Source organism: Tachyglossus aculeatus, chromosome 4, assembly GCF_015852505.1.
Source record: "Tachyglossus aculeatus isolate mTacAcu1 chromosome 4, mTacAcu1.pri, whole genome shotgun sequence".
NCBI lineage: Eukaryota > Metazoa > Chordata > Mammalia > Monotremata > Tachyglossidae > Tachyglossus > Tachyglossus aculeatus.
In genome coordinates, this window is record NC_052069.1 from 93,371,401 (window position 1) to 93,500,107 (window position 128,707).

The 128,707-nt window shown below is 43.1% G+C and overlaps 3 protein-coding genes across 4 annotated transcripts; 2 read left to right on the forward strand and 1 right to left on the reverse strand.

The window, feature by feature from the left end:
• Positions 1-2,973: 2,973 nt before the first annotated feature.
• CALB1 (calbindin 1) lies at positions 2,974-35,156 on the forward strand. Its single transcript, XM_038745884.1, has 11 exons — positions 2,974-3,248; positions 3,869-3,945; positions 8,018-8,092; positions 24,362-24,445; positions 24,554-24,610; positions 27,864-27,941; positions 29,336-29,391; positions 30,584-30,623; positions 30,920-30,973; positions 31,698-31,769; positions 34,124-35,156. Exons 1-11 carry the CDS (start codon positions 3,170-3,172, stop codon positions 34,235-34,237), a joined length of 786 nt encoding a protein of 261 aa, XP_038601812.1. The 5' UTR covers positions 2,974-3,169; the 3' UTR covers positions 34,238-35,156.
• A 2,336-nt stretch (positions 35,157-37,492) lies between these two features.
• On the reverse strand, positions 37,493-70,189 carry DECR1 (2,4-dienoyl-CoA reductase 1). 2 transcript variants are annotated; one of them, XM_038745775.1, is made up of 10 exons: positions 70,089-70,189; positions 54,571-54,773; positions 52,900-52,957; positions 52,642-52,728; positions 49,713-49,860; positions 44,528-44,627; positions 41,735-41,807; positions 38,249-38,395; positions 37,822-37,884; positions 37,493-37,663 (listed from the first exon to the last, which is right to left on the reverse strand). In XM_038745775.1, exons 1-10 carry the CDS (start codon positions 70,140-70,142, stop codon positions 37,604-37,606), a joined length of 993 nt encoding a protein of 330 aa, XP_038601703.1. In that variant the 5' UTR covers positions 70,143-70,189; the 3' UTR covers positions 37,493-37,603. The 2 variants fall into 2 exon arrangements, with proteins under 2 accessions (XP_038601703.1, XP_038601704.1); XM_038745776.1 differs by lacking the exons at positions 37,493-37,663; positions 37,822-37,884 and adding an exon at positions 37,899-38,027.
• Positions 70,190-78,807: 8,618 nt separating this feature from the next.
• Positions 78,808-117,850, forward strand: NBN (nibrin). The gene is made up of 16 exons (XM_038744673.1): positions 78,808-78,852; positions 86,722-86,855; positions 87,628-87,776; positions 89,378-89,537; positions 92,466-92,569; positions 93,834-93,951; positions 95,196-95,386; positions 98,060-98,157; positions 101,937-102,075; positions 103,875-104,126; positions 106,710-107,157; positions 108,045-108,116; positions 109,510-109,665; positions 111,254-111,367; positions 112,967-113,016; positions 116,901-117,850. The coding sequence occupies exons 1-16, from the start codon at positions 78,828-78,830 to the stop codon at positions 116,929-116,931; spliced, it is 2,241 nt and encodes a 746-aa protein (XP_038600601.1). The 5' UTR covers positions 78,808-78,827; the 3' UTR covers positions 116,932-117,850.
• The last annotated feature ends 10,857 nt before the right edge of the window (positions 117,851-128,707 follow it).

The following is a 128,707-nucleotide window of genomic DNA, read 5'->3' on the forward strand; positions in this document are numbered from 1 at the left end:
TCCTCCTAAATCATATAAGAATCAGTCATTTAAGGCCACCCTCTTAGGATGAAGTAATAGGGTCATAAGGCATATTTGTAAGTTCATTCATTAAAGGATTGAATGCCTTGCAAGAAACTGAAAATGTCACCTGATTTTAGGCATTGGAAAGAAACGGGCTTGTTATGTTACCTGAGATGAATAATTATATCTGCATTTAAAAACCTCTCTCAGGGGTTTCTTTTTGGAATGGAAGTGATGTGTTCATTGAACCTAGAAAACTTTCCTCTAGGGCTTGGCATTGCATGGCTAAGTAATAGACAGGTTAACTTAACTATGAATGTAGGCTTGGTCACTCAGTAACATTAAAATGGAGAATGCAGTGTGGTTACTCAAGGTTTTGTTTTGTTTTTTTCTCACCTATAAATGCCTCCTACTTTTATGATGGTGTCCTGAAATGCTTAAGTTCAACAATGTTAGAACATGAACCTTTTCACCTTAATGCTGCCTAATGAGGCCCATAAAGTAAGTCTATAAATGTTTTGTTAGCAGTGCTGTTTTTAGAAATTCCAATCTCATGGGAAAATATATTTTTTCTTTCAGCCTGAGTACATATCTAGAATACAAGACACAGTTCCAGTAAAATGATGTGTTCATCCCACCTAAGGACTGTTGAAAAAGAAATATTTTCTTCAAGACCTTCTCAAAGACCACCTTACATACCAAATAATATATCCAGGATACCTTCAGACTTAGCAATTTTGAAAGAACCCCTGCTCCCATAGTTCTAATCTTCTCCCTCTGCAGAAAAATGACTGGCATAATCCAGAATGAGCTGAATGGATCTGGTAGCACTTTGGAGTCATCATGGGAAGGAGACACTGTTTTAAAATGCCATTAGGTTCCAGAACTGGCAGGTCAGTGTTACCCAAAGAGAACATTTTAAAATTAAGAAACTGCACTGAATTCCCACCACAATAAAGGGGCCACATGTTCTATGCTGGATGGAAAAATCCAGTAGAATGTAGTAGTGAATCCCAGTCCAAATTTTACACAATTAACTATATAAGCAAAAAAATAATCATATGACAAAATGACAAAGGGCATTCTAATCGGTATTACTGTGATAGCCAATCCACCCAACCTGGGATGTAACAAAATGGAGCTCAAATCAACTGGTGTTGGCACATGCACGGGTAGCTTGGATTGTCTAGCTACATCATGCCCAAAGAACAGCCCCTTTGTTCCACTTTTGGCAAGGGTGGACAATTTCAGAGCTGCTACACTATTTAAATGACTCATAATTGTGGAAGAAAGTATAGTTGTGAAAACTTAGAAATTAGTTGATTTGCTGGTGCAGTAGTAGCAAGCCCTAAGCATTTGCTCCTAGGGGTTTATCAAATTTATGAGGTAACTACTCCAGCTGAAATGAGTGAAAATATGGAAATGTCATTTATCTGGCCAAGTAGTTTAGTAAATGAAGACTTGGGTCAGAGTCGGTTTTGCTTTGCTCTTAATTAGCTTCCCTATTCCCTTATACAGTCTCTCAGAGGACAGTTGGTTTAATCGTGTTTTTGGTGAGTTAGAAACTGAAGGTTGCCCATGTCCTTGCCTAGGAAAAGTGAAGACATGCCCAATCCATACTTTACCTGATGCAATTGGAGAAAGGTGGCAAATCATGATGCAGGTTGTGGGTTGTAAGGATCCATAGGCTCTCCAGGAATCCAACAGCAAGCATGCAAGTGAAGCTTTATTTTCCATTAAAAATGTAAAATTATCAATAAATTATCATCTGGGGATTGGGTGATGGCAGAATTTTGTTCAATCAACGTGATAACTTGCTTGAAAATTCCTCTGGGAATCATTATTATTATTACTGTTATTTGAACTTTCCATTTATAACTTGACATGAACTGGAAAATCTAGGTTTCTCTGCTATCTTCCTGTTGATATTGCACACTAACTGAAGAATCTTAAGAACAGGAAATAGAGGAGAGAAAAGGAAATATGAGAAGAGGAGAGATGAAAAGAGGAAAGAAGAGGAGAGGCTCCAAGAGCAGAGGAAAGAAAATAGGCAAATCAAGAAGAGGAGAAGAGAGGAGATGAGAGGTTTAATGACAGGGGAAAAAAAACAATCGAAACCATAAATTTACTCTTAGATAGCTTCTTGCAGACCTCCCCTTCCATTTGAAAAACAGAGCCTGTGAGTTTCTCCTTTCCTGAGCCGGAGCTCATCCTTGTCTTCATTCATTCATTCATTCATGGAGAAGCAGCGTGGCTCAGGGGAAAGAGCACGGGCTTTGGAGGCAGAGATCATGGGTTCAAATCCCGGCTCCGCCAATTGTCAGCTGTGTGACTTTGGGTAAGTCACTTAACTTCTCTGTGCCTCAGTTCCCTCATCTGTAAAATGGGGATTAAGACTGTGAGCCTCACGTGGGACAACCTGATCACCTTGTATCCCCCCAGCGCTTAGAACAGTGCTTTGCACATAGTAAGCGCTTAACAAATACCATTATTAGTATTAGTATTAGTCATTCAGTCATATTTATTGAGAGCTAACTTTCATTCAATCATATTTATTGAGTGCTTTCTGTGTGCAGAGCACTGGACTAAGCACTCGGGAAGTCCAAATAGGCAACAGATAGAGACGGTCCCTACCCAACAACGGGCTCCCAGTCTAGAAGGGTCGCAGTCTAGGCGGAGAAGGGTGACTCCTGGCTTCGGGAGGGAAAGGTCTCAACATTAGCTGCTTTCCGCGACCTCAACAGCCTGGCGCTGGGTGGCCAACCTGTCCACTCCTGGGGGGAGAGGGAGGGAAGGGGGAAAAGGAGGGGGCAGAGAGAAGAGGAAGGAGGAGGGGTAAGGGGGGAGAGGAGGAGGAGGAGGAGGAGGAGGAAGAGAGGGAGGAAGGGAGGGAGAAGGAGGCGTGGCCTGGGCCGGGAGATGGGGATATATAGAGCGCTGTTGGCGGGCAGGACCAGCTGCCCGGCCAGAACCATCAGCACCGCGGACAGCGCCCGTCCAAGCAGGCCTGGCACAGCGCACACAGCTGCTACACACCTACACACAACACGCCCCCCCCCATACACACACACACAACACTCTCTCACCCCCCCCAGAAAATACTCACACTCATTCACACACACACACACACACTCCACACTTGCACCCACTCGCTGATCCCGGCGCTATGGCAGAGTCCCACCTGCAAGCTTCCCAGCTCACAGCTTCCCAGTTTTTCGAGATCTGGCTTCACTTCGACGTCGATGGTGATTGCCCTCCCCAAAGCCGCGCTGCCAACCTGAAAAAAGTTGTTTTTCCTTAAGCGGGGTGGGGGGGGGGGGGTCCTCTCCCTCAAAAGGAGGGAGGGGGTCTTAACTGCCAACTTTTGATCTGCTCCAGCTGATCAAAAGGCAACGAGAGCTGGAGGTGGGGGGGGGGGGGAGGTGGAAGTGGGGAAAGGGGGAGCGTTCATTATAGGGGCACCATTTCCCCTCTATCCAGGATGGATTCAAGTGTCCGAACCTCCCGGGATGGGGGTTGGAGTGGACACGGGGGAGGGAGTGGGGGAGACCGGATTCTGGTTGAATTCTGTGAGCCCGTTGTTGGGTAGGGACCGTCTCTCTATGTTGCCGACTTGTACTTCCCAAGCGCTTAGTACAGTGCTCTGCACACAGTAAGCGCTCAATAAATACGATTGAATGAATGAATGAATGGTTGCACTGGCAAAGGGAAGGTTGGGGACATCCTCCGGAACGGTCCCTGGCAGCAATAATAAGAATCATTATAATCATGGCATCTGTTGGGAGCTTCCTATGTGTTTATGATAAGAGAGGGGGAAAGTCAGAAGGGTGGATGGGATCCCCAGGACGCCTTTCTGTGCTTGCAGGAAGCGGCTACCTGGAAGGCAAGGAGCTGCAGAACTTTATCCAGGAGCTGCAGCAGGCGCGCAAGAAAGCTGGATTGGTAGGTTCCGATTTCTTTCCTCCCCCTTAGAATAAAGAAAGCCCCTCCGGAGCCCAATCCAACTCACTGTCCCTCACTGGAAAACCCTCTGCGAGCTCGTCCAGCCAGTAGCACCGCTGCCGATTTTGGATCCGATGCGAATCTAAATTGACTGAATATTGAAGTTTGGCTGAAGCATGTTTTTCCGTTTGCAGAATGCATGCCTCAGAGGGCAGATCCACTCCCGGCTGAGACCCCAACGCCTTCAAAAAAAGAATCGTTCTGAAATGTGTACTTATGCAAATGACGGTGAAAAAACGTTTTGATCTGATCTTTTAGCGGAGCAACGGTCACGGCTGTTAGTGGGGACGAGTTAATGTTTCGACTCTTTAATGGGAATCAAAGAGATGTGGAAATGTGTTTCTGCCCCTCGGTGGCCAAGAAACAGATCTGCAGATTAGGGATTTTTTTTTTCCTAAGGGATTCTAACTGTTCTGGAAAAATAAATATCCCTTTTGGACCATTCCCAAAGAGGAACCGGGGCAGAAAACATCCCAACGATGAACGAAGTAACTCGGGAAAGCTGCAATGCTCCTGGGCTCTTTGTGGGACAGATACCGAATTTTCTAGAGTAACCGAAACAATAATAATATAATTATAATAACTATGGGTCTTTTAAGCGCTTACTATGTGCCAAGCACATATCTACGCTGGGGTAGATAATAAGGTAATCAGTTTGTCCCATGGGGGCTCACATTCTTAATCCCCATTTTTACAGATGAGGTAACTGAGGCACAGAGAAGTGAAGTGGCTTGCCTAAGGTCACACAGCAGACAAGTGGTGGAGCAGGAATTAGAACCCATGACCTCTGACTCCCAAGACCATGCTCTTGCCACAGGGCTACAATATCCAACGAGGACTGAAGTTGTTGTGATGATTTAAAACAAATACATTAAGGTGGCATAATTTCAAAAGATGATTGCATGCTCAAAGCCACCTGCTAAATAAAGGGATCTTCTTGTTAAATATGAATGGCTTAGTTTGCCATATAAACTCCAAATTAATAAGAATTTTGTCAGGATGTGTCTGGGGCAATAAAAGAAAATGCTTTTAACTCTAGCTGAGGCTGGTTGACTGAAGCAAAGTAACCATTTTAATCATCTATTGGGAATTGTGTGGCACTAGATTTTGGAATGGAATGCTGGATCCGAACTAATTAGTTGCCATTTGTTCTTGATTAGCTCTCTTTGAGTTCAGCACCATTTATAACTCCATCTTAATTTCCCAGCTGCAAATTTGGAACTCACATCTATATATAATATGCCCTCATTAAATATTAGCCTATGACTGCAACTATGGTGGTTTCCACAAGTTTGCACCTTCAGTGTGGAATTATCGTTTGCTAAAATCATTGGTCAGCTTGATTTGAAACTGCCCAGATTTGGAGATTGTTTATTCAGTTTAACACTTATCCAGGGGTCAAGGCCTTCACATACAAGAGTTTCTATGCCACTCTTCCTCCAAAAAAACATCAAAATCAGGAATTACAGTGTGAAGAATTCATTGAATATTTTCATTTGGACTTTGTGCATCACTAGCAAAATTCAGAATTTTCCACAAGCTGTTTTTCTGTTTTACAACCTATTCTTCTTGAAAATCAGAATATTCACTGAATGTGGGGTACGTTTTTCCAGATTATTCTTGTCTCCCTCCTACTATAACACATACCTTTTCATGAACATTGCTGATATATTCTGTATGATTCTGAAGTGCTTACATGTGTCACAGTTTTTCTATCATATAAATACTCTGGTTATAAACCTTTTCAGGAATGTTCAATTAAATGATCCCAACCAATGCTACTGAATTTGAGAACCCTGAATGGAACATTTCCAATTGCTTGGTATCTTGATCCCTGACACTTTTTCTGGACTAAGGCTCTGCGCCATTTGATATATCTAGTCTAAGGTGATTTTTTGATTGGAAGCTGACTTGCTGGTTTACCACACAGATTCACTGGATTACTTAGCTTGGCTCCTGAGTCTGCTTTGAATTTCTCATCTGTGTGACTGAGAACATCAGATAATTCATGATGTCGGATATAGTGGTCTGTGATGATTTCTCCATCTCTTCATTTACTTCCTTATTGTCATTAGTTTCTTCTTCCTCCTCATAACTGGAATTGTGCCCCCTTCACAGCTGGATTCCCCATCCATTGTGCTAACTGAAAAAGCAGATTTAATCAGGTGTATCTGAAAATTTTTCAGCTTCCCCAGTACTCATGTAAGCCTTTGAACTTTTTCATTCATCTTTTCGCAAGTTCTTGGCATTTTAATACATTAAAAAAGAACTGTAGTATTTAACTGGAATTATGAAATCTACAGATTGGAAAGACTAATATACCGCATTTAATTTGGAATTTGGAACACCTGGAGGACTAAACTTATTTCACTTATGAATTACTCTAAATTTTACCCTGATGAGGACTTCAATTAAGATCCACTGGACTCATAATGTCCAGTTAGCTGCTTTAAAAATTTTACTGAATATAACTTTCTCAAATGCTAATGTAACAGGAACAACTTTAAACAGGATTAACTTAAATCTACCCCAGCAGTTAGAACAGTGCTTGATACACAGTAAAGACTTAATGAATACTATTATCATTATTATCTTTAAGAAAATTTAATTTGAAATTGAGTAAAAGTTGACTTTGTACTTTAGGGGCCTACATCAACATTAGTGTTGATGTGTAAACTGCACTATTTCAGTTTTTAAAAGTTATTTCCACTCATAATAAGCTCTTTTTAAGAATTGCAAGTTATCTTTATCAATCACCTATGAGTCTGAAATACACCTCTGGGTTTCAAAGTGCTTGGTTACTTCACAGATTTAAGGAACAGTATTTACTTTGTGGTATTATTAATGTAGCTCAAATTTAACTTTTACATAACATTTAGCACAGTATATAACTCATCAATCCTTAGAGCAAATATAAACAGTAGTTCATTAATCTCGGAGTAACTGTGAAACCACCTCCATTTTAGGTCTAAGGAAACTGAGGCCTCGATTTTCCAAGACCACAGTGCCAAACAGTAATGCAGGGTGGCCCACTTAGAGAGTGCTCACAGTGCAATGGGGTTTGCTTTAAATGGGTCACCTTAGAAAACTAGAATACCCTGACCTGTACCCCGGGTCTATATTTGGATTCAAAGGTCACACTTTTTCTGTGATAAATTCACTTCTTACCTATTCCAGTTAAGTGAAGAGAGATTACATTAGTTACATACAGATGGAAACAGCTATGTGCGAAAAATAAATGAACTTGATCTCTCTCCTCTCATATTTAGTAACATTCACAGAATCATGTGAGACACATTTGAAACAAGTAAACACCGAGTTCCAAAGAACTGTTTACCCACATTGATGTAGGAAAAACTGGCCAAGAAAGGTAACATTCATCTCTGTTTTAGCAGGGCATAGGACAAATTTCAATTGCTCAAATCTAGAGAAACCACTTGTCTCGGTTCTCAGATGAGAACTGAAAGCTGGCTCTGGCCAGCTCCTTCCCTGACGAGAAAAAATAATCTACTTAATTGGTAGTATTATGACTTCCAACTTGCTATGAGAATATTGGACTTGTATTTTGAAGGAGTCTGGGTCTTTCCCTTTATCTTTCAATTTACCCGAGGGTAAAGAAAGACAATTTTATTACAAGATTCAGCATTTGAAATCAGAAAACATGATGGTTAAATTAAGACGTTATTGCAATAGCAGATATCTGGATACGGACACATGTCTTTCTGGAAGCATAAATAATCAGAAAATATTTAAATGGTGTTATTATCTGGTTACATTGTTTTTTGTTGAGAATGAAGGTCTCCTGGTACCTGAAGATAATGCATTTTCAAATTTATTAATGATAGAAAAATTGAATGGCTGATTTTGAAAGCTGAAGAAATAATTTTAAGTTCATTGACTTATTGAAAAAATACTAACATTCTGGGGGAGTAGACATATTTGTTTGAGTAAACCTGACCTTTACTTGATTGATTTTCTGATGCAAAATTGATCTTCTTTTGTAAATTCACAGGACTTGTCACCTGAAATGAAAGCATTTGTGGATCAGTATGGCCACAGCAGTGATGGAAAAATAGGAATGGTGGAGGTAAGGTGCTTTCTTTGTTTGCGTTTTACATATACATATTTCTAGAATATGCTTTTAATATATTTACTTCATCTTATAGCTCTGCCTAGCATTGACATAATATGGCAACATGCTAGAGAGTACCTCAGTTTTCTGGTTCAACAGATTGTTTCATTTAAAGACATTTCAATCATTTCGTCCCTTGAGTCATCGAAACATAGGAGTAAATACACTTTTATTAACCTCAAACACTTCACTGGACACAATTCCGTATTTCAGACCTTGATATATTGGAAATATAATTTTTTTGTTTACCCTCTAACAATCAATCAATCAATCAATCAATTGTATTTATTGAGCGCTTACTGTGTGCAGAGCACTGTACTAAGCACTTGGGAAGTACAAGTTGGCAACATATAGAGACAGTCCCTACCCAACAGTGGGCTCACAGTCTAGAAGGGGGAGACAGAGAACAAAACCAAACGTATTAACAAAATAAAATAAATAGAATAGATATGTATAAGTAAAATAAATAAATAAATAAATAGAGTAATAAATATGCACAAACATATATACATACATACAGGTGCTGTGGGAAGGGAAGGAGGTAAGATGGGGGGATGAAGAGGGGGACGAGGGGGAGAGGAAGGAGGGGGCTCACTCTGGGAAGGCCTCCTGGAGGAGGTGAGCTCTCAGTAGGGCCTTGAAGGGAAGAAGAGAGCTAGCTTGGCGGATGGGCAGAGGGAGGGCATTCCAGGCCCGGGGGAGGATGTGGGCCGGGGGTCGACGGTGGGACAGGCGAGAACGAGGCACGGTGAGCAGATTAGCAGCAGAGGAGTGGAGGGTGTGAGCTGGGCTGTAGAAGGATAGAAGGGAGGTGAGGTAGGAGGGGGCGAGCTGATGGAGAGCCTTGAAACCGAGGGTGAGGAGTTTCTGCCTGATGTGCAGATTGATTGGTAGCCACTGGAGATTTTTGAGGAGGGGAGTAACATGCCCAGAGCGTTTCTGGACAAAGACAATCTGGGCAACCGCATGAAGTATGGATTGAAGTGGGGAGAGACACAAGGATGGGAGATCAGAGAGAAGGCTGATGCAGTAGTCCAGACGGGATAGGATGGGAGCTTGAACGAGCAGGGTAGCGGTTTGGATGGAGAGGAAAGGGCGGATCTTGGCAATGTTGCGGAGCTGAGACCGGCAGGTTTTGGTGACAGCTTGGATGTGAGGGGTGAACAAGAGAGCAGAGTCGAGGATGACACCAAGGTTGCGGGCTTGTGAGAGGGGAAGGTTGGTAGTGCCGTCAACAGTGATGGGAAAATCAGGGAGAGGGCAGGGGTTGGGAGGGAAGACAAGGAGTTCAGTCTTGGACATGCTGAGTTTTAGGTGGCAGGCAGACATCCAGATGGAGATGTCCTGTAGGCAGGAGGAGATGCGAGCCTGGAGGAAGGGGGAGAGAGCAGGGGCAGAGATGTAGATTATGGTGTCATCAGTGTAGAGATTATAGTTGAAGCCGTGGGAGCGAATGAGGTCACCAAGGGAGTGAGTGTAGATCGAGAACAGAAGGGGGGGACCAAGAACTGAACCTTGGGGAACCCCCACAGTAAGAGGATGGGAGGGGGAGGAGGAGCCTGCAAAAGAGACTGAGAGTGAACGACCCGAGAGATAAGAGGAGAACCAGGAGAGGACAGAGTCTGTGAAGTCAAGGTTGGATAGCATGTTGAGGAAAAGGGGGTGGTCCACAGTGTCAAAGGCAGCTGAGAGGTCGAGGAGGATTAGGATAGAATATGAGCTGTTGGATTTGGCAAGCAGGAGGTCACTGGTGACCTTTGAGAGGGCAGTTTCCGTGGAATGTAGGGGACAGAAGCCAGACTGGAGGGGGTCGAGAAGAGAGTTGGTGTTGAGGAATTCGAGGCAGCGCATGTAGACAACTCATTCAAGGAGTTTGGAAAGAAATGGTAGGAGGGATATGGGGCGATAACTAGAAGGTGAGGTGGGGTCAAGAGAGGGTTTTTTTAGGATGGGAGAGACATGGGCATGTTTGAAGGCAGAGGGGAAGGAACCAGTGGAGAGTGAGCGGTTGAAGATGGAAATTAAGGAGGGGAGAAGGGACGGAGCGAGAGATTTCACGAAATGAGAGGGAATGGGGTCAGAAGCACAGGTGGCTGTAGTAGCACTTGAGAGGAGGGAGAAGAGCTCCTCTGAGGATACTGCTGGGGAGGATGGGGGAGTAGCAGAGAGTGTTGAGAGCCGGGGAGTTGGAAAAGGGGGGGCGAGTGACTTTGGGGAGGTCGGACCTGATGGATTTAATTTTGTTAATGAAGTAGGAGGCCAGATCGTCGGGGGTGAGGGAAGGAGGAGGGGGAGGAACCGGGGGCCTGAGAAGGGAGTTGAATGTATGGAAGAGCTGACGGCGATGATGGGCATGGGTGTCAATAAGGGAGGAGAAATAGTTTTGTCTGGCAGAGGAGAGGGCTGAGGTAAGGCAGGAAAGGATAAACTTGAAGTGAATGAGGTTGGCATGGTGTTTAGACTTTCGCCAGCAGCGTTCAGCAGCTCGAGCATAAGAGCGAAGGAGGCGGACAGTGGCAGTGATCCAGGGCTTTGGGTTAGTGGTACGAGAGCGGCGAAGGGAAAGGGGAGCGAGTGAGTCTAGCTGAGTAGAAAGGGTAGAGTTGAGAGCAGTAATCTGATCATCAAGACTGGGTAGAGAGGAGAGGGAGGTGAGGTGGGATGTGAGGCGCTCAGAAAGATGGATGGGGTCAAGAGAGTGGAGATCTCTGTGAGGGAGTAATATGGATTTACAGGGGAAAGGAGTGTGAGTGAGGAGGCAGGTGAGAAGATTATGATCAGAGAGAGGGATTTCAGAGTTGGTGAGGGTGGACACAGTGCAGTGGTAGGAGATGATGAGGTAGAGGGTATGACCAAGTTGGTGAGTGGGTGAGGTGGGGTGGAGTAAGAGGTTGGCAGCATCAAGGAGAGATAGAAGGCGGGTGGCAGAGGAGTCATCAGGTATATCCATGTGGATGTTGAAGTCTCTGAGGATCAGAGTGGGCATGGAAAAGGAGAGAAGGAAGGTGAGAAAGGGGTCAAAATCGTTAAAGAAGTTGGAGGTGGGGCCGGGGGGGGCGGTAGATGACGGCTACAAGAATCTGGAGGGGGTGGTAGAGGCGAATAATTTGGGCTTCAAAGGAAGCGAAGGAAAGGGAAGGGGGAGGAGGGATAGTGCGAAAGCGACATTGGGGGGCGAGAAGGAAACCGACACCTCCTCCTTTTCCTTTGAGTCTGGGGGAGTGGGAGAAGAAGAGGCCTCCACTAGAGAGAGCAGCAGAAGAGACCGTGTCATCCGGAGACAACCATGTTTCAGTTAGGGCGAGGAGGAGTAGAGAGCTGGAAAGGAATAGGTCCAGGATGAAAGGGATCTTACTTAAAACGGAGTGGGGGACTGATGCAACTTCAGAAGGTAGCATCCTAGTATTTTAAATTCTGCATTGGTTTTGCACTTGCCATCAAGCTTGAAATGACCATAAAAAACACAACTTTGATTAACTATCTGAATTTTTCCATATGATCCTTACAGTTAAAGGATACTCAACAATTTATAAAAATTAAAAGTGCCACTCTTTCTTTATGGTGATAGCTTTATTTGTTATCCATGGCTTCCTTTGACGGTGAGTGGAGAATCAGTTCCTCTTAGATTTAGGAAGGAGCTAGTTAAGCTTATGGCTGGTGTCCTAAATATAGCAGGCTGATAAAGGGAAACTTGTGAAAGAAGAGGGATTTTTCAGGCATTTTTTAAATATAGATTTCCCCAAAAAGGCAGACTGAATGTCTTTAAAAAAATCTATCCTCAAGATAACGTGACATATTTTCACCCCAGCATCAATTATTAGGATATGAAGAAATGGTAGTTGAAAATAGAAATAGAAGGGCGTTTTTTAAAGCCAATTTATTTAGGAATCCTATAAAATTAGATTATTTGGACTCTTTTTTAATTATTCCCACACCTGTACCGCATATCATATGAGTGTAATGTCAACTCAGGATTTGTTGCCCTTCATAGGGACTGTTTTTCTGTTACTCTATCTAACTATTGTCAGATCTCCAAGTCCTTAGACAAAAGCACCTAGTTCTCATTAGGTTTACAAGTGGTACTAATCCCATTTATTATCTTTAATTTTCTTATAATTATGACAGTTGTCTACTTTGGGCAAAGAATCCCCAATTTTCTTTGCCTTTATCATATTCATTAATTAGTTAAGTGTGGTTAAGGGTTGGGAAGGCTAAGGAAGAGATGGAGTCTTCGTTGCCAGATTTGGAAGAGGAGAAAGGTGGCCTGATGGCTATTTAGTAGACATCCTGTTTGGAATATAATGAGGCAGCATGGTGTAATAATAATAATGGTATTTGTTAACATGTACTATGTGCAAAGCACTGTTCTAAGTGATGGGAGGATACAAAGTGATCAGATTGTCCCACGTGGGGCTCACAGTCTTCGCCCCCATTTTACAGATGAGGTAACTGAGGCACAGAGAAGTGAAGTGACTTGCCCAAATTCACACAGCTGACAATTGTCAGAGCCGGGATTTGAACCCATGATGTCTGACTCCCAAGCCCGGGCTCTTTCCATTGAGCCACACTGCTTCTCAATGGAAAAGCATCAGAATGGAAGCTGGAGAACCAGGTTCAAGTTTGAGCTCTGCCACTTGCAATCTGTGTGACCAAGAGCAAGTTACTTAACTTCAGTTTCCTTATCTGTAAATTTGAGATAATAATATCTGCCTTTCTACCTAACTCACAGAGTCGTTGTGAGGGCAAAAATGAGATGACAGGGCTTTGGGAATAAAAGCACTATAAAAAACTGAGCTGTTATAGGAAGATGCAAGTGTCAAAGATGGAATGAATTAGGTTAACAGGAGGGCTTGCCTGCCTGGGAAGAAAGGAGCAACGTAGATGTGGGTGGACTCGTTATGGTTTTTTGTTATAGGTTTCAGGATCAACTGGAAATTACCCCAGAAAACAGCAGGGAACAAATGAAGGGTTTGGGTAAGGGACGTCACAAAGTTAGAACAGTCAATGTGAAAGATTATTTTGTCCATGACAAAAGACCCAAGTGAAGGAGATGGAAGTCAATAAACTAGCTGGTCAATAATGTCTGGAAAGAATTTTGGCTTTAGGAAATTTTTCGGGTGCCTAGAGGTAGAAGGTGCATATCCACCTGAATGGGGAAAGAAAGAGTGAGAGAGAGTGAGGTGTCAAAGTTGGCTCTGAGGATTTTTTTTTGCTTTGTTTCTAAAGGTATTTAATGATGATATTTTTAAATGCTTACCATGCTGTTCTAAGCTCTGAGGTAGATAAAAGCTAATCAGGTTGGAAACAGTCCCTGTCCCACATGGGGCTTACAGTCTTAATCCCCGTTTTACAGATAAGGTAACTGAGGCACAGAGAAGTGACGTGACTTACCCAAGGTCACACAGCAGTCACGTGGCAGAGGAAGGATTATTAAGTGCTTACTGTGTCAAGCACTGGGTTTAGCACTGGGGTAGATAAAGCTAATCAGATTGGACACAGTTCATGTCCCACATGGGGCTCACAAGCTTAATCTCCATTTTACAGATGAGGTAACTGAGGCACAGAGAAGTGACTTGTTGTGTGTCTGACTGCAGGAGGGGAGCGACAATGGCATAATCCTCCATTGTAATCCCCCACTGTTGGGGGGTATGGCTCTGAAGCATGCCAAGTGTGCCAACTTGAGGGACTCCTTGAATCTTAGGTCAAGTTGAGGAACCCCGGAATCGTTCTGAGTCCAGACCAGCCTTGAGATATGCTCGGAGCTTCAGGTGTTCAGGATGGTCCAGGACAGTGGAAACTTCCATGGGGCTAGATCAATTGGTAATGCCCTGTGCCCTTCCTGGGGAAGACCTCAGAGTATTAGTCCACTTCAAGACCAAACCCCTTCTCTCATTACAACTTCTCAGGGGTTCAGAATTTCCCCAGTCTGAGAAAGATGAGCTGACCAGGACTCTAAGACTGCACCAGGCAACCTGAATACTTGTGGTGACAGCAGAATTTCCTAATTGACAAAGGGGTTTAGAGGATCAGTTGTTTAGTGGATAGAACATGAGGCTGGGAGTCAGAAGGCCCTGAGTTCTCAACCCGGCTCTGCCACATGCCTGCTGAGTGACCTTGGGTAGGTCACCTAACTTCTCTGGGCCTCCGTTACCTCATTTGTAAAAATAGGCATTAAGAGTTAGCCTCATGTGGGATAGGGACTGTGTCTAACCTCATTGACTTGTATCAATTACAGCATTTAGAATGGTGCTTGGGGCATAGTAAGTACTTAGAGAAGCAGTGTGGCTCAGTGGAAAGATCCCGGGCTTTGGCGTCACAGGTCATGGGTTCAAATCCCGGCTCCACCACTCGTCAGCTATGTGACTTTCGGCAAGTCACTTATCTGAGCCTCAGTTATGTCATCTGTAAAATGGGGATTAAGAGTGTAAGCCCCCCGTGGGACAACCTGATCACCTTGTAACCTCCCCAGCACTTAGAACAGTGCTTTGCACATAGTAAGTGCTTAGTAAATACCATTATTATTATTATTATTATTATTATTATTTAACAAAAACCAAAGTTATTATTATTAGGAAAGAAGGTTGAAGTGCTATTGGTTGTGTTCTGTCCAGCTTCCATGGCTGAGATGTGGTGGAACACCCCCCTCCCCCACCCCCCCACAATGGGTACAGTGAAGCTGGAGTGAAAGAAGGGCTTTAGGGATTTGATCGATCTCTCTCTCTCTCTCTCTCTCTCTCTCTCTCTCTCTCTCTCTCTCTCCATATTTCTCTCTCTTATCCCACCTTGGGTTCACTACAAGTGCCTGTGCTCAGAAGCATGGCACTACTAACAATCTATAGCCTGCCCAGATCTATCTTGAAAAAAGCATCATGATATTCATTTCAAGCACAGCGGGACTCAGTCCCTGTACATAAGTTATTAATCTTGATCAGACCATAGTTAATACCCCTGTGGGAAATTGGAATTTAAGGACACATCCAAAGCAAATTATAATCATCCTGTCTGGCTTACAGACATGATAGGCTGAGTCAGTCCTGTGAGATACTGTAGGTCAAGGGAGTCCTTATGTTTGAAGCTAGTGATTAAACTGCAAAATTGTACCTTCTGCCTGATCTAGAGAATTGGTATATTTACATGGATATCAATCATTCATTTAATAACATTTATTGAGTGCACTTGGTATCTAGAGATATGTAGGGAGAAGAAAGCACAATATGCATATTCCATTATTTTCATTCTTTGTAGGCTCAGTTTATTTTTAATGTGTTCTAAATCAACCAGAAATAAGAAACTTCTTCATATGAATGCATTTCACCCCCTGCAATGAATTCTGTGATAACTGGACAAGTATCCCAAGAGTGCAAAATACTCTCAATGGATACTAATACTAATAATAATAATGAAGGCATTTATTAAGTGCTTACTATGTGCAAAGCACTGTTCTAAGCGCTGGGGAGGTTACAAGGTGACCAGGTTGTCCCACGTGGGGCTCACAGTCTTAATCCCCATTTTACAGATGAGGTAACTGAGGCCCAGAGAAGTGAAGTGACTTACCCAAAGTCACACAGCTGACAAGTGGCAGAGCCGGAATTTGAACCCATGACCTCTGACTCCAAAGCCCATGCTCTTTTCCACTGAGCCACACTGCTTCTCTAATAGTTCTTCTATGAAGAAGGCTAATTAAAATCCTTAAAACATGAAGGCTGAATGATTTCATAGCTAAGGCATGGATTTTTCATCTCTAGTGCTCTCATTAAAGGAAGTTTCAAAGCAAAGATATCTTGGGTTGGTACAACTTCAAGCTTTTAGCCTGTTCCCATGGGCCAACATCTAACTTCCTTTCTTGACAATAGACTTGCTTTCCAGGTCAATGAGTCACCTGAGAGTTAAGTCTGAAAGCCCATGTTATCATAAACCTTAAAACTGTAGCCCTTCGATATTGAAACCATTTAAGGTTAAGTCACTTCCCAAACCATTCTTTGCTCTCTATTCTTCTACATATGAGTTTGAACAAGGAAGAAATGGGTTTGTCTGTGCCTAGAAACATTGCGTGTCATTCAGGAAGAGAAGCCATTTCCCAGTATAAGAGTCTGAGTCAGTGTCTGATAAATTTGATGGAAGATTCTTCTCTTCAGGAAGAGGCTTTGGAGAAAGAAACTTTCCAGTTGCTTCTTGTACGCTAATGTAAGGGTGGGAGTTTACTAGAAAAGTTAGAGATTTCTGGGGTGCTTTCAATCATTCATTTTTTCAATCCCCTATAGACTGAAAACACATTGTTTCCTACCAACTCGGTTGTATCATATTCTCCTAAATGCTTAATACAGTACTCTCCACAGTCATGCCTCCATAAATATCACTGATGATGATGATCTTTCACCAAACTCATAGAAGACATTTTATGCCTCCCTGCTACTTCATATACATTGTTAAGAGTTACCCCATCCTTAGATGCATTGGGAGAATCATGTGTGTACCTGATCTATTTGCAAATTCAACTGCTAAATGATGCTAAAATATATTTCTATCCTAGTGGGAAGAAGCAAAGGTAAGCCATTTATAACAATGGGGTGAAATATGCCATTGTTGCCAAACATACTTCATTTATATAGAAAAGATCTACCATGTGAAGTGTGATCTTTATTAAAAGGGTTGGTGGGACCAAAGTGTTCTGTGCTAGTAAAATCTTTTCCCTACTGGCTTTACTGTCTCAAACATGTTCAAGATCAGAAAATGGACATTGAGTTGAGTTTGTTCAAGGTACTGCTGTGCCACTCTCCAGGGTTATATGAGCATCCTTAATTCATGAGCTAGAAGCTCATTAAAACATTGCTCTGACCATATAGTCTTTCTTTGGGTGCTTGCATGTATTGATGAGTGTGGGTTTACATATGCTGGGGATGTTCAGAAGATAGGGGTAATTCCATTACTGAGGAGTGGATAAGTAATCTTGAAGTGGATGATGCTTATCTATTCAGGGGATAAAATAACAACAGAGGATTTGAAATTTGATATTTTCTGTTTCCAAAACCAGCAACCTTTATTGTGATTCAGTGAGACATGGAGTCCTTGGAGAGCATCCAGGGGAGTCCATTGAAATCAGTCACTCAATCAAGGGTATTTATTGAGTGCTTACTACGTGTGGAGCACTGGACTAAGGGTTAGGGAGAGTTCAGTACAAAATGATAAGGGTTGGGAAAGAAATCTTCCAAGTAGAGACTAGAAAAAACTGGTAACAAAGGAGAAAAGGCTGACGGGGACTTCAATAACAATTTTTAAGTCTACGAAGGGAGATTAGGCAGGTCAGAGTGAGAAGGTGTTCTCTATTTCCTCAAAGGGCAAGCAGGAACTGGTTTACATTGGGATGGATGGGATTTAGTGCCCACTGCTTAAGAATGTAGCCAACGTTCCAGATACCGGAACAAGTTAGTGTGGAAATTTTTAAGGTCTCCCTTTTAAATATTACCAAGAAAGCAATTATCACACAAAACTTTAGTTAGGACTTGCCTCAGGGCAAGAAGTTGGACTAGAGAGGACTTATAGAGAGTTGTTGAGCCTTGAACATCTAGCTGTTACTACTGGCCTACTAGAAAGAACTTGGGTTTGGAAGTGAGAGAGTCTGGGGTCTAATCCCTGCTCTGTCACTTGCCTGCTGTGGGACCATAGGCAAGTCACTTCACTTCTCTGTACCTCAGTTTCCCCAACTGTAAAGTGGGGATTTAATACCTGTTCTCTCTCCTACTTGGACTGTGAATCCCAGGTGGGGTGGGGGCTGTTTCTGACCTGATTACCTTGTACCTATCCAAGCATTTGGTTCATAGTAAGCATTTAACAAATGACACAAGTATTATTATTATTATCATCATTGTTTATCATTGTGTCTGTGAAATATGATGGGTAGAGAAAGATTTCTGCATTGAGACTCTACAATCAGGTCACAAAAGCTTTACTTTTAAAATATAGTTTAAAAATGCTCTTAGAGATGGAAACTTAGGATGTACCTCTTGTTTTTGTGTGTGCCCAGCGAAAGAGTTGCTGTGTTCATAATCTTCTGCAACATAATTTTCCACTAGGCAAATAATCAACCAACTAAGTGATTGACTGTAAACTCCTTATAGGCAGGAATAGGGTTGACCAACTGAATTGTATTCTCCCAAGCACTTAGCACAGTGCTCTGAATACAGTAAAAAATAAATACAATGATTGATGGATTGCAATATATTAATTACTCACATTTCTTCTAAGCAAATAAGACAAGGAAAAGCCACAAGATGAATAACAAGTAGAAATAATCACCATTTTATCACTAAACATTCATGGACTGATGAACTTTGGTCAGAAGATGACAAGGCTTATTTCACAAGGTCAAGGCTAGCATCATTTTAAATAATAATAATAATGATGAAGGCATTTGTTAAGTACTTACTATGTGCAAAGCAAAATGAAAGGGGGTTTCCTGTCATCCACTGAGGATTGATTCGTGGTGTCAGCTTAAAATCAAGAGTGTGATGGGGTGAGGTTTGTGGTCCTGGTTAGAGGGATAGAGCAGAAAATATGCTTATGAAAATCTGTGAGTCCACTCTCCAGATCATCAACAGCATTTGTGGAATGTTTGTTGACACAGAACTAGGAGCTGTGTGGGGAATTACAGGGAAAGAATAAAACATGATGTGTAGACTCAGGGAGTTTAGCTCTCACAGTGAGGAAGAACAAGCCCAAGGGTGATGAAGGTTCCCATCTTGTGGTAAGCCTTGATCTTGAGACTTTAGGATCAAGAATCTGCAAAAAGAATTTAATTGATTGTCATACAAGTGTCTTGCACGAAACCACTTATATTCTCCCACTCCCATCAGCCATGTTCCTGCTTGTGTAACAGATGAGAAGGTAGGCAAGGGGGCAGCTCATTGCAAAATGCACTGCAAAGGTCTTCACCTCTGTTAGACAATGACAGGGAAAACAGGACTAGAGCCCAGGTGTCCTATCAGTGATCTTTCCACTGGGACAGCAGCAGGATTATACTCAAGTACTGCAGACAAACAGTATATATCAAAGGCATAACCCTTGTATAACAGAAATGTGTGTGCGCGTGTGTGTGTGTGCACGTGTGCGTGTGTGTTAGGAGGAGTGGATGGTGAAGCTGGCAGGGAATAATTTAATTTGGGAAGGCCTCCTTTAAGAAATGACTCTTTAGCAGTGCTGCGAAAGAAAGTCCTTTCGTGTTTTGGAGAATGGACCTCAGTAAGATTGCTGCTCTCTTAACTCTAGAATCAGAAAATTAAGGTGATAATAGATATCAAAAGAAAAGTGCAGATCTGTAAAGACAAAAAATCAATTTTTACCAACAGAAAGGAACAATTTCCATCAAAGGGTCAGAAAAAATCATGAGATAAACATGGCAAATCCCACCTTAAAAGGCCATAAATTCTGTATATTTTATCATTTTCCTGTAAAAAAAAAATAGAAAATGGACTCACTCCCTCAAAGTCATGCTTCTGATACATTTATTTGACCAAATATTTCCACCTGATTCAGTCATTCAAAAATAATACATCAGATTCAGCAATTCAGTTCTGATTCTTGGCTATGTTTCAATTAAAACAATTATAAGTTCCATTGCTATTTGGAAAATGAGTGCCCCTTAGTAGTCCTTCTTCATAATCAATACCCCACAAGTTCCTGTTCAGGGGGATTTGGGGAAGAAATATGGTCTAGTGGAAAGAGCACAGGCCTGAGCAGTAGAGGTCCTAGGCCTTAACCCCAGCTCTATCACATCACTTACCTCCTATATGACCTTGGACAAGTCACTTCACTATGCCTCAGTTACCTCATCTGTACAGCGGGGATTAAGACTGTGAGTTTCATGTGGGATATGGACTATGTCTAATTATCTTGTATCTACCCCAGTACTTAGTAAGTATAATGGCTGGCACATAGTAAGTGCTTAACAAATACCACAATTATTTTTATTGTTATTTTTATTATTGGAAGATCAGTTCTTGTTTTACTTGCACACTGAAGGAAAAAAAGCATTGGTGAAATGGCAAGGAATAGACATGACTTTTTTGTACGGTATTTTGGTGAGTGCTTAATGTGCCAGGTACTGTTCTAAGCACGACAATGGGTTCAGACACAGTCAGGCTCATAGTCTAAGTAGGACTTAAATATGGAGAGAGAAGAAAAGCTGTTCAAGAAAAAAGTCATTTTTCATAGTTTAAAAGGTCAAAAGGGACTTTGGTCTTTCCTTTCCCTTATGCCTCTCAGAAATTCTTCAAGGACTTCAGTCAGGTGGACACAGATCCAGATCCTGTTGTATAGATTTGGATCTATCAATTGATTAATCATATTTATTCATTCATTCAATCATATTTATTGAGCACTTACTTGTGGGCAGAGCACTGTATTAAGCGCTTGGGAAGTACAAGTCGGCAACATATAGAGACGGTCCCTACCCAACAATGGGATCACAGTCTAGAAGATGGGCTCACAGTCTAGTTTATTGAGCACTTAATGTGTACAGAGCACTGTACTAAAGTGCTTGGGAGAGTACAATGCAACAGAGTGAGTAGACACTTTTTTATGTTTTTTTAATTGCTGACTATGTTCCAAGCACTGAACTAAATGCTGGAGTCATTAAAGGTTAATCAGGTTGGACACAGTCCCTATCCTACATGGGGCTCACAGTCTTAATCCCCATTTTATAAATGAGGTAACTGAAGCACAGAAGTGTGAGCCTGTTGTTGGGTGGAGACCATCTCTATATGTTGCCGATTTGTACTTCCCAAGCACTTAGTACAGTGCTTTGCACACAGTAAGCACTCAATAAATACGACTGAATGAGTGACTGAAAGAAAAGTGAAATGACTTGCCCCAAATCACCCATCAGGCAAGTGGCGGAACCAGGATTAAAACCCAGGTCCTTCAGACTCTCAATCCTGTGTTCTTTTCACTAAGTCACACAGCTTCTCTGTCCACATTCCCTGTCCACGAGGAGCTTAAAATTTAGAGGGGAAAACAGACATTAATAAATTATGGATAAGTGCTGAGGGACTGAGGGTGGAATGAATAAAGTGTATAAATCCAACTGCAAAAGCCATACAGAAAGGAAAGGGTCCAGAGGAGCCAGCAATTGTCATGCTCTAAAATCCCCTGAGGCTTCTTTCTCCCTTGTGTATGGTTGGGCTATGTAAACCTACCGTACCATTTCTCTAGTCGAACCGCGGCCCTCCTTCCCACCTACTCCACTCTTGTCCTGGGACCCAGGTCACGGACAACTAAGTTGGAATTTTATGACCTCGTTCTACCTGGCTTCTGGCTGATTTAGGACAGTAATAATAATCATTATTGTTGTATTTATTAAGTGCTTACTATGTGTCAAGTACTGTACTAAATGCTGGGGCAGATAAAAGATAATCAGGTTCCACATGGGCTCACTGTCTTAGTAGGAGGGAGACCAAGAATTGAATCCCCATTTTGTGGATGAGGGAACCAAGGCACAGGGGAGTTGTGACACAGTAGGTAGGTGATGTGTTTGGGATTAGAACCCAGGATCTCTGGCTCCCAGGTCTTTGCTTTACCACTAGGCCATGCTGGTAGTCAACATCAGAGGGCTTGCGACATGCAGTGAGGACCATAGGGAGATCAAGGTGCTCTGGAAATATAGTCCCATATTAGGGGGAAGGCAATCCCATTCATTCAATCATATTTATTGAGCGCTTACTGTGTGCAGAGCACTGTACTAAGCACTTGGGAAGTACAAGTTGGCAACATATAGAAACGGTCCCTACCCAACAATGGGCTCACAGTCTAGAAGGGGGAATAATAATAATGTTGGTATTTGTTAAGTGCTTACTGTGTGCCAAGCACTGTTCTAAGCGCTGGGGTAGATACAAGGTAATCAGGTTGTCCCACGTGGGGCTCACAATCTTCATCCCCTTTTTAATAATAATAGTAATGGTATTTGTTAAGCACCTACTATGTGCAAAGCACTGTTCCAAGCGCTGGAGGGGATACAAGGTCATCAGGTTGTCCCATGTGGGGCTCACAATCTTCATCCCCATTTTCCAGATGAGGGAACTGAGGCCCAGAGAAGTTAATTGACTTGCCCAAAGTCACACAGCTGATAAGTGGCAGAGCTGGGATTTGAACCCACGACCTCTGACTCCAAAGCCCGGGCTCTTTCCACTGAGCCATGCTGTTTCCCCTCAATAATCCCAGTCAGCTATTCATTCAGTCAGTCAATCTTACTTATCAAGTGTTTACTGTGTGAAGAGCACTGTACTAAGAGCTTGGGAGAGTACACTACAGCAATCAACAGACACAACCAACTGTGCTAAAACCAAATCCCCCATTTCATTTGCTGCAGGGGATTTGTCCCTAAGGCTGACTTCCAACCCTGGATGGCATATTCTAGGCCTCTCACACCCCAGAAGCTCCCCCCGAACTACCTCAAAACAGCTACAAGCACAAGCCTGGGAGTCAGAAGTTACCTGCTCCACGTAGTGGGCAAGTCACTTCACTTCTCTGGGCCTCAGTTACCTCCTCTGTAAAATGGGGATTAAGATTGTGAGCCCTATGTGGGACAGGGACTGTGTCCAACCCGATTAGCTTGTATCTACCCCAGGACTTAGTACAGTGCCTGACACATAGTGAGCCCTTAACAAATACCATAAAAACAAAAAAACAGCAACAACAACTACAAAATAACCCAGCTAAGGGCCTGGCTGAGAATAGGTTGATGAGGCAGCAGAATTGCTACCAGCCATACCAGTCTTGTACTTCCCAAGCGCTTAGTACAGTGCTCTGCACACAGTAAGCGCTCAATAAATACAATTGAATGAAATGAATGAATGGTAAGACATACAAAGGTCAGCCGGAGGAACAGACTGAGGGATCCCTGGAAACAAGAAAGAGTCAGCGTGTGATCTGCCTCCTCCGATAGAAGACTGATCCAACCTCTGCAGGTCTGAGCACTTGGGAGCCTCCTTGTTCTCCTCATCTCGATGTTGAGGATACCCTCTGCCATGTAGCTGCTTTGATTTCCATCTCTTTTGCTTGGCTTACTTTTATCTTAGTTGTCTTCACACTGATTTCTTCAAACCAGGTTTTTCCCAAGGCTGATCAACTTTCTCTGCACTTCTTCTACTCCTTCCTTTCCTTTCACACCCTTGGACCATTTGCTCTTCTCCCAACAGGGAGAAATAGGGTCAAGAGTGTTGTCCACAACATTCTTTTTCCCTTTCTATAAGACAATGACTCCTGCCTACCTCATTTTGCCCTAGGCAGATAGTCCCTGGCCTCTAAGATAAAATCAGAATGTTGGCCTCCAGCTCTGTTCCAGAGGCTACTGTGCCCCTCGAACGGAGCAGGGGGTTACGGAATAGGCAAGTGAAAATACAAGCAGCTTTCCTGATTCTCTAGAATTATCACTGTGCTAGAAAATAAAAATGCTGGGGTGTTTTAGTGTGAGTGGAAAGAGCCCGGGCTTGGGAGTCAGAGGTCATGGGTTCTAATCCTGGCTCCGCCACTTGTCTGCTGTTTGACTTTGGGCAAGTCACTTAACTTCTCTGTGCCTCAGTTCCCTCATCTGTAAAATGGGAATGAAGACTGTGAGCCCCTCGTGGGACAACTTGATTCCCTTGTATCTACCCCACCACTTAGACTAGTGCTTGGCTCATAGGAAGTGCTTAACAAAGGCCAACATTATTATTATTATGCACAGGCCATCTTTAAATCACTAAAAAGAAACAGATTTGGACTCAAATTTGTCTTTCATGATGGGTCATCTTTTAAAATCATAACCTGAAATCCTAAGGGTGAAGCCCCCAAGCAGAAAATGAGTTGGGAGTATTTTTCATCTCTGCCCAGAGGCCTGGGGAGTAGAACTGCTCCTAAACAAAGACATGTCATGTTAAGTGCAGGGCAATTCGAACCAGAGAATTACTGTTCAGTTTAATGAAAAGAATGGAGCCCTCAGAACAGTTGAACCAGAGGCAATCACAAAAGGAGTGCAGGATTAAAGTATTTCTGATATAGAATGGAGAGAAGGAGACTTTTTACCAAGATAGTGAGTGGGAACCTCTGGGTTTTTGGATATCAGTCAATCTCCTATTTCTCTTTCCCTTCCTCTCCTCCTCCCTCCGTTGGAGACCTGGTTTATGAAAGTTGCCCTGGGCACTAAAATAATCTCCAGTCTCATGGAAACTTTCTTGTCCTTTCAATCTTTTCCAGTTGGCTCACATATTACCGATGGAAGAAAACTTCCTGCTGCTCTTTAGATGCCAGCAGCTGAAGTCAAGTGAAGAATTCATGCAGGTAGCAACGCAAGGGAATGGGCTCTGTTTCTCAATTGGGTCTTTTGTAAAGCTACTCAAATCTGACGATGGCTTTTTGGCCAAAACTGTTTTGAATTACTGCTTACAGACATGGAGAAAGTATGACACTGACCACAGTGGCTTCATAGAAACTGAGGAACTTAGGGTAAGTGAATAACAGTGTGCCTTGATTTGCTCCCTTCTTAGTCAAATTATTTTACTATTATTATATAAATAATAAAATTATTATTTTCAGGATTTTAATCAATCAATCCATGGTATTTATTGAGCACTTACCGTGTGCAGAGTTCTGTACTAAGAGAGTAGCGTGACCTAATGGATAGAGCACAGACCTGGAAGTTAGAAAGATCTGGGTTCCAATACCAACTCCATTATTTGTCTGCTGTGTGACCTTGGGCAGGTCACTTCACTTCTCTGTGCTTCAGTTACCTCATCTGTAAAATGGAGATTAAGACTGTGAATCCCATGTGGAACATGGACTATGTCCATCCTAATTAGCCTGTATCTACTCCAGCACTTAGTACAGGGACTGACACACAGTAAGTGCTTAACAAAGACCATTAAAAAAAGACTACAACAGGGTTGGTAGACATGTTTCCTGCCCACAATGAGCTGACAGTCTAGAGCAGGGGACAGACATTAATATAAATAAATATTTCACAGATATCTTTAATGTTTAAGAAAATCTTATTTATTTAAGTGTGCATTGCATTTTCTAATTTACCCTTATGTTTCAATTAGGAACTAGCCTATATTAAAAAGGCCAATAGAGAACTCCTAATTGAAATGATGTGTACAGCACTGTGTAATCAACAGCAGTGGGTAGGGACCATCTCTATATGTAGCCAACTTGTACTTCCCAAGCGCTTAGTACAGTGCTGTGCACACAGTAAGCGCTCAATAAATACGATTGAATGAATGAATGAATGAACAGCAGTTTGGAAGTTGAACTTTTCCATTTGGTCATCCACACTTCAAAGGAGTCATTAAAAAAATCTAGTCGTTCTGGGGTTGAATTGGGTTAGCATCCCAATCGCTTAGTACAGTACCTTGCACACAGTAAGCCCTCAATAAATACAATTGACTGATTGATAGTAAAAAAGGCCAATTAAACCATGAATGGCAAAGTATCTTCACGTTAATTCAATTTATGTTGAATGACCAATAGCCCTACTCTTGACTAAGCCAATGGTGGATGTGAGGAGAAAATTCAATATTGGTTCAGCTCCCTCTTCTGAAGGGAAGAAATTGGCTCCGATCAGAGAGAACTGTTTATTTGTGCACAGGATAGCCCCCTGGACTTTTCCAGTCTCTTTCTCAATGAATGAGCTTAAATACCATGAAGCAGGAGAGAAAAGGAAATAATTCCCAGATGCCACAGGATTTTGAATCTCAGAGACCCGTCTCTCAAACGTGATTCATTGAATAACTCCTGAATTCCTCTGACGGTCTATTGCTCAACTAAAATCTTGCATCAGGCCCTCTGTGAGCAAGAAAGGAATTCACTCTGGCAGATGTTTTCGAGTTTTCTATGCATCATTTCCATTTTCAAGTGAAAAGAGGAAAAAACATGAAGCCGGGTGGAGGGAAAGAAAGCCGAGAGGATCAACAAAAGTTCTTTTTTTTAATCTTTCGGGTACAAGAAATTACTGGGAAGTTATTCTCTGAGCTCACTACCTCCTTCATCTCACAGCTGTTAATTTCCAGGTGCCCAGCGGTTGCCATGTTTGCCAGAGAGCCATGAAAGGCATTGCTACTAAGGCATTTGCTATGTGAAGCAACTAGTAAATATATACCCAAGGGACCACCAAAGTCTAGTGTTTTGTTCATCAGGATTTTGGTTCAGGGACCAGCAGAACAGACAGTAGCCCAGGAGGCCAGAGATACCAGTGCTCTGTTGGGGGAAGGAATGGGGTGGTGTAAGGGGGGCCCTCACTGTAGCCTCTGTCAGTCCAGGCCAGGACGTTAAGTGGGTGGATCAATCGCACAATAGCATTGATGGTATTGCCTGCTGACTGCTGTCCCACAACAGCTACTACAAGCGCCCTGAATGTTTTGGGAACTTTCTTCACACATCATATGTTCTGGGGACTAAGAAGGACACCAAAGGGTGATCCTCCTAACTACTAGGATTCAATCAGCCAACAGTCAAAAAGCACTGTACTAAGCGCTTGGGAGAGTACAATATAACAACAAACTGACACATTTGCTGCCCACAATGAACACGCCTTTAACAAATCTTCCATTTATTTTCCTTTAACAAAAATTAGCTTTAATGCCCTCAGTTATTCACTTACCACCACACCTAGCAAAATTATATCTGTTGATGAGGATTACCCTTTAACTGAGGCATAAATCCTACTCTCTCCTATTTAGACAGTGAGTCCCAAGTGGGACAGGGGCTGTGACCAACATGATTAACTTCTTGAATTTACCCCAGCGCTTAGAACAGTGCTCGACACATTGTAAGCACTTAACTAATGCCATAATAATAAGTGTAAAAGTGGGTTGTGATCAATTTTCTGCCTGATACATAAATCTGTGTCGTCCAAAATGTGTCCAGCCTGAAGGGATGGCATCACTCTTAATCAGATGGTTTGAGCGTGAAGCTACTACATACATTGGCAGCAAACTGAGTTGTTGGTAAAAGCAAAGTGAAAGGACATTGCTCCGGCAACTATAATAATTTAATAATAATTATTTTGGTATTTGTTAAGTGCTTACTATGTGCAAAGTACTGTTCTAAGTGCTGAGGAGGATACAAGGTGATCAAGTTGTCCCATGTGGGGCTCACAATCTTAATCCCCATTTTACAGATGAGGCAACTGAGGCACAGAGAAGTCAAGTGACTTGCCCAAAGTCACACAGCTAAGTGGCGGAGCCAGGATTTGAACCCATGACCTCTGACTCCCAAGTCCGTGCTCTTTCCACTGAGCCATACTGCTTCTCTATAAGCTTGAGGTCAGGGAGCCTGGCCATGAGATTTAACTCTTCCAGTACTAGCTAAACCCAGACAAATTGGGGGGGTTCATGGGGAACTATCAGAATTGTAATCATCTAAATACACCCATAATTTTGTCCTAATAATTATGTTTCAAGCAGAAATGAAAAGTAATCGGAAACCTCAATTTGAAGAATGAAGTTTATTACTGGATTCAGTTTAGAAGTGGGATTTTTCCCCATTAATTAAACAAAGACTGAAATGTAGCATCAAAGAGTGACAGGGAATGGATTGCAGGGGACAGAATCAGATCTGGAAAGAACTGACCTGAAATAACTCATTTAGGGATAGTTTTTTTCCATAACATGAAAACCTTCCCATTTTCTGGACTCAAGTACAAGCACTTTCCTTAGCTGTTAATTTTGTTAATGTTGATCTGTTTTGTTCATTTACACAGAACTTTCTAAAGGATTTGCTAGAGAAAGCAAATAAAACTTTTGATGATTCAAAATTAGCAGAATACACGGATCTAATGGTAAGACTAACCCCTACATTTCATTCAAAAAAGGTTGCTGCGTTTCAGTGCCCATGGCAGCTTTTATATGGCTAACTTGGATCACTCAGGCAGCTGATTTTTGAATTTTATCGGTGGCCACATTTTTCCTTTTTACTACTCCTCTCTTTCCTTCATATAATTCTAGTGGTACTATCCCCTTTCCCTTTTCTCTCTCATATCATTCCTCTATCCCTCTTTACCCTCTCCATCTCTTTTTCACCATTTTTTCTTAGTTGTTGGCCAGATTGAGTGACAAATTTAAAAAGCAATCCATCAGTGGTATTTATCGAATGCATACTATGCGCAGAACCCTGGACTAAGCACTTGGAGAGCACAATACACTAGGTATGATTGACATGATCTCTGTCCACCAAGAGCTTACAGTTCAGAGGGTCCAGAGATTGATCAATACCTTGTTTTAAGGCACTGACAGGTCTAATCCAGGTCTTACTCTCTGCCTCTGAAACTTGCAACAGAAAATACTTAATTTGGAATATAAACCAGATGCTTCACCTCCATTAACCATGACCCTCTTTTATGAATCACAGCAGACAAACTTGCACTCTCAGTGACTTTCAGCTAATAGGCAGGTAACTAAAATCACACATTCCCTCTGCTGCTCCAGTTTTGAATGTCTATTTAAAGTGAGGCTTTAATGTCAGGTGGAATTTATAGCAGGTTTTTTTTAAAGAGGATCATTTTTTCATTGTTATTCTAGACTGCCATAAACCAGTTCAAATCCAGTAAGTAAAATTAATCAAGAGCTAATTAAGTTTTAAATGAAAATTGGGGAAAATATTTCCCTATGGGCACTGAACTCCATTCTTTTTAGCTACCTAATATCTTCCAGGACCCAAGACAATGTTAGAAATATTACTCACTGGGCACAAATGAGGCCTGAACTAGATTAAGAAAAGAAATAAGGGACCTTTAGATATATAGATATCTCTCCCTGCATTACCTGCTCCTCTCCATCTCCAAAGGAAACCCTCTCAGCTATAGAGTCCTTCCTTCTCTCACCTCCCAACCAGAGCAAATATTTCCAATTTGCCCCTTATTTGTTCCCATTTCTTTAAACCAACTGCAACTCTGTACACCAAAGAACTCTAAGTATCAGTACTATAAAGGCCAACGTGATCTTTTTTCCCCCAAACAGTGTTATGTAACTCCTTTGCTCTAAATGTATTTTTCACATTTTATATACATGTCCACAATGCAAACCTGAACAGGCTCACAATTTTAGAAACTGATGAGAGTCATATCTGTGCCTTAGGAACCAGAATACTCATGTTCCAAAGTAATTGAATTTAGCTTCATCTTACCGCAATAAACCATGTCTTTAATACCTATAATAAGTAGATTCTCTCTTTCAGCTGAAATTGTTTGATGCAAACAATGACGGAAAGCTGGAATTAACAGAACTAGCCAGGTGAGTCAGGAACTGCAAAGCCCAAGATAAGTGGGCTTGACTCCCTTCGTCCCAAGGGAAAAGGGAGCTGTGTAGAAGTGCTCAAATTTGTGGAAGTTTTAGAAGGGGAGGAGGCCGTCACTCTATAGGGTGTACAGACAAGAGCACTTGAATGAAAATGTGTCCTTAACAGTTTACAGCCTGTTCGGGCAAGGAGAGCGGTGCAGCCAAGGGGAGCAATGCAGCAGGGCATCCCTCAACGATGGTAGAAACAGCTCAGTAGAACAGGGCTTAGCGGGGCCTAAGCCCCTGACAGTCCAGGGATAAGGAAGAAGCATAGCGGTGAGCATCTGGGATTAATAATTATAATAATCGTGGTGTCTGTTCCAGTGTGGCTCAGTGGAAAGAGCACAGGCTTTGGAGTCAGAAGTCATGGGTTCAAATCCCAGCTCTGCCAATTGTCAGCTGTGTGACTTTGGGCAAGTCACTTCACTTCTCTGTGCCTCAGTTCTCTCACCTGTAAAATGGGGATGAAGACTGTGAGCCACCCGTGGGACATCCTGATCACCGTGTAACCTCCCCAGTGCTTAGAACAGTGCTTTGCACATAGTAAGCACTTAACAAATGCCATCATCATCATTATTATTAGTATGTGCCAGGCACTGTACTAAGCACTGAGGCAGTTACAAGCAAATTGGGTTGGACACAGTCCATGTCCCACACGGGGCCCACAGTCTTAGTCTCCATCTTGTCGATGAAGTAACTGAGGCACAGAGAAGTGAAGTAATTGGCCCAAGGTCACCCAGCAGACAAGTGGCAGAGCCGGAATTAGAACCCAGGTCCTTCTAACTCCCAGGCATGTGCTCTATCCTTTAGGTCATGTTAGCATGAGTGGCCTCCATGAGGCTGGCTGTGAGACTCACCTGAGCCTGCCAATGTCTTGGGCCATTCTGGGCCAGGCAGCTGTACTTCTCCACAGATCCACAAAACCACAGACCCAAGGTTGGCGTGGGCCAATTCCAGCCTTCGAGGGCAGGATTGGAGAAGGACGCTGCTAAAATGGGCTCCTTCACTGCGGCATTAGCAGCTGTGCTTCCCCCCACAACCAACCACCAATCACACAATCAGAAGAAATAGAGTGGTGGCTACAATCAGGCCCTGTGTTGTCATGACTAGATGTTATAACCAGATAAATGGAATTTTTTCCCCACAGGTTACTCCCAGTACAAGAGAACTTCCTTCTTAAGTTTCAGGTAGGCAATTTGACTTGTGAGAAACAATACTGACCTTGAGGACCCTGATCTTTCTCTATGGAGAAGGGCAGGGTGATTATCCCTCTGAGAGGGCAGGGGGCAGGTATCACTCCAACCTAGTGAGTGACACTTCTGCTCAACCAGTCTCAGGGGGCCTGACCTCACTAACCCTTCAAAACAAGGCAGATGAGCTGGAATGCTTGCCGAGTGCCTACGATTTCCCAAATGTCTTGCAGGCCACCAGTATTTTCATGTGCCCGATGCACTCTAACATTTGGCCTTTTTCTGATTTTTAGGGAGTCAAAATGTGTGGAAAAGAGTTCAACAAAGCCTTTGAGCTGTATGATCAGGTAAATCTATGCTATCTATAAAAATAATTGTGGTATTTGTTGAGCACTTACTGTGAGCCAGGCACTGTATTAAGTGCTGGGGTAGATACAACCTAATTGGATACAAGCTAACAGTGCCTGTCCCACATAAGGCTCACAGTCTTAATCCCCATTTTACAGATGAGGGAACTGAGGCCTAGAAAAGTGAAGCGTCTTCTCCGAGGTCACACAGAAGACAAGTGGCAGAGCCGGGATTAGAACCCAGGTCCTTCTAACGCCCCCAGTCCCGTGCTCTATCCACTAGGCCAAGCTGCTTCTCTGTCATCAGAGAAGCAGTTGAAAACATCCAAACTCCAGAAAGTCCCAGAACTCCAGGATTGTGAGCGACAACATTGAAAGGACTTTGCTTCCCACATTAAGGGGTTAAGATAGGGGAGACCAGGGAAATGCCCTCTTCCTATGGTTACTTATTTGTTCGTGTTTTATGAAAAATGTTTCAAAACAGATGAGGAAAAGAATTCTCTATCTGATATGTCTTTTAGGGTGGGACCAGGGTCTTGCGTGTTCTCTGCATGAAGATAGCCCTTAATACAAAACTGATGATGCAAATGGTCACTCATTACAAAAATACACAGTTGAATGGGTCAATTAGCTAAATTGAGAGTTTGGGATTATCTGGGGACTTAATGATCTTCGCTCTCCTCATCCCTTTGTAACATAGATGACCCTATTATCTTTTTTCCAGGATGGTAACGGATACATAGATGAAAATGAACTTGATGCTTTGCTGAAAGATCTGTGTGAGAAGAACAAACAGGTAACTTTTTTCCTCTTAATGATGGGTTAACATCTGGTTTAAGAAGATTTCTCAACTTCACCTAAAGGGGTGGATCATTCACCTAACTGGTAAGCAATGGAAAACTATCTCTGTCTACTCAAATCATGCAAGGTGGCTCAGAGAACTTGATCCCTTGTGAAGTGACCAGGCAATCAGTCAGTCAGTCGTGTTTACTGAGCCCTTAGCGTGTGCAGAACACTGCACTAAGCACTTGGGAGAGTACAGTAGAATAAACAGATGCACTCCCTGCCCACAAGGAGCTTCAGTCTACAGCCAATTAGAAGGCCTGTCTCCCCTCTCCTAGACTGCGAGCTCGTTGTGGGCAGGAATTGTCTCTGTTGCTGAATTGTACTGCCATTCATTCATTCATTCGTATTTATTGAGTGCTTACTGTGTGCAGAGCACTGTACTAAGCGCTTGGGAAGTACAAGTTGGCAACATATAGAGACATATAGTGTTTCCAAGCACTTAGTACAGTGCTCTGCACACAGTAAGCACTCAATAAATTCGATCAAATGAATGAATGAATGGTGGATTTGGGGTTTTTTTAAAGATATTTGTTAAGTGTCTTCTATACACTTACCACAGAATCTTTAGTGCATGTTAACAATCTGGTCAAGCAAAGGAGCAATTTATTATTTAGAATTAATTGTTCTAAACTAGTGTTTTCAAACTAAGCCTGAGGGGTGGGATCACAGAGGTAATAATCATAGTTCTGTGGTCAAAATGGAAAGGAAACCTGATCAGGTAAAGGTTGGGGTGATAATGTGGCTAGTTAATATAAGTCCTCCCAGTACGACCACCGCTGTCCTTTTCTCTCCCTAGCCAGGATTCCCTCTGCTGTCTTTCCACTCACCACCTCATCCCACATTATCATTTCATGACCTGCCTGCTGTGGCTTGTTTTATTATCTTTTTTTTCTTTCATATCCTGGATTATCCACAGAAAAGAGATTTTTATTGCTCCCCTCTCTGATCCCTCTTTTTTCCCCTGGTGGAGCGAAGTGGGGAGAGTGGGAATGTGGAAGAGAGTGGGGAGGGGGAATGTCAAACATTGTTCTAAGCATTGGGGTAGTTGACCAGGTTGGACATAGTCCCTGTTCTACACAGGGCTCACAGTATTGAATCCCCAGTTTGCAGTTGAAGAAATTGAGGTACAGAGAAGTAATAACTTGCCCCAGGTCACACAGTAGTCAGGTGAGAAATATCCATGGTCTAGTAGATAGAGCATGAGCCTGAGAGTCGGAAGGACCTGGGTTCTAATCTTGGCTCTGCCACTTGTCTACTGGGTGACCTTGGGCAAGTCGCTTAACTTCTCTGTGCCTCAGTTACCTCATCTGTAAACTGGGAATTAAAATTGTGAGCCCCACGTGGGACAGGGCCTGTGTCCAACCTGATTATCTTGTATCTACCCCAGTGCTTAGTACAGTGCCTGACACATAGTTAGTGCTTAAGCAGCATGGCTTAGTGGAAAGAGCCTGGGCTTCGGAGTCAGGGGTCGTGGGTTCTAATCCTGGCTCCACCACTTGTCAGCTGTGTGACTTTGGGCAAGTCACTTAGCTTCTCTGGGCCTCAGTTACCTTATCTGTAAAATAAGGATTAAGACTGTGAGCTCCACGTGGGACAACCTGATTACCTCATATCCGCTCATCACATAGAACAGTGCTTGGCACATAGTAAGTGCTTAACAAATGCCATAAATAGCATTTACAACAACAAGTGGAAGAGCCAAGATTAGAACTCAGGTCCTCTCACTACCAGGCCCATGTTCTTCCCACAGAACTAATGTCAGAAGATCCTGGCAGCCAGCCTTCTAGGGCAGGGAGAAGGAGGAGCATTGTCCTGGGTTCCAAAAACTTTCATTCAATCATATTTATTAAGCGCATACTGTGTGCAAAGGACTGTGCACTTAAGCACTGCACTTTCTGTGTTCTGTGTTTGCTGCATCTCTTTCCCAGCAGACTAGCCTCTGTGACTCCAGGGGACTGGAGTACTATTTATCCCCCTCTCTGGCTAGACCAAGTGGATCTTCCGGACTCTGGTTGCCAACTTGTGCTTCCCAAGCGCTTAGTATAGTGCTCTGCACACAGTAAGTGCTCAATAAATACAATATGACTGATTGATTGATTGGTTCCTCTCACAGCACGATCAACTTGTTGGTGCTTCCAGCTCAGTATTTTGGTTAGGATCCCATCATTTGAGAATTCAAAGCCCATCTCCCTTGGAAAGCACAAGGGTTAAAAATATACATTTTCTTCTCACTCTTTGCCCTTCACAAAACATGCTTTCATGTGGAAGTTGGGGGTTGTGATGCAGTATCTATTTCCTCCATAGGACTTGGACATAAACAACATCTCAACATACAAGAAAAGCATCATGGCTTTGTCTGATGGAGGAAAGCTGTACCGGACAGAACTTGCTCTCATCCTCTGTGCTGGGGACAACTAGAAAGGCACGATTCTGTCCACTTACGGATGATACATTGTATCCACACAATAACTGTGCACTATAAGGGAGTAGGCTGTACTTTCTTTTATATCTGTAAATTTCTGCAGATAGATAATTATCCAGGATGTGTGGCACATTCTTTTCAGTCTGTTTCTATACTGTTTGTAATGTACAGTTTTTGTAACTATAAGACCGATCGATAAAAGAAGAATGTCTGTTTGGGCCAGTCTGTATAGTCAACAAAACAAAACATACCTACTCTTGCTTTCATAAACACAGCTAGACAAGATTTCAAGCATACAACCTGCTAGGACCGTTCTGGGAAAATCATAGCCTCTGACATTTGACCTGGATTCACCATAGGACAGAAATATTACAAAAAACATCTTCTACATCCCCCTATTTCAGGACGGAATCACAGAACTGTACTGCAAAACATTTCTATCCTGCCCCAGTTAGAAAGAAGAATGCATTAGTTGACCTAAAGTACTTATCAAGCTATCAGTGAACATCTCATTAGTACTTCTATCTGCTTGTGACTGTATGCACCTGATAGTTTTGCTAGAGAGGAAGGCTTATTAAAAAAACCCCATAATTTACATCCTGGTAGAAGGTATGCCAGATGTACATTATTTGGGAATCTTCCCCAAAAGAAATTTTTGAGCTGACTGATTGATCTGATTACTGGTTAACCTGAGTTGGAGACAAATTTCTGTAATTTGATTGGATGGCAAAGTAAGTAAGGCGGGCCCTGAGGTGACCATGCATTTTGTCTGATTCTCACCACACCTGTCTGAGAATATGATCTTAATCCATTTTCTAAACTATTTTCACATGTTGCAGATAATTATTCTAGTAAACTGCTGTTTTTACATCATATTCTGTGTATCCTATGATTAAATTTAATATACTAAGAAAACCGGTGTCTAGCTTGCATACTTCTACAGTTTTCTTTATCTTACATAGATGGGAACAGTAAACAATTTATTCACATAAAAATCTCCCATATATTTCCAAGTATATTTTCTAGCCACATCTATGACAGCTTTATAACATAATTGAATTTTAAACTCACGGTCTGAAGACATTAAAATGCTAATTAATCATTATGCCATTTTAGGCCTTGGATTTATATTGTATATGAGAAATCAATATTAAAGATAGAGTCATGAATCTTTCTAAATGTATGATGCATCTGAAATGACAACTTTATGGGGAAAGGGGTTCTGACAACATTTTGAATTAGCAAGATGCAATGACTAAAATATTCTTTTCCCTCACAACCAATTTACAACATCCCTCATTATGGGCAGGGAATGTGTCTGCTAATTCTCTTGTATTATACAGCACTCTACTCATACTACAGTGCTGTGCACATAGTACAGTGCTCAATACATAAATACCATTGATTAATGATATCCCATGCTACATCTGGGCAATCCAGTGCTAGTTCAAAATGGACTCTAATATGAGATGCCTTTTGGTTCTTTAATAATGAGGCAGGTGCCAGCAGAGAGAGGATGAAAGAGCTGTTTCATGAAAAGATGAAAGGTACATCCACAAGAAGAATGTTGAGTCTTGGGAACATTTTGAATATCCTACAGCTGATGACTTTTCTTTCACTTTGATCTAAATGCTGCCAAATATGGCAAGATCCCTAAGAGAAGGAATTGTTAAACGTTCCATTAAAAGATATAGTGGGTAGAATTTACCAGTTGGTTTAAGTGAATAGTAGATAAGGTTTTTTTAAGTATTTTAATTTGAAGTTCTGAATTTAGTCTGATGTTAACCAGTGCTTAGTACAATGCTCTGCACACAGTAAGCATTCAATAAATGATTGCATGAATGAATGAATTAAAAACCTAATGTAGTGGGGATTCTTCACCTTGCACTTTTGTTGCTGGAAAAAAAGTAACGTGATGAATCTTGTACAGACAATTCAGGCTGAAAAGTAATTTGTTTAAACAAGATGGAACCGAAGAGATTTCATTCTAAAGAGACTTGAATGGATCTAAACCTGTCCCTCAACATTACACATTAAAAAATTAAACACTGCCTCTGACACTGCAACGACTATAGAAATTTCAGCCATCTATACAGGTAACACTCTTTAAACTTGCTATATTTAGCATTACACACTGCAATCACTGAGAGCATAGTAGGGGACAGTCTTTGGATGTGTACAGTGCAATCATGACTGTGGGTATTTTTCAGGCAAAAATACACAACCATGAGTGAATTCACCATGAATGGTCTTCTTTGAGCATGAAGCACAGTTATTGATATATTCCTACAAGCACACATATATGTGCATATGTTTTCTCGTGCCCTGAATATTTATAAATTATATATGACACATAGGTGCATATGTGATTTATACATCATGGCTCAGTGGAAAGAGCACAGGCTTGGGAGTCAGAGGTCATGGGTTCTAATCCCAGCTCCGCCACTTGTCAGTTGTGTGACTTTGGGCAAGTCACTTAGCTTCTCTATGCCTCAGTTACCTCATCTGTAAAATGGGGATTAAGACTGTGAGCCCCACTGGGACAACCTGATCACCTTGTAAACCCCCCCGCCCCCAGCACTTAGAACAGAGCTTTGCACATAGTAAGCGCTTAACAAATACCATCATTATTGTCATTATTATTATTATTATTATTATTATTAAATGTATTCAGATTCCACATAGAAGAACCCTTGTGGACAGGGAATACACCCACCAACAGTGCTGTACTGTTCTCTCCCAAGCACTTACTACAGTGTTCTGCACTCAGTCAGTGCTCAAGAAATACCATTGATTGATAATGCTTTTGGTTTTCCTAGTTCAGGAGGTTTCTGGGATATTTCTGCCTTGTAGGTGAGGGAGTTTACATGATCCTTCTCACTCAAAAGTCTTGAAATGTAAAAAGAAGGCTTCTGCCTATCTCACTGGATATGGGGAGGAAAAAGTTTGGGACAGTGGTGTCAGGAAATAGAACCTAGTGGTGATTACCAAATTCCACAATGACAGGGACCTTGAAGTTCTGTAGTTATCCCATGAATTACAGGAGTGTAGATGGGCCTACATGAATATTTCAGATGAAAGCTGTTTGTTTGTTTTTCTGAGTTATACGGGAAACTGCAGCATGTACCTTAGATATTTTTTTTTTTCTGATACTGTACCCTATTTTATGGACACAAAGCTATTCTTCCACATTACGGGAAGGAAACAGAATAAATCTGTCAAAATATAACAGAGGAATTTAATACACTTTCAACATTTTTCAATAACATTTTATTAATATAGTAAATGAAGTATTAAAGAGAAGTTATTTTAAAATAACAACCTCTACACCCATCAAAAAAAGAAAGCAGGGCCAGTGCGGCCTATGAACCTTTTGTTTGCCTGATCAATGCTTCTAAATTGTCCCACTGCTCCTTGGTCACCTGGCACAAAAAGAAAAAAAAAATAATTTTCAATATAGACCACACATTCATTCAATTGTACGTATTGAGCATTTACTGTGTGCAGAGCATGGTACTAAGCGCATTTATACAATTTGAAATCAAAGTATTTGGTTATTATATATGTAACATATCATTACCTTCCTCAGGTTATTAAATTCCCCTGCCATGGAAACGAATTCTCCACCATCAATTCTAATGACCTAGGATGATAATGTAAATATATTGAAAGAGGCTGATTTTTATAAGTCTCTGAGATACTGGTAATGCTTGTAATTTCCGGCTTCCTGATTCAATACATTCTGGCAACAGTACTTCTTTATTTTAGGTCTGTTTGGAAAACACCCTCAAAAAAACACAAAAAATGCACAAACCCAGGTTACTTTGAAGGCACTCAGTATTAACACACAGGGTTTACGGGCTACACGATCAATTTTAGAAAATGGTCGTTTTCCTGGTTTTACCTTTACCAAAACATACTTTTTCCAGTCCAATCTTCTGACTGCTAATATATCACCTCTATCTTAGAAATGACAAAAAAAAACCCACCAAGAAATAAGAACTCACTGCTCCATTAATCCAAGAAGCATAGTCGCTGCAGAGGAAGGCAACAAGATTTGCAATTTCACCCACGGTCCCCAGACGACCACAAGGCACCCTCTTGAGTATGTCCTTCTCAAACAACCCAGTTGGATCAAGACGGCTGAATGCTCCCTAAGGAATTAAAAGGAACACTGACTTGAGTGACATGAAAAATAGCATAAACTCCATATTTGGGCAAATCAGGATTTTTATTCTTTGACCCCTTTCCATTTCTCCAAGTGGCCTGGAATAAACTGGACTGGTGTAGGAACACCCCTAGTAATCCATCTAGGGATTCGTTGTGATAATAGTAATAATGATAATAATGGCATTTTGTTAAGCACTTACTATGTGCAAAGCACTATTCTAAGCACTGGGGAGGTTACAAGGTGATCAGGTTGTCCCATGGGGGGCTCACAGTCTTAATCCGCATTTTACAGATGAGGTAACTGAGGTCCAGAGAAGTGAAGTGACTTGCCCAAAGTCACACAGCTGACAATTGGCGGAGCCGGGACTGCCCACTCCGTTGTACTCTCCCAAGAGCTTAATACAGTGCTCTGTGCTCAGTAAGCGTTCTATAAATACCATTGATGATGATGAAAAACAGGGGCAAAATCTCTTTAACTGCTTGAGGGGCCCCTGTAGCCAAGCTAAACAATGAAGGAGCTTGAAGGATCCCTCATCTGGCTAAACTCTTGACCAGAAAGAGAGTGGGAATGGGAGAGGGGAAATGAAATCCTCAGAAGGATGAGAAAAGCAACTCTAATCTAGCAGTTGTGTGGGAGATTTCCAAAAGGATTTTTTAGAATTCTGAGAGAAAGCAGCCGCAAAAGGGAACAAAATCTTATTGGGCACGAGAACAACCGTTCTCCAAGTTTGGCTCTTGCCACCCACCTTAAAGACCTCTATTTTTTTCCCTCTTCGCCACCCACCCCAAATCTCTGCCGTTCGTCAAATGGTCGTTGAGAATTTTGCACTGCCGATCTTCTTCTCCTCGGTGCTCAGCCTTCAGATCCTAGAGGCTGGGTGAGCTTAGGAGCTGGGGGAAGCTGGCTCCTCTAATCACACACTAGGTGGATACAAATCCTTGGGATTAGGATGCCATCCACCTGAGTGAGCTGCAAAAACCTGGAGAGGAAACTGTGCAAGGAATGTCAAGAATGTATACCCTTTGACAAGTGGCCACCATCCTGGGGGACTGGCAAATCACCAGTTTGACTCCCATCTAAATGAAGGGGTCCAGCATGACTCTGAGATCTATAAATGAGTACCCACTTCTATAGCTGCTAAATACAAAAAACATTATAATGCAGTTTAAAGTCCTACTAAGACGGTGAGCCCCATGTGGAACTCACAGGACTCAAGAAGGAGCTTGGCAGTGCTCTGCACACAGTAAGCGCTCAATAAATACGATTGATTGATTGGAAAGAACAGAGGCCTGGGATTCAGAGGACCTGGGTTCTTATACCTCTTGTGTGACCTTGGGTAAGTCACTTATCTTCTCCATGCCCTCATCTGCCAACTGAGGATTAGACACCTGCTCTCCCTGTTTTTCCTTAGAGAAGCACCATGGCATAGTGGATAGAGCACAGGCCTGAGAGACAGAAGGTCATCATCATCATCATCATCAATCGTATTTATTGAGCGCTTACTGTGTGCAGAGCACTGGACTAAGCACTTGGGAAGTACAAATTGGCAACATATAGAGACAGTCCCTACCCAACAGTGGGCTCACAGTCTAAAAGGGGGAGACAAAACCAAACATACTAACAAAATAAAATAAACAGAATAGATATGTACAAGCAGAATAAATAAATAAATAAATAAATAAGTAGAGTAATAAATATGTACAAACATATATACATATATACAGGTGCTGTGGGGAAGGGAAGGAGGTAAGATGCGGGGGATGGAGAGGGGGACGAGGGGGAGAGGAAGGAAGGGGCTCAGTCTGCGAAGGCCTCCTGGAGGAGGTGAGCTCTCAGTAGGGCCTTGAAGGGAGGAAGAGAGCTAGCTTGGCAGATGGGCAGAGGGAGGGCATTCCAGGCCATGGGTTCTAATCCCAGCTCCGCCACTTATCTGCTACGTGACCTTGGGCAAGTCACTTCACTTGTCTGTGCCTCAAGTTACCTCATCTGTAAAATGGGGATTTGAGACTGTGAGCCCCAAGTGGGACAGGGATTGTGTCCAACCTGATTTGCTTATATCCACCTCAGCACTTAGTTCAGTGCCTGGCACACAGTAAGCACTTAACTAATACCATTATTATCATATTATTATTATTAGTCCCCCTGCTGTTTAGACTGTGGGCCCCATGTGGGACCTTATCATCTCATATCTACTCCAGAGCTTAGTACAGTGTTCAGCACATAGTAAGTGCTTAACAAAAACCACAGTTATTATTATAAATAGTCATCATCATCATTATTATTATTCGGTGGGTCATGAACTGAATCCAACCTGATTATCTTGTAACTATCCCAGGGTTCAGTTCAGTGCTTAGTGCACAGTAAGTGCTTAAAATCATTAACAAATGAAAAAGCACTTAGAAAAACTTCATCTGTTGGGGGAAAGAAACCTAGGACATCACACTTCACGAAATTCTACAAAGAGGTCAATAAGCATGCGGTAGAAGGGAACCAATGGCTATACAATATTTATGTTTTCAAGAGGCCTTTGGTAATGTCAAAGAAATCATGGTATTTACTAAGAATATTCACATCTCCTCCAAGAAGCCTTCCCAGACTAAGCCCTTTTTATCCTATCCACCCCATGTTGACTATGAATTTAGCTGTTCCCCTTAAGCACCTTGACACTCACCCCAGCTCCACAATACCTATGTAAATATTATTATACTCTTTTTTCCCATACCTAATCTATTTTAGTGTCTGTCTCCTTCTATAGACTGTAAACTCCTTGTGGGCAGGGATGGTGTCTACCAATCTGTTGTACCTGTTGTATTGTACTACCCCAAGTGCTTAGTACAGGGCTCTGCAACCCCATAAGCGCTCAATAAATATCACTGATTGGATTGTTTGCTTAGCTGAGCAATTCATAGGATTTGTTGAGCAGAGTCCTATGCACATGGGAGAGAAAAGCACAGTTGGTAGACACAATTTGGAGTTTAAAATCTAGTGGGGAAGACAGACATTAAAAGAAATTATAGGTAAGGGAAACAACCACATATAAGGATAGGCATATAGATGCTGAAGGGGCAGGGGATGGGTGATTAAGCAAAGTAACGGAGAGCTTGCTACTGGCCTAGCCTGATGATCAAGACAGCCCTGCTGGATTTTCATGGGCTGCTGAACTGGGTGGAGGTATTCACAAGATATCAAACTGTCAAGATCACTATGCTGATCACTTAAGTGTGTACACACACACACACACACACACACACACACACACTATAGAACTGAAGCAAAAATTACCTTACAACTTCTATTCTAATGATACGATAATAAAACCCACCTTTGTTTTTATCGGTCCTGGTTGAATCACATTGAATCGCATGCCATATCTACTCCATTCTGCTGCAAGTGACCTATGTTATTGAACCAAAGGCACACGTTTAGGGTTAAAGGGCGTGATTTTTAATGCTAATCAGCATATCAAACAATTGGAAGTGAGAAACTTTGATTTTTGTGTTTCATCTTTTTTGGGTGTCCCATAAAATTTATCCACTCATTTTCCCAAATAGATCTATATGTTTAATGCATTGTCTTCATAAATACATTTATTTGAGAGAGATTTATATTAGAGATAAAAGATCTGAAGTTCAAAACATGGTGAAAATCCAATGTGATTGTCAGATAGAATTTGGGGGAAAAGAAAATTAAGCCTGCTTTCCAAATTATTTAGGGCAATTCTACCCGATACAACACTGGCCAGCTAATACAGCTGATATTCTGCTCCTCTAGCCTCTGTATCCTATTCACTTTCCTTTCTATTTTGGGTATTGTGAATTTCGTTCTTGTCTTTTATGCTGTTTTATTTAGTATTTTGTTTCACTGTTCCTGACATATCTGTCTCCAGTTCCCTCCCCCTCTGAAAGTCATAGGTTATGAGCTCCTTGAGGGACACGATCTTTGTCTAATTCCCACCTGGGTATATTTCCCCATGCTTAGTACAGTGCTCTGCACACAGTAAATACTTAATACACTTGTCAGCTGTGTGACTTTGGGCAAGTCACTTAACTTCTCTGGGCCTCAGTTCCCTCATCTGTAAAATGGGGATGAAGACTGTGAGCCCCACTTGGGACAACCTCATCACCTTGTAACCTCCCCAGCGCTTAGAACAGTGCTTTGCACATAGTAAGCACTTAATACATGCTATCATCATTATTATTATAATACACACTATTACTACTACAGTCACTACCCATTGTTCACTTATTGCAGCCAAAACCCCATTATTTAGGGGGAGGGTTCATGTCCAATCTGATTACAGCAATCTCAGGATGCTCAGTGTGAGAATCCAGCTAGCCAGTTCTTCCATCCCTGACACATCCCTATTCTCCTAGTTCCTATTTCCTCTGAATCTGTGAGTATGGGGGAGTGTGTGGGTCTGTGTTTTTGTGCGTTGGTGAGGGTAGTTGAGTGGGTGAATGAGGGTCTGTGGGAATCTGTCTTGGCCATGCCATTCACACCACATTACTCAGGGTTTATGTTCATACCAATTTACCCTTCATGCTCTTGAACCTCTACTATTTTAAAGTCTGCATTTCCTTTTCTTATTTACCTCACTAGACTAGGTCTGTTGGCTCATGAATCACTTGAAATAGCCCCTCAGGTCCTAGATCGTAGAAATTCAATGCTGTGGCACAATGACTGTACAGTTCTTCAGAACTCCACTACACTGCAGAAGCTCCAGAGCTCTGACCCCTGCCCCATCCCCAGTGGATCCTCCTCAAGTGGCTTAGGGGCTAGAAGTGGGCGACACTATTCTTGCCCTGCCCCAGAGTGCAATGAGGAAGAGGAAAGTGGTAATGGTAACGAGGGCAGGTAACAAGAGGTGGAGCTGCCATTTTGATCCCACCCTTGGTTCCTTCCCTTCTACAAAGGATAGGGTGGGGCTATCTATAGCTGCTCACCCTTCCCAAGAAGCTACACAGGTGAAGACATTCTTCACCTCTTCAGTGCCAACTCCATGGGAGTAATGGCCCCCTTCACCCCTGTGGAGCCGGTGTCTACGGCTTCAATTGTTCCGAGGGTCTTTGGCTCTTGGTTCTCTTTTCCCAGTGCTGTGTTTAGAATGAAGCTGAGAGCACTGCAGAGTTGAGAGAGTGAGCAGTGTTTATTCTGCAGTCTCCGACACGTGCATACTCACTAGGCCTGTAACTTCTTATCCACAGGGGCTTCTCTTGCCCTCAGTCACGTTATTAAAAATGTCAGGAAGTTTCAGAGAAGAAGACTGTACAGCATCAATGGTACACATGGTTTACTAGAGTGTAAGTTTCTAGAAGGCCAAGATCATGCCTACCAACTCTACTTGCTGTCCCACATAGAATACCAAAAAATATCACTGACTGACTGATGGAGGTTAAAGAGTCAAAATTTCTCTTTTTTTTTTTTTTAGCAAACTCCTTCCTCTCCTAATTGCCAAGACCAAAATGCTGTCAGTGATTTCACTATCTTTCCACCCTGGCAGGGATTTCTGGAGAAGAAATTTGGCCTGTGGATTGAGGGAGAACTTGTCAGTCGGTCACCTGTATTTACTGTGTGATTACTGTACGCAGAATACTGTACTTAGTGCTTGGAAGAGTACAATACAAAAATAAACAGACACATTCCCTGCCCACAACAAAACTGCAGTCTAGAGGGGGAGAATTTGAGTTAAACACCCCGTCCAGAGATATCCAATCCTTTGAACCAGCCTCTGGCCTGGAACGCTCTCCCTTCTCAAATCTGACAGACAATTATTCTCCCCACCTTCAAAGCCTTACTGAAGGCACATCTCCTCCAAGAAAACTTCCAGACTAGGCCCCTCCTTTCCCCTTCTCCCCCTCCCTTCTGCATCACCCTGACTTGCTCCCTTGGTTCTTCCCCCCTCCCAGCCCCAAAGCACTTAAATACATATCTGTAATTTATTTGTATTGATGTCTGTCTCTGACTAGGCTGTAAGCTCGTTGTGGGCAGGGAAAGAGACTGTTTATCATTGTACTGTACAAGTGCTTAGTACAGTGTTCTGCACAGAGTAAGCACTCAATAAATATGACTGACTGAATGAATGAATGAATAAAGGATCAAGACCTCAACTACTCACTTGCTCAGTGCTTCCACACCTGCTTTGGCAGCAGCACTTGGCACTACAAATCCTGATCCAGTCTCCGTATAGACAGTAGTAATAGCCAGGAACGCTGCTCCTGCAATTGGTAAGACTAAGAGGGTTAATACTAAAGCAGTTTCTCAGTGAAGCAGTTTACCAGGTGAAGCAGCATGGCCTAGAGGCCAGGGAGTTAGAGGACCTGAGTTCTAATTCCGACTCCACCACTTGCCTGCTGTGTGACCTTCACTTCACTTCTCTGTGCCTCGGTTTCCTCATCTGTAAAGCGGGGATTAAGACTGTGAGCTCCACGTGGGACAGAGACTGTGTCCAATCTGATTGGCTTGTATCTACCCCTGTGCTTTGTACAGTGCCATGCATATGGTAAGCATTTAATAAATACCACAGTTATTATTATAATTATTACTTCAAGCATCATTACCATTAATTCAATGAACTACGTTAATACAATGAGCCATCTATACTAACATATGCAGCCATGATCCAGTCATACAAAATTCATTTTACTTTGATTTTTATATAACAAATTCATAAAAAATATTCCTCACTTATCAATGGAGATAATGCACTCTGCTTAATTTTTCATCTGTAGGGGTTGAATTTTTAATTATTATATAACCTTCAGCAATGAGCAGTGAGTTCAGGAGTTATTGAATTCTTTGTAATTTCATATAGAGGCTCAGTGGCATTTGGACAATAATTCATTTAAAATAACTCCACAAATATCAGGAGAAATTTATTTTCTTGATTTAGCTCATAGGAACTAACTTTTTCCAGAGGCAGGATTCATTTTGAAACCTAAATTGTTTTGGAAATTATTTGCCAGTCAGATACATGACATGGTGGTTCCTAAAAGTGTCATGTATCATTCAGAGAATGATAATAGAGAAGCAGCGTGGCTCAGGGGAAAGAGCCTAGGCTTGGGAGTCAGAGGTCATGGGTTCTAATCCCGGCTCTGCCACTTGTCAGCTGTGCGACTTTGAGCAGGTCACTTCACATCACTGTTCCTCAGTTCCCTCATCTGTATAATGGGTATGAAGACTGTGAGCACCATGTGGGACCACCTGATCACCTTGAGTTTCCCCTCTCCCCCCCCAGCACTTAGAACAGTGCTTGGTACATAGTAAGCATTTAACAAATACCATCATTATTATTATTATTCAGCAGGCAATGCACATGATGCCACAGTCTCTTTGCTTAGAAGGCAAATATTTCAAGAAATTCAAAGAAAAAAATTGGAAGATTAAATAAAGTTTCTCCTGTTCCACACTGAATAGTGGAAACAAAATGGAATCTTTGGAAACTGCTGAAAAGTGAATCATCTACAAGGGAGATATTAAAGTTGGGGATATCACCATTTCCCAACGACTTAAATAAGAAACCACTTTTGTCTCAAATCCCCTTATTGTAAAGAGAAGGATTTAAGTCTTTAGTGTTGTGTGTGAACTCTAGTATTGCATGAAATGAAGGCAACTGGAGAGTTTTCCCCTTTAAAATGACAAAATAGTTTTAGTGTAGAAAATATAGTGACTTTCATTACTGTTCAGTCTCTTCTGGAGCTGAAATGGTGTCTTTCTCTCCCTCCTTCTGTGGAGGCACTTCTTAACTGAATAGATTTCATAAACCCATTCTCTAAAACATCTTAAAATTCATTTGTATTTCATTCTACCTGATTGTCTAGGCAGAAGAAAGATCTTTAGACAACCTTGATATAGGATAGTAATAATAATAATAATAATAATGGCATTTGTTAAGCGCTTACTATGTGCAAAGCACTGTTCTAAGCACTGGGGAGGATACAAGGTGATCAAGTTGCCCCACGTAGGGCTCACAGTCTTCATCCCCATTTTACAGGTGAGGTAACTGAGGCACAAAGAAGTTAAGTGCCCAAAGTCACACAGCTGACAAGTGGCGGAGGCGACAGTTTTATCAGGCCAAATGATTAGCAGTTGGGCTGAAAATAGTTAAAAAAAGGGGGAAACAAATAGACACTAAAACCCTAAATAAACAAGTTCAAGGCTTTTCTAAGCAAGACATCTTTTACATAGGTCAAATAATCACATTAATTAGAATATCTGCCCAAGGGGAATCATTTTAAAATGCTGTGATCTTTAGCACCTCTGGGCTGAGGTAAGGTGCCATAGTTAAGGAAGATTTAGTGAGGTGAAAAGAATGGTTAAAGGGACCTAAAGGGAAAATGTGTATTCCTATGATTGCTCCTTTCAGGAAATGGATTTTTAAAAATAGAAAAAAAACACACAAGTAAAAGCAAGAATTCTATCTGGTGGGGGGGGAAAAGAAGTCTGCAAAAAGGACATCAAAAGAACATCAAAGTAGCCTCCCTGCATGGGAAAAAAGCTGTAAAATCAATTTTTGTGTGGAGATAGCTAACTGTGCACATGGAAGAAGAAAATGGATGATGGTTGGACCTACTCACAACTAGCGATTGATCCTTTCCACTGCCAACAATTCTGCAACAACTGAGGGCTAATGTATATATAATCTGCTATTTATTGACTTATATTAATATTTGTCTCCCCCTCTAGACTGCGAGCTTGTTATAGGCAGGGAATGTGTCTGTTTATTGTTTATAAGCAATTGTTTATAAATATGTTATAATATATTAGGAATTATAATATTGTATTATATTATATATATATATTGTTTATAAACCCAAAAAACGTACAGCATACAGTAAGTGCTCAATAAATAATAATGATGGTATTTGTTAAGCGCTTACTATGTGCAAAGCACTGTTCTATGCACTGGGGAGGATACAAGGTGATCGGGTTGTCCTACATGGGACTCACAGTTTTAATCCCCATTTTCCAGATGAGGTAACTGAGGCACAGAGAAGTTAAGTGACTTGCCCAAGTCACACAGCTGACAATTGGTGGAGTCAGAATTTGAACCCATGACCTCTGACTCCCAAGCCCGTGCTCGTCCCACCGAGCCATGCTGCTTCAGCACTGTGCCAAACACTGGGGTGGGCACAAGATAATCAGATGCTGCTCCTGTTCCACTCTGGGGCTCAGCATAGAAAAGGAAGAGAGAATGGGTATTTTATCTCCATTTCATAGATGAGGCATAGAGAGCTTAACTAACTTGCCCAAGGTGACAGAGTGAGAAAGTAGTGGATTTAGGACTAGAAACCATTTCTCTCAGTTCTTCCCACTAGGCCTTGGGGCCTCAAAGTTTGCCATGTTCAGAAGTCATGCCACAAACAGAGCTTTTCAAATCTTCATTCTGCCTTCTTATTTCATTCACAACATAGAGAAGTAGAAATACATTTGGAGTGGCTGTGACATTTTCCTGTACCACAACCACTCCCAAGAACCTGAATTTGAAAAAAAAAATCAAAGTGCTATAGTTCCATAAAACCTTTAACCTGCAGGGAAGCCCGCATAAAACTCTAGCTAAAAAATACAGCATTTCCAGAGCTGCTAGGCTACAATTCCGCGATTGTTATCGACAACATTAAAACACTTGAGCTCAACTGTTTTAGCAGGCCCCGAATTCCTCAAAGAATGCCTGTGGCACTCACAGTTCAGTTGCTTAAGGAGGCTGAAACCTTGAGAAGGACAGAGACAAAACTGTAAATGACAAACCACTGGCTGGGCACCACAACTGTACCACAGCCCGTGGCAATGGAAGAAATGAAGACAAAGACCCTGGGTTTCCTAGGTTTGGAAAGGTCAAGCGAGGCACCATGAGGAGGCAGCTGTATTCTGTATATTCTGTATACAGCAAGTATTCTTCTTGCTGTATTCTTGTTGAAGTGAGAACCCTAGGAAGCTCAGCAAGAGAATGAGAATTAGCAGTCAGAACAGCGTAAGAAGCGAAATGCTTCTGCTGCTGTGGCCTCTGCCAACTTCTGGGAGGCAGCCACCTTTCTTCCCACCTGCTTCAATCGCGATTGCTTTGGGCCCTGAATCTGGTTCTACTGAGTAGTTTCTGTAGGTGAGTGTGTGTGAGTTGGAGGGATGGGGGAGAGAGAGATTGGGTGGGGGAAGAGAGTTGGGGTAAAAGGAGAAGAGCTGAGTTAACCTTGGGGAGGACTGGGTGTTCGGCATTAAGGGTGGGAGTCAGGGGGAACCCTTTAGGTGAAAACTTGACACTTCGACTGTAGCGTGTTTTAAAAAAGGACAAAAACCCATACTGGGAAAAACTCAGTACGAACAATCTTATTTTCATATTGTTGTGGGCAATGCAGTATACATCTCCATCTAGGATTTACTAGGTCATGAAATTTGTGAAAGTGATCAATGTATTTTAAAAACATTTTTGGGAGAAAATGGGGGAAAAGACTTTTGGCTTCAACATAGATAAAATATTTGAAAACAAACATGTTCTTTTCAAATAAAATGCCGATGGCATGTAAAGATGTAAGGATTGATTTTAATATGGGAGAAAATAAATTTTTTCAATAGGTAGCTAAGAAAATACTAAATTTTTGGACTAATCCAATCAATCAATCGTATTTATTGAGCGCTTACTGTGCGCAGAACACTGTACTAAGTGCTTGGGAAGTACAAGTTGGCAACATATAGAGACGGCCCCTACCCAACAGTGGGCTCACAGTCTAGAAGACTGTAATCCAGTGCATGCATTAGTTTTGTTTTGTTGTCTGTCTCCCCCTTCTAGACTGTGAGCCCGTTGTTGGGTAGGGACCGTCTCTATATGTTGCCAACTTGTACTTCCCAAGCGCTTAGTCCAGTGCTCTGCACATAGTAAGCGCTCAATAAATACAACATTGAATGAATGAACGGACATCTTCTTTGTGCTCTACCATCTCACCTCGATATGTTACATATTTTTATATACTTTATATACTCTCTTTAGGTGTGTTGATACTGAGGGTGTTTTACACTGCCAACTCCTGGAGGCAAGTATCCTGTCTGTCTAATTCACTTTAACATTTTGCTCAGAGGATGACACTCAGCCCTACTCAAAAATGGTACAGAAAAATCTTGAAAAATGTCTCCAGTGAAAAATAATCCTGCCATATATTTTATTTCAAATTTCTTAGGAAGGTTAAGAAAATATTTCTAATGAAGCTGGGTATGAGAAGAGATAAAAACATGCGTAGAGATAAATAACTTGAAAAGTTTAGGACAAGCCTCAGGCACTATTAAAATGCTTCACCAATTGTGATCGAACATACCTTTTTGGGCTTTAATAAGCTCCTTTCCAATTTCCAGTGTTACAAAGGCAGTGCCATTTAGAACAATGTCAACTATGGTCTTCCAGGCATTAGGGGAGAGACGTTCAGTTGGAGAAATAAAATTTCCTGCTGCATTGTTTATTACGATCTGGAAATTAGAAATAATAAAATAAGTTTGGGAACGTCTAAAAAAGGAAAACGATTTTTCCTCCCAGGCTCTTTCTTTTAGTGGTAGTTCTTTTCCATGTGGCTCAATAAAGCTCAGGTTTCATGTTCTTTAACTAGATGACACATGCCGCACAACATACATATATTGTATTTGTCCAATATAGTTGTTTATTTTATACTGTACTCTCCCAAGTGCTTAGTACAGTACTTTGCACACAGTAAGCGCTCAATAAATATAATGGAAGGAATTAATAAATAACTTAGCAAATAATCATGCCTTTACTGGGCCCATCATGTACTCTGTCTCATTCACTCTTTCCATCATATTTATTGAGCGCTTACTGTGTGCAAGGTACTGTATTAAATACTTGGTAGAGTCTGATATAACAATAAACAGACACTTTCCCTGCTCACAATAAGCTTCTGACAGTGGCTCCCAAAAGAGACATAGGGAACTGGGTCATGGCTGTCCTTATATCTGCTCCTTACATCTGCCAAGTGTATAAGACAATAATAACAATAATAATAATAATAATAATAATAATAATAATAATAATGATAATGATAATGGTATTTGTTCATGGCTTAGAGGAAAGAGCATGGGCTTGAAAGTCAGAGGTTGTGGGTTCTAATTAGAGAAGCAGCATGGCTCAGTGGAAAAGAGCCCGGGCTTTGGAGTCAGAGGTCACGGGTTCAAATCCCAGCTCCGCCAATTGCCAGCTGTGGGACTTTGGGCAAGTCACTTAACTTCTCTGTGCTTCAGTTACCTTATCTGTAAAATGGCGATTAAGACTGTGAGCCCCCATGGGACAACCTGATCACCTTGTAACCTCCCCAGTGCTTAGAACAGTGCTTTGCACATAGTAAGCACTTAATAAATGCCATTATTATTATTATTATTATTATTTATTATTATTATCCCGGCTCCGCCGTTTGTCTGCTGTGTGACTTTGGGCAAGTCACTTCACTTCCCTGTCTCAGTTCCCTCATCTGTAAAATGGGGATGAAGACTGAACTCCACTTGGGACAACCCAATTATCTTGTATCTACCCCAGCACTTAGAACAGTGCTTGGCACCAACTAAGGATTTAAATACCATCATCATTATTATTATTATTATTATGTGCCAGACACTGTACTAAGCACTGGGGTGGATACAAGCAAATTGGGTTGGATACAGTCCTTTGTTCCACGTGGGGCTCACAGTCTTGATCCCCATTTTACAGATGAGGTAACTAAGGCCCAGAGAAGTGAAGTGACTTACCCAAAGTCACACAGCAGACAACTGAAGGAGCTGGAATTGCAGCTCGTGACTTTCTGATTGCCAGGCCCGTGCTCTATCCACCAAGCAATGGTGTTTCTCGATCCATGAGGGCAGGGATCGGGAACTCTATTGTGCTCTTCCAAGGGCTTAGTACAGTGCTCTGAACAAAACAGGTGTGCAAGAAATACTACTGAGCAATTGATCCATCTTCACAGTTTGGGATGGATCTTCCAATAACCCTAATGTATCTCCCAGTCCTGGAACGATCGTCGGAGTCTTCTTAATCATTCATTCAATCATATTTATTGAGCACTTACTGTGTTCAGAGCACTGTACTAAGGGCTTGGGAAGTACAAATTGGCAACATATAGAGACAGTCCCTACCCAACAATGGGCTCAAAGTCTAGAAGGGGGAGACAAGTAGACAACAAAACAAAACAAGTATACAGGTGTCAATACCATCAGAATAAATAGAATTATAGCTATATACACATCATTAATAAAACAGAGTAATAATTATGTACAAATAAAATAGAGTAATAAATGTGTACAAATATATACAAGTGCTGTGGGGAGGGGAAGGGAGTAGGGCAGAGGGAGGGATCCCCTTTTAAAGGCTTCAAACTTCCCAGTCCTTTCCCTTTAGTAATCCATGACTAACCATTCATCCATTAATTGACCAAATCTCTCTTGAACCTACTGATACTTTCTGCCTAAATAACTTCCTGGGTAAATCAACTCCATGTGAATACTAATCCCGATGCTATCCCATTTTCTTTGGTTCTTACGTGTCACTTTACAGAGCGTGGACTCCTTCTCCTCTCTCCCCTCTGCCACCTTTCTCTGCACCTTGCTACGTCCCAGGCACTGGGGTAATAATAATAATAATGGTATTTGTTAAGTGCTTACTATGTGCAAAGCACTGTTCTAAGTGCTGGGGGGGATACAAGGTGATCAAGTTGTCCCATGTGGGGCTCACAGTCTTCATCCCCATTTTACAGATGAGAGAACTGAGGCTCTGAGAAGTTAAGTGAATTGACCAAGGTCACACAGCAGACATGTGGCGGAGTCAGGATTCAAACCCATGACCTCTGACTATAATCAGGATGGTCACAATCCCTGTCCCACATGTGGCTTAGTCTAACTAGGAGAGAGTAGGAGTAAATCCCCATTTTATAGATGAGGAAACTGAGGCACAGAGAAGTTAAATAATTTGCCCAAAATCACACAACAGGAAAGTGGCAGATCCGGAATTAGAACCCAGTGCTCCATCCACTAGGAAACGAAGATGCACGGTGGTAGTTAAGGCTGCTTATTTCAAAAACATTCCATTCTGTGGGACATAAGTAACATGAAATATCAATCAATGGAACCTATCGTGGACTTCCTGTGTGCAGAACACCGTACTAAATGTTTGGGAGAGTGCAAAATAACAGAGTTGGTATATATGTTCCCGGTTCACAACAAACTCACAATCTAGAGAGGGAGCTTACTTACATCAGGATGTCCTGCTACTTTGATTAGTTCAGATACTGCATTCTTGACCATAGCAGGGTCCCTCACATCACAAGGGATTACAAAAACCTGCAGAGTGACAGAAGGAAAGATCACTCTACAAGTTTCACTTAAAACTACAGTCTATAAACATTCTAAGCAAACAAGGCTCATCAAATGCATTAAATCAATAAAAATTCCAAATTCCCAGAATCCAAAATTATTTAAGAGCCAAATGCAAGCATTTCTTCAAAAATGTACCTCGTTTCCTGTTTGGGAAGATATTTCTTCTGCAGTTGCTTTCAAAACATCGCTCTTCCTAGAATAAAATATGTGAAAGTTTACATTCATTTTGAAGTTTCTTTACCTTACAATTATTTTTCTATTTGGGAAATACCAATTTCTCCCTTCTACCAAGAAATTATATAGAATTTTGTGGAAGGGTGGTAGGAAGAGGATGGAGGCCTTCCGGTTCCTACCTTCAAATTTATGGACCTTTTGCTTGAGGCTAAGGGAAACTCTAATTCTATACCCCTAGATTTTGAATGAAACTCTGTGGCCCCAAAGTACTACACTGCCACTTTTTATTAGGGCCAAGTACTTTTGAACTGTTTGCAAGGCTGGGTTAAGTAACTTTTCTGATAGGTTATGCAGTGGTTCAAGTGGTTATGCAATGGGCTATTTACACCTCAAAACGCTCATGTATGTATCTTTGCATTTTACTGCTTCCTCCAACTGGTAATTTTATTATCTGTGTCCCTCACTAGATTGCACGTTCCTTAAGGGCAGAGATCATGTCTAGTAGTCCTAACGCATTTGGTTCATGTTTCCCTACCCAAGAACCTCCAGTGGTTGCCCATCCTCCTCTGCATCAAACATAAACTCCTCACCATTGGCTTTAAAACACTCAATCCCCTTGCCCCCTCCACCCTTACCTCTCTGATTTCCTACTACAACCCAGCCGACACACTTTGTTCCACCAATCGACCTACTCACTGTATCTCGATCTAGTTTATCTCACCGCTGACCTCTCGCTGGCATCCGCCTCTGGCCTGGAATGCCCTCCCTCCTCATATCCGTCAGACGATCACTCTCCCCACCTTCATGACCTTACTACAATCACATTCCCCCCAAAAGACCTTCCCTAACTGAGCCCTCATTTCCTCCTCTCCCACTCCCTTCTGCATCACTCTTGCACTAGGATTTGCACCCTTTATTCACCTCTCCCTCAGCCCCATAGCACTTGAGTTCATATTCAAAATTTGTCTATACCTATTAATGTCTGCCTCCCCCTCCAGAATGTAAGCTCGTTGAGGGCGGAGAACATGTCTACGAACTCTGCTGGAGAAATACTGTGTGCAGAGCACTATACTAAGCGCTTGGGTGAGTAAAATATAATGGAATTGGTAGACAAGTTCTCTTCCCACAACCAAATTTTGTGGGACTGGAATCCCCTTAGGAGGCTCCAAGTCTGGGGTGAATTGCTATAGGCATTAGTGTGACGACATAAATCAGTTCAAGCTTTGGGTTTGGCGTTTGGGCCTTATCGTGCCCGTCTCGACCTAAGCCCTTCCTAAGCCTCCTAAAAATCCTACACTTTACCTTCAAAAAGCCTACTGTGGGCCTTCCATTCTTTAATTTAAACACTCAGGCTATAGCCAGACTTCCCAAGGTAAACTAACCAGTATCATTCTTAAAAGTGAGTCAATCTAACTCTTAAACTGTCAAAAGGTTATTCTAATATAATCTTGTACTCTCCCAAGCACTTAGTACAATGCTCTACACATGGTATGTGCTCAAGCTCAATAAATATGTGCTCAATAAATACCACTGATTGATGGGGTAATGTTAAAAAAAAACAACAAAGAGAAATGAAACAGAGACACTGAAATGCCAACAGTTTTTTTTTTCTTTCTTAAGATAGTTATTTACCGGCTGGCTATAACACATTTAGCACCCAAACTGGACAGGGCCATTGTCATTCCTTTCCCAAGTCCTGTACCTCCACCAGTCACAAAAGCCACTTTTCCTTGAAAACTGTTAGGTGGAAGCATTACTTTTTGGAGCGGTGAAAAGAATTTTGCTTGTGAAGCTTCACTGCTCTGATATAACGTTTGGGTTCCATTGCTGAAAAACTGAAGGGAAAAGAAGAAAGATGAATTCATTCAAAGACACAGGAATTTTCACATATGTAACAATAAGCTATAATTCTTTTCACCCTAATATGAAAACAATATGATTTTGGACTAATAAAAATTCACCCTAAATCAAGTCTGTATTGCACAATGTGATCAACCATTATTTTCCTAACTTGATTTAAAGAAATTTTTCTCATGACTAAAATATTTCTGCCTTGAGTTTAATTTTTCAACAAAATATATATCACAGTGCAATTTCAATACACTTAGCTTTGCCTCGGGCAGTACAAGTAGCAAAACAAATATTATAAATAACTGGTCTGACTTCTCCCAGTTATAAGGCTATGGTGTAATAAAACAAATCTTCAAAAGGTGCCAATCATCCATCCTTATATAGATTTACAGTTCAACCTGAAATTTTAAAAAATTGTTTCATTCATATTTGCATACACTCATTTAGTTTTCTAATAAATTCATAACTGAAAAATATGTCTTTTTAAAAGAGGAAAAATAAAAACAGCTTGAACTAGAAAAATCAATCTTCTTTCCAAACCTTATGGTATGTTTGGCTGTTACCAGTGCACTTCATACTTCCATTTCCAACAAAGTGGTTTTTTTTCATCAAACAGCCATGAGTCATATTTATATAGTCACCAAAAGTTTATTTTTCGACAGTAATGTTTACAGTAAAAAAACAATTGGCTACAATGCCGTGTTACCTTCTACTGGGAGTTCAACTAACATAACTTATACAAAAAGTGATATTTAAAGTCAAATACTGAAGAACAAAATGCAACCTATCCTTTTCCCCAGGCCTAAGCTAGTTGTTAATTGGAAGAGAGAAGCACTGGGCCCGGGAGTCAGAGGATCTGGGTTTTAAAATAATAATAATAATGGCATTTGTAAAGCGCTTACTATGTGTGAAGCACTGTTCTAAGCACTGGGGAGGATACAAGGTGATCGGGTTGCCCCACGTGAGTCTCACAGTCTTCATCCCCATTTTACAGATTAGGTCACTGGGGCACAGAGAAGTTAAGTGGCTTGCCCAAGGTCACACAGCTGACAAGCACCAGAGTTGGGATTAGAACCCATGACCTCTGACTCCCAAGCCCGTGCTCTTTCCACTGAGTCATGCCCAGTTCCACCACTTGCCTGCTCTGCGACCTTGGGCAAATCATTTCACTTCTGTGTGCCTCAGTTTTCTCATCTGTAAAATGGAGATTCAATATCTCTTCTCTCCCCTACTGAGACTTTGAGCCCCTTATGAGGCAGGGACTGTATCTACCCCAGCACTTAGTACAGTACTTGGTAGCAGTGTGGCTCAGTGGAAGGAGCATAGGCTTTGGAGTCAGAGGTCATGGGGTCAAATCCTGGCTCCACCAATTGTCAGCTATGTGACTTTGGGCAAATCACTTAACTAATCTGTGCCTCAGTTACCTCATCTGTAAAATGGGGATTAAGACTGTGAGCCCCCCATGGGACAACCTGATCACCTTGTAACCTCCCCAGCACTTAGAACAGTGCTTTGCACATAGTAAGCACTTAATAATACCATCATTTTTATTATTATTATTACACAACTGCTTAACACTACTGCTATTATTATTATCATTATCATTATTATTATCATGAGAGGACACTTTGGAAGCTGCATTAATTCTAAAGACTCCAGGGGTACCACTTTGCAAAAAGAAAGTAACTTTCTCCATGGTAACCAATTAAAAGTTAGTGAAGCTTCCAAAGGTATATATATACCTGAATATATGTATATATGTTTGTACGTATTTATTACTCTATGTATTTATTTATTTTACTTGTACATATTTATTCTATTTATTTTATTTTGTTAATATGTTTTGTTTTGTTGTCTGTCTCCCCCTTCTAGACTGTGAGCCCGCTGTTGGGTAGGGACCGTCTCTACATGTTGCCAACTTGTACTTCCCAAGCACTTAGTACAGTGCTCTGAACACAGTAAGCGCTCAATAAATACTAATGAATGAATGAATGAATGAAAGGTAACATTTAAAATTAAATAGAAATTTTAGCAGAGAGACAGACCCTGGGTCAATGGCTTTAAAAGAGCAATGTTTTGCAAATTTCTAGGTGTTTGAAAATGATTTTTGCTTTTCCCCAAGGCCAGTCTCAGAGAAAAACTCTCAATTTTAAAGCTACAATATAACCAGCCCATGGATATGCAGAGGGCCACACTCTAAAAGAATTATTTTTTAGCCTATTCTCTTGCAATACATAAAAGGCCCCAGATAAAAAGAGTAATAATTTTGGTAGTTATTACACTCATCATGTGCCAAGAACTGAACTAAGCACTGGGGAAGATACAGTATACGCAGATTGGACATAGTCCTTATCCCCCATGGGGCTCACAGTCTAAGGGGGAGGGAGAACAGGTATTAAATCCCCATTTTACAGATGAGGAAACTAAGGTACAAAGAAGTTAAGTGATTTGTCCAGGGTCACACAGCAGGCAAGTGGCAGAGCTGGGATTAGAATCCAGGTCCTTTGACTCCCAAACCTGTGCAATTTCCACTGGCCCATGTGTCTGCTGCTGGGTCATTTCATGCAATGATGTGGGATAAGGGGGAATCGGGTACAAGCTAGCTCAGGTCCTACTGACTCCCAAGCCTGTGCTCTATCCACTAGGCCACGCTGCTTATACTATCTCTAACACTTAGTCCAGTGCTCAATTAATACTTTTGATTGATAGGATTACTGCTACTACTATGATTGAGACCTGCAAGGACACAGTATGTAGCCACGTCATCTTTCTCCTTATCTTGTCCCACTGTTACCTGGAGTGGCAAGGTGAGGGTTGTCTTTTTTTTTCCGAGATTGCAGGGAAGGTGGGATGCCTGAGAATAGTCAATTCTAAAGTAGTAAAGAAACAGAATAACACTGACTTGGGAACTTTATTTTCAAATTTCTTCTAAACAATGTGCACATTTAACTATACTAGTCCAACAATAATGGCCTAAGTAGTGTAACGCAGAAAGGCCATTGGTATGCTGCAAAATTTGTACGTTGGAAAGGAATTTAAAAAGCAAACATTTATAACAATGGGAACTTCCATTATATAGCAGTTATTTTTTCAAATTCATTCATTCAATCGTATTTATTGAGCACTTACTGTGTGCAGAGTACTGTACTAAGCGTTTGGAAAGTACAATTTAGCAAAAAATAGAGACAACCCCACCCCAGGAACGGGCTCACGGTCACTTTCAAAACAAGACTCAGTTTATCTTCAGCACAGCCCTATGAGGAGAGGGGCAGGGGCTCTTAATCCCCATTTGAGGGGAGAAGAAACTTGGGTTCAGAGAAATTAAGTGACTTTCAGCAGGCCAGTGAGAGAGCTGGGCTTAGAACACAGGCTTCATAAAATCCAGATCTGGTCTCTTTACCCCAAATCAGATTGCCACTCTATTTCCCTGGCTTTAGCTCAAAGTACCGGCAGTGTGAGAAGCAGCATGGCTCAGCATGGCTCCGTGGAAAGAGCCTGGACTTTGGAGACCAGGCTGTATATATACGTAAAATGTATACATATATATATAACAAATATACATATATATAACAAATATACATATATATGTAACATATATACATATATATTTATGTTTGTACGTATTTATTACTCTTTATTTTATTTGTACGTACTCTTATTTTATTTTGTTAATATGTTTTGTTTTGTTCTCTGTCTCCCCCTTCTAGACTGTGAGCCCGCTGTTGGGTGGGGACCTTCTCTATATGTTGCCAACTTGTACTTCCCAAGCGCTTAGCACAGTGCTCTGCACACAGTAAGCGCTCAATAAATACGATTGAATGAATGAATGAATGAGTTAGAGGTCATGGGTTCAAATCCCGGCTCTGCCAATTGTCAGCTGTGTGACTCGGTAAGTCACTTAACTTCTCTGGGCCTCAGTTACCTCATATGGGGGATTAAGACTGTGAGCCCCCCGTGGGACAACTTGATCAACTTGTAACCTCCCCAGCGCTTAGAACAGTGCTTTACACATAGTAAGCTCTTAATAAATGCCATTATTATTATTATTATTACCAGAAAATACAGAAAAGGTAGATTAGCCATTGTCATATGATAGAATTTGACTTAAAAAAACCACAATCTTTCTAAATTTTGCTTCTTTCTGTGTTCTCTCCATAAATCAGTTCTTCCTTAAGTTTTTTTTTAAGTGGTTCTCACACTAAGATTGATTTCTCTGGGGACTTAGTGACCTAGATGTTCCTCTTACACCTCCGAATGTCCTTATTTTCTACTTCATAATTTTGCAGTAGAGATTATACTTAGCCATTTGTAGGCGTCCCAAACCTCCCAGCATGGGTTTTCCTCCCACTTCTTTCAAATTAAACCAGAATGTATGGCAAAGTTATTTTCAAAGCAGTTCATTAAGTGTGTAGAATGAGTGTGTATGTGAGCGGGGGAGAAACTCCTACTGATATTTTCTTTATAAATGGAATTTTATCTTCATGCACTCTTGATTACAGCACTTAATATCACTGGAAGTGGAGAAATACCTGGTTTGGGATTTTTAAAATATAGCAGGCTCACTGTTGGAGCTTTAGTGGGAACTAGTCCTAATTTTATTGCTGTTGAAAACGTTATAACTGTAGATGGTTATCAGTCATTAATTTGTACTAAGGTTCAATGTCCTGCAATTAAACGAGCAGTCTCGCCTAATGAATAAAGCATGTGCCTGGGAGTCAGAAGGACCTGGGTTCTAATCCCCAGCTCTGCCACTTGTCTCCTACGTGACTTTGGGCACCTCAACTTCTCTGTGCCTCAGTTACCTCATCTGCAAAATGAGGATTAAGACTGTGAGCCGTATGTGGGACAGAAACAGTGTCCAAACTGATTAAGATGGATCTACCCCAATGCTCTCGTTGTTTGAATTTTAGTGATTATCTTTCCCTCCTGCTTGACACCGTTAATGCTGACCGTCTTCAGTTCCATGCACCAGATTGTGAGGGTTTTAAACTTTTGAAATCAACATCCTTGACAGGAATTTATGGTAGACAGCATTTTTGACTTTATAATTAAACTATCATGTTTCTGCGCCGTACCCCCGGAGCCAGGAAATCAATAAGGCAATTTCTAAAAATTAGGTTTTCCTCTTTGCCCATGGTAACGACCACATTCAAATCAGGTTTTGCACTGCAATAACTTGTATTTATCCACGAAAACATGATGTTCCTGGAACAGCCTCCCACTTCACATATGACAAGTTTCCCTCCAAGGTTTTCCCTCCCAAGGAACCCATCCTGGACCACCAGATGCCACCCAAGAAGTGGAAGAGAGATAATTTCCCCTCCCCAAAACTATGTTAAACCAAGGCCATCCCCATTCCCTCTGAAGCTTGCACATATAGTGTTGGGTGCTCTTGCACCTGGAGTCAGTCAATCATATTTATTGTGGGCTTACGGTGTGCAGAGCACTGTATTAAGCACTTGGGAGAGTACAATAGAACAATATAACAGACACATTCCCTGCCCACAACAAGCTAACAGTCTAGTGGGGGAGGCAGACATTTGTATACATAAATAAATCACTGATATGTACGTAAGTACTTGGGGTTGGAAGGAGTGGACAAGAAGCGTGGTCTAGTGGTTAGAGCATGAGCCTAGGAGTCAGAAGGACCTGAGTTCTAATCCCAGCTCCACCACCAAGCCCACAGCTGGGTAGGGACTGTCTTTAAATGTTGCCAACTTGTACTTCCCAAGCGCTTAGTACAATGCTCTGCACACAGTAAGCGCTCAATAAATACGATTGATTGATTGATTGCTGTGTGAGCTAGGGCAAGTCACATCACTTCTCTATGACTCAGTTACCTCATCTGTAAAATGGGGACTGAGACCGTGAGCCCCATGTGGGACAGGGACTGCGCCCAACCTGATTTGCTTGTAACAATAATAATAGTAATAATAATGGCATTTATTAAGTGCTTACTATATGCAAAGCACTGGGGAGGTTACAAGGTGATCAGGGTGCCCCATGAGAGGCTCACAGTCTTCATCCCCATTTTACAGATGAGGTAACTGAGGCCCAGAGAAGTTAAGTGACTTGCCCAAGGTCACACAGCTGACAATTGGCGGAGCCGGGATTTGAACCCATGACCTCTGACTCCAAAGCCCGTGCTCTTTCCACTGAGCCACGCTGCTTGTATCCACCCCAGTGTTTAGTACGGTGCCTGGCACATAGTAAACGCTTAACAAATACCACAATTCTTATTAAGGGGTGGTTAATAAAGGGAGCAAGTCAGGGCAACGCAGAAGGGAGTTGAAGAAAAGGAAATGAGGGCTTAGGCAAAGTCTCTTGGAGGAGATATGGAGCTATGCAGCTATGGTGAGGTGGGGTGCAAAGGCAGCCCTGGGGTAGCCCCCCACAACAGAGTGGGAGAGAAGGCCTACCATCTCCACAATAGTGGAAAGGCAGGTTGAAACCCATCACCCCACAGTTTGAAATGGTGGAGCAGTTTGGCTCCTTGTGGGCAGGGATTGTGTCAATCATTATGGTGTCCTCTCCCAAGCGCTTAGTACAGTGCTCTGCACACAGTAAGCGCTCAATAACTGCAATTGGTTGATTGACCCGGGAGGGATGAGGAGTCGGGGGTGGGGGGGTGTTGCCCACCAAGTACAAATAAACTGCTACATTTTTCATTTACATTTTTCATTTACTTCTGAATTGTGAACTTTGGTCTGTCTTCTTGATGCTTCTTTCTCTATGTGTTGCCCACTGTGGGAGAGGGGCAAGGTCTCAGTGACCATGACTTCTCCCCAGAACTCGGTTCAGTGCTTTACAAGTTGGAAGTGCTTAATAAATGCTACTGAATGAGCGGGGGATTAAAATAAATCCCCCCCACCTAAAATTTACACATTCAAAATGGATGATGCTCTTTAACAAAGGTTAACTAACCCTAATGATTTTCGTTTTGAAGAAACGATAAGCTGCCTCTGGCCTTCACAGGGTTTGCTATGTGGAAATAAGCGTTAAGCGTCCTCCTCAGATTTCATTTGGCCCTGAATAACCTGCACAAGCTGTCAGCTTAATCCTTCCAATGAAATCAAAACTTTCCTCTCCCCATTTTACATCTTAGCTCTTCACCTGATACTCCCCAGCTCATCCTCTCCACACCTCCCAAGGTAGTCTTCCCTTTCAACTCTCCCGGTCTCCTTCTCCTTTCGCACACTGTTCCCTGGGGCAGGAAACCCTCCCCGACCAAATCCGTTAGACCGTAGATCTCATCTTTAGAGCCCTCCTAAAATCCCACATCCTTCTGCAAGTCTTCCCCAGTTAATGTCCAGCTCTGTAAATTGTATTAATCCCACGACGACATCCAGTAGGTAGGCACATAATAAACTCATTCTCAGCACTTGAGTACATGAGGGGCAGTGTGGCTTAGTTGAAAGAACATGGACATGGGAGTTGGGGGATTGGGTTCTAATCCTGCCTCAGCCATTTGCCTGCTGTGTGACCTTGGGAAGTCACTGAACTTCTCTGGGCCTCAGGTTCCTCATCTGTAAAATGGGGCTTCAATGCTTGCTTTCCCACAAAATAATAATAATAATAATAATAGTAATGGCATTTATTAAGCACTTACTATGTTCAAAGCACTGTTCTAAGTGCTGGGGAGATAACAAGGTGATCAGGTTGTCCCACAGGGGGCTCACAGTCATAATCCCCATTTTACAGATGAGGTAACTGAGGCACAGAGAAGTGAAGTGACTTGCCCAAAGTCACACAGCTGACAATTGGCGGAGCCGGGATTTGAACCCATGATGTCTGACTCCATAGCCCAGGCTCTTTCCACTGAGCCACGCTGCTTCCCCATACTGTGAGCCCCATGTGGGGCAGGCCTGTACCCAATCTGATTTACTTGTATCTACCCCAGCACTTCGAACTGTGCCTGGGACATAGTAATGGCTAAACAAATACCACAGTAATAATAATGTAATAATAATAATACGTATATTCAACTGAACATTCAGTCATTTATTCCGATTCCACCTCTATATATTTTTAAGTGTGTCTCCCAATAAGAGCATAATATTTTTATACATAGGGAAAGTGTCATTTGCTTCTGTTGCATTTTCCCAAGCACTCAGTACACTGCTGATGCAGCCTATTATATCAGCCTCCTCACTTTTTTTCTTTTTTTAAAATGGTATTTATTAAGCGCTTACTATTTGCCAGGCACTGTACTAAGCGCTGGGGTGGAGACAACAAAATCGAGTTGGACACACTCCCTCTCCCATGTGGGGCTCATAGTTTCAATCCCCATTTTATAGATGAGGTAACTGAGGCACAGAGAAGTGAAGTGACTTGGCCCAAGGTCTCACAGCAAACAAGAGTTTCAATCCATCCTTCATCCTCCTACCCATATCATTTTTCTTAAAATGGTGGTCTGGAATGTCTGGAGTGGAATGTCTCTCCACGCCTCAGAAGTCTTTGAAGGTTACCCATTCTTCCCTACATCAAACAGAAACTCTAAACTATTGGTTTTGAGACACTCCATCAACTCCACTCAGTTGCTACTATTATTACGGTATGTGTTGTTATTTTTATTATACTTATTACTGTTATTATTATGGTACTGATATTTCTATTATTATAGTATTTCTTAAATGCTTACTACATACCAAACACTATACTAACTACTGGGGTAGAAAAAAGATAATTAGGTTGGACACAGTCCCTGTCCCACACAGGGCTCACGGTCTAAACAGCAGGGAGTAAGACCTAAACCATGTTTTAACAGATGAGGGAAGTGAGGGGATTTGCCCAAGGTCACACATCAGACAAGCGGTAGACCGGAATTAGAACCCAGGTCCTCCGACTCCCAGGACTGGGCCCTTTCTACGAGGCCATGCTGCTTCCCACTGCACCCAAGTTCCCACTTTTTGTTCCTCTCAATTTAACCTATTCATTGTGCCCCATTCTCCCAACTTCCACTTCTGATCTTTTGAGCATTTATTGCATGCAAAGTACTGTATTAAGTGATTGGAAGAGTACAGTGTAACAGTATAACAGACATACTCCCTGCCCACAATGAGCCTAGAGTCTGGGGGGGACGGGGTGGACATGAATACAAATAAATATATTACAGGTGTGTCTATAAGTGCTGTGGAGTTGGGAGGAGGGCTGAGTAAAGACAGCAAGTCAGGGCGACTTAGAAGGGAACTGAGGAGAGTGGGGGGGGGGGGCGGGCAAGGTGATTGAGTGTTTTAAAGCTGATGGAAAGGACTTTCTGTTTAATTCAGAGGAGGAGAGGAAACCCCTGGAGGTTCTTGAGGAGTGGGGAAAAATGGACAGAACATTTTTGTAGAACGTTTGATGTGAGCAGCAAGTGAAGTATGGACTGGAGTGGGGAGAGACAGGAATCAGGGAGGTCAGCAAAGAGGCCGATGCAGTATTCAAGGAGGGACAAGGATATAAGTGCTTGGATTAACATGATAGCATTTGGAATGGAGAGGAAAGGACAGCCTTTAGTGATGTTGTGAACGTCGAATCAATGTGATTTAGCGATGGACTGAATATGGGTTGAATGAGAGAGGGAAATCAAGGATAACACCAAGGTTATCCTTGGTGAACCAGAGTTGTTTGGGTTGTGAACCAGGCAGGATGGAGGTGCTGTCTACAGTGATGGGAAAGTCAGGGGAAGGACAAGGTTTGGTTGGGAAGGTAAGGAGTTCAGTTTTAGACGTGCAAAGTTTGAGGTGACGGCAGGACATCCAAGTCTTGAAGGCAGGAGGAAATGCGAGACTGCAGAGAGGGAGAGAGAAGGACTGGAGATGTAGATTTGGGAATCATCCACATAGAAATGGTAGTTGGAAGTCATAATAATAATAATAATAATGGCATTTGTTAAGTGCTTACTAACTTAACAAACTTCTAACCTCCTTCCCTTCCCCACAGCACCTGTATATATGTTTGTACATATTTATTACTCTATTTATTTATTTTACTTGTACATATCTATTCTATTTATTTTATTTTGTTAGTATGTTTGGTTTTGTTCTCTGTCTTCCCCTTTTAGACTGTGAGCCCACTGTTGGGTAGGGACTGTCTCTATATGTTGCCAATTTGTACTTCCCAAGCGCTTAGTACAGTGCTCTGCACATAGTAAGCGCTCAATAAATACGATTGATGATGATGATGATACTATGCGCAAAGCACTATTCTAAGCGCTGGGGGGATACAAGGTGATCAGGTTGTTCCCTGTAGGGCTCACAGTTTTAATCCCCATTTTACAGATGAGGGAACAGAGGCTCAGAGAAGTTAAGTGACTTGCCCAAAGTCACACAGCTGACAATTGGCGGAGCCGGAATTTGAACCCATGACCTCTGACTCCAAAGCCCGTACTCTTTCCGCTGAGCCATGCTGCTTCTCTAGGAGTCATAGGAGTGAATGAGTTCTTCAAGGGAGTGGGTGTAGAAGGAGAATAGAAGGGGACCCAGAATTGAGCCCTGAGGGATGCCCAACTGGTAGGGGGTGGGAGGCAAAGGAGGAGCCCACAAAGGAGACTGAGAATTAATGGCCAGAGAGACGGGAGGAGAATCAGGAGAGGACAGTGTCAGTGAAGCTGAGGTTCGATGTTTCCAGGAGAAGGGGGTGGTCGATGGTGTCGAAGGCAGCTGAGCGGCAGAGGAGGAACAGGATGGAGTAGAGGTTGTTGGATTTGGCAAGAAGGAGATCATTCGTGACCTCTGAAAGGCCAGTTTCTGTAAAATGAAGGGAATGGAAGCCAGATTGGAGGGGGTCAAGGAGAGAACTGGAACTTAGGAACTTGAGGGGTGGTGGGGGTTGGATGGAGGGAGGAGAAGGAGTGTTGCTGGGAAAGGGGGACAAGGATAGACTGACTGGAGGGTGGGGATTGAGGGGGTCATGAACACTCTGAATTGCTTAATACAGTGCTCTTCACACCCTCAACAAATCCGGGCTCCACCGCTTGTTCGCTGTTTGACCTTGGGCAAGTCACTTAACTTCTCAGGGCCTCTGTTACCTCATCTGCAGAATGGAGAATAAGGCTGTGAGCCCATCCTGAGACAGGAACCGTGTCCAACCCGATTTGCTTGTATCTACCCCAGCACTTAGTACAGTGCCTGGAACATAGAAAATGCTTAACAAGTACCACAATGTTATTGTTAATAATAACAAATATTGTTTCCTCTCCCTTTAAGACAGTGAATCTCCTCTGGGGCAGGGACCATGTCCAAACTAGTTTGCTTGTATTTACCCCAGCTCTTAAAACAGTGCTTTGGGATGTCGTAAGAATTTATGAGAAGTAGCATGACCTGCACGGCCACTGATTGAAGATGGGTCCGGGAGCCAGATGGGCCTGCGTTCTTACCCCGGCAGAGAAGCAGCATGGCTCAATGGAAAGAGCACGGGCTTGAGAGTCAAAAGTCATGCGTTCAAATCCCGGCTCTGCCAATTGTCAGCTGTGTGACTTTGGGCAAGAAACTTCCCTTCTCTGGGCCTCAGTTCCCTCATCTGTAAAATGGGGATTAAGGCCATAAACCCCACATGGGACAGGGGCTGTGCCCAGCCTGATTAGCTTGTACCTACCCCAGCGCTTAGTGCACTACCTGGCATCTAGTGAATGTTTAACAAATACTATAAAAACTACCATTTATTACTATTGTTGATTTGCATCCAGTACGTGATCAATAATTATATACATCAATAACATCAGGGAAGCAGCGTGGCTCAGTGGAAAGAGCATGGACTTTGGAGTCAGAGGTCATGGGTTCGAATCCTGACTCCACCACTTGTCAGCTGTGTGACTTTGGGCAAGTCACTTCACTTCTCTGGGCCTCAGTTCCCTCATCTGTAAAATGGGGATGAAGACTGTGAGCGCCCTGTGGGACAACCTGATCACCTTGTATACCCCCTGCGCTTAGAACAGTGCCTTGCACATAGTAAGTGCTTAATAAATGTCTTTAAAAAATAATAATAATAATTGTGCTTTGGCCAGCGGCAGCAGGAATAATCTTGGTCTCAGAGAGAAGAGATGATAAGCAGGCAGGGAGGCTGGGTGGGTTGTGAGCACGTTGTGGGCAGGGGACATGATTGTTGTAATGTTGTACTGTAATAATAATGATGGTATTTAAGTGCTTATTATGTGTCAAGCACTGTTCTAAGTGCTGGAGTGGATACAGGGTAATCAGGTTGTCCCATGTGGGGCTCACATTTTTAATCCCCATTTTACAGATGAGGGAACTGGGGCCCAGAGAAGTGAAGTGACTTGCCTAAGGTCACACGGCAGACAAGCGGTGGAGCTGGGATTAGAACCCACGTCCTCTGACTCCCAAACCCACGCTCTTTCCACTAAGGCATGCTGCACTTTCCCAAGCGCTTAGTACAGTGCTCTGCACACAGTAAATACTCCATAAATACGATCGAGTGATTGACTGACTTTATGAAGCCCCCCTTTCCCTCCGTAATAATAATAATAATAATAATAATCATTCATTCATTCATTCAATCGTATTTATTGAGCGCTTACTATGTGCGAGCACTGTACAAGCGCTTAGGAAGTACAAGTTGGCAACATATAGAGACGGTCCCTACCCAACAACGGGGTCACAGTCTAGAAGGGGGAAGACAGACAACAAAACAAAACATGTGGTCACGTGACAAGTCATCATAATAAATACAAGCAAAGCTAGAAGCACATCATTGACAAAATAAATAGTAAATATGTACAAGTAAAATAAATAGAGTAATAAATCTGTACAAACATATATACAGGTGCTGTGGGGAGGGGAAGGAGGTGAAGAGGATGGGGGGGAGGAAAAAGGGGGCTCAGTCTGGGAAGGCCTCCTGGAGGAGGTGAACTCTCAGCTCTCACCATCAATGATGGTGATGGCATTTGTGGAGAAGCAGCGTGACTTAGTGGTAAGAGCCCGGGCTTGGGAGTCAGAGGTCGTGGGTTCTAATTCCGGCTCCCTCACATGTCAGCTGTGTGACTTTGGGCAAGTCACGAAACTTCTCCGTGCCTCAGTGACCTCATCTGTAAAATGGGGACAAAGACTGTGAGCCCCACGTGGGAAAACCCAATTACCTTGTATCTACCCTAGCGTTAGAACAGTGCTAGGCACATATGGAGCGCTTGACAAATACCGACATTATTATTATTATTATTGAGCGCTTCCTATGTGTGAAGCACTGTTCCAAGCGCTGGGGGGGATACAAGGTCATCAGGTTGTGCCACATGGGGCTCACAGTCTTCATCTCCATTTTCCAGTTGAGGGAACTGAGGCATGGAGAAGTGACTTGCCCATGGTCACAAGGCTGACAAGGGGTGGAGTCGACATTCGAACCCACGACTTGTGACTCCCAAAGCCGGGCTCTTGCCACTAAGCCCAGGGATGTGAGACTGTGAGCCCAGTGTTGGGTAGGGACCGTCTCTCTATGTTGCCGACTTGGACTTCCCAAGCACTTAGTACAGTGCTCTGCACACAGTAATCGCTCAATAAATACAATTGAATGAATGAATGAATGTGACTTTGGGCAAGTCACGTAACTTCTCCGTGCCTCAGTGACCTCATTAGAGAAGCAGCGTGGCTCAGTGGAAAGAGCCCGGGCTTTGGAATCAGAGGTCGAGAGTTCAAATCCCGGCTCTGCCACTTTTCAGCTGTGTGACTTTGGGCAAGTCACTTCACTTCTCTGTGCCTCAGTTACCTCATCTGTAAAATGGGGATAAAGACTGTGAGCCCCACATGGGATGACCTGATCACCTTGTACCCTCCCCAGCGCTTAGAACAGTGCTTTGCACATAGTAAGCGCTTAATAAATGCCATTATTATTATTATTATTATCTGTAAAACGGGACGAAGACTGTGAGCCACACGTGGGAAAACCCGATGGCTTTGTATCTACCCTAGTGCTTAGAACAGTGCTAGGCACATATGGAGCGCTTGACAAATACCAACATTATTATCATTATTATTGAGCGCTTCCTAGGTGTGAAGCACTGTTCTAAGCACTGGGGGGGATACAAGGTCATCAGGTTGTGCCACATTGGGCTCACAGTCTTCATCCCCATTTTCCAGCTGAGGGAACTGAGGCATGGAGAAGTGATTTGTGCCCTCCCTCTGCCCATCCTCCAAGCTAGCTCTCTTCCTCCCTTCAAGACCCTGAGAGCTCACCTCCTCCAGGAGGCCTTCCCACACTGAGCCCCTTCCTTCCTCTCCCCCTCGTCCCCCTCTCCATCCCATCTTACCTCCTTCCCTTCCCCACAGCACCTGCATATATGTATATATGTTTGTACATATTTATTACTCTATTTATTTATTTATTTTACTTGTACCTATTCTATTTTATTTTGTTAGTATGTTTGCTTTTGTTCTCTGTCTCCCCCTTCTAGACTGTGAGCCCACTGTTGGGTAGGGACTGTCTCTATATGTTGCCGGCTTGTACTTCCCAAGCGCTTAGTACAGTGCTCTGCACACAGTAAGCGCTCAATAAATACGATTGATTGACTGATTGATACAGGCTGACAGGGGGCGGGGTCGAGATTCGAACCCACGACTTGTGACTCCCAAGGCCGGGCTCTTCTTCTTCCTTCGGTCGTATTTATTGAGCGCTTACTGGGTGCAGAGCACCGTACTAAACGCTTGGGAAGTCCAAGTCGGCCACATCGAGAGACGGTCCCTGAGCCCCGGGATCAATCAATCAATCGTATTTATTGAGCGCTTACTGTGTGCAGAGCACTGTACTAAGCGCTTGGGAAGTACAAGTTTGCAACATATAGAGACAGTCATCATCATCATCATCAATCGTATTTATTGAGCAATTACTGTGTGCAGAGCACTGTACTAAGCGCTTGGAAAGTCCAAGTTGGCAACATCTAGAGACAGTCCCTACCCAACAGTGGGCTCACAGTCTAAAAGGGGGAGACAGAGAACAAAACCAAACATACTAACAAAATAAAATAAATAGAATAGATGCCCAACAGTGGGCTCCCAGTCTAAAAAAATAATAAGGATGGTATTTGTTAAGCGCTTACTATGTGCCAAGCGCTGTTCTAAGCGCTGGGGAGGTTACAAGGTGATCAGGTTGTCCCACGAGGGGCTCGCAGTTTTAATCCCCATTTGACAGATGAGGGAACTGAGGCACAGAGAAGTTAAGTGACTTGCCCAAAGTCACCCAGCTGACGGTTGGCGGAGGCGGGATTTGAACCCATGACCTCTGACTCCAAAGCCCGGGCTCTTTCCACTGAGCCACGCGGACGGGGGGGGGGGGGGGGGGGGGGGCGCCAAGGGGGAGGCAGGGGTCCGACTTACCCGCCAGGGGGCGCAGCCACGGGCCCGCCCGGCTCTCACCGCCAAGGAGCCCATCGCGCGTCAGCACCGAAGACCCCCGGACCGACCGAACGATGGGCGGGGCCTGGTGAGGGGGCGTGGCCTGTGGGGGCGTGGCCGGAGGGCAGGACGGCGATTGGGTGAGGCCGGGGGGCGGTCGGGGGCGTGCCCTGCTAGAAGGCGTGGCTTGATAGGGGGCGGGGCCTGGGGAGGGGAGGGGCCGGAGGGCCGGACGGCGATTGGGTGAGGCCGGGGGGCGGTCGGGGCGTGGCCTGCTAAGGGAAGTAGGTTGCTAGGGGCGGGGCCTGGGGAGGGGAGGGGCCGGAGGGCCGGACGGCGATAGGGTGAGGCCGGGGGGGGCGGTCGGGGCGTGGCCTGTTAAGGGACGCAGCTTGTTAGGGGGCGGGGCCTGGGAAGGGGAGGGGCCGGGAGGCAGGACGGCGATTGGGTGAGGCCGGAGGGCTCGTCCCCCTCTCCATCCCTCCATCTTACCTCCTTCCCTTCCCCACAGCACCTGTATATATGTTTGTACATATTTTTTACTCCTCTATTTATTTATTTATCTTATTTGTACATATCTATTCTATTTATTTTATTTTGTTAGTATGTTTGGTTTTGTTCTCTGTCTCCCCCTTTTAGACTGTGAGCCCACTGTTGGGTAGGGACTGTCTCTAGATGTTGCCAATTTGCACTTCCCGAGCGCTTAGTGCAGTGCTCTGCACATAGTAAGCGCTCAATAAATACGATTGATGATGATGATGAGGACGGCGATTGGGTGAGGCCGGGGGGCGGTCGGGGCGTGGCCTGTTACGGGACGTATCTTGTTAGGGGGCGGGGCCTGGGGAGGGGAGGGGCCGGCGGGCCGGACGGCGATTGGGTGAGGCCGCGGGCGGTCGGGGGCGTGGCCAGTGAGGGGGCGTGGCCTGGGGCGGGAGAGGGATTGGCGGACGCGGGTGGGGTTGTGGGCGGGGGCCTGTTGTGTGACGTAAGAGGGCGTGGCCGGAGTTGGTGGCGTGTCGGAAGGGGATTGGTGGAGCAGTGGGCGGAGGGGGTGTGTGTGTGTGTCAGTGACGTCATCATGGGCGTGGCCTCTCCGAGGGCGGGGCCCTGGGGGTGACGGGAGAACAGGGGGAGTTCATTCATTCATTCATTCATTCAATCAATCAATCAATCGTATTTATTAAGCGCTTACTGTGTGCAGAGCACTGTACTAAGCGCTTGGGAAGGACAAGTTGGCAACATAGAGAGACAGTCCCTACCCAACAGTGGGCTCACAGTCTGAAAGGGGGAGACGGAGAACAAAACCAAACATACTAATAAAATAAATAGAATAGATAGGTACAAGTAAAATAAATAAATAAATAAATAACTAGAGTAATAAATATGTACAAACATATATACATAGCTGTGGGGAAGGGGAGGAGGTAAGATTGGGGGGATGCAGAGGGGGACAAGGGGGCTCTCGTATTTTTTTTATGGCATTATTAAGTGCTTACTATGTGCAAAGCACTGTTCTAAGCGCTGGGGAAGATTACAAGGTGATCAGGTTGTCCCACGGGGGGCTCACAGTCTTCATCCCCATTTTACAGATGAGGTAACTGAGGCTCAGAGAAGTTAAATGACTTGCCCAAGGTCACACAGCAGACATGTGGTGGAGCTGGGATTCGAACCCATAACCTCTGACTCCAAAGCCCGAGCTCTTTCCACTGAGCCACGCTGTGCAGAGCACGGGACTAAGCGCTTGGGAAGTCCAAGTCGGCAACATAGAGAGATGGTCCCTACCCAACAGCGGGCTCACAGCCTAGAAGGGGGAGACAGACAACAAAACAAAACATTCATTCACTTGTATTTATTGAGCACTTACTGTGTGCAGAGCACCGGACTAAGCTCTTGGGAAGTCCAAGTCGGCAACATAGAGAGGCGGTCCCTACCCAACAGCGGGCTCACAGCCTAGAAAGAGGAGACAGACAACAAAAGACATTCATTCATCCAGTTGTATTTATTGAACGCTTACTGTGTGCAGAGCACTGGACTAAGCGCTTGGGAAGTCCAAGTTGGCAACATAGAGAGACGGTCCCTCCCCAACAACGGGCTCACGGTCTAGAAGGGGGAGACAGACAACAAAAGAAAGCATGTGGACAGTTGACAAAACATGTAGACAGGTGTCAAAACCGACAGAATAAATAGGATTATAGCTATATCATTAACAAAATAAATAGAATACTAAATATGTACAAGAAATAGTAAATATGTAAAATACGGCCCACGGTTGCCAAGGCCCTGATAGGAAGCTCATGGGCCTTCTAACACCCATTGGAAACCAGCATGGCCCAGCGGAATGTATGTGGGATTAAGATTCAGAGGCCCTGGATTCTAATCCTGCTCTGCCACATACCTGCTGTGTGACCTTGTGCTAGTCACTTAACCTCTCTGGGCCTCAGTTCTCTCCACTGCAAAATGGTGATTCAATTCCTGTCGGTCCTCCTATTTAAACTGTGAGCTCCATGTGGAATCTGATTAGCATAATAATAATAATTTTGGTATTTGTTAAGCTGTGTAATTTTGGTATTTGCAAAGCACAGTTCTAAGCTCTGGTGAGGATACAAGGTGATCAGGTTGTCCCATGCGGGGCTCACAATCTTAATCCCCATTTTCCAGATGAGGTCACTGAGGCCCAGAGAAGTTAAGCGACTTGCCAGAAGTCACACAGCTGACAAGCAATGGAGCATGTATCATCTATCCCAACGTTTTATACAGTGCTTGACATATAGCAAGTGCCTAATAAATATTATTATTGTTGTTATTGTTCTTGTGAAGCAGCATGGTGTAGTGGATAATAATGATGGTATTTGTTAAGCGCTTACTATGTGCCAAGCACTGTTCTAGACCTTGGGTCTGGGAGTCAGCTTCCCCGCTTGTCTGCTGTGTGATCTTGGGCAAGTCACTTCACTTCTCTGGGCCTCAGTGACCTCATCTGGAAAAAGGGGTTTCATTCATTCATTCAATCGTATTTATTGAGCGCTTACTCTGTGCAGAACACTCTACTAAGTGCTTAGAAAGTACAATTCGGCAACAGAGACAATGCCTGCCGAACAACGGACTCACAGTCTAGAAGGGGGGAGACAGACATCAAAACAAGTAGACAGGCATCAATATAAATAAATAGACTCATAGCTGTATTTATTCAATCATATTTATTGAGCGCTTAAGGGTTTGAGACTCTGAGCCTCCTGTGGGGTAGGGATTGTGTCCGATCCAATTTGCTTGTATCCACCCCAGCTCTTGGAACAGTGTCTAGCACATAGTAAGCAGTTAACAAGTACCATTATTTTATTGTTATTATTATTATTGTTATTATTCCAACCCCACCAATAGGCAGTTTGAACCCTCATCGTGGTGCCCCAACTCCCAAGTGCAAGAAAGGGCAGTGTGGTGGGCAGCCTAGCTTCTAGACTGTGAGCCCTTGTTGGGTAGGGACCGTCTCTATCTGTTGCCGACTTGTCCTTCCCAAGCGCTTAGTACAGTGCTCTGCACACAGTAAGCGCTCAATAAATTCTATTTCTTTTGTTAATGATGTGCATATAGCTATATTTCTATTCGTTCTGACGGTTTTGACACCTGTCTACATGTTTTGTTTTGTTGTCCGTCTCCCCCTTCTAGACTATGAGCCCGTTGTTGGGTAGGGACCGTCTCTGTTGCCGACTTGTCCTTCCCAAGCGCTTAGTCCAGTGCTCTGCACACAGTAAGCGCTCAATAAATACGATTGAAGGAATGATTGACTGTGAGCGCGTTGTTGGGTAGGGACCGTCTCTGTTGCTGATTTGTACTTCCCAAGCGCTTAGTCCAGTGCTCTGCACACAGTAAGCGCTCAATAACTACGATTGAAGGGATGAATGTGGGCTCGTTGTTGGGTAGGGACCGACTCTGTTGCCGATTTAATAATAATAATAATAATAATAATAATAATATTGGCATTTATTAAGTGCTTACTATGTGTAAAGCACTGTTCTAAGCGCTGGGCACTGTTATAAGTGCTGGCACCCAAGCGCTAAGTACAGTGCTCTGGCACACAGCAAGCGCTCAATAAATACGATTGAAGGAATGAATGACTGTGAGCCCGTTGTTGGGTTGGGACCGTCTCTATCTGTTGCCGATTTGTCCTTCCCAAGCGCTTAGTCCAGTGCTCTGCACGCAGTAAGCGCCCAATAAATACGATTGAAGGAATTCATGAATGAAAGTAAGCGCTCAATAAATACGACTGAATGAATGAATGACTGTGAGCCCGTTGCTGGGTAGGGACCGTCTCTATCTGTTGCCGATTTGTACTTCCCAAGCGCTTAGTACAGAGCTGTGCACACAGTAAGCGCTCAATAAATACGATGGAATGAATGAATGACTGTGAGCCCGTTGCTGGGTAGGGACCGTCTCTATCTGTTGCCAAGTTGTACTTCCCAAGCGCTTAGTCCAGTGCTCAGCACACAGTAAGCGCCCAATAAATACGATTGAAGGAATAAATGACTGTGAGCTTGTTATTGGGTAGGGACCGTCTCTGTTGCCGATTTAATAATAATAATAATAATGGCATTTATTAAGTTCTTACTATGTGCAAAGCACTGTTCTAAGCGCTGGGTACTGTTCTAAGCGCTGGCACCCAAGCGCTTAGTACAGTGCTCTGGCACACAGTAAGCGCTCAATAAATACGATTGAAGGAATGAATGACTGTGAGCCCGTTGCTGGGTAGGGACCGTCACTATCTGTTGCCGATTTGTCCTTCCCAAGCGCTTAGTCCAGTGCTCTGCACACAGTAAGCGCTCAATACATACGATTGAGTGAATGAATGACTGTGAGCCCGTTGCTGGGTAGGGACCGTCTCTATCTGTTGCCACCTTGTATTTCCCAAGCGCTTAGTCCAGTGCTCTGCACGCAGTAAGCAGCGTGAGAAGCAGCGTGGCTCAGTGGAAAGAGCTCGGGCTCTGGTATCAGAGGTCATGGGTTCAAATCCCCACTCCGCCAATTGTCAGCTGTGTGACTTTGGTCAAGTCACTTCACTTCTCTGGGCCTCAGTTAGCTCATCTGTCAAATGGGGATTAAGACTGTGAGCCCCCTGTGGGACAAACCGATCACCTTGTAACCTCCCCAGCGCTTAGAACAGTGCTTTGCACATAGTAATTATGTATTTATTTATTTATTTTACTTGTACCTATCTATTCTATTTATTTTATTTTGTTAGTATGTTTGGTTTTGTTCTCTGTCTCCCCCTTTTAGACTGTGAGCCCACTGTTGGGTAGGGACTGTCTCTAGATGTTGCCAATTTGTACTTCCCAAGCGCTTAGTACAGTGCTCTGCACATCTTTTAGACTGTGAGCCCACTGCTGGGTAGGGACTGTCTCTCTATGTTGCCAATTTGTACTTCCCAAGCGCTTAGTACAGTGCTCTGCACACAGTAAGTGCTCAATAAATACGATGGAATGAATGAATGACTATGAGCCCGTTGCTGGGTAGGGGCCGTCGCTATCTGTTGCCCATTTGTGCTTCCCAAGCGCTTAGTACAGTGCTGTGGCACACAGTGAGCGCTCAATAACTACGATGGAATGAATGAATGACTGTGAGCCCGTTGCTGGGTAGGGGCCGTCTCTATCTGTTGCCCATTTGTACTTCCCAAGCGCTTAGTCCAGTGCTCTGCACGCAGTACACAGCTCTGCACACAGTAAGCACCGTGAGAAGCAGCGTGGCTCAGTGGAAAGAGCCCGGGCTTTGGTGGCAGAGGTCAAGGGTTCAAATCCCCACTCTGCCAATTGTCAGCTGTGTGACTTTGGGCAAATCACTTAACTTCTCTGGGCCTCAGTTACCTCATCTGTCAAATGGGGATTAAGACCGTGAGCCCCCTGTGGGACAAACTGATCACCTTGTAACCTCCCCAGTGCTTAGAACAGTGTTTTGCACATAGTAATTATTTATTACTCTATTTATTTATTTATTTATTTATTTTGCTTGTACATATCTATTCTATTTATTTTATTTTGTTAGTATGTTTGGTTTTGTTCTCTGTCTCCCCCTTTTAGACTGTGAGCCCACTGTTGGGTAGGGACCGTCTCTCTATGTTGCCAATTTGTACTTCCCAAGCGCTTAGTACAGTGCTCTGCACATCTTTTAGACTGTGAGCCCTTTTAGACTGTGAGCCCACTGCTGGGTAGGGACTGTCTCTCTATGTTGCCAATTTGTACTTCCCAAGCGCTTAGTACAGTGCTCTGCACATAGTAAGCGCTCAATAAATACGATTGATGATGATGATGGGGTAGGGACTGTCTCTATATGCTGCCAACTTGTACTTCCCAAGCGCTTAGTACAGTGCTCTGCACATCTTTTAGACTGTGAGCCCTTTTAGACTGTGAGCCCACTGCTGGGTAGGGACTGTCTCTAGATGTTGCCAATTTGTACTTCCCAAGCGCTTAGTAGAGTGCTCTGCACATAGTAAGCGCTCAATAAATACGATTGATGATGATGATGATAGTAAGCGCTCAATAAAAACGATTGATGATGATGATGATGATAGTAAGTGCTTAATCAATGCTAAAAAAAAAAGTAAGCGCTCAATAAATACGATTGAATGAATGAATGACTGTGAGCCCGTTGCTGGGTAGGGACCGTCTCTATCTGTTGCCGATTTGTGCTACCCAAGCGCTTAGTACAGAGCTGTGCACACAGTAAGCGCTCAATAAATACGATTGAATGAATGAATGACTGTGAGCCCGTTGCTGGGTAGGGACCGTCTCTACCTGTTGGCAACTTGTACTTCCCAAGCGCTTAGTCCAGTGCTCTGCACACAGTAAGCGCCCAATAAATACGATTGAATGAATGAATGAAAGTTCTCAATAAATACGAGTGAATGAATGAATGACTGTGAGCCCGCTGTTGGGTAGGGACCGTCTTTATCTGTTGCCGATTTGTACCTCCCAAGGGCTTAGTCCAGTGCTCTGCACGCAGTAAGCGCCCAATAAATACGATTGAAGGAATTCATGAATGAAAGTAAGCGCTCAATAAATACGACTGAATGAGTGAGCCCGTTGCTGGGTAGGGACCGTCTCTATATGTCGCCACCTTGTACTTCCCAAGCGTTTAGTCCAGTGCTCTGCACGCAGTAAGCGCCCAATAAATACGATTGAATGAATTCATGAATGAATTCAAGGCCCTGCTGAGAGCTCACCTCCTCCAGGAGGCCTTCCCAGACTGAGCCCCTTCCTTCCTCTCCCCCTCGTCCCCCTCTCCATCCCCCCCATCTTACCTCCTTCCCTTCCCCACAGCACCTGTATATATGTATATATGTTTGTACATATTTATTACTCTATTTATTTATTTATTTATTTTACTTGTACATATCTATCCTATTTATTTTATTTTGTTAGTATGTTTGGTTTTGTTCTCTGTCTCCCCCTTTTAGACTGTGAGCCCACTGTTGGGTAGGGACTGTCTCTATATGTTGCCAATTTGTACCTCCCAAGCGCTTAGTACCGTGCTCTGCACATAGTAAGCGCTCAATAAATACGATTGATGACGATGATGATGATGAAAGTAAGCGCTCAATAAATATGACTGACTGAATGAATGACTGTGAGCCCATTGCTGGGTAGGGCCCGTCTCTATCTGTTGCCGATTTGTACTTCCCAAGCGCTTAGTACAGAGCTGTGCACACAGTAAGCGCCCAATAAATACGATTGAATGAATTCATGAATGAAAGTAAGCGCTCAATAAATACGACTGAATGAATGAATGACTGTGAGCCCGTTGGTGGGTAGGGACCGTCTCTAGCTGTTGCCACCTTGTACTTCCCAAGTGCTTAGTCCAGTGCTCTGCACGCAATAAGCGCCCAATAAATACGATTGAATGAATGAATGAAAGTGGTCAATAAATACGAGTGAATGAATGAATGACTGTGAGCCCGTTGCTGGGCAGGGACCGTCTCTATCTGTTGCCGATTTGCGCTTCCCAAGCGCTTAGCACAGTGCACTGCACGCAGTAAGCGCCCAATAAATACGATTGAAGGAATTCATGAATGAAAGTAAGCGCTCAATAAATACGACTGAATGAATGAATGACTGTGAGCCCGTTGCTGGGCAGGGACCGTCTCTATCTGTTGCCGATTTGTGCTTCCCAAGCGCTTAGCACAGTGCACTGCACGCAGTAAGCGCCCAATAAATACGATTGAATGAATGAATGAAAGTAAGTGGTCAATAAATACGACTGAATGAATGAATGACTGTGAGCCCGTTGCTGGGCAGGGACCGTCTCTATCTGTTGCCGATTTGTGCTTCCCAAGCGCTTAGTACAGAGCTGTGCACACAGTAAGCGCTCAATAAATACGATTGATTGATTGATGTGTACTTCCCAAGAGCTTAGTCCAGTGCTCTGCACACAGTAAGCGCTCAATAAATACGATGGAATGAATGAATGGATGGATGAATGAATGCATGAATGGATGAATGAATGGATGAATGAATGGGTGAATGAATGAATGGATGAATGAATGAAGAGTCGGGCAAGAGGCCCGCGGGCTTCCCCGGGCGGCCTTCCGGAACGCGCGCGCGTGCGCGCTGGCTCCCGCTGAGCCGTGGCCGCGCGCACGCCGGGGCGTGCGTCGGGGAGCGCGCACGCCGGGGCGTGCGTCGGGTAGTCGGGCCCTGCCTCCTGGCCTGGCAGGGCTGAGGGCCTGAGGGGCGGGCGGCCATGTGGAAGCTCGTCCCCGCCCGAGGTAAGGCCGCACGCGGGGCTCATCATCATCATCATCATCATCAATCGTATTGATTGAGCGCTTACTATGTGCAGAGCACTGGACTAAGCGCTTGGGAAGTACAAATTGGGTCAGGCCTCTCCGATCTTCCATCCTTGTATCTCTCCCCATTTCAGTCCACACTTCACGCCTCTGCCCGGATCGTCTTTGTGCAGAAACTCTCTGGGCATGATGATGATGATGCTGCTGATGTCGATGTCACTCCCCTCCTCAGAAATCTCCAATGGCTCCCAGTCAACCTACGCATCAGGCAAAAACGCCTCACCCTGGGCTTCGAGGCTCCCCCCATCTTACCTCCTTCCCTTCCCCACAGCACCTGTATATATGTTTGTACATATTTATTACTCTATTTTACTTGTACGTATCTATTCTATTTATTTTATTTTGTTAGTATGTTTGGTTTCGTTCTCTGTCCCCCCCTTTTAGACTGGGAGCCCACTGTTGGGTAGGGACCGTCTCTCTATGTTGCCAATTTGTACTTCCCAAGCGCTTAGTACGGTGCTCTGCACATAGTAAGCGCTCAATAAATACGATTGATGATGATGATGATGATTATTATTATTCAAGGCTCCCTCCATCTTACCTCCTTCCTTTCCCCACAGCACCTGTATATATGTATATATATTTGTACATATTTATTACTCTATGTATTTATTTTACTTGTACATATCTATTCTATTTATTTTATTTTGTTAGCATGTTTAGTTTTGTTCTCCGTCTCCCCCTTTTAGACTGTGAGCCCACCGTTGGGTAGGGACTGTCTCTATATGTTGCCAATTTGTACTTCCCAAGCGCTTAGTACAGTGCTCTGCACACAGTAAGCGCTCAATAAATACAATTGATGATGATGATTCAAGGCTCCCCCATCTTACCTCCTCCCCTTCCCCACAGCACCTGTATATACGTATATATGTTTGTACATATTTATTACTCTATTTATTTATTTTACTGGTACATATCTATTCTATTTATTTTATTTTGTTAGTATGCTTGGCTTTGTTCTCCGTCTCCCCCTTTTAGACTGTGAGCCCGCTGTGGGGTAGGGACTGTCTCTATATGTTAACAACTTGTACTTCCCAAGCGCTTAGTACGGTGTTCTGCACAGAGTAAGCGCTCAATAAATACGATTGATGATGATGATGATGATGATCACCTCGCCCCCTCCTCCCTCACCTCCCTTCTCGCCTTCTCCAGCCCAGCCCGCACCCTCCGCTCCTCTGCCGCTAACCTCCTCACTGGGCCTCGTTCTCGCCTGTCATCATCATCATCATCAATCGTATTTATTGAGTGCTTACTGTGTGCAGAGCACTGTACTAAGCGCTTGAGCGCTGTACTAAGCTTGTGCTAAACTGTACTAAGCTTGAGCACTGTACTAAGCACTGTACTAAGCGCTGTCCCGACGTCGACCCCCGGCCCACGTCCTCCCCCTGGCCTGGAATGCCCTCCCTCCCCACATCCTCCAAGCTAGCTCTCTTCCTCCCTTCAAAGCCCTACTGAGAGCTCACCTCCTCCAGGAGGCCTTCCCACACTGAGCCCCCTCCTTCAATCAATCAATCGTATATATTGAGTGCTTACTGTGTGCAGAGCACTGGACTAAGCGCTTGAGAAGTACAAGTTGGCAACATATAGAGACAGTCCCTACCCAACAGTGGGCTCACAGTCTAGAAGGGGGAGGCAGAGAACAAAACCAAACATATCAACAAAATAAAATAAAATAAATAAAATGAATAGAATGGATATGTACAAGATCGGTCTGCGCCCCCCAGCCCTTCAATCAATCGTATTTATTGAGCGTTTACTGTGTGCAGAGCACTGTACTAAGCGCTTGGGAAGTACAAGTTGGCAACATATAGAGACAGTCCCTACCCAACAGTGGGCTCACAGTCTAGAAGGGGGAGACGGAGAACAAAACCAAACATACTGACAAAATAAAATAAATAGAATAGATAGGTACAAGTAAAATAAATAGAGTAATAAATATGTTCAAACATATATGCAGGTGCTGTGGGGAAGGGAAGGAGGTAAGATGGGGGGGATGGAGAGGGGGATGAGGGGGAGAGGAAGGAAGGGGCTCAGTCTGGGAAGGCCTCCTGGAGGAGGTGAGCTCTCAGTAGGGCCTTGAAGGGAGGAAGAGAGCTAGCTTGGCGGGTGGGCAGAGGGAGGGCATTTCAGGCCCTCTATTCTACTTGTACGTATTCTATTTATTTTATTTTGTTAATATGCTTTGTTTCGTTGTCCATCTCCCCCTTCTAGACTTGTGAGCCCGCTGTTGGGTAGGGACCGTCTCTATATGTTGCCAGCTTCCCAAGCGCTTAGTCCAGTGCTCTGCACCCAGTAAGCGCTCAATAAATACGATTCAATGAATGAAAGAATGAGGAGGGCTGAGGTGAAAGAAGCGCCTGAGGGCCGCCCGCCCCTCCCCACAGGCGCTTTGAGGAAGAAAGGCCCTCAAGGGGATCGGAATAATATTCATTCAATCGTCTTGATTGAGCGCTTACTGGGTGCAGAGCACTGGACTAAGCGCTTAGAAAGTGCAAGTCGGCAACATGTAGAGACGGTCCCTACCCAACAACGGGCTCACAGTCTAGAAAACAATAATAATGATGGTATTTGCTAGCCTGATTACCTTGTATCTTCTCCAATGAGTAGAACATGCTCGGCACCTAGTTAGTGCTTAACAAATGCCGTAATTATTATCATTCTTACTATTGCACACAGGAGCCCTCAGTAAATACAACTGAAAGAATATGGCCCTGCCCCTCTCAGAAACCTGATTACCTTGTATCTACCCCAATGCGTAGAACAGTGCTCGGCACCTAGTAAGTGCTTAACAAATGCCGTAATTATTATCATTCTTACTATTGCACACAGGAGCGCTCAGTAAATACAACTGAAAGAATGTGGCCCTGCTCCTTCCAGAAACCTTGTGGAAAAGTTGCCTGAGGTGACATCGTGACATCCAAAACAGGGGACGGGGTAATTGCAGCTGCTGCCAGCTGCAAAGCCCCGTCTGTTTTTTGTTTGTTTTTTAATGGTATTTGTTAAGTGCTTACTATGTACCAGGCACTGTTCTAAGTGCTGGGGTAGAGGCATCCTACTCAGGTTGCATTTATTCATTCAGTTGTATTTATTGAGTGCTTACCGTGGGCAAACACTGTACTAAGCGCTTGGGAGAATACAATATAACACACAGACCCATTCCCCGCTCACAACAAACTCACACAGTCCATGGCCCACAAAGGGTTCACAATCATAATCCCCATTTTACCGAAGAGATAACTGAGGCCCAGGGAAGTGAAGTGGCTTAACCAAGGTCACCCGGCAGACAAGTGGCTGGAGGCAGGATTAGAACCCAGGTCCTTTTGACTCCCTAGGCCGTGCTTCATCCACTGGGCCACGGTGCTTCTTCTTCTCATCTGGCTTAGCTGCGTCCCTGCAGAGATGGGGACTGCTGGGCCTGCTGTTCTCTCTGGCAACAGTCGTTGCGGCTTCTGCTTTCCCGTTATCCGCGTCAGGGAGCACGGCCAGAAACAGCTCAGCTGGGGCAGGAGCGGCCAAACCAGCTCTCTTCCTCCCTTCAAAGCCCTACAGAGAGCTCACCTCCTCCAGGAGGCCTTCCCAGACTGAGCCCCCTTTTTCCTCTTCTCCTCCCCATCCCCCCCGCCCTACCTCCTTCCCTTCCCCGCAGCACCTGTGTATATATTTTTACAGATTTATTACTCTATTTTACTTGTACACATGTACTATTCTATTTATTTTGTTAATGATGTGCGTATAGCTTTAATTCTATTTGTTCTGACAATTTTGACACCTGTCTACATGTTTTGTTTCATTGTCCGTCTCCCCCTTCCAGACTGTGAGCCCGTTGTTGGGTAGGGACCGTCTCTATATGTTGCCGACTTGTACATCCCAAGCGCTAAGTACAGTGCTCTGCACACAGTAAGCGCCCAATAAATATGATTGAATGAATGAATGAATGAAGGGCCAACCCCCCAGCTTGGATACTTCGATGAACACAAAGAGAAACTGAAACTTTGGTCAAAAGTCTTGGGTTTAGAGGCCTTGGCAAATGAAAGACGAGGCTGAAATGATTTTCAGGGAGAGCCTTTGTGGAGGGGATCGTGTCTACCAACTGTGTTGTATCCGACTATCCCAAGTGCTTAGTGCAGTGCTCCACGCACAGTAAATGCTCGATAAACACCACTGATTACAGCTTTCAGGCCACTGCTAGCAATATAGTATTTTTCTTAGGCTCCAGGAGTGAACTTGACATAATATTAATTGTCATATTTGTTAAGTGCTTACTATGTGCCAGGCACTGTACTTATTGCAGGGGTGGATACGTACAAATCGGGTTGGACACAGTCCCAGTCCCAGATGGGGCTCACAGCTCAACCCCATTTTATAGAAGAGGGAACTGACACCCAAAGAAGTGAGGTGACTTACCCAAGGTCACACAGCAGACAAGTGCCGGAGATGGGATTAGAACCCATGACCTCCCAGGCCTGTGCTCTGTCCACTATTCCATGTGGTGGGGCAGACTAATGGTTTGCCCAGGCCAGTGTTCTGACAGTGACACTGGGATGCATGGACGAAAAGTTTGACGTTTACTGTAGTTTGGGCTGTATCGCATCCCTAATTTCCCCCTGTAGATTTCATGCCCATGAGTTCATCCAAACTCTGAACCTGCTAATATTTTAGACTGACACAAATTCCATGTCCGTACCTTATGCGGTTTGAAAAAAATGTTTCCTTTTTGTTTACTTTCCAACTTCATTGAATGCTCCCTCAGCCTGGTAATAATTGCTGCATTTCTTAAGTGCTTTCTCTGTGCCAAGGATTGAGCTGGGAGTAGGTACAAGATAATCAGGTCAAAGACAGTCCCTACGCTGTATGTGGTTCACAGTCTAGGGGGAGAAGGAAAATAGGTGTTTATTCCCCGTTTTACACATGAGGAAACCAAGGCAGACAAGTGACTTGCCAAAAATTCCACAGTAGGGTAAGTGGGCCAAACTGAAAATAGACCTTGGGTTCTCTGACTCCCATGGCAACTCTGGTCCCACTTGTTGCTGTGGGAATTGTTGAGCAATAGCTCTGTGTTCACCCAGTCAGTGAATCAGTCAGTGGTATTTTTTGAGGGCTTACTATTTGTAGACCACTGCACACAACTTTTAGGATTTTGTAAAGGCCAGTCATGCCCCACCTCAACTTATGTCTCTCCAGACTAAACTGTAAGATCCTCTTTAAATTGTGAGTGCCTTGTAGGCAGGGGTCATGTCTACCAACTCTGTTAAATTGTTCTCTCCCAAGTGCTTAGTTCAGTGTTCTGCATACAGTAAGCACTCAGTAAGTGCTCACTGGTTGACTGCCAGACTTTGCTCTCAGTCCTCATACAGTTTGTCCATTCTAAGTTGGGTGATCAAAACTGCACGAGCTATTCCGAGGTGGACATATCCTGATTTTGTACAGTGGCAAACTTATACTTTCTGTTTTCTCTCCCGTTGATTTTCCTGTTGGCAGACTGGGAGGTTGAGCCGTCATTGGTATTCATTAAGTGCTTACTGTGTCAAGAGCACTGTATTAAACACTTGTGAGAGTTCAGTATAGTAGAGTTGATAGACATTTTCTCTTCCCTTAAATTGCTGCATTTCTCTCTCCTCTATCTCTCTCTTTTTTTTCCATCTCCATATTTCTTCATCTACCTCTTCTGTCTGATTTTTGTTGACTGTTCTTACCTACCAGGGGGTATGTCGCAATATATGAATACAGATACTTAAGGTGTAGGCCCTGTATCATTACTGAGCATAAACTGTGTGCAGAACATTGTATTAAGCACTTAGGAGAATTCAATAAAACGTAGTTGGTAGACATGTTCCCTACCCACAATGAGCTTACAATCTAGAGGGGGAGACAGACGTTAATATAGATAAATAATTTATACTGTATAATTTATAGATATGTACGTATATCATTTATAGGTATATCATCATCATCATCAATCGTATTTATTGAGCGCTTACTGTGTGCAGAGCACTGTACTAAGCGCTTGGGAAGTACACATTGGCAACATATAGAGACAGTCCCTACCCAACAGTGGGCTCACAGTCTAAAAGGGGGAGACAGAGAACAAAACCAAACATAGTAACAAAATAAAATAAATAGAATAGATTTGTACAAGTAAAATAAATAAATAAATAGAGTAATAAATATGTACATACATATATACAGGTGCTGTGGGGAAGGGAAGGAGGTAAGATGGGGGGGGATGGAGAGGGGGACGAGGGGGAGAGGAGGAAGGGGCTCAGTCTGGGAAGGCCTCCTGGAGGAGGTGAGCTCTCAGTAGGGCCTTGAAGGGAGGAAGAGAGCTAGCTCTCTTACAGGTATATAAGTGCTGTGGGCTGAGTGTGGGGCAAATATCAAATGCCCAAAGGTCACAGATCAAAGTGCATAGTGACACAGATGGGAGAGGAGCCGGGGACAATCAGTCATATTTATTGAGCACTTACTAAGGGCTTGGGAGATTACAATATAATGGACTTGGTAGACATGCTCCCTGCCCACAGTGATGTTACAGTCTAGAGGCTTAATCAGGGAAGGCCTCTTGAGGGTGAGGAGAGTGGTGGTGTGGCATATGTGGAGGGGGAGAAAGTTCCAGGCCAGAAGGAGGATGTGGGAAAGGGGTCGATGGCGAGCCAGATGAGATTGGAGCACAGAGCTTGAGTAGCCGAGTGTGCGGGCTGAGCTGCAGTTGGAGATCAGTGAGGTGAAGTAAGAGGGGGTAAGCCGACTGAGGGTTTTAAAGCCGACGATAAGGAGTTTCAGTTTGGCGTGGAGATGGATGGACAACCACTGGAGGTTCTTGAGGGGTGGAAAGGTTTGGACTGAACTTTTTGGAGAAAAATGATCCTGGCAGCAGAGTGAAGTGTGAACTGGAGTGAGAAGAGGCGGAAGGCAGGGAGGTCAGTGAGGAGGGAGATGCAATAGTCGAGGTGGAAGAGGATAAGTCCGTGGATCAGCGAAGTAACAGTTTGGATGGAGAGGAAAGGGCAGATTTTCACGATTTTGGAAAGTAGAATCAGTCAGTGGTATTTATTGAGTGCTTACTGTGCACAGAAAACTACCAAACTTCTGGGAGAGTGCAGTATAACAGAGTTGGTAGACACGTTCCCTGCCCACAAGGAGCTTACAGTTTAGAACCAACAGAATTTGGTGAGAGATTGAATCTGTGGTCAAATGAGAGCTTAGTACAGTGCTCTGCACACAGTAAGCGCTCAGTAAATACGATTGATTGATTGAGAGAGATGAGTCGAGGACAAAGCCAAAGTTATGGCTTTGCGAGATAGAGGGGTTAATGTTACTGTCTATACTGATGGGAAATAACAATAGTACTAATAATAATTTTGGTAGTTAAGTGCTTACTATGTGCCAGGCTCTGTAGTAAGAGCTGGGAGGGATACAAGCAAATTGGGTTGGACACAGTCCCTGTCCCCATTTTACAGATGAGGTAACTGAGGCCCAGAGAAGTGAACTGACTTGCTCAAAGTCACACAGCAGATAAGTGTCAGAGTCAGGATTAGAACCCAGGTCTTTCTGACTCCCAAACCCATGAAAGACAGGGAGGGCAGGGTTAGGATAGGAAGATAAAGAGTTCTGTTTTGGGCAGGTTAGGTCTCTTTTGTTATGTTAGTGTAGAAATCTGTAACTGCACAATTGGCCAAACTACAGGAATGAGTTTGACATTCTTAATTTGCATCATTGCCTCAAATTATTTCTAGTTTTATTTTAACTCTTTGCTACCTTCATGGTATCGATATTTTATCTTTTTATTAGGAGACCCATATCGACTTTTGATTGACACTGAATATGTTGTTGGAAGGAAAAACTCTGCGATTCTCATTCGAGATGACCCGTCAATCAGTCGTAATCATGCCACACTAACCGTCAGCCATTCTGCAACTAACCTGGTAAATTACCATTTCATTGTATTAATCTGCTGTTATACCACTGATACTAAAATCAAGAAAGTTGTAAAATCATTCAGCTTTTAACAAACTCAATCTTATTTGCATTGTCAGGTAGGCCTGGGTTGTTGTTTTGTCCAGGTTTATATGTGTGTTTAGTAAGCTATTTTCAGAATGCATAATTTGCTTTCCAAACTTATATAAACAAAAGACATATAAAAAATAGGATTTTGTACAAACACCATTGCAAAGGCTAGGTGCCTAAGTAATTGGAATGAACAGTAAAGCTTTTCTGTAATACTAAAATTCAGCCAATTATATTAACCAAGTGTGGAATCTTGAGGATTGTCGAATATATTTTCTGGTGGTTTTTTGGGGATTTACTTTTGTATGTTCTCATTGTTAGCTTTGGAGTGAAAGCCTTAAAGTAGTTTTCAGCTGATGCTCCTTTGAGTGGCTAGTTTTCACTGGCAGTGGGCTAGTATAGGAGTACTGTGTTAAGATTTTGAACACAGTAAAGTTCAAAAAAAAATTTTACTGCATTTTTATTTGGTTTATTTTCAAACTGCCAACTGAGTTTTCTTGTGGAAGGGCAAAGTAGATGTTCACGGTAGCTCATGAATTTGAAATTTTACAGTTTTAATCAGAGGGTTATAAAACCGAAATTTGAATGTGTCCTAGTTATGCTTTGTCATCATTTCTTGTTTTCTTATGATCTCAAAAGTACACAATTTGTGATGGGTCATAAACTTATAAGATCTAAATTCATTTTCAGAGTCAGGCCACTGAAGTCCCTGTATTGTCATTAAAAGATGCTTCCAAGTATGGCACATTTGTTAATGGTGAAAAAATGCAACACACCATTCCCAGAACACTAAAGACAGGGGATAGAGTCACTTTTGGAGTTTTTTCCAGCAAATTTAGGTAAGAACTTTTGGGACTGACTTTAAAATTGATGGTTAATAAAATTGCCTTTTTCTTTTACCGGCAAAATTCAAAAGATAACAAGGTATGGTTAATAATGAAGTGGAGGGGAAGTTTGTGACTTTGTGCATACTTAACCACAGACCCATTAAACTCTTGGCTTGCAGGCAGATGCAGTCAGCCCTCTGAGAGGTCTGAGACCGGGAAAGCAGGAAGAAAGATCTGCTCCTCCATCAGTCCCTTCCCTGCGCGTGCTTCCAGTCTCCTTGTGTGCTCAGAGTAACATCTGTGACATCGTGGGCATTCCAAGAATTGTTTTTTCTTTCACTGAAATGGAGTCATGGGGTATCTAAAAGTAGTTGATTTTTTTTGTTTACCTTGGTAAAAAATACGTTGCATATTGGAAAATCTTTCTGCTTTGTCCACATTTTTGTATTTTTAACTATTGAAAATCATCAAAATATTGGCCTACGGTGTTTGAGTATTTGTGCCATTTGATTTTCATCAGCCAGTCAATAAAATTGATTGAGTGCTTGCTGGGTGAAGAGAACTAGGCACACTAGACTCTGAGCCCATAATAATAATAATAATAATGATGGCATTTATTAAGCGCTTACTATGTGCAAAGCACTGTTCTAAGCGCTGGGGAGGTTACAAGGTGATCAGGTTGTCCCACAAGGGGCTCACAGTCTTAATCCCCATTTTACAGATGAGGTAACTGAGGCACGGAGAAGTTAAGTGACTTGCCCAAAGTCACACAACTGACAAGTGGCGGAGCCAGGATTTGAACCCATGACCTCTGACTCCAAAGCCCGTGCTCTTTCCACTGAGCCACGCTGCTTCTCAATAATAATAGCATTTATTAAGCACTTACTATGTGCAAAGCACTGTTCTAAGCGCCGGGGAGGTTACAAGGTGATCAAGTTGGCCCACAGGGGGCTCACAGTCTTCATCCCCATTTTACAGCTGAGGTAACTGAGGCCCAGAGAAGTGAAGTGACTTGCCCAAGGTCACCCAGCTGACAATCGGCAGAGCTGGGATTTGAACCCATGACCTCTGACTCCAGAGTCTGGGCTCTTTCCACTGAGCCACGCAGAAGGACCTATCTTCTAGAAGCCCATCTTCTAGACTGGACCCATTGTTGAGTAGGGACCGTCTCTATATGTTGCCGACTCGTTCTTCCCAAGCACTTAGTACAGTGCTCTGCACACAGTAATCGCTCAATAAATACGATTGAATGAATGAAAGAATTCAGCGGGAGCCAAAGACACATTCCCAGCCCCCAAGGAGTTTACATGCCAATGACAGGGATGGGTAGGCTCAACTTATTTGTAAATAGAGAAGCAGGATGGAGGAGAAGGCTCTAACTGGTAATAGCAAAAGTACTGTAGGGTGAAATAGATGACTAATGGAGATAGATTGCTGTATACCACCAAACTATAGATTGGTAAGTGCTATTGATGGGTGTAGATGTACAGATTGAAATAGAGGACCTGGGGGGTCGGTAGGTCTTGGAGTGGTGGAAGTTAATGAATTTTAACCTTTTTGAAGCTGTTGTGTAAGGTGATACAAGGATGTGATAAAAACTTTTCTTCCCACAGGGTGGAATATGAGCCTTTGATTGCCTGCTCTTCTTGCATAGATGGTCCTGGGAAAGCTGATTTAAATAAAGCCATTTTGCAACTTGGAGGGTGTATTGTGAACTCATGGACAGAAAAATGCACTCATCTGGTGATGATGTCAGTTAAAGTTACTATTAAGGTAGGTCAAGTGTGCGTATAATCCTGTCTTCAAGATGTGTGGCCAGCAGCCATTCAGTACCCCCCCCGTCCAGGCCACGATTTTCACCTCCAGCAGAGAGTGTTCTTTAGTCCTGGCCCCTCCCCTGAATGTCCACGTTCTGCACGGTGGATCGGGTTCTGTTCCCGGAACAAAGTTCCTGCTGCTGCATGCTTCCGTCCTAAAATGGGACCTTCAGGGAAGCTGCAGAGTGCTGGGAACTTCCCTTTTCATCTCATCTCACCCCCCATCTCCCCAACCCCCACACCAGTAGTGGAGATGGCTCGCGGAGATTTTTACTTATAATAATAACAACAATAATTGTGGTGTTTGTTACTATGTGCCAGGTACTGTTCTAAGCACTGGGGTAGATACAAGGTGATCAGGTTGGACACAGTCCCTGTCCCACATGGGGCTCACAGTCTTAATCCCCATTTTACAGATGAGGTAACCGAGGCACAGAGAAGCGAAGTGATTTACCCAAGATCACACAACAGACAACTGGCAGAGCCAGGATCAGAACCCAGGTCCTTCTGATTCCCAGGCCCTTGCTTTTATAACCAAGGCTGTTGCATTTTAATTAGGTTTTCTTTGAAGATATCAAAATGATAGAAAAATAAAAAAGTGTAGGTAGCCAAAACATTTCCCAATATGCAATTATTGAGCAATTTACAGGAGTAGACAACAAGGTCAAATACTTTGGGATAACCCAGGCCTCCGTCCCAGGGGTGAAAGTAATAAGCAATAATACTGATGTGTCCACGGTGGGCACAAAATTAGATTGTAAGCTCCTTGAGAGCAGGGATCATGTATAATAATAATAATAATAATAATAATAATAATAATAATAATACCATTGTACTCATCTAAGCACTTACTGCGATGCACTAAGCTGGTGCTCTGTGATCTCAGTAATTGGAGCAAATGCCATGTTTTTGGATGTTGGAACTTTTTGATGCAACGCAGTGTATGCAAACCATTTTACTACAATTAAAAGTAAACTTTTGATTGCTTCCACCAGTAGAGAGCATTTGCTTGGATTATTTTTTTTTTAATTCAGATAACTCCCAGTTAGACCCATCTAATCTTGGGACCTTTTCCTGGAGTGGCTTCTGATGTTGACAGCTGGTATGTGGAATTCCTCCCTACTCCACTAATTCTTCCCTGTATTTCCTAGAAGTGATACAGGAGTTGGGCAAAGAAAATGGGCCCGACCCTTGTGGGCTACCTAAACTGTTGAATGTCCAAGTTGCGGATAATCTGTGTATGAGTTCATGCGCATGGACTGTAGCTAAATCAAGCAGTTAGACAAATGCAAAATAGAAAGGATTCCCTTTATAGAACAGTCCTAATCTTATGGTCTGAAGGAAAAGTGCACAAGCATTGCAGGCTGCTCTGATTTCTGCTTTCCAATAATGAGGCAAAAAATGGTAAAAAAACCAATTGTGGCCAGGGCCAGGGAGCATGTCTACCAACTTTGTGATATTGCACTCTCCCTAGCGCTGGGTTTCAGTGCTCTGCACACAGTAAGCAGTCTAGTACACAGGTTTGATTAAATCCCCCAAACTTTCAATTTCAGACCATTCCTCCTATTTTGCTTCTTTCTAAGTTTTAGCATGATTACAGGCGTTCATTCTTTTATTTCCTCATTCTTAGTGCCTCTCCTCATCTACACAACATACGCCTTTTGAAATGGGTAGTTCCTGATCACCAAGTTTCAATCAGACTTTCCACTGCCCCGCCTTTCTCTTCCACAGTTCAAAATGCCTTTTCTTTCTAGCCTCAAGGACCATTCTTGTTACTGCTACAAAGTAGACTCTAGTTGATCTTTGGATTTAACCAGTATGGAAGTCCAACTTAACCTTAGTTTACTATTTAAAAAAAATAGACTCATTAATTCTAACAGTGAGAGTCAAAATAATGGACTCCAAATGAATTATTACATAAAGTGCAGTAGGAAAAAAAAACTTGTGCTTTGCACAGTTGTGACATTTAGGAGGAACGAAAGTGTGTTGATAGATACACATGCTCTGCCCCATGTTGGGCTTGCTGTTCTGAATCAGCACCCATTCCTGGGATGATGGTGATTGTGGTATCTGTTAAGCACTTACTATGTGTCAGGCACTAGGGTAGATACAGAATAATCAAGTTGGACAGTCCCTGTCCTACATGGGGCTCCACAGTCTTAATCTCCATTTTACAGAGGAGGGAACTGAGGCCCAGAGAAGTGAGGTGACTTGCCCAAAGTCACACAGCGGACAGGCGGCGGAGCCGAGGTTAGAACCCAGGTCCCAGATCTGTGCTCTATCCACTAGGCAACACTGCTTCTCTATTTCCCATCACCTTCTGGAGCTCCTGGATTCTCCTTCTCTGGGCAGCAGGCCAACCCGGAGTTGCTCGACTCTCCGGACCGGGTCCAAGGACACTCTTGCTTCCAAGAGGAGGACAGGCTGATGGAGTGCCTGAAAGCCAACGGCAAGAAGTTTCTACTTGGTAGAGAGAGGAACAGGAAACCACTGGAGGTTTTCGAGATCATCATCATCATCAATCGTATTTATTGAGCGCTTACTGTGTGCAGAGCACTGTACTAAGCACTTGGGAAGTACAAGTACACGTTGAGATGTGAAGAACTGTGTGTCGAATGATTTTCTAGGGAAGTAACCCAGGTAGTGGAGTGAAGTATCCTCTGGAGAAGTCATACAGTTCTTAGTACAGTGTTCTGCATGCAGTAAGTGCTCAATAAATATGATTGGTTGATTGATAGAAGTCATGCCTTGATTGTGGGGGCCAAGGAAGCAGTCCGAGCTGATTGACATATCTGTTTCCCAGTAGTTAACACAGTAGCAGAGTTAACACGGGCCTGTAGCAAGCGCTTAATAAATCCGTCACTGTCATTTTACTTCATTTTAGACTATATGTGCACTGATTTGTGGTCGACCAATTGTCAAGCCGGAATACTTTACGGAATTTCTCAAAGCCATTCAATCCAAGAAACCGCTTCCAAAACCTGAAAGGTAAATTACATGCTTTCACTGCCATGAAGTAGAAATCTTAGCTTTCAGTGTGTATTGCAGTATCCGTCAGATTTTCTCCCCTGAAAAAGCATTACTGTTATATGTATGATCTTAGAGAAGCAGCGTGGCCTAGTGGAAAGACCTGGGCCAGTCCCTGTCAGAAGACCTGGGTTCTGATCCTCTCTCTGCCACTTGCCTGCTATATGACCTTGGGCAAGTAGGTCACTTAACATCTCTGTGCCTCAGTTTCCTTATGTGTAAAATGGGGATTCAAAACCTGTTCTCCCTTACCCTTAAACACCGTCTGGGACAGGAGCTGTGTCCAACCTAATTATCTTCTGTCTACTCCACCTCTATAGTGTTCAGCTCTTAATAAAGCAATTAATAATAGTAATAATAATAATTTTGGTATTTGTTCAGCACTTATTATGTGCCAAGCACTGTTCTAAGCACTGGGGGGAAATACAAGGTCATCAGGAGGAATGGTCTAGAGTACTAATATTTTGGCATAAGAGCGACACAGACTCGTTGTTTTTTTCAGATTGGCTGGGTCCCTTCTGTTTTTCTCTTTTTTCTTCCCTCTGGCCACTTCACTGGTAAAACCTCCCCCTGAAAAGGTGTTAAAAAACCAAGTCATTATAGTCAGCTTTGCTACTTTGGCAAAAATTGGTTGCGGGGATAGGTTATTCCATTGATTCACATAATGTTTTTGGATTATCTGCAGATTTTGGTTATCTACATGCCCAGTTAGTGACACACAGAGTTGTTGTTGGGTTGGGTTTTTTTTTGTTTTTTTTTTTTTTTACATTCTGGACTATAACATTTTAATGGTATCCTAGATGTATTATTTAGTCTGAGAGTGAAATTAAACTTTGGTTTCCATTCATTGTTTGATCACTTTTAGGAAATTAGCAAGGTAGTCTGTTGCAATGTAGTCCAGTTGAACAGATATCTCCTACCATCATGGATTTAGAAAGATCGCATGTGATTGCTTGGGATTTCTAAATAACAAATAAAAATCTTTGTGAGTGGGATCTGAATTCATACAAATGAATTTTTATCATTTGATTAAGCTTTAGTGGTGAAAATTCTCATGTTCCTTATGAATTTGTCTTTTATATCTGCTTTCCCATAATCCAAGGGGATTGTGAAAATAAAGCATTCCTAGAGCTCAGAAAGTATTTTTTAATTTAAAAGAGTAATAATCATGTTTGCTTGTTTGTAAGATAGATAAAATTTTAATATCGTTCAACTGTGCTTACAGTTTCTACCCACCAGTTGATGAGCCGGTTATTAACACTGAAAACCTGGATCTGTCAGAGCGTACCGAAAGAAAACAAATCTTCAGGGGGAAGACTTTCGTATTTCTAAATGCTAAACAGGTAATGGGCATATCCAGAAGGTCAAGCTTAAACACTGGCTTTTTGCTAAATGAATTTGTTGTTTAAGTGCATTTCTCTCCCCGTCTCCCCCCAAACCACACACCCACTATCTCTTTAGAGGAACCCCCACATCTGTCAGCTCCTGTTGGCAGATGATAAGCATATTTCCATGCTTGTGTCAGCCTGGACATTTGCAGTTGGACTACAATAGCTAAATCTGCAGAGCCAAATTTTGGGTAACCAAGAGTACCTTGACAGTCATAAACGTCAACTTCTGGGCATTGTTCAGGTTTGTCATTACTTTCTGGTTTTTCGCTTGCTCTTTTCTTATTGAACTGAACATCTAAGGGAGAAACGTGATTTCTCAGCAGAAATTTGAGTTCTCCTTGGGTGTTTTCTCTACACCAGAATATAGCCATTGGTGCTATCACCCTTGGCAGATTTGGAATTGGAGAATTTCCTACTGCTTGGGATTGAGAGGATCTCAGAATTCCCTGACAGTCTCTAGAGTTTCTATGTGTTCATCTACAGACACCGTTGCTGATGCTGAGGATTCAGTTGTTTGAATCTTAATGTACTCTTAAAGTTCTTAGTTTAGTGTTCTGTACTAATGACATTGATTGATTGATTGACTGAGGAAAGTGCCAATCCAGCGAAAAAGGAAAATGGAAACAGGTGCTGGGAAAGATATTCCATCAGGAGGAGGTTGGAAAATTATGCTATCTGTATGGAAAATATAGTTCTAGAGAATCCAGCTTACAGGTAAAATATTACTTCAGAGGATCTGGGTTCTAATTCCAGCCCCACCACTTGTCTGCTGTGTGACCTTGGACAAATCACTTAACTTCTCTTTGCCTTAATTCCCTCATTTGCAAAATGGGGAATCAGTACCTGTTCTCCATCCTACTAAGAATGTGAGGCCCATGTAAGACCTGATTATCTTGTATCTACCTCAGCATCTAGTACAGTGCTTCACACATGGTAAGTGCTTAACAAACGTCACAGTTATTAACAAGTACAGTTCAGAAATGATTGTTGGGTATTGATATAAACATGTGTTTTATTCATTCAATCAGTTGTATTTATTGAGCTCTTACTTTGTGCAGAGCACTGTACTAAGTGCTTGGGAAGTACAAGTCAGCAACATATAGAGACGGTCCCTACCCAACAACGGGCCCACAGTCTAGAAGAGGGAGAAATCAGTTACACTCTAATTTTAAAATTATGTATTTCTTTATTTTTAGCATAGGAAATTGAGTTCAGCAATTGTTCTTGGAGGTGGAGAAGTGAAGTTGTTGACTGAAGAAACCACAGACAATTCTTTCCTGTTAAATCCTGGAACTTGCGTTGTTGAAGTAGGAATAACAAACTCACAGGTCGTTTTTCCACTGTCTCATGGAAAATGGATCGATTCCATTTTGAATGTTCTTCAAAGGTAAGAGTTCGGTTGTTCATATTCATTGTAGTAAACCAGGTGATCTTTTTCTTCTAGCACCTTGTACAGCTCTCTTTCACAGGTGCTTATTAAATAATGTTTGATATAGAAACAAGAACTTAAGAAACATGGATGTCATGAATTTTGTAAGACTCACAACTTCAGCAATGGTAACAGGTGCCAAAGAATCAAAATAGAAGTGCTTGGACTAGCGTGGTGCCACTTTAGATGGAGAGGAAGGGATGGATTCTGGAGATGTTGTGGAGGAAGAACGGAAATCTTGCATTTTCAGTCTGTGTCATGACTGCCCTTTGGTTGATCCTCTTGATCCCACTAAAGTTTCTGCCTGTTGCTTGAAACACCTTCTTTCTTTGTTTCATCAGCTTCCACTGGAATGATACCCCTCAGGGACCTGTTTCCCTGCAGATAGCTGAGAGCTGTCTTTGAACATTGCCTCATTGCCGTACACACACTCCCTCGTATGTCAAAAAGCACATATTTAGCATACATGCCCGGCATCCACAATAAATTAATTTTACGGCTGATCATAGCAGCGCAGGTTCTCCCCCATAGACTCACCGTAAGGTCTTCTGCTTTAAGATCCTGAGCTCAGTTGTAGTTGTAGTTGAGTTGACTTAACCCTTAGAAATAAATGATTTCTGTTACCCTGATTTTATAGGGAAGCAGCATGGCTCAATGTAAAGAGCGTGGGCTTGGGAGTCAGAAGTCATGGGTTCAAATCCCAGCTCCACCAATTGTCAGCTGTGTGACTTTGGGCAAGTCACTTAACTTCTCTGTGCCTCAGTTACCTCATCTGTAAAATGGGGATGAAGACTGTGAGCCCTGCGTGGGACAGTCTGATCACCTTGTATCATCCCCAGCGCTTAGAACAGTGCTTTGCACATAGCAAGCACTTAACAAATGCCATCTTTATTATTATTATTATCTCTCCCTGCAGAACCCAGCTAGAGTCTTGTAGCACCCTAAAGCAACTCTCTCCTTCCCAACCACTCTCATTTCCAACTCCCTTCCTGTGGGTGAAGCCCTGTTCTAAGCACTGGGGTAGATACGAGGTAATCAGGTCACATACGGTCCCTGTCCCACATGGGGCTCACAGTCTAAATAGGAGGGAGAACAGGTAGCGAATCCCCATCTTACAGATAACTGAAGCACAAAGAAGTGAAGCGACGTGTTCGTGGTCACATAGCAAGCAAGTGGCAGAGATTAGACCCCACATCCTGACATTCAAGCCCATGCTTTTTCCACTAGACCGTGTTGCTTCCTGAGGGTAGAAAATATTTGGAGAATCAGGTAGGCACCTGGAATCCAGCAGTGGAGAAGGAGACTAAGACCAAACCAGGAACTGATATGGCCAGCACAGAGGTAGACACCTCTGACACAGTGTCCAGGTAGCAGGAGGAAGGCAGAAAAAAGGTTGCTGAGTTAGTAACTGGGGCTCTTGGAGGGTGGGGGAGAAGGATGACAGTGGGAGGCTGGGGTGTGGTGGAGGAGGACCCAGGAGAATGTATTTGGGACAGGTAGAAAGGTGTTGGGGCGGGGGTTGGGGGGGAGGTGAGGATAGCTGAACCAATTTAGGACCATATCCTCTTGATAGCCAAGCCCTCCCTCTAGGAGGTATAAAATGATGTTTTCCACAGAGCAAGACCAGGAGAAAACAGCAAGTAACATAAATCCCTGCCAACTGCATTTCTTCCCATCCAACCAAAACTCTTTGATTATGATCAATTTCCATGATTGCCCTGTACACTTTTGATTACTTGTGATTATAGGGTCCATTGTCTTTCCTTAACATATCTTTCATCAGTCTCTTCTCTCCCTCTTATTCTTAGATTGGGCCCAGGTCCACATCTAATTTTCAAAACTCATATGATTTGCCAATGTTTATAACAGTGCTTTAGACACAGATGTTTAATAAATACTATTATTTCAACTCCCGAGGATCTGGCAGTTGGAAGGAGGGAGCAAACAGTCCAGTTCCTGGTGGAAAGCAGATGCGAGCTTGGGCCCAAGAGTTTCACTTTTGATTCTTTCCCAAAGAATCACGTTAAAATTGAAACTTCCAGGATCGCAAGACTAACCTGACTTCTTAATTTTTCCACCCATGTCAGAATGTCTTTTCCAAAATAGCTTCTAAAATGTGTGATTTTAAGTATGGTAGTTAGGGGAGATGGCTTGGCTGTATCATGACTGTTGTTAACTTATTCAGTCTTGCATTCTTCTACTGTAATGGGTGATCCTAATGACTGCGTATAAAATGAGGACATTTTTCTACATTGCTATATTTGATCAAGAGCAAAATTGTGTGACTAATTTCAAAGGATGAATTCAGCACTTCCTCACCTTTCATTTAGGTAACAATCACACACACTCGCATGCATACGCACCCTTTATTAGAATACGAGCCCCTTGAGGGTCAGGGATCCTATTGCCCACCTGTGTATTCTTTCCCAATGTTTAGTGTAGTGCTTTGCACACAGAAAGTGCTTTATAAATACGATTACTATTATGACTACTACCTACTTTCATTTACTAGACAATTGAAGACCCTTTTTTTGTGAGTGTACGGTTTTGAACTGCATTAACTTATGCAAGAAGATTTGGAATAAAGCTCCCTTTTTAAGCATTTTTTCTAAAACTACCTTGTTTTAACAGGCAGCAACGTAGAGCTATTTCCGAAGCAGAAATTGGGTTGGCAGTTATTTTCATGTCTACAGAGAGTTATTGTAACCCTCAGATCCACACCACTGCAGGTAATCAAAAGAGCATCTTATTGATTCTTCATTGATCTTGTCTGTGATTATGTGTAATACTCAAGATGTGTATGCAGGAGCAGATAAACACTGCCATCCACTTCTTCCAGGAGGCCTTCCTTGATTAATTTGTCATCTTCCGCAGTTCTGTCCCCACAATGACCCTGACACTTTGTGCTAAGCATGCATTTAGGTGCTCACCACTACCTGTAGCACTTTGTGTGTACCCAAGTAAGCCCTCTCCCATCTCCATATCTACCTTCTGTCATTCTCCCCCTTCTAGACTGTGAGCCCACTGTTGGGTAGGGACCGTCTCTATATGTTGCCAACTTGTACTTCCCAAGTGCTTAGCACAGGGCTCTGCACACGGTAAGCACTCAATAAATACGATTGATTGATTTACCTATCAGTAAATGATTATAGTGTCTATCTCCTGTATTGTATTGAGCTTACTGGATTGTAAGCTCAACAAGGGCAGGAATCATGTCTGCTAGCTATTGTGTACTCTCAAGACTTCATTCAGTGAAGTGCACACATAAATACACTCAGTAAATATCATTCAGTTGTATTTATTGAGCACTTAGTGTGTGCAGAGCACTGTACTGAACACATGGGAGAGTACAATGTGACAATAAACGGACACATTCCCTGCCCACAACAAGCTCTCAGAGTAGAGGGTGGGGAGACAGACATTTAGTATAAATAAAATCTCGATTGATAGAGGGAGATTGGGAAGAGATGAAGGGAGCAGTGGATAGCAAATGCACAAATTAGACCACTCACAACTGAGCACCGCTTCAGCACCAAACTGTGCTGTGCAGTCTGAAGGAATGATCTGTCACCTCTCAGTGACCCATGGACTCGGATTATATAGTTTGGGAGTCATCCAGGCCTCTTAAGCCCCCTTTCTCTTTCTCATACCTACCTTAGGCAACCCTTATAAGCACTTGCCAATATGTGGGATGACGTACTTTTTTGCTCAGTGTTTCTTGCCTCTGGAATGGCTGTCAGGTAACCATGGCGTACCATTGAGAAGCATCATAGCCTAATGGATAGAGCACGAACCTGGGAGTTTGAAGACTTGGGTTGTCATCCCGGCTCCTCCACTTATCTCGTCTGCTTTGTAACCCTGGGCAAGTCACTTCTCTTTGTCTCATTTACCTTGTCTGTAAAAACGGAGATTAAGACCGTGAGCCCCATGTGAGACATGGACTATGTCCAGCCCGATTAGCTTATATCTACCCAGCATTTAGTACAGTGCCTGCACGCAGTAAATGCTTAACAAATACCATAAAAAAACCCTCATTCATTCAATCGTATTTATTGAAAATGGTGTCTAGTAGCCCCCAAACTGCTGCTTCCAGATCCCTGTTACTTACTCTGGCTATCTTTGCCTCTGCTAGGTGAAAGGGCCACTCTGGGGAGTATTATACCCTATAGCAATGCAAGAGAATGGGACAAATGGTAGCAGCATTGTTAATTGAAGCGCCTGGAATGGGGAAAGAAAGGGCAGCCAGAGTCATTGATCTGCTGCCAGTGTATGCCCCCAGGTATTCAATCAACTGATGGTATTTCTTGAGAATTTACTTTGTGCAGAACATTGTAGTAAGCACTGAGGAGAGTTCACTTGCATTGCCCCCCTTTCCTTTTTTCCCCCATTGGCCCTATTAGTCTTTACCTGCTATAGGTTATGTGACCCCCAGTGGCTTCCCCTTCATAAAATGAACAAGTTGCCAAGATAAAGTATAAATCAGTTACGTAATTCTAATCCCACCTATGTGCTGGCCTGCTCTGTGACCTTGGGCAATAATAATAATAATAATAATAGCATTTATTAAGCACTTATTATTTGCAAAGCACTGTTCTAAGCACTGGGGAGGTTACAAGGTGATTAGGTTATCCCATGGGCGGCTCGCAGTCTTAATCCCCATTTTACAGATGAGGTAACTGAGGCACAGAGAAGTGAAGTGACTTACCTAAAGTCACACAGCTGACAATTGGCGGACCCGGGATTTGAACCCATGACCTCTGACTCCAAAGCTCGTGCTCTTTCCACTGAGCCACACTGCTTCCCCAGCAAGGCCATGCCTTCTCTGGGCCTCAATTTCCTCAACAGTAAAATATGATAAGACACCTGCTCTCCCTCCGTATCTTAGGATGGGAGACAGGGACTGTGACCAAACTGATAATAATAATAATGGCACTTATTTAGTGCTAACTGATAATCTTGTGTCTACCCCAGTACATGACACAGTTCTTAGAGCCATAGTGAGCGAACGGTGATAGGTATCATTGTTGTCTTCTGTGATAATAAAGTTTGGGGGGGAAGAAAACTGAAATTGTGTTTTTAAGATGAATAGATTTTCATTATCCATATTCATCCCATCTATCATTAAGAATAATAATAATAATGGCATTTATTAAGCACTTACTATGTGCAAAGCACTGTTCTAAATGTTGGGAAGGTTACAAGGTGATCTGGTTGCCCCCCGGGGGGTTCAGAGTCTTAACGCCCATTTTACAGATGAGGGAACTGAGGCACAGAGAAGTTAAGTGACTTTCCTAAAGTCACACAGCTGACAAGTCACACATTGCCAAGATCCGCCCTTTCCTCTCCATCCAAACCGCTACCCTGCTCGTTCAAGCTCTCATCCTATCCCGTCTGGACTACTGCATCAGCCTTCTCTCTGATCTCCCATCCTCGTGTCTCTCTCCACTTCAATCCATACTTCATGCTGCTGCCCGGATTATCTTTGTCCAGAAACACTCTGGGCATGTTACTCCCCTCCTCAAAAATCTCCAGTGGCTACCAATCAATCTGCGCATCAGGCAGAAACTCCTCACCCTCGGCTTCAAGGCTGTCCATCCCCTCGCCCCCTCCTACCTCACCTCCCTTCTCTCCTTCTACAGCCCAGCCCGCACCGTCCGCTCCTCTGCCGCTAATCTCCTCACCGTGCCCCGTTCTCTCCTGTCCCGCCGTCATCCCCCTGGCCTGGAATGCCCTCCCTCCCCACATCCGCCAAGTTAGCTCTCTTCCTCCCTTCAAGGCCCTACTGAGAGCTCACCTCCTCCAGGAGGCCTTCCCAGACTGAGTCCCCTCCTTCCTCTCCCCTTCATCCCCCTCTCCATCCCCCCTGTTTTACCTCCCTCCCTTCCCCACAGCACCTGTATATATGTATATATGTTTGTACATATTTATTACTCTATTTATTTTACTTGTACATATCCTATTTATTTTATTTTGTTAATATGTTTGGTTTTGTTCTCTGTCTCCCCCTTCTAGACTGTGAGCCCACTGTTGGGTAGGGACTGTCTCTATATGTTGCAAACTTGTACTTCCCAAGCGCTTAGTACAGTGCTCTGCACACAGTAAGCGCTCAATAAATACGATTGATTGATTGATTGACAAGTGGCAGAGCGGGGATTTGAACCTGTGACCTCTGACTCCAAAGCCCGGGCTCTTTCCACTGAGCCACGCTGCTTCTCTACCACAGGTATAGAAAACGGGTGTTTGTAGGTTTGCTTTTTCTGAAAATGAAGACCATTTGTCGGTTTTTATTTACACTAGGATATGATTTATCATTTCCAGTGTAGTGACTGTGTTTTGTGCTTCAAATCTGGGGGCACTCTGCATTTTTACCAGGCAAACTCGGGTGCAGTGCAGGCTATTTAATATAGTATCGTGTTTGTTGCTATACATTTGTGGACGTTAGACAGGTACTTGTATGATGAAGTTCAGGAAGATTGGTATTCTTACCGTATGTTTGTTTGATTTGCAGGATTACGGCCAGGAATCCCCAGGCCAGGTTTCTCAGGTGTTTCTCAGAGCTTGCTTGTAGAGGAGACTTTAACGCCTGGTGCCACAATGAATGTCACAGCATATGTAGCTGATACTGAATCTGAACAAGCAGATACATGGTAAAAATCTTTGGAAGTCGATTGCATTTATTTCCGAGTTGCTATTCGGTTAGCGGTGCCGTATAATTTAATGCAAGATTAAAGAAAGTCTGTGCCAGGAGCCTTTCCCAGGATGCTTCAGAACTTAATCTGCTTGTGTCATTTAGGGACCACCTGACTTCTGAGCAAATCATTAATATATTTACCCTTTCATGCGCGGTCTCTGAGTAAGCTTGACACTCAATTTCATCCTACCTCCAAAGCAGTTATGTTTTTAAAAATTTGTCTTAATCCCTTTTTCTTTGAAAATCCTGATGCTTAACAAGTTGTACATTTCATTCATAATAGTCTCTGGCAATAATTTTCCAGACCAATTTTATGATATTTTAGCAATATACAACCTTTTTTTGTTCTTTCTTTGGGTTGTAGTTTTCTTCTACCCATCAACTTTCGTACAGTTTTTTTCATTGGTTTATACATCAGTATTTCTCCTTCAAATGGTTGTGAAAAATCTTTCGTTATAGAATCTACGAGGCCTGCAACTGGCCACTGGATCTTCATCTCCATTGGTTTTGAGTTTGATATAAGGGATAAATCGAATTATTTTAATTTCACTTTAAGAAAAATTAATATTAATATATATAACATGTAACATGGAAAAGCATATTTAATGCTTAGCAAGATGTAGGGTGAAAGTCTTGGAGATTGGCTTCTTGGGTTAACTAGAAGAGCAGCATGGCAAAGTGGATAGAGTACAGGCCTGACAGTCATAAGGTCACGGGCTCTAATCCTGGCTCTACCACTTGTCTGCTATGGGGCCTTGGGCAAGCCATTTCTCTTCTTTGGACCTCAGTTACCTCATCTGTAAAATGGGGTGAAGACCGTGAGCCCTGTGCGGGACAGGGACTGTGTCCAGCCCATTTGCTTGAATCCACCCCAGCACTTAGTACAGTGCCTGGCACATCATAAGCAGTTAACAAATGCCATAATTATTGCTATTATCATTATTATTATTTTAGAGTTAATGCAACCTCATGCAGTCTGCTTTGGTAATATGGAATTACATCTGGATTTGAGGGTATAGCAATTTCCATCATTATCCTCAGGCCTGCCATACAGTTGACTTTTATGGAACTTGCTACTGTGGTGTACTTTGCTTTAAATAACCCCCAGATTATTGATAAATTGGGGAATACTTCCCCTTATATATGGTGGTACTTTGTACCTCTTTTTTACAGAGTTACAGTTCAGTAAGTACTTTCTCTTCTTACCTCTGGTTTTTTGAATGTAATCCCTTTTGTATTTGCAGTGCTTATTAGTTGTGTGTCTTCTACAGCTGCAGAGATGTTTCTGAAAGGGATAGGTGCAATTGGTGTACTAGCTGGGCAGGGGTTTACATTGCAGGCAGATGGCAAAAGGTACTTGACTTCTCTGTGCCTCCCATTTCCTCATCTGTAAAATGGGAATTAAATATCTGTTCTCCCTCCCTTTAGGCCAAGTCCCGTGTGGGACAGGGACTGTGTCTGATCTGATTGCATTATATTGACCCCATGCTTAGTGCAATCATCATTTATTATCATTATTAATATTACTGTGTTTGAAAGCAGTGGAGACTTTTCACTTCAGTATCTTGGGAGTTAAAGAAGTCACGGAGGTAATCAAAATTCATATATGTCAGAGAATGCTGTAAATTCCAGAGCCCCTAGATCTTTAAATCTCAGCAGCTGTAGACAATGCTGTAAAACATTGAAACATGGTTGATCTGTGTTAGCTAATTGCATATGTTTACCCAGGATATTTTTTTGGCTCCTTCATTCCAGTATGGATTCAAGTGATAAACAAGACGAGACTCTTAAAATAAAATCGAAAGGCAAAATGCAGTCACAGGATGCATCTACTGTGAAGGAGACACCTAACACAACTTGGGTAAATGCTGGGTTAAAGTCGCAAAAGATGAGTAGGCTTGATAACCAAGAAAGCCAACTTTTACCACCTAAATTAAATAAAATGAGAAATGTTCAGCAACAAACTATCTCCATTAAAGACTATTTCCAGTCAATTATAAAGAAAAGGTATTTTTGCTTTCATTCCACTCTTTTGATTCTAAGTAAAAACATATTTTTAGACTATCCTTTGAATTTTTACTGGGTGTTCTGGCCAGGGTAAAACTTCCTCACCAATTAGATTCAGTAGAATCCCTTGGAAAATTGTATTTTGTAGACACCTAACCACTAGACTATTTATTTTATTAATGATGTGTATATATCTATAATTCTATTTATATTGATCCTGTTGATGCCTGTCAACTTGTTTTGTTGTCTGTCTCCCCCCTTCTAGACTGTGAGCCTGTTGTTGGGTAGGGATTGTCTCTGTTGCCGAATTGTAATTTCCAGGTGTAGTACAGTGCTCTGCACACAGTAAGCGCTCAGTAAATACTATTGAATGAATGAATGGACTGATAAGTCCTTAAGGACAGAGACCATATCTTAAACATCCTTAATCAGTGGTATTTATTGAGCGCTTACTGTGTGCAGAGCACTGTACTAAACATTTGGGAGAGTAGAATATAGTAGAGATGGTAGACATGTTCCCTGCCCACCATGAGCTTATAGTCTAGAGAGGGAGACAGACATTAATATAAACAGATAAGTTATGGATGTGTACTTAAGTGCTTTGGGGCTGAGGGTGGGGTAAATATCATGTGATTAAAGGGTATAGATTCAGTGTCATAGATGATGCAGAAGGGAGAGGAAGTTGGGGAAAAGAGCTTGGTCAGGAAAGGCCTCTTGGAGATGCGACTTTAATTAGGTTTTGATGGTGGGGAGAGTGGTGATCTGGCATATATGGAGGGGGACGGAGTTCCAGGCTAGAGGGTGGACATGGGAAAAGTGTTGGCTGTGAGATCAACAAGATAGAGGCACAGGGAGTAAGCTGGCTCTAAAGGGGTGAAATGTGCGGGCTGGGCTCTAGTAGGAGATCAGTGAGAAAAAGTAGTAGGGGGCAAGCTGATTGAGTGCTTTAAAGTCAATAATAAGGAATTTCGATTTGATGTGGCGGCAGATGGGCAACCCCTAGAGGTTCTTGAGGAAGGGGAAGGTATGAACTCAACATTTTTTTAGAAAAATGATCCAGGCAACAGAGTGAGTATGGACTGGAGTGGGGAGAGACAGGAGGCGGGTGGTCAGTGAGGAGGCAGATGCAGTAGTTAAGGCAGGATCGGATAAATGCCTGGATCAACATAGTAGCAGTTTGGATGGAGAAGAAAGGGTGGATTTTTGCGATGTTATGAAGATAGAATTGACAGGATTTGGTGACAGATTGAATATATGGTTTGTATGAAAGGGAAAAGGTGAGGATAATGCCAAGGTTGTGGGCTTGTGAGATAGGGAGAGTAGAAGTATTGTCTATACTGATGAGAAAGCAATGATCAAGCAAAAACTCCTCACTCTTGGCTTCAAGGCTGTCCATCACCTCACCCCTCCTACCTCACCTCCCTTCTCTCCTTCTACAGCCCAGCCCACACCCTCCGCTCCTCTGCCGCTAACCTCCTCACTGTACCTCGTTCTCACCTGTCCCTCCGTCGACCCCTGGCCCACGTCCTCCCCCTGGCCTGGAATGCCCTGCCAAGCTAGCTCTCTTCCTCCCTTCAAAGGCCTACTGAGAGCTCACCTCCTCCAAGAGGCCTTCCCAGACTGAGCCCCCTTTTCCCTCCCCTCCTCCCCACCCCCCCGCCCTACCTCATTCCCCTCCCCACAGCACTTGTATATATGTTTGTGCAGATTTATTACTCTATTTATTTTACTTGTACATATTTACTATTCTATTTAGTTTGTTAATGATGAGAATTTAGCTTTAATTCTATTTGTTCTGATGACTTGAAGCCTGTTCTCATGTTCTGTTTTGTTGTCTGTCTCCCCCTTCTAGACTGTGAGCCCATTGTTGGGTAGGGACCGTCTCTGTAGGTTGCCAACTTGTACTTCACAAGTGCTTAGTACAGTGCTCTGCACACAGTAAGCGCTCAATAAATATTATTGATTGAATGAATGAATGAATGAAAAGATGGTGAAGACAGGGATGGGGTAGGAAGATAAAAAGTTTTATTTTGAGCATGTTTAATTTGAGGTGTCAACAGGACATCCAGGTCGTGATGTCTTGAAGGCAGGAGAAAATGCAAGACCACAGAGAAGTGGAGAGGTAAATTTGGGAGTCATCTGCATAGAAGTGGTAGTTGAAGCCATGGGAGCAAATGAGTTCTCCAAGGAAGTGGGTGTAGATGGGGAATAAAAAAAAGACCCCATACTGAGCCTGAGGGACCTCCGTTGTCAGAGGGTGGGAGGCAGAAAAGGAGCCCATGAAAGAGACTGAGAAGGACCGATCAGAGAGATAGGAGGAGAACCAGGAGGGGACAGAGTCTGTAAGCCAAGGTTGGAAGATGTTTTCAAGGGAAGGGGGTGGTCGGCAGTGTCAAAGGTAGCTTAGAGGTGGAGGAGAGGCCGTTGGATTAGGCAAGAAGATCAAATACTCTAAATACTGTTAAGGATGATGATGATTGGTACGCACTGGTTTTGGAGTAAAATGCTTGATTGTTACCCATGAGAATTTGAGAAATATCATTTAGACATGGCAAACACTCTTGTTTTGATCTCTGATTTCAGGCAAAGAGATGAACAGCAAGAAATGCCTGCATCAAAATCAGCAAAAACAGAAGAACTGACTTCCTCTCTTTTGGCACAAACTCAGCCCACTCCTGCTTCACCCTGCAGCAGCAGGGAAAGCCAACTGTTTCAAAAGGGGCCCTTGACTTCGGAGCCCAAGTCACGTGATTCACTTTCTAGATTGAGCGTAGAGCATGATATAGAAAAGCCTACTGCTGCTGGATCTTTACCTGAGGCAGAGTCTGCACTGAAGAAGAGAAAAAAACCTGATGATTTGGCACTGGAGGCTGATATCTTACAAGCAGTTGAGAGCTTTGAGCATGATTGGGAAGGTGAAATGGAGAAGCAGGAGAGTGGGGCCAATATAAAGAAAAAGCGAAGGTTGGATGTGAAAGAGAATAACATTCCAGAAGATAAAGAAATAATTCAGAAAAATGATGGAGTGTCAGTAAGTGATGTTCTCATTATCAATGCTAATGATTGCAGATTCACAAGAAATCTGAAAAGAGTGCATTATTGAAATGATCATGGTGATTGTGGTATTTAAGTTCATACTCTGTGCCAAATACTGTACTAAGCGCTGGGGTAGATACAGAGTAATCAGGTTGGACACGGTCCTTTACCAACATCAGGCTCACAGTTTAAGTAGGGAGGAGAACATGGGGCTAGAAGGTGGGGTAGGAGTGCTTAAATATCGAGTTTGCAGCCCGACTAGCTTTACTAAGAAAGTGAACCTATGTTTATTTAGTCAAAAGGGGTTCTGCTCCAGGGCCCTCCTGACTTAAAAAAAAAAAAATGAAACAAAAGCCTCCCTTCCTTTTGCCCAGGAAGCAGCCACATGTATGTAGTCACACATACAGCAACAGCTGCCTCATTGGGGCCAAGCATGACTTTTCCTATCTGTTCCTTTGTGCTGGCTCAGGACTCTTGTCAAGAAAAGCAGCTTGGCGTAGTGGAAAGAACACAACTTTTCTTTGCCACAATTCTCTCATCTACAAAATGGGGTTTCAATACGTGCTGTCCCTCCCATTTAGCCTGTGAGCCCCTTGTGGCACTTAGTTATTTAGTATCTACCTCAGCGCTTAGTGTTTGACACATAGTAAGTGCTTAACAGATACCACTGTTATTGTTGTTATTATCATCATTATTATTATTATCCTCAACAAGACCAGCTCAAGGACCTTAATTAGCAGCAACTACCAATCATAGTTGGTAAGGACATTTTGAAGACGATATAGAATGGTCCTGCTTCTTTATGTAATAAGGAGAAACTGAAATTTCATCCTTAAAGCGAGGGATGTGTTTTTTTTTTTATTTATTATTATTGTTAAACAGGAAGAAAATGAACTTGAGAAGACAGATGAAATCAAGAAAGAATCACCTGAGCGTGTGACCGAACAGCAAAATGTGAGGGATTGCCTGTTCATTTTCTAGAATTCAGTGATTTCCCAGGAGCCTTACACATTTTTTGACTTAGTTTTACACATAGTCTTACACATAGTTTTACACGGGTGTTTTCCACCAAACTAAGTCAAACATCCTTCCAATTTAATAGTATGTTTCTTGTAGACGGCCAAGTCTATAAGTTCTTACCTAGTTTGTCTCTTTGTTGTCCGATATCTACTGCTGCGTATGGCAGGGGATAGCAGAGCCTTATTTTTCTTTCTAAATTTTTCTTTTGACAGTTTAGAATGACTGAAATGAGCTCATTGTGTGAGCCAACTAAATCAATGGGAAGTTTGGGGGGCCAGACAGAGGTAAAAATGCCCAGTTGGGCTTGGGCTGGCCCAGAGCCACTCTTCAGGGATGTTGTCACACCAGTGGGGTTAGCAGCAGTTAGGGAACCACACTTCTTAAACACTGAGCATTTGCAGTAGCATTCTACAGGCCTCTTCCCGCTACGCAATGGATGGGCGGCCCGGGCCAGAGTCGGAGCCTGGGGGTTGAGCTCAGAACAGGAGTCAAACACGTTCCACGGGTACACAGGGATTTCATTCACCTTTGATGAATCAGGATCCGATTTGTGGATCAATAATAATAATAATTGTGGTATTTGTTAAGCGCTTATTCCGTGCCAGGCACTATACTAGGCGCTTGGGTGGATACAAGCAAATCGGGTTCGGACTCAGTCCCTGTCCCATGTGGGGCTCACAGTGTCAATCCCTGTTTTACTGATGAGGTAACTGAGGCACGGAGAAATGAAGCGACTTGCCCAAGGCCACACAGAGACAAGTGGCGGAGCCGTGATCAGTACCTATGGCCTTCTGATTCCCAGGCCCATGCTCTATCCACTAGGCTGTGCCCCTTCATTCATTCATTCATTCATTCAATCGTGTTTATTGAGCGCTTACTGTGTGCAGAGCACTGTACTAAGCACTTGGGAAGTACAAGTTGGCAACATACTTGGCAACATACAACATACATCCCGGCTCCGCCACTTGTCAGCTGTGTGACTTTGGGCAAGTCACTTAACTTCTCTGGGCCTCAGTTACCTCATCTGTAAAATGGGGATGAAGACTGTGAGCCCCCCATGGGACAACCTGATCACCTTGTAACCTCCCCAGCGCTTAGAACAGTGCTTTGCACATAGTAAGCACTTAATAAATGCCATTATTATTATTATACATTCCCGGGACCTTCCATGCTTCTCATGCTACCTCTCACTCTCCTCTTTCTCCAGTCCCTTATGGGCAACCTACTTGAAACCTGGCTTAATTCTTGTGTAGTTCATTACAGAAGCATTTTTTTAAACATTTTCTTTCTCCCTACTCCCTCCCCTCCGTAACCCTTTTTTCCTTAGAATAATGAAAAACTTCAAGATGACAGTGAGACGCTTCCCAAAAAGCTTTTGCTGACTGAATTTCGATCCCTGGTGGTTAGCCACACTAGGGCCAGAAATTCATCCGCTGTGAAAAGTGATTATGGACATCTGAATAACTTCAAAAAATTCAAAAAGGTTAGTACAGAATTTCCTGTAATTGGTCACAAGGGCACCGTTTAAATGATGATGATGATGATGATGGCGTTTGTTAAGCGCTTACTATGTGCAAAGCACTGTTCTTTAAAGTTTTTTGAGTGCTGCTGAACCCCGTTTTCACTACCGGAATGATTGCAGATGGAGTTGGGGCATTCCGGGAGAGACGTGTCCATGGAGTCGCAATGGATCGGAAACGACTCGACAGCATAAGATGAGACACCAGTGCTCTGTAGATGTCACAGAGTGTCTCATGTAGTTGAATAAAAATTACAAATATGACAACAGACAAATGAGAAATGAAGCCACACATGTTTAGAGCTTAAATTTTTAGGTTTATTTACATTTAAAGTTTTGAATTGTGGCATTGGATTTAAGGACTGTACATAAAAGTAAATGTAACCCCCACCCCACCCCCAGTTACACTAGCCTCTGATATTTTTTGAACACAAGTATGCGTTTTTACATTGTTTACTTTTGCAAATTGGATCCTGCTGGTATAAAGGGAGATATCTTTGGGGTGAACTAGTTTGAATCTGTCTCCTTTGCAGCTTCATTATTTAGGCAACAGAGTCAGAAATTAGCCTATGTCCTGCCTGTCATTTGGGGCTGCAGTGGAGATGAGGCTGGGCAGAGTTATCCCGTTAAATTTTAGCCTTGACTGTCACACTGCCTTTCTGGGGGGAAAAAAATCCAATTTTCTTTCTTTTTTTACACTTGAAAATTATAAAACAGGGTGCATGTGTCATTTGGAAGCATCTGGTATTTAAATGACTGTACTACAATTGTAAAATATTTAAGGCCAGTAAAAAGCAGTGAAGGCTGAAAGCAGCAAACATTTCCCTTTAAGCTGTAATATTTTGAACCTTAATTTCTGTAGACTTTATAGCAAGTTGTTTGTATTAGAATTCACTTGGTAGAGTAGGAACTTGATTATGACTTCAAACTACCATACTTCAGATGACAGGAAGTCTGAGTTAGAAGAATAAAGAAAAAAACTGGATTCCAATCGAAACATATCGCCTAGTAATTTTTTTGACTAGTAATTTTTTGGAGCCTAATTATTTTCTAGTGTATAAATTATGCTTTCACTTTGTCCTTGGATCTGTGACCTTTGGGCATTTGATGTTCACCCCAACCCCACAGCATTTATGTACATATCTTTAAATTGTATATTATAAACTACTTATGGATTTAAACTCATGCCTGTGTCCCCCTGTAGACTGTTAGCTTGTTATGGGCAGGGAACGTGACTGCTAATTCTGTTGTACTCTCCCAAGTGCTTAGTACAGTGCTCTGCACATAGCAATAAATACAATAGATTGAATTTATTTGGCAAACAGAAATCGTGTTTCAGAACTATTCCGTTTACTGACTGAGGAGTGAAATATGCAGATTTTGCTTCATGGCACGTTTTCAGAATCACTGAAATCATTTAATTTGCATAGCCACTCTTCTGATCGATGAGAGCTAAATGTCTCTTTTCTTAAATTTCTTGAAAAATGTAGTTATTCCCTTGCTAAGGTCTTTAACCTGCATTATGATTTGGGGTGTTTTTGGTATCCAACAGGTAGCGTATCCTGGGGTGGGCAAGCTTCCCCACATTATTGGGGGATCAGATCTCATCGCTCATCATGCTCGGAAGAATGCAGAATTAGAAGAGTGGTTAAGGCAAGAAATGGAGGTAAGTAGGGAATGGTACCGATAAATTTGCTTTTATCTACATTTTGCTCCCCGGTATATTATTATATGACAAGTTATGTTCATAACTGAATTTAAAGTTAATATCCTGCAGTCATTCCATTCAACCAAAGCACCAGCAGTTATAAAGCAGTAAGATTAATGTGTCAAGAAAGCAGGAAATCCAGAGCTACGCTTTCCTGTCTGCTTAAATTAAGGTTAATCTCTGATATGTTTACAACTATTTTAATAATATGAAAATCACAGTGTTACAGAAAAAAAATATTAAAGCATTTTAGGAGGCATACATACCATCAACCTTTTCCCTTACCTACTTAGCGTAAAGCAATGCTTAACTGACCACTTTTTTTGGTTTTTGTTTCATGGTGTATGTTAAGCGCTTCCCATGTGCCAGGCACTGTAGTAAGTGCTGGAGTAGATATGAAATAATCAGGTTGGACAAACTCCATGTCCCAAATAGAGCTCATGGTCTTAATCCCCATTTTACAGATGGGGTTACTGAGGCTCAGAGAAGGTAAATGACTTGCCCAAGGGCACACAGCAGACAGGTGCCAGAGCCACTTACTAATTGAGCTTTTCATAAACAAGTTTAGTAGCATGAGCATCCTCTTCAGCTACTCTGACAGTGTTTAATGAGGTAGCTCATAGTAGCACCGATATGTCCGTGTGTTCTAAGGACAGGTGAAAACATTCATTTTTGTAAATTGGTAGACAAGAAATGGTGAGAGACACACTCAGGGGCCTGAAGAAAGTCATCATCATCATCATCAACCGTGTTTATTGAGCGCTTACTATGTGCAGAGCACTGTACTAAGCGCTTGGGAAGTACAAATTGGCAACATATAGAGACAGTCCCTACCCAACAGTGGGCTTACAGTCTAAAAGGGGAAGACAGAGAACAAAACCAAAAATACTAACAAAATAAAATAAATAGAATAGATATGTACAAGTTAAATAAATAAATAGAGTAGTAAATACGTACAAACATATATACATATATACAGGTGCTGTGGGGAAGGGAAGGAGGTAAGAAGGGGGGGATGGAGGGGGGACGAGGGGGAGTCACCAGTGGCTGAGTGTTTTACAGACAGAAACAAAGCTTTGGAGAGGGAACCTCCATTCATTCATTCAGTTGTGTTTATTAAGTGCTTACTGTGTGCGGAGCACTGTACTAAGCACTTGGGAGAGTAAACTGCAACAATAAACAGACACATTCCTTGCCCACAACGAGCTTATAGTCTAAAACAGAGGCTCTGAGAAGATCCGGACTCCAAAAGGAAAAACCAAAACGTGAGCAAGCGCTGTGAGTTCCAGTTGCAGTGGTGCAGCATGGGACAGTCTTCAAGTGTCTTATGAGATGGGATTTCCAGTCACATATTGGTCTTGTCAGACTTGGATGTGCATATATTGATAAAAATCTCACCCTCAGCACACCACAACTGCAGAGTTGCCGTGCATTAAGGAAGAGAAGGAAAGATAATACTCTGTGAGGGGGCACATAGAAGAGAGGGTATTTGAAGACAGTCTCAAAAATAGAAATTCCTCCTTGGCAATATTTTGAAAGCATATTTTGTTTTGTCAGATTCAGAGTCAGCATGCAAAAGAAGAGTCTCTTGCCGACGACCTCTTCAGGTAAAAATTTTCCTCACTTTACAGGGCCTCAGGCAGGTGCAGGGCTTTGGAGATGTACACAGTTGTGGAAGTCTAATTCCCTGTATGCAGATGAAGTGTGTGTGGATCACCCAGCTTGCTCCTCTAGTGAGTAAATAACTTCTGGTGGTCACAGGTAGTAATTGTGAACTAAGCTCAGGATTTCCATGGTGATATAATCATTCCTCGTCTTCTTCCCAACACATTGTAGGCCAGTCTTCCTTGCGGCTCTGCCAATTCCCAGTCCGGCTGAGCCCCTTTCATAGCTCTGGTCTCCTCCCAGGCTTTTTACTCCTGCCCTTGAATGCAATTGTTCTGCTCCCAGGGCTTTGGCATTCCAGGCCACTCACTCCAGTCAAATAGTGATATTCATTTGAGTTCTTACTGGGTGCAGAATTAAGTGCTTAGTCTTTCCTTCTGACCCACAGGCAGCCCATTCGCTGCTCTCCTTGGTCTCCTTTTCCCCAGGAGCGCCTTTCCCAGGCTCCATCATCTGCAAGTTTCTTTCCCGAATCTGTTTGTCAGATCTCCCTTTCTCACTCCATCTCTCCACCTCCCAGCCACCTTTGACCTTCAGACATTCCTTTCCTAGCACCCTGAAATTCCTTGCCTTCTGCCTTCTCTTGGGGGTGTGCACCTGGGAGTGAACCTGTAGGTGAACACACACGTGTGTGTACGCACACATGTGCTTTCATACACAAACCTCCCACGGCAAATGCCTCCCCTCCTCCCCTCCACCGCCCCTCCCACGTCCCCAACCTCAACCCCAGGGAGAACCAGTCAGTCGATCGTATTTATTGAGCACTTACTGTGTGCAGAGCACTGAATTATGCGCTTGGGAGAATACAGAATGACAATATAACCGGCACATTCCCTGCCCACAATAAGCTTACAGTCAGGGGCCAGAAAAACAGCAACAGTATCCTTTTCTGCCACCACTGAGTTCGTATCCCCAGTTTGGGGGCTTCTGTGCAGCTGGCCGCAGTCTTGCAGTGAGGAGGCAGGTGGACAGAAAGCAGCTCACTTCCCAGGAATGGCAAAGGAAATGCTTCATGCTCACAGGTCCGCAGGCTGGGAGCTGGGCCCCGCTAGTAGAGGGCAAGGAGTGAAGCCACCGTGATGGCTCGGGCTGAATCAATCAATCGATAATGGTTATTGAGCCCTTAACTAGGTGCAGAACACTGTATTGAGTGCTCAGGAGTAAGTCGACACTCTCCCTGCCCCAGAGGAGCCGCCAATCTAGCGCACCTCTGGCCCTTTTCTAGCTCCAAGTGACAGGATGAGCTAGCCCAAAGATCTGGGGGAGCAGCGTGGCTCAGTGGAAAGAACCCGGGCTTGGGAGTCAGAGGTCATGGGTTCTAATTCCGTCTCCACCGCTTGTCAGCTGTGTGACTTTGGGCAAGTCACTTAACTTCTCTGTGCCTCAGTTACCTCATCTGTAAAATGGGGATTAAGACTGGGAGCCCCACGCAGGACAACCCAATCACCTTGTATCCCCCCCAGCACTTAGAACAGTGCTTTGCACAAAGTAAGTGCTTAATAAATGCCATCATTATTATTATTATTATTATTATTATTATTATTATTATTATCTGTGAGGGTAAAGCTAATGTATTGCTCCCTTGACCCCAAGTTCACCGGGCCTGTAATTTCTTCCTGTTAATGAGTACCCAGTGACTTTTTTGAGTTTTGTGGTGGCATCGTTATTTCATTCGTCAGTGGATTTTCTGCAATGGCCCACAGCATGGCTGATTGGAAAGAACACGGGCTTTGGAGTCAGAGGTCATGGGTTCGAATCCCGGCTCAGTCACATGTCTGCTGTGTGACCTTGGGCAAGTCACTGAACTTCTCTGAGCCTCAGTTCCCTCATCTGTAAAATGGGGATTAAGACTGTGAGCCCCACGTGGGACAACTTGCTCACCTTGTATCCCCCCCCCCAGCGCTTAGAACAGTGCTCTGCACATAGTAAGCGCTTAACAAATGCCATCATTATTATTATTATTATTACAGTATGCAAAATTCCAGGCATTTACAACATCAAGGTCTCACCAGAAGGTTCTCTTCTCTGTACTGAAACTAAAAGTTCTCCATTATTGCCTCCTCCCAAATGTTCCAAATGCTTGTTGGGTTGGTAACTTGTACTTCCCAAGCGCTTAGTACAGTGCTGTGCACACAGTAAGTGCTCAATAAATACAAATGATTGATTGATTGATTGGTATCAAGCTCCTGTTTGGGGATTGGAACTTCCATGGTCCTCAAGATCATTATAGCCCAGAAGACTGAGGACTACCCAGCTAATATTGCCAGGCAAGTGGTGATGTGATTAGGCTTCCAGGTTGGGGTGTTTGCTACCTAAGCAAAAACTGATTGTCAAATGGGATCTGATGGAAGGGAGGTCAAAATGCTTGAGTCATTTGATTTGTTTGATTTTGAAGTTCATGCATGAAACAGTGTATTAAAAAAAATAAATACGATTGGATGAATTAATGAATGAATGAAACAAAAGGTTCAGTTAGAATTTTAAAGCAAGGGTTTTTTGCAGTGGGGGAAACAGAGGGCTGGTGATGACCAAGTTCCTGTCCCAAGTAGTCTAAGGGGCCACACAGTAGTCTTTCCTTTGCATCAGAACTAGCACTAGTCAATCAGTGATATTTACTGAGCACTTACTGTGTGAAGAGCGCTGTAATAAGCACTTGGCAGAGTACAGTATAACAGACACATTCTCTGTCTCTGCCCACATCAGGTCTACAGTGTAGAGGGAAAAGGAAAGCGAGGGTAATGACATCAACCAGGGTTTAGGGGGGTACATTATTTTCCCAGATATAAAATACATATATATTAATAGAATTCAGTTTTTTGATTATCTTAATGATCCCTAACTGATATATCCTTCAAATTAGCTGATCCTACAGGCTGTTTGTAAAAGTTCAAGTTAACAAAACAACACTGTTCTTTGAGCTTTGCCAGTGGGTTTAGATGAGGTAGTCCATTTTCCCAGTGTTTGGGGATTTTTTAATGGTATTTAAGTGCTTTTGCATAGCAAGCACTTACACAGCACTTAGATATAGGGAGAGAGAGATAGATATATCTGTAACATATTAATGTCTGTCTCCCCCTCCAGACTGTAAGCTCGTTGTGGACAGGGAACATGCCTACCATCTCTGTTATATTGTATTTTCCCAAGCCCTTAGTACAGTGCTCTGCACACTGTAAGCACTTAAGATTGACTGATTATGTGTTAAGCTCTAAGTGCTGCATTAGATGCAAGTTTATCAGGTTGGACACAGTCCTTGTCCCTTATGAAGCTCACAGTCGAAGGAGGGAGTTTGAGATATTGAATCCCCATTTTGCAGTTGAGGAAACTGAGGCACAGAAAAATTATGAGTTGCCCATGGTCACGCAGCAGGCACGTAGCAGAGCTGGCCAAGCCGAACATTCTTAGAACAGTGCTTGGCACATAGTAAGCGCTTAACAAATACCATTGTTATTATTATTATTATTACTGTTATTCCAAACCATAAAAGAAAGGGAAGCAAATATGCCTTTATAGGAAAAGGGGCTCATTTGAATGTGTTTTCATTATTTAAATTGTATAATTTGAAAACTCTTTACTATCATATTGACTGGATCCCTCAGAAACACCCTATAGTGGACTCAGTAGCAGACATTTTACAGACTAAAACTCAAAGGACAAAGTTGGGCCCAGATGGACATTGACATGACCAAAAATAAAATTCCCAACCTGAATCTCCAGTTTGAGGGGCAAGGCTGTAGGCTCAAATCATTTCACCTGGGAATTCCAGAAACTTCAAGAAAATTCCACAACCCATTTGGAACCATTTTAACCACATTTTCTTTTCCTCCAGATACAATCCTAATGGGAAAAAAAGAAGATAGCTGTCAAGGAGGACAATTGAATGAAGCCAAGAAGCTATCGCAGAAACCAGATTATCTCTGGTTCCATATATTGTAGAGAATTAGGTGGCATGTTTTTTTATAACTAAAGCATTCTATTAAACTATGCAAGAATCTATTTCCTAGTTGTGATAGTATTTATCAAAGTTTCTAAACTTTTTAATATTTTGGTTTCCCATTTTTCTTAGAGTAGCAGAAAATTGTCTTAGAAGCTCTTGATTTTTAAAATGTCATCACCATATGGCTCAGATCAGGTTCTGAACCATTGCTAAACCCTATAATTTTTTTACTATATTGTTTCAAATCCAAGCTAAAATATGATGTATCAGAATAGAAAAATAGCTCCTTTCTCAATTCTTCCCCATATCTTGGTGATTGTCGCTTCTTTCGTGTCTTTAAGTTTTCAGTATGTGGCCCTCATTATTTTTTTCTCCAGAGACCTGAGCACAAGGAAAGGAAAAAAGACAACTCAGGTTTTATTTTAGCATTTTCTGCAACACTTCCTGTTTATGGCTTCCCTAATTCTTTCAGAGCGCAGAAGTAAATGAGAGGGAAGGAGAAAGTGAAATATTTGAGGGCTTTAAGTGCAGTTGTTTGGATCTGTTTCGGATAAACCTCCTGAGGGTTTGGAAGTGTTTTTGCTAAAATATCCCAAACCCCCTTTGTGTTCTAGAGTGATTTATTTTGAATTATAATTTACCTTTCAACATTGGATTCATGAGTTTTTGACCTTATTTTCAAAGCGCTTTTAAATACAAAGCTTAACCTATTTCCCTGATTGCTATTAATGAATCATTTATGCCTAAAAGGGCTACCCAGTGGTGGTGATTCTAAGAAAATTGAGAAAGATTTAAGGTTAAATTTGTTTTTGCACAATATAAATAAAAACATACTACTCTAAGGGATTTTTTTATAGGCCTTCTTTGTGTGAAACTAAATACTATATTTGGGAAGTCCCATATCATCATGTACACATAGAATAGCTTTCCTTTGAGATTCAAGGGTGAGTTACAGAAAAGGTGCGGCAAATCTCCAGAACCCTAACCGGCTGGCACAAGACGAAGTTACTAACTTTAGTTTCCTTTTCTTTCCATTCTCTCCCACCACCTTCTATCCCTTCTATCCCGATGTAGAAAAAAAAATCACAAGAAATGACTAAACTGTTTTGTAATGAATGTAGGGCTAGAAAAAAAAGCAGCACGGTCTAGTGGAAGTCAGAAGGACCTGGGTTCTAGATCCTCAGAAATGGCAACATTAGGTGCTTACTAGGTACAGAGCGCTGTACTGAGCACTAGGGTAGGTACAAGATGATTAGAGAAGACACAGTCCCTGTCCTACGTGGGGCTCACAATCTATGGAAGGGGACGTAGAACGGGATCTTTTGCCAGTTTACAGATAAATGTACTGAAGCATGGCACAATTGAAAGCACAACCCTGAGAGTCAGAGGACCTGGCTTCTAACCCCAGCTCTGCCACTTGCCTGCTGTATGACTTTGGGCAATTCACTTAAGTCCTCTGTGCCTCAGTTTCCTCATCTGTTCTCCCTCCTAGACTGGGAACCCCAAGCTGGGCAGGGACTGTGTCCAATCTGCATACGTTGTGTCTACCCCAGCATTTCCTACAATAAGCACTTAATAAATCAATCATGTTTGCTTACCATCCCAAGCGCTTAGTACAGTGCCCTGCACACAGTAAGTGCTCAATAAATACGATTGAATGAATGAATGTGCAGAGCACTGTATTAAGCATTTGGGAGAGTACAATCCAACAGTGTTGGTAGACATGATCCCTGCCCTCAAGGAGCTTACAGTCTAGAGAAATGCCCACTACAATTCTTATTTTTGAAGGCCAGAGAGTTTAACTGACTTGCCCAATGCAATACAGCAGGCCAGTGGCAGAGCTGGAATTAGAACTCAGGTTTCCTCTCACTTTCACGTTCCTCCTGGTAGGCTTCACATTCATTTTGTTAAACAAAATTTCCCTATTTAGATTAGGTATTTTACCCTATTGCCTGTTTAGGTCTTCAGTTTAAAAAACATGGACCATCAACGCTGACCAAACAAAATTTCCATGAGGTCTAAAGCTTTCTTGAGTTTCCTCCAGTGATTAGTCTGTAATTATTTTTTTAAGGAATAATTTGGTAAATTAAAGAGTCTCCTGATATCCAACTCTATATTGTGTGGAGAAAAATTTCCAGTGCTTCCAAAATAAAATGAGTTGAGTCTGAGACTACATGCTCTACTTATAATTTGATTCAAGCGCTTAGTACAATGTTGTGCACACAGTAAGCACACAATAAATACAATTGAATGAATGATTTCTTTTTTGTATTTCTCAGCAATTACATTTATTCTCAAATCACACACTAATCAGGGAATACAATTCTGGACTGGATTGCAAGGTAATTTACTGATCTACACATATAAAACCCCCCTCTCAGAATAGCACATGGAGAGTTCCCAGGACTCTAGCAGTCTCGACTATGGGAAGGAGAGGCAAGCAGAGGCATATGCAAACTGCTAAAAGTCAAAACTCACCTGTGCAGGGCAGCAGTGACAGGAAAGAGTTGAGGACTTGAGTTTACTGCACAGAAAAAGGTGAAGGTAAACCCCTTCTGAATTTTTACCCTGAAAACTGGATATGCCTACCAGAATGATTGTAGATGGAGATGGGGCGTTCTAGGGAGAGATGTATCATGGAGTCGCTATGGGTCGGAGATGACTCGCCGACATTAAGATGCATATAAAAATAATTCCTCAAAAGAAATTGGTGAAATATATGGGCTCTTGGTTCCTGCCATGTAGAGTAATCCAATTCTCAAAAGTGCAAGTGACCAAATAAACCCGCTTTAGCTTCGTTGTCAGCCCAAGTACCTTTTAGGTGCAGAAAAATATGTTTTCCACATTAGATCTCTGGCTGAGTCGTAGGCATGGGACACACCTCACAACAACAGGAAGCCCTCAATTTAGAGGAGCACAGACCAGGGAGCTGGAGGACTTTTTTGTAATCTTATTATTTCTTAAGTGCTTTCTATGTGCTAGGCATTGTACCCAGTGCAGGGGAAGATACAAGCTAATCAAGTTAGACACAGTCCTGATCCTACAGTCAGTCTTAAGATGAGGGAACTGAGGCACAGAGAAGTTAAGTGACTTACTTGCCTAAGGTCATACATAGAGCAGACAAGTGGCAGAGCCAGAATTAGAACACAGGATCTTCAGTCAGTAAATTGTATTTACCAAGTGCCATGGCTTAGTGGATAGAGCACAGGCTTGGGAGTCAGAAGTCATGGATTCTAATCCCACCTCTGCCACTCGTCAGCTTTGTGACTTTGGGCAAGTCACTTCACTTCTCTGTGCCTCAGTTACCTCATCTGTAAAATGGGGATGAAGCCTGTGAGCCCCATGTGGGACAACCAGATTATCTTGTATCTATCCCAGCGCTTAGAACAATGCTTGGCACATAAAAAGCGCTTAACAAATACCATTATCATTATTACAGTGTGCAGAACACTGTACTATGCACTTGGGAGAGTACAATATAACGGACTCACGCCCTGCCCCCAATGAGCTTACCGGCTAGAAGGGGAGACAGACATGAATATAAATAAATAAAATTACAGATATGTAAATACAAGTCAAAACTCACCTGTCCTGGGCAGCAGCAGCAGGGGAGAGAGTCAAGGGCGTAGACTCGAGTTTACTGCACAGAAGGAGGCAATGGTAAACGGCTTCTGGATTTTTTTACCAAGAAAACTCTAAGGATACACTGCCAGACGATTGCGGATGGAGGTGGGGTGTTCTGGGAGAGATGTGTCTGTGGCAACGCTTTGGGTCAGACATGACTCAACAGCATAAGACAACAACAACATACCTTATGTGGGGATGGCAGGGTGGATAAACAAACAGAGCGAGTCAGGCCAATGCAAAGGGGAGTGGAAGAAAAGGAAATGAGCCTAGTCAAGGAAGATGTGCCTTCAATAAGGCTTTGTAGGAATGGAGAGTAACTGTCTGCCAGGATATGAAAAGGGACAGTGCTCCAGGCCAGAGACACGATGTGGGCGAAACATCGGCAGCGAGGTTGATGAAGTCGAGGTACGGTGAGAAAGTTGCCATTAGAGGACTGAAGTAGGTGGGCTGGGTTGTAAACAGGAGAGTAGCAAGGTCAGACAGGAGGGGGCAAGGTGATTGAGTGTTTTAAAGCTGATGGTAAGGAGTTTGACTGACTCCCACGCCCATTCTGGGTTCTAATTCCACACTTACCTGCTGGGTGACTTTGGGCAAATCACTTACCTTCTCTGTGCCTGTAAAATGGGGAATCAATACCTGTTCTCCCCTTCCTACTTTGACTGTGAGCCCCACGTAGTGGGGACTGTATTCCATCTAATAAAATTTGTATCTACCCTAGCGTTTAGAACAGCACTTGGCACATAGTAAGCTCTTTGTGGGCAGGGAATTTGCCTATTATATTGTACTCTCCCAAGCGCTTAGTACAGCAAGCAATAAACACAGCACACAGCAACCAATAAATGATTAACTGAACATGGCAAGTGCTTAACGAACACCATACTAAATATTATTTTTACTACATAAGCTCCCTATGGCTCTACGCTCCTGAGTGCATGGCTTTGCCCCCTGGGTGTGGGGCTTTCTCCCTGTTGCCAATGAGTCCAGCCTCCTCCCAGAATACTCCGAATAATTCCAGTAGGGATGTTTGTCTTTCTGCCAGGGCTGCGACTTTGCTGCTTAACCTGAAGAAAATGCGCAGAGGAAGAAAAACACTGTCTGGAAGGTTTGGATTTTTGCAGAGGAGAATGCAAGTCAAACTACGTGATAGACATAGCCAATCTTTTTGGCCCTGCAGCTTTGGTTTATAGAGGATTCCAAGTAAACTCATGTCAGCAATTACAATAAACAGTAAACAGCCACTAAGTCTTCAGGTGAAGACTTAGGTGATTCCAATCTTTAAAACATAGAACTTACTTGGCTATGCAGTGTTTGTACAGAAGGACCAATCCCATGAGATGAGGACAGAACATCAATTTAATGGGATGATGTCCATAATTCACATTCAGAGCACATTTTTTATTCAATTAATATTGAGTCCCAACAAGTATATTTGCATGGTACTGGACATTTTGGGATGAGGTATTGGAACAAATAAGCTTGTTTCAGTTTATAAACTGGAGATTGCTAATCAACTTTCTATATAAACCTTGCTCCTAAATGGCTGGGGAAACCGGGAGGTGAAGCATAGAGATTCATTTACTCAAGGTTTAATTGCTCCCGACTGAATTAGCAGGAACCAGAAAGCCTGAACTCCCAATTCCATACTCTAATTAGCCTTATAAAGTATAAGTACCAAAACTAGGCCAACCTAACCTCTCCCCTCTCTCCTATCCTGCGGTTGGTTTATGTGGGCAAAGACCACACATGCATTCAATCAGTGTTTTTTAATTAAGCGCTCACTGTGTGCAGAGCACTGTGTTGCATCCCATTTACCTACCTGCTTATTGCACTCCAAGCCCCAGTGGGAACATGCATAGCAGGGATGAGAATTGGTGTAGCAAACCAGAGTAAACTATTTCTCTCTGCATGTTCTTGATCCTGAAGTTTCAGGACCAAGGTTTATCCATTGTTCCTAATAACAAAACAGTGGCATTTTTTATGCATTTACTATGTGTCAAACACTATACTAAGTGCTAAAGTAGAATGGATTCTAATCCTGTTTCCACCACTTGTCTGCTGTGTGACCTTGGACAAGTCACTTCACTTTTCTGTGCCTCGATTATCTCATTTGTAAAATGGGGTTTAAGACTGTAGACCCTATGTGGGACAGGGACTGCATCCAGCCTGATTAATTTGTATCTACCCAGCACTTAGTACAGTGCCTAGCACATAGAAAGCACTTGAATAATATTTTTTTTAAAAGTCCTCTGACTCCCAAGCCCGTATTCCTCTAAATTCAGAGCTTCCTGTTCTACCCCTGGTGCCTAGAATATAGTAAGCAATTATCAAATACAATTATTATTATTTATAATAATCACAGTAATAATGATGATGATGATGATGATGATAAGAAGATAGGTTGGACACAATCCCTCTCCTTCATGGGGCTCTCAATTCCTGATGGGAGATTCCAATAATGTGGGATCAATCGAGCAATCATTTACTGAGTGCTTACTGTGTGCAGAGTAGTGTACTAAGTATTTGGAAGTGAGTTGGTAGACATGTTCCCTGCCCACAATACTCCCAGCACGTAATCATCATGAAGTACAGTATTATAACGTTGCACTGATGCTTGTAAGTAGATATATAGGACGTTTAGACTTGCAGTGAAGCAACAACTTGCCCTCAGTGTGCCCACGGCCCACTATTCCATTATTTATGGTCAATTGTCCATGACCATAAAGCCTCACTAAATCACCACTGGTGAATTTCCATCACAAAACTGTGTGTCCTGGCTTTGAAGGTTTCAGAACAAATAGCTCTGGTTCTTAGAAAGGAGCTTGGGCTGGGCCTAAACCAGCTGAACATATAGAGCTCTGCCCATCAGAAATCCTTTCCTTTCTGCTAAACTCAGGCCCAGTCGAGCTTGCTTCCTACTCTGCAATCAACCAAAATGACCTCACCTTCTATGTGCAGAGCACTGAACTAGGTGCTTGGTGCATAGTAGATAGTCAGTAAATATGGGCCCTTAATCCTTTTGGCTAGTCAAAAAGGGTAGCTAATTAATTTTCAGGTCTGGGAGCAACGTGGCTGAATGTTGCATTTCCAGTAAAATCTTCAGTCACCAAACAGGCTCAGCACTCTGCAATCGTAGGGTTTCAGAAGTACATCCAGTTCATGTCTCTCCACTGAAGCACTTCCAGCATTGGGCCTCCACAAACAGAAACTACTAACCATCGGCTTTAAAGAACTCAATGAGCTCTTCCTGTTACACCTTACCCGGTTGACTTCCTACTGTGAGAAGCAGTGTGGCTCAATGGAAAGAGTACGGACTTTGGAGTCAGAGGTCATGGGTTCAAATCCCAGCTCCGCCAACTGTTGGCTGTGTGACTTTGGGCAAGTCACTTCACTTCTCTGTGCCTCAGTTACCTCATCTGTAAAATGGGGATTAAGACTGTGAGCCCCCCGTGAGACAACTATGTGCTTTGCACATAATAAGCGCTTAATAAATGCTATCAGTATTATTACTACAACCCAACCCGCACACTTCACTTCCTTGCACGCCAACCTACACACGGTGCCTCAATCTTTTCTATCTCACTGCCTGACCCTTTGCCCACAACCTCCCTCTGGCCTAGAAGTTCCTCTCCCCCACATATGTGAGAGCTCACCACTCTCCCCACCTTCAAAAGCTTCCTAAAAATCACATCTCCTCCAAGAGGCCTTCATTTTCCTACTCCATTTTCCCTTCTGTCACCTATGCACTCAGATCCGTACCCTTTAAACATTTGATATTCACCCCACCCTCATCCCCGCAAGCACTTTTGCATAAATCCATGATTTATTTTAACAGCTCTCTCCGGCTCCTGACCTTAAGCACCTTGTGGGCAGGGAATGCCTGCTAACTCTACCATATTCTCCCAAGTTCAATCCAGTGCTCTGCATCCAGTAAGCACTTAATACAGAGCATAGAGTAAGTGCTCAATAAATGCCACTAATAGAATGACTAAAATAGACAGGACCCAGAAATAGGTCCTGCGCTCTTGACGTCGCCCAGAATTCACAAGCCCAGCTGGTGTCACGGCCCAATGCTGAAGACTGTCCTCTCCTCACCCCTTCAATCAGTGGTATGTATGCTCCATTTACTTCAGGCAGAACACTGTACTAAGTGCCTGGGACTGTAAGCTCCTTTCGAGCAGGGAATGTGTTTCCTGTTGCATTCTTCTCTCCCAAGTGCTTAGTACAGTTCTCTGCACACAGTAAACCCTCAATAAATACCTTCAATTGACAAGACAAAAGTAGACACAATCCCTGTCCTAAGGAATTTACAATCTAGCGTGCCAGGGCCACACTGCTTGCCAATCAGTGACTTTTTTATTTTTTAAGTTTTTGTTAAGTGCTTCCTATGTGCCAGGCACTGTACTACGTGCTGGGGTAGATACAAGCTAATCACGTTGGACACAATCCCTGTCCCACAGTTTTAGGGAAGCAGCATGGCTCAGTGGAAAGAGCACAGGCTTTGGAGTCAGAGGTCATGGGTTCAAATCCTGGCTCCGCCACTTGTCAGCTGTGTGACTTTGGGCAAGTCACTTAACTTCTCTGGGCCTCAGTTACCTCATCTGTAAAATGGGGATTAAGACTGTGAGCCCCCCATGTCACAACCTGATCACCTTGTAAACTCCCCAGTGCTTAGAACACTGCTTTGCACATAGTAAGCGCTTAATAAATGCCATTATTATTATTATTATTAATCCCTGTTTTACAGATGAGGTAAAGGAGAGACAGAGAAGTGAAGTGATTTACCTAAGGTGCCACAGAAGAAAAATGACAGAGCTGGGATGAGGAAAAAAAAAAAAAAGAAGTCTTTGCTCAGTGCTTACTACATGCCAGGTACTTTTCTGAGTACTGGGGTAGATACAAGGTAAGCAGGTTGGACACAGCCCCTGTCCAACATGGGGCTCACAGCCTTAATCCCCATTTTACAAATGAGGTAACTGAGACCCAGAGAAGTGCAGTGACTTCCCCAAGGTCACACAGCAGTCAAGTTGCACAGCCTGGATTAGAACCTCCATCCTTCTGATTCCCAGACCCAGGCTCTGGGCAAGGATTGGGAGGGAGATAGCCCAGATGGATGGAGCGAGATCAGAAGGAACAGAGATCTCCTCTCCCATCTTGCATCTGGCTGAGGCAACAGAAACTTATTCAGCCTCTCTCCACCACCCCATTCATTAACTGCTTTCACTGGGCACCTGATATTAACCCAACTCTCAGTTCCCCATTTAAAGAAGCAGCGTGGCTTAATGGAAAGAGCACGGGCTTGGGAGTCACAAGTTGTGGGCTCTAATCCTGGCTCTACCACTTGTCAGCTGTGTGACTTTGGACAAGTCACTTCACTTCTCTGAGCTTCAGTTCCCTCATCTGTAAAATGGGGATTAAGACTGTTAGACCCACATGGGACAATCTAATTACCTTGTATCTACCCCAGTGCATAGAACAGTGCTTGGCATAAAGTAAGTACTTAATAACATCGTTATTATTATTAGTAGTAGTATTGACATGTGTATCATTACACTCAGCCATTTCTCCTATCTGTAATTTATTTTCATATCTGTCTCCATCTCTAGACTGCAAGCTCCCTGTGTGAAGAGATCGCATCTATCAACTCTATTGCATTGTACTCTCCCAAGTCCTTAGTACAGTGATCTGCACACAGAAAGCACCCAATAAATTGATTGGGCAAGAGTCTTTGTTGCCTGTTATTTCAGCTTTAAGTTCCAAAACAGCTGAAAATGCCCTTAGGCTACAGCAAGGCCTGATTACCTTGGCAATGAAAGTTGCAACTTCCTGGGTCCTCTGAGCTGACAGAGGATGGCAAGAAGGAGCATGTCCAGGTCAAACAGATCCCATTCAATGCTATTTGGCGCAAGAAGGAAGGTCTTTTTTTTGTTGGTGGTGGTAGTTGTTAAGCGCTTACTATGTGCCAGGCACTGTATTAAGCACCGGGGTAGACACAAGATAACCAGGTTGGACATGGTCCCTGTCCTATGTGGGGCTCAGTCTTAATCCCCTTTTTCATTCATTCATTCAATTGTATTTATTGAGCGTTTACTGTGTGCAGAGCACTGTACTAAGCACTTGGGAAGTACAAGTTGGCAACATAAAGAGACGGCCCCTACCCAACAATGGGCTCACAGTCTAGAAAAGGAAGACAGACAACAAAACATGTGGACAGGTGTCAAATCATCAGAACAAATAAAGCTAGATGTACATCATTAACAAAATAATTAGAATAGTAAATATGTACAAGTAAAATAAATAGAGTAATAAATCTGTACAAACATATATACAGGTGCCGTGGGGACCGGGGAGGGGAGGAGGAGAGGAGAAAGGGGGCTCAATCTGGGAAGGCCTCTTGGAGGAGGTGAGCTCTCAGTAAGGCTTTGAAGGGAGGAAGAGAGCTAGCTTGGCAGATGTGTGGAAGGAGGGCATTCCAGGTCAGGGGGGAGGACGTGGGCCGGGGGTCGACGGTGGGACAGGTGAGAACGAGATACAGTGAGGAGGTGAGCGGCAGAGGAGTGGAGGGTGCGGGCGGGACTGTAGAAGGAGAGAAGGGAGGTGAGGTAGGAGGGGGCGAGGTGATGGAGATCCTTGAAGCCGAGAGTGAGGAGTTTCTGCTTGATGCGTAGGTTGACTGGCAGCCACTAGAGATTTTTGAGGAGGGGAGCAACACGCCCCGATCGTTTCTGCACAGAGATGATCCAGGCAGCAACGTGAAGTTGCTTTTTACCTCCTTTTAGAGGAGGTAACTAAGGCACAGAGAAGTGAAGTGACTTGCCCAAACTCACACAACAGGAAAGTGGCAAAGCCAGGATTAGAATCCAGATCCTCTGATTCTCAGGCCCCTGCTTTTTCCGCTAGGCCATGCTGCTTCTCGTTTCTGGCCACCAGGGTCCCAATGGAATTTCCTAACATTTTCATGTCCTCTTCCTTCTGGAAGGGATGGGGGCGGCACACATCTTGGGTTGTAACTGCCAAGACCCTGGTACAAGAGGAGTAGCATGGTGTACTGGACAGAGCATGGGCCTGGGACTCGGAAGGTCATGGGTTTGAATCCTGGTTATGCCACTTCTCCGCTGTGCAGCCGTGGGCAAGCTAATTCACTTCTCTGTGCTTCAGTTAACTTATCTGTAAAACGAGGAGAAAGACTGTGAGCCTTATGTGAGACAGGGACTGTGTCCAACCCGATTTGTTTGTATCCACCCCGGCACTAAATATGGTGCCTGGCACATAGTGAGCACTTAATACCATAATTATTATAAGAGAAAATAAAACCAACTGTCTAGGTCGGCATGGTACACGGGCACCAAGGAGTCGCTAGGAACAGTGGAAGGGAAAGGACGGGAGAGGGGGAGAGGCAGGAATGAAATACAGGGTACCACTTAGATCGTAAGCCCTCTGAGGGATAGGGACCAGTGCTCTGCACACAGTAAGGACGTAATAAAGATTATTACTATTACTACTACTACTACTTTTTAATTACTTAGAAGGGCTAGGTTATCATGTTGAGGCTGGGTCCGCAACAGGAACCTAACAAATTACATTTAAGTCTTTGGGAAACTCCCTAAAAGCTCACTGTGGGCAGGGAATGTGTTATATTGTTATATTCCACTCTCCCAAGCACTTAGTACAGTGCTCTGCACACAATAAGCACTCAACAAATATAACTGATTGACTGGAACAGTGGATCGCTTAATGTGATGATTCATGATATGCCTACATTTTTGATAAACTTACTATATACGTATCCTGGGTTATAGCTGTATTGGGAAACCGAACTGATTCCAAATTTCCATCACCACTGACTTAAAGATACTGAGAATTATCAATGCAAACAACACACATTCTTCATTTTCAACCACAAAGATAATAATAGTTACAATTCTACTACCCCCACCCCCTCCACCGGTGCCCCCCTGGGCCCTCCACTGCAGGGAAAATGACTGGGAAGTCTTGGGGGCAAAAGTGATCTTGTTTTATTCTAAAAAAGAAATTTTAAGTTATTTTGGCATTTAAATTATTTTGGCTGTAGTTTT

Coding starts and splice junctions, on each gene's coding strand:
- CALB1 (XM_038745884.1), top strand. CDS start 3,170: ATGGCAGAGTCCCACCTGCAAGCTTCCCAGCTCACAGCTTCCCAGTTT. Junction 3,946..8,017: donor CGCGCAAGAAAGCTGGATTG/GTAGGTTCCGAT, acceptor GTAAATTCACAG/GACTTGTCACCTGAAATGAA. Junction 30,624..30,919: donor ACTTCCTTCTTAAGTTTCAG/GTAGGCAATTTG, acceptor TCTGATTTTTAG/GGAGTCAAAATGTGTGGAAA.
- DECR1 (XM_038745775.1), bottom strand. CDS start 70,142: ATGGGCTCCTTGGCGGTGAGAGCCGGGCGGGCCCGTGGCTGCGCCCCC. Junction 54,774..70,088: donor GTGGCTGCGCCCCCTGGCGG/GTAAGTCGGACC, acceptor TTTTCCCTTCAG/TTTTTCAGCAATGGAACCCA. Junction 49,861..52,641: donor AAGTAGCAGGACATCCTGAT/GTAAGTAAGCTC, acceptor TCTAATTTCCAG/ATCGTAATAAACAATGCAGC.
- NBN (XM_038744673.1), top strand. CDS start 78,828: ATGTGGAAGCTCGTCCCCGCCCGAG. Junction 86,856..87,627: donor GCCATTCTGCAACTAACCTG/GTAAATTACCAT, acceptor ATTCATTTTCAG/AGTCAGGCCACTGAAGTCCC. Junction 92,570..93,833: donor CCGCTTCCAAAACCTGAAAG/GTAAATTACATG, acceptor CTGTGCTTACAG/TTTCTACCCACCAGTTGATG.